We start from the raw sequence: 144,179 nt of genomic DNA, 5'->3' as shown, positions 1-144,179 counted from the left end.
ACACACACACACACACACACACACACACACACACACACACTCTCTCTACCCGCATCAAAACTGACTTCTCCCACGCATACATCAACTCTCTGGATTGTGGTCACAACCTTCCGTGTGTTAACTCTTTTCTCCTACCCCCTTGGCAGCTTACTCCGTTGACGTGGCCCGCCACTGGGGCGCGTAGCAAATTCTCTGAATGAACATGTACATAACCCACAGAACCCACCACGAATAGCGTTGGGATCTCGCGCGTTTCCAAGTAACCATCAGCCGCTCCCCCCATCTTCTGCCCACCCGCACCTGCCCGGGATCCCGGAACCCGACGAGGGGAGATGAAGGTCACGGCACGTGCGGCGACGAATCCACGAACTCGTACTACGACCTATCCTGGTCTACTCACTATCGTATATACACCACAAGAGAAGAAGACCAAGAAGAATAGCTACTGCTGCTGCCTCCGGAACCTGACACAACTCTGGACAACGGAACCGACGCCGCGTCATAAGACGGCCGCTCGCAGACTGAACCACGGATTGCCGGAGCAAACACCGCGAAGGCTCTTGCAGGCTGGCCCGATCAGGTCGCATGCGTTTGCGCAAACTCGGCACTATCCGACAGGTCGTCGGTCGTCGTCGTCGTTGTGTGTAGGACTCTACACGGGTCTTTTACCCGGCACCAGCAGCGGCACCGGGCGTGGTGGCATTCGGCTTGGTGTAGGTTCCAGCGAACCGGATTCGTCCTTGAACACGAAAAAAACGACTTCAACCGGCATGACGTTGAGGGTGGTATCGCACGAGAGTGGGGAGATCAGGAAGACGGGGTTTAATGTTGTTTACTCAATTTGACTGTTTCCATCGACCAGAATAGATTGTACCCCCCATGTACAACAGGACAGTCAACGTACTAGCTGGTATGGGAGGAAGGGGGATGATTCACACAAAAACGGGACTACGGACGTCGTATTCCAGTTCGGTTGAAAAAACTTGGATTCGTGTGTTCTTTAACACTGGAGCACTCAACGCATGTCCAACTTACATGAACGCCCAAGCCTCCCAAAAAAGTTGGAACGGTAATTTCAACTCAATCAAACGGGACGATTCTTGTTTCCAGGTATTTCTAGGAATGTCTAGATGATCCTGAACTTTTTCAGATCTTGATTTGAACAAATCTGTAATTTCTGCGACCGAAAACATCGGCGATTTTTTTTAAACGCCAAAAAAAAGTTGGAGAAAATTACAGTTTTGATCAAATTGAGTTCTGCAAAATTCTAGGATCATCCTGCCAAATCACTGGAAAAATTAATCGTCTTGATTAGGTGAGTTGCAACTTTTTGGGAGCCTTGGGCGTTGGAATGTTAAGTGCAAAGCGAACTTTTCCATTGTCGCATATCTCCACTTTCGGAAACTTTAAATAATGACCCGCATTTAAATATGGCTGACATATAAACCTGCAAAATACCCTTGTTAACATAAAACTTTGGTGGAGTTGGCGATTGTCTACGCTCCATACAAAAAAGATTTTATTTGTATGGAAATTGTCCACGATGAGGGGGTGGGCATAAATGTATTTTCATCAATTTAGAGTTTTTGCTGCAGTTTGGTTCAAAAACATGTCCTCTTTCAGAAAAGCCTACAGAAACCAGTACTTTGTTCTAAAAATCTGGAGGAAATCCAGTTTTTTCGCGAAAACTCAACCCGTAGCCCTGTGTGTGGGACAAACATTAAATGCATTTTTCTCAGCTCACTGTTATTGCAAATGGGACATTTATGCGAAAATGGGCAGCATATGATTTTTTTTTTTTTGAAAGTTGGACTTTCATCTCTTTTAATATTATTGCTGATATTTTGTAATTTCAACTACGGCGAATTGTGGCAAAATTTGTGCTTTAATAGTAATAATTTTCAATATTAAAAAAAATCCAACAGGTGAAATCACAAGACGGGTTCAAGCTCACTGATTCATTAGATTGAGGGGAAAATAACATAGCTTGTTTAGGCAGAAATCGGAAACAGCTAATTGAAATGTTCACACAGGTAAATGCGTGAGCAAACCGAAATTCCAAAAGTTTGTTTAGGGAGTGAATTGATGCATGGTTAATGGTGGCTAAACTGTGCGATAGGAAATGGCCATTGCTGGCGGGAGTTGTGCATGTAATTAGTGCCAACACGCCACCATCTCGATAATTTTACCATCAACTCTGAACCAACGTGATTTCAGCATAGTCTCAACCTCTCCGATGGATTCAATTTCACAGTTTTTGACATTTGTTCTTATCATTATTTACAGTTTGCTCCAATTTTCGAAGAAATTAGCCAATTAAAGTTGAGTTTTGTTAAACTACCAGCATTTTCAGTATTAGTAGGTGCCATCTAGATTGAACAGTAAAATCAACATGTAAATTTACTTTCATGAATGAAAGCTTGCTGGAAAACCGCAACCGAGGTTCTTTCGTTTGCAATGGACTACGAAATATTTAAACTCTTTCGACCGAAACAATATTTGAAATGAACTCTATTTAAAACCATCAGTGCGAGAAGGGTAGGTTTATTTAATCAGCTATCGAATTTTGGAGACAAATTGCTGTGAGCGCCTCAATTTGCCAAATGGCAGAATTTCGTGGAAATGCGGTCACTTTGTGATAAACAGAACAGTTTAGAAGCTTAAAATGTTTTTCGTCAGCGTGAATAAACAAAGAGAAATGGGTTGTCTAATATTTGAAAAGAATAAACAGGAGAAAATGAAAAGATAACGTTTTGAAAATAATGGCAAATTATAGGAAATTTTCCATTTTTCTAACGTTAAACACGGGTCATTTCGAACAACTTTTTTTCTATGAAAAGCATTACTCACCTTACGGAGGAAAGGCTATAAAATCACTAGAAAAATTAACTCATTAATTTGACGTCCTAGATCCACCTTCACCTATACACTCAGAATCATGTTCTGAGCAAATGTCTGTGTGTAGAGATGTTAATCGAAAAATGTTCACTCGATTATCTCTGGACTGGTTGAACCGATTTTGACCATTTTGGTCTCATTCGATCCGGCTTGGAGTCCCATAAGTCACTATCTATAATGTCGAGTTAAGTACTTCAAACGTTATGCTAAAAAAACGATTTAGATTAATGTCCGGAAGATTGTAAAAAGGAAGGTTTTTGAAAGAAAATCTGTCATGTGATTTGAAAAATCTTTCCAACTAGAATTCCAAAAGAATGAAGATCTGATAACCCTATCAAAAGTTCTGAGCCCTTAAGTGATATTTTAGTACCTTTCAGATGCCGGATCTCAGAAATTTTGATGTAAGCGTTGTCCGGATTTAGCATGCAACCCATCGTTGGATGGATAATCAAAAGACCTTACCAACGAACCCGAAATATTGAAGATCTGGTAACCCTATCCAAAGTTTTAAACAGTTTAGTGTTATTTGCATACTTTTTTGAGGCCGGATCTCTAATATTCTGATTCATCATGTGACCTATCGTGAATGCGTAACCCAAAGAACTTTCCAACTAGTCTGAAAGATTGGAGATCTGACAACCCTTTACAAATTATGAGTATATGAAGTTGAATTAAGAGAACATTTGTAGGCCGGGCATATTTATTTTTCAAAATAAAACTACGATAATATGAGGAAGGCACTCGGTCAACCACCTTAAGGTGGATTAAGTAACGTTTTTTAAAATGGATTTATGTTAACTTGTTGTTGTTTTTATTTATAGTATGAGGTATGTTCTACTACTACTAATGAAAATATAAATATATATTACCTATTTGGTATTTTTTATATTTTTGCAGTGAATTTTTAATTTTCTTACTAGTTTTAAGCACTTTTTACCTTAAAATTTAATAATATGGTTTTTAGTTGCAACAACATAAATATTTTGAAACATAATTTAGGCATACTTATTTTCATATCTTTTTTTAGCTCTCCTTTCCAATGCTTTTTGCAGATTCGTGGTCGGCTGTTATGCTCTCCATATTTGTTGTTACAGTTTATTTGATTGTTTATTCGTCAAGCTTATGTAGACTACATACAATTTTCTTACATACTAGATATTATTTCTATTGTATAGATTTTTTCGTAGTTCCGGTTTAGACATGTCGAAATGTATGTACTGTGAATTTTCATTATAAAAGCGCATCATTTGATGTAATGGCGAATTTTTTAAATAATTTGTCGTGTATGCAGTTATTCTAAAAAGTTGTGAATGTCTTAGAGTACGGCTTGGTTCATGAATACTATTGCGTATTTCTGAAAATAATGCTGCTGACTGTATGCGTTGAGAAATAATGCCGTTGATGAAAGAGAGCATGGCAAATTTACGACGTTCTTGTAATGATTGTATGTTTATGAGCATGCAGCGTGCTTCATACGATGGGAGAGGAAATGCAGTCCAGTTAAGTTTACGTAGTGCGTACAGTAAGAATTGTTTTTGGACAGATTCAATACGTGCTTGGTGTACGGTATAGTATGGATTCCAGACGATACTACAGTATTCCAAGAGTGGCCTGACATACGTTATATAGAGTAATTTAATAGTATACGGGTCCTGGAAGTTGAATGCAAAGCGCTTTATAAAGCCTAATGTACTTTTGTCTTGTTTATTATTGTGTTATAGTGTTCTACAAAGTTAGTTGTGAGTCTAGGATGACACCTAGATCACGTACTACTTTGCATTTTTCTACTGGTTGGTTTCCTAATAATACTGTTATGTTTGGTGTTTCATGTTTTCTGCTGAAGGCAATGGAATTACATTTCTTTACATTCGATTGGAGTAGGCTTTTACTACACCATGTGTAGAAAAGATTAATTTCGTTTTGGAATACATGACTGTCATTGGCATTTCCTATTTCCATATACAATTTCATGTCGTCTGCATATACAAGTACGTTAATTTTTTAAGAATGAAGGAAATGTCGTTTACATACAAGATGAAAAGAAGAGGTCCTAGATGGGATCCTTGCGGAACCCCAGAGGTGACGTGAATTGATTCCGATAGTACATTTTGGAAGCGAACAATTTGTTCGCGCTTAGTCAAATATGACTTAAGCCATTCCAAAAGATTCGGTTGAATTCCAATTTTCTGCAGTTTGAAGATTAATAATGGTATGTCGATTCTGTCAAATGCCTTACTAAAGTCTGTGTAAATTGCTTCTACGAAATTGCGATTATGCATTGCATTCAGTGTAAAATTCACAAATTCTAAAAGGTTGGTGCTAGTAGAGCGGCCTTTAAAAAAGCCGTTCTGTTTACATGTGATGCGGTTTTTTACTTGCTGAAAGATTTTTTCATTTATAATAGATTCGAAAAGTTTTGGAATGCAAGACAAAAGGGCGATTCCGCGATAATTACGTAGGGGAACTATACCCTTTCTCAGCCTATTTCTATTATCGGCCTATCAGCACTTTGATCATGAATTACAGCTTATATAAAGTGTTTTTGACTGTGCCAAAGTAATAAATAGCTCAAAAAAAAGTGAGCAAGCAACTCTCCATTGTTGAAACATCTGAAAATGTTGATTTAATAGCAGAAACGGCAAAAGTGATGAGAATTGGTCGAACGGCTTAGTGTGATTAAAATGGGTATATTTCCCCTATGTCTGATTTTGGGCCTGATTTGAAAATAGGCACCAAAAAAGACTTTTTCCATGTTTGTGGGAATTTTCCAGTATTTATTGACATGTTGAAGAGATGATGCAGTGGAAATGTCAATTCTTCTGCAAGGTTCTTTAGGAATGCAGGTGATATTCCGTCGGGTCCTGGTCCTTTTGATGAGTCTAAGTCCTTCAATGCCTGGCGTACTTCCGTTTCTGACAAAGAATTGACTGAGACGTCATTTGGAAATTCTGGTATAAATGAAAAATAGTCGCGGCCGCGGTCTTCTTCGGAAAATGAGGTGTATACTTCTTTTGAGTTACTGCCTACATTTTCGTCCAGTTGCATTTGCGATGGGAAGTTACTACTTTTGGATTTGGATTTTACGTAATTAAAGAAATTTTTCGGGCATGATTTGACTTCAGATTCGACTTTACTATTATATTCTTCGTTGGCAGAATTGAGTGCCGAAAAAAATTGGTCGGAAATATTCAGATAATTCAGAAGTGTCATTTGTATTATTTCTGTATAGTTTGTAGGCTTTTTGTTTTCTATTTTTAAATTTCTTAGTTGTGGAGTGAACCACACGTGGGTCATTCTAGTTCATCGGATCAGCACTCGTAATTAACTTTTCTGATCGAGGTAAACTTTGCTGTTGGCATTTTCAAAACATGCAAGATCTTCATCGCCTTTATCATGCACTTTTTTTTAAACCACAGTTTTACATTCTTTGTGTACAATTTAAATGAAATGGTCCATTACGACCGTTGCAAATATTTTTCAAAGTTTAAGTCGCTCCCCCCTCAAATAGAAGTTTTTTCTCGCAAAAAAGAAATCATCAAAACTAACCAAAACTGAAACGCAAAAAAGAAAACTGAAAACTAATGATTGCAAAACAACTAGGCAAGTGTAAAATGCGTTTCACGTTTTGTTCATTCTAATGTTGATTCCATTGCTTATAATTTAAATTTTTATATTTTTTGACCGCATTTTTTGGTAAAAAAAATATAACTTTAGTTTTAATGTTTGATAAAAGATTAATGTTATAATTAAGGCTACCAACTGTACGGATTTTTTCCTTACCATACGGATTTTCGAACCTCTTCGCGGATTTTTAACAGGCCGGAATTTGTGTAGGGAATTTTACGCATAATACGGATTTGTACGGAATTTAACAACTTTTTAATCATTGAATTGCTTTTTTGATTTGGTCGATGCTTTTGTTAACTAGAAATTTTTATTTTTCTGTGAGTTTGATTTAAAAAGGGAGAGTTTTCTAGGGTTTCTTCAATTCAAACTTGATTATCAATAATTCTAGAGTTTTTGAACTATTGTCTTTCATATGTTGATAGGACCTTTAAAAAAAACTCTGGAATTGTTCTTTAAGAAATTCCTTACTAAATATAGTTTTCTAGGGTATCCTCAATTCAAACTTGATTATCAATAATTCTAGAGTTTTTGTCTTTCATATGTTGATAGGACCTTTAAAAAAAACTCTGGAATTGTTCTTTTAGAAATTCTTTACTAAATATATTTATCCATTTCCAAAGGCTTTCTAAAACTTTTGAAAACATTTGAACATTTGAATTAACAAATCTAGAGTTTTTTTAAAGGTCCTATAAAATGTTATGTTTTACATGTTTTAAGACCTTTTCAATAAAAAAAACTCTGGAAAATTGTTCGTGAAAACACTAAGAACGATAAACAAACTTGACATTTCGTAAACTTTTAAACGTTTAACAAAAAAAATGAAGAACATAATGATTTGATTCAAATTACGGTTTATTTTATGAATACTTTTAAACGTGCAAGTCATAAGCACTCTGATAGCATTTTGCTGTAAAAACGACACAGTTTTATATTTTTAATTCTCAAATATATTAAATTTAGTTTATCTAAATAATACATTGACAGTTTTTTCACATCATGGTGTCATATCGGCAAAGTGTACGGATTTTTGCTCAGCAAGAGTTGGTAGCCTTAGTTATAATAAATATATGTTAGCGAAACCGTAACGCTTCCTGAAAAGTCTTTCCCAGTCACTTTGTAGAACACCCTCACCGTTCGTCTGATCTCGTCCATATGATCCGGCAGAGGAGTCTCCAGCAAACCAGCCAAGAAGGTTATCAACGAGAAGGACCAACCAACGAGAGAGATGAGAGAAGAGAGCTTTTGTGTTAAACGAACCTAAAATGATACACATAAATTCATGGTGGAACCAAATACGCGCTTGACTTGTAAGTCATGGCTCGTGTTACACTCTGATAAAAGCAACAGGTTTTTGCTCACGACGGACAAGCCAAATGCTAAAGAACGGCGAACGAACCTCTGCTCAGAGCGTGTGTTTTTTCTGCCGGCGGTCGTCGAGTTTCAGGGCAGCTAGCTGGAAAAGGAAGAGACTTCAGGGGGAAGGACACCGGGGTAAAAAGGCTGGATGCGGTGCTGAAGAGAAAATATGCGGTAGGTATTTGTATATAAGCCTTGGGACCAGAAAATGCTGCGAATGTGTGTGCTTTTGAACGTGAACGACAACGACGACGACAAGGTCAGGAACGACACGGTCTGTATGGTCTGTCGATATGGCTGTGGGAGCTTTGTTGGGGGGTTTTGATTGGGGAGTTTTACAGGAGCGTGTGTGTATGTGTTAGTGTTATGGAGGCATGGCAATAGTTAGGGTAGGATCATAGTTAGTGGGTCCCGTAGCATTGATAACGTATAGGGGAGAGTGGGGAGACTTGATCCCCTTTTTTTGTATCGCACATAACTCTGTCAATTTCTTACAAAACTATGATCTTTTTGCATGAATTGAAAGCTTAAACATTCAACTATGTTTGGCTGATAAGGGTATTTCATCAGATAAACTCTTAGAAAAATGCCAAGCGTTTTAAAAAAATATTTTAAACCGGCATTTTCAAAATGTTGGGGGTAATTTGATCCCCCTTTCAACATTTTGAAGAAATCTTAAGCAAAATGTTTCTTATTAATCCAAACTTCTTATTTTCTATAAGATACAGCAATTTCACATGAAACCTGTACGTTTGTGTTCAAAATATAACAAGTTTAGCATGTAAAATATTGAAAACTTAAAATTTTCTTTTTTAGACCAAAATTGAGCATGTTTACAAAAGCTGGTCATTTTTGTTTACAAAACTTTTGAAAAATGGTTCAAACTACAGTTAGTTATGTACAACTATACTGAAGGAAACTATGTACGAAAACCCAGCCAAATTATTTAATCTTGAGGCTGATTCCAGTGACTGTAAAAATGCAGGGATCAAGTCTCCCTAAACGCACTTTTTTAAACAATTGATTGTAAAAATAGTATGACGATAAATTTAACGTCAAATGCGTAAGGTTTTTAGAGTTGATATGTTTATCAAACAATTCATGTATAAAAAATATTTTTTTGAATAATTTTTGAGTGTTTTCTATACTTATCAAAACAAAGAAAAAAGATCTCTTGGAAGTTTTTTGCAGCACTTCTTCGAAAAATGTGTGTAACTCAATCTAAATTTTTTTTTATTTTTTTCTTTGTTTTCTACAATGAGTTTTAGTCAATTTCGCACAACTTTCTAGAACAAAGCTAATTGTTTTACCCACATGCTGACGAGATACAGGCTTGGGATCAAGTCTCCCCGGGGATCAAGTCTCCCCACTCTCCCCTACAGCTTTTGGCCAATGGCTTACAGAACCATGTGGAACGAGGTTAGAAAAATTTTCCTATCCCACAAATGTGCTCTCTTGTACTTACGAGGTAAGAATCCTAGAAAGCACATTACAAGAGAGTACAAAGGCATCGAAATACTGGGCACTACCGATTACTTTACACCAGCTGTAAAGTCAACTAACAGTTGATTCACCCTACATGGGAAAAGCTCTTTCGGAAGCCTGTTTTTTTGTTTGTCAGAGCCTGTTTGTGATGTTGCTAAACAACGAGAGCTTATTACCGAGTATAGAGAATACCTGATGTGGCTCGTGGGTGGGCAAATTCCGTTTCGATGCTTTTGATATCGAGCAGACAACAACATCAACATCACCAGCACCAGTATCAGTAGTGTCGAGAGCAATCAAAAAACAACAAAACAGAACAGCGCCAGCACCATCGAATCGGATGGCTTGATATATAATATATTGAAAGGTTGCCATCGCCAACGCACCAGCCAGCACCAATCTATCTCACTAGAGAGCTCGGGGCACCGGAACGTCCCTCCTAAGCTGATGGTGTGTATATTCGGTTGAAATCCTCATCCGCTACTGCTACTGCCTATCCGATATGCCACAAGAAGACAGTCTGTCTCGGGTCGCCTCTCCTTGCCATTTCGGCCGGCTCCGGACGACGGACCTCTTTGCCGGTCGTTGATGGTGATAAGCGCCCACGCAACGATGTTACAAAATGCCTGCCTGCCTGCCAGCCAGAGCTTTTCCTTGCCAGCGTGGCGTGAGGACCTATTTATAACCATCACCCCTAGACACACACACACACACAGACACATGAACGGCAAGCACGCACACCGTTGCACAAAAGCCAAAAAGGACAATTACGGCATAAAAGCGTCAAGAGTGGGCCAACGTGGGCGTTATTCTACCGAAACTGTTGTTGAAAGAAGCTTCGACAAAATCGAAAAATTCTTCCTTTTTTGTGCTGATAAGGGGAAAGTGTATCGTGAAACGAGCAGCAGCAGTTTAAATATATTCGATTTCATTTGGATTATTTTTTTATTGGACGCCTAAACATTGACCAATTTTAGAAAACCTTTTCTTAAAACTTAGAAAAACACCAGATTGAATTTTTAGAAATGGTTAGCAATATATAAAAGCAAGAATTTTGATAATATTGAATAAAAAACTGAATGATTTCTGGACAAACGACGTGGCTCACAGTTTATTGAATCATAATGATTGGGAAATTCAAACAATGCCGAGATAGTTATTTATTATTGTTAGACAAACGTAAATATTAGCACCTTATATTTATTTCATTGTGGATTAATTTGTATTGTATTCACGCAGAATATCAGCTCATTTGGTTGAAATTTTTCTTGTTTCAAAGATCAAAAAGGTGCAAAAAAAGTGTGTGTAATTTGTTGAAAAATCACCATAAATCCGATGTCACAGGTCAAAAAGGCATCCTTCAGTGATTCAAAAAATAATTCGGATTGAATATAAAGTTTACTAACTACTTTGTATAAAAGTTTATAAAACTCTGGATATTCTACAGTATGTAAAAAAAGTATTTACACCCCTTGGGCACTATGCACATTTTGTAATGAAACATGTAAACAATTTAAAGTTTGACAGAAACCTAGTACTACGTTTTGACCAGAAACTCATGCCGAACTTTTTGCTTTAAAAATCTCATGAAAAGATGATTTCCCTAAAAAGTTATATAACAAATACTATTACAAAAATCAAAAAAGGTGCAAAAAAAGTTTGTACACCTTTCAAAAAATAAACATAAACAAAGTTATATGTAGACAAATCACCATAAATCCAGTTTCCGAACTCCAAATAGACATCCTTGACTGATTAAAAAAATAATTTGGATTGAATATAAAGTTTACTAACTATTTAGTATAAAAGTTTATATAGCTCTGGAAATTCTATATAAAACTTATCTAAACTTTATTTTGTAAAATTATAATTTAACTTAATGTCGGTATACTTCCCTAGAATTGCTAAATAAACATTTTGGAGTGGGTATAACACCGAAAGTGCATAGGGTAGAGTAGTGAGACACGGGGAACAATGATAAAATGGCTCTCTCAAGTCGTAGTTTCAACCAATCAGGCTCATATTTGGGGGAAAGGAGTGTCTACGGGATACACGTCTGCCATTATAGTGGCTTTGATTATGGACGCTCCCTTGAAATTTTTTCATAAATGTTTGATTCTGGGGTGTAAAAGTAAATTAGGGACAAAAATTACTTTTTCGCTCGTAGGCAGCCATTAACACCAAAACTAATATTTCTTCAAATTTCTTTCGACGTTCCATAGGGATTGAGTTGGACGACAATGTCCTTTCATTAGGTTTGGCCAAAATTTAGAATATACCCAGCATCCAGGACTGTCTCATTGTTCCCCATTCCTTTCAGCTCATGGGTAACAATGAGACACTTTGATTTTTCTTCATTAAACTTTTCAATATCTATGGAAATCTTTCAAAACATGAATTAAAAGTGATTTTTGGCATATTTATAGAGTTTTAACTTCATTTAACCAAAAATGCAAAGTTATTTGGTATAAATATACGAGTTTTACAAAATTTAAATACTTTTTAGTATAACTTTTGTTAATTAATGTTTCATGTTGGCAAAATTGCTCTAAAATGTTCAAGGTAAGTTACCTGCAATGGAACAATACAAAAACATGATGTTTTACTAGAAAAGTATTGATTTTCGTAGAGTGTCTCATTGTTCCCCAGCTGTCTCATTGTTCCTGCCAAGTGCGTCTACAATGAGACAGTTGAATAACTCTGGCTGTAGATGTCGGATCGATCTCATATTTTGGTCAATGTTAGAACACATTAAAATGCAACAAAAAGCTCATTAAAACATGCTGATGAAAAAATGAGAAAAATTTTTGAAAGTTGAAAACCAAAAGTGTCTCATTGATGACTACCCTACCCTACATTTTCGGCAGATTTCTCAAACGAAACCATAACAACGGTTTTGCCTAGGTATTTACAACCTAGATGTATGGGTATCAAAAGATCGGAAATTTTATGCCCTTTCCGATGCCACATAGGTTGATTTGTGAATCGTGGACCGGTTCGGATGCCGGCGGATTTTCCGACGAAATTATCGTACGAAATTTCAACGAAAAATCTATTCTATCGATACAAAGACCCCCAAAACGGTGTTATATCCACTCCAGAATGTTTATTTAGCTATTCTTTGGTAATACATTGACATTTAATTGAATAAAAAGTTTGCAAAATTAAGTTGAGGTATGTTTTATATAGAATTTCCAGAGTTATATAAACATTTATACTAAGTATTAAGTAAACTTTATGTTCAACAGTTCAACCCAAATTATTTTTTTAATCAGCCAACGATGTCTATTTGGAGATGGGAGACTGAATTTATGGTTATTTGTCAACAAATAACATTATTTATGTTAATTTTTCAAAAGGTGTAAACTTTTTTTGCACGTTTTTCGATTTCTGTAAAAGTATTTGTTGTATAACTTTTCATGGAAATCCTCTTTTCATGAGCTTTTTGTAGCAAAATATTCGGAATGAGTTTCTGGTCAAAACGTAGTGCTAGGTTTCTGTCAAACTTTAAATTGTTTACATGTTTCATCACAATATGTGCATAGTGCCCAAGGGGTGTGAATTTCCACAGTATTACAAACTTTACTTATACTTATACTTTATTTTTTATCATTCACGGATACTTATTTGGAATTGTGAAACTGCATTTAAATAAGTTTTTCGAAAGCTGTACAAACTTTTTGGCACTTTTTTGGAAGAGTTTCCGAACAAAAAGTAGTACTAGGTTTCTGTCAAACTTTAATTTGTTTGCATGTTTCATCACAAAATGTGCATAGTGCCCAAGGGGTGTATACTTTTCTTACATATTGTTAATTTCATCCATACCGCCGTCAGGGGTGACATTGGGTCTGGGAGGTGAGATTGGGTCATACAACAATTCAAAAAAGGAGACTTTGACAGAAAATTTAAACTTGAAAAATAAATTTTGTCGAAAAAACTTTAAACCTTATGGTCGATGGCATACCCTTCTGGGATTTGGCTAAAACTTAGAATATTGTCTTTAGAATCGACCAAAAAATGTGCAGATTGTTCCGTGAAACGTTTGGCAACCTACGGTGACCTACATCGTGTTAGGGTGGTTCAAAAAATGTAAATTTTCGTAATTTTTCGCAAAAAAAACACTTTTTTCAAAAAAATCATATCTCCGCGCAATTTCATCTGATTTTAGCTGTCTTAGACGAAAAAGCCACGCGCAAAAACAGGATAGTGTCGAAAACGATAAAAATCAACTTTTTTACTAAACCGGCGATAACTTTAAAATTTCAGCGATGACCACATGTTTGGGTATAAAAATTTTCGTAATTGATAGACGCAACTTTTGGTACCCCAACATGTATAGGTTATTGCTAAAAAATTTAAGTTATCGCAGTTTTAATGAAAAAAGTTATTTTTTTTACGTTTTCGTCATTACCCTGTTTTTGCACGTAGCGCGTCGAAAAACTCAGTTTTTATTTTCAAAAACTTATATCTCAGAAACGTACGGTAGAGGACCCAGTTTTCACCCTGCTCCAGTTTTCGCCCACCTACTGGATTTAATCTCTGTTTAGCTAATTTAAACCATTTTAAGATTGAATTAATTATGCAGGTTTACATATTCATTCATTTCTAGCACTTATTGAAACTTTCCTAATAAATTCTATTGTTTATTACGTTTTTAAAAGCATTTCAAATAAACCTTATTGCAGCCGAAATATTTTTGTCAATTTCGACTACGGCGGGTAATTTTATCTAGTACCAGTTTTCGTTTACCACAAAAAAACTTACCTAATCGTAACGAAATGTGCTTGAAAATATATTTGTATCATTCCAGATTATTTTTAAAGGTTAATTATTTTTTTTTGTTTTGGTAAAACATCAGTCCAAAAATTAACCTAAACTCAGATATGGGACACCTAGTTCAAGTTCAAACGTGGTAAGAGTTTACTGGTATATAGGAGAACAAATTGAGCAAAGGAGGGAAAAGTAGTTGAACAATATCCTTCAAAATAGCACATGTGCTTTAATATTTTTATTTACAAGGTTCTCGAAGTTTTCTATAGAGTCAACTCGGGAGCTAATGACCCATAGGGTTAAAGTTCCCCTAATAAAATCAACAGCAACATGGAGCTAATTGCAACTGTGTGCCCTTATCTTGGATGAAGGGATACATGAGTTCTATCAGGAATTTTGATTTAGTCATATTTTTTTACGAGTGAGAACATGTTTTGGTTTTAGTTAGAATAGACAGAGAACCTCAAAATAAGTAGGATATCTGTAAAAAAAACAACTAGGATGTTTTGAACCTGAATTTATAACAAAATATGTGCACATCAATGAAATTGAGCTTCGGGGACATGTTGTGTATTAATAGGAGAACACTTTGTGTTATAATTTCACTTGATTTCTTGATTTTTGATGTGGGCGAAAACTGGTTCCAAGGGTGAGCGAAAATTGGATTTAGGGGGCGAAAATAGGCACTTCAGACCACTTCATCAAAACGCAAAATTTCAACAAAAATGATAAAATAATGATAAAAACCTTCTGGAAACTTAAGATCAAATAGTTTATCAACGTTCTACTACAAATAGAACTGAAACCCATAAATTGTCATTAAATTCTAGTCAAATTTCTTAGATTCCCACTATAAAAAGCAAAGCAATCCACTTTAACGACCCCCGGGTCTTTTGTGGACTCTGTTGCAAGTTTCTACTCATTTCTAGGCGTCCGAAGGTTATGTGTGGTGAGTCACTCAAAACCTGTTTTACGCTAATGGGATTGAACCCAGGCCATACTGGGGTGAGATGCTACCACGCTAACCACTGCGCCAACGGACCCGGCTATAAAGTGGGCGATTTCTGGGTCCTCTACATCGCCAATTTTTTGACATATTATGAGAAATTTTCTGAGAAATCCAATAAAAATATTTTCAGACTAAATGTCTATGTCTGAAATATTTTGACCATTTTATGTTTTCATACGACTTTTTTAAATGTTAAGAGCGAGTTTTTCACCAATGTGTAACAGGTCGTATCGAGGTGCTCCAATTTGGATGAAACTTTCAGCGTTTGTTTGTCTATACATGAGATGAACTCATGCCAAATATGAGCCCTCTACGACAAAGGAAAGTGGGGTAAAACGGGCATTTAATTTTGAGGTCCAAAAAACATGAAAAATCATAAAATTGCTCCCATTTGCGTAAAACTTGATCAATTCCAACTCTCTTAGATACATTCGAAAGGTCTTTTGAAGCACTTTAAAATGTGCTATATACATCTAAGATTGATTTGACTTTTTTCTCATAGCTTACTGTTAAAAATTGAGTTTTAAAACCTTAATGCAACAGCCTCCAACACCCATACTCCCACAGGTCAAAAGTTTGGGAATTTCATGGACTATAAGCCTACAGTATTAACTTTTCGGTCAATCACAGTTTTTCTCATAGTTTTTCGATTTTTTATAACAAAAATTTTACAACGTTAGTTTATTGCCCTGTAGGCTTCTATAGCGGCACTTTTTAATTTCAATTTTGACATATTCGGAATTCTTGGAAAATTTCACGTTGGTTAGAAGTATTGAAGTCCTTGTTTACCCCAAATCCAACAAATTGTTTAAAAATATTTTAATTCATTCTAAATGGCTTTTTTAAACCAAATTGACAACTCCAATACTTCTAACTAACGTGAAATTTTCCAAGGATTCCGAAAATGTCAAAATTGAGACCAAAAAGTGCCGCTATGGATACCTACACGGCAAATACTAACGTTGTAAAATGTTTGTTATAGAAAAATCGAAAAACTTTGAGAAAAACTGCAATTGGTTAAAAAGTTAATACCGTAAGCTTACAGTACATGAAATTCTTTAACTTTTGACCTATGGGAGTTTGGATGTTGGAGGCTGTTGTAAAAAGATATTTAGGTCTTAAAAAAATCCATTTTTAACAGTAATTTGCGAAAGCTATGAGAAAAAGTCAAACCAATCATACACACAAAAAAAATATTTCCGAATGTTACATCATTTATGATGTAACACTTTTGCACGTCATTAAACATTTAAATTTAAATGCAATTTGATGTAAATTTGCAACAAATTATACGTAAAAACATGATTTTACATGTGATTCAACCGTTTACGTCGAATCTCAAGTTTACATCAACAGTGTTTACATGTAATTCGTTTTTTCCGTGTCGAGTAAATTTACATATTTTTTTCTGTGTAGATGTATATAGCACATTTTAAAACCTTTCGAATGCATCTAAGAGAGTTGTAATTGATCAAGTTTTACGCAAAAGGGAGCAATTTTATGATTTTTCATGTTTTTTTGACCTCAAAATTCAATGCCCGTTTTACCCCACTTCCCTTTGTAGTAGAGGGCTCATATTTGGCATGAGTTCATCTCTTGTATAGACACACAGATGCTGAATGTTTAATCCAAATCGGAGCACCTCGATACCACCTCTAGAACAAACCGAGAAAAATCTACAAATACTGCCTCTTAAGCTTGACTTTTGAAACTTCTTACATTTTTTCCCAAATACCCAAACTAATCACCTTTCTTTTGTGTCTAAGACAGCTAAAATCTGATGAATTGGCGCGCTGATTTTTTGAAAAATTGTTTTTTTGCGAAAAATGACGAAAATCGCCATTTTCCGAACCACACTAGCACGATATAGGTAACCCTTATGGCCAAACGAAAAAAAAACGGGTTTAATTATTTTAGTCAAGAAACACCCAGAAAATTTTTGAGCCCGATCGGAGAACTCTTTTCAAATGGAATTGCTGAATATATGTATCATAAAAAATCGATTCAAAGTTATTTAAATTATTATTATTATTTGGATATCGTTAGTAGCACAATTACATTCAATGTTTCAACCTAAGCGTCGGGACGTTTTCTAGATTTGGTGCTCCTCCCTTTGGCACTAGACAATCTTGGGTATTTTTAGCCCTCAATAAATCACCCGAGCGCAGATCTAATGCGGCAACATCAAAATAATCCTGCGCGCAAAACACGACAACTTGGTTAAGTGCCACATGGCTGCTGCTGCTGCATGTGTGTAGAAGGTACGCGATAAATTTGAAGAAATGCTTACGTTTTTCGCCAAAATAAAATATTTCTTTTTTCGTCTGAGTGAAGTGAACCGTCGCCTGGCGTTGTTGTTGTCGCCGTCGTCGTTCAACGGCCTGGCCTGATCGGACGCTGACGAAAATGTACCAGAGTAGCATATTTACCTACGTTTGTACACACAAACACACACGTTGGCTGTTTGCAAATTACGACGTGTACTCTCTTGGCGGTGCCAGGCTTTCTAAGTACGCCAATCTTGATGGCATACACAGCCACGCCGGGTTAGAATTTTAAAGTATAAATAGGTTTTACTATAAACAGTTTTTTCTCTCTTTTAGCCTTCTTTTGAATTTCAGCAGCACTGTACGGAATAATTTCATACGTTTTCTGTGTTCGTTTTTCTTTCTTCTTGTGGTGCTGCTTTTTCCTCGTATATGAGATTTTACTACTTCAGAGTATAGTACGCTTTACTCTGGTTTAAAACATTTTGGCTTCCTTATGTTCATGCATCTATTTATAATTATTGAAACGCTAATCGTCGGAACAGAGAGTGTGCAAGTGTAGCAAAACAGACCATTTATTACAACTCGCGGGTTCAGTCCCGCGCCAATCTGCTGGCATCAGCAGCAGCTATAGTACACACAGAAAAAAAAATCATGGTAATATTACATCTGGGAAGGGGTACATCTTTTATGTCAGAAAAAAGGTGTAATTTTACCTCTGGAAATGTGTAATTTTACCACTTTTCTGCTGTAATGTCACTTTTTTAGTCTAAATTGAGGTAAAATTACATCATAAAAGAGGTAATATTCAACCTTCCAAAATTAAAGCTTCCAAATTTACATTATTTTTTTCTGTGCAGTGCACCATACCATATACTAAGCCATACGTCAACGAATTTACCCCTTCGTTCGTGGGTCCTGTCCTCTTCTTGAGTGTAATCGTAAGTAAAAGCACCATCCCTCCTAGCGAAGGCATGTTTGTGCGAAATATGATGCGCTCTACAGTCAATTACAAGAAGCAAGACAAACATTGACAGTAATAGAAAAACCGTTAAAACTTTTTGAAAAAAAAAATCTTCCCTTCTCACGCCTTGTCTTTTAACATCAATCCCTTTCCTACTAACCCCGAGTAGGCCGCGTGTAATCAGCTCCCCTCCCACTAACATTTACACACAAGATCCTCTATAATTACTCTAAGCTTAAAGTAAAATGTAATTACAAAAGCCGACTCGGTGTTTACCAGGTCACAGCACCGAAAAGGACCTTATAAAAATAATTTTATGAAAAAAAACGTTACTTAATCCACCCTTAGGTGGTTGGCGCCTTCCTCACATTAAAAGGGTGCTATCCAAAATGCAAAAAGTGCGTAAATAACACTTAAGTGCTTATAACTTTTGATAAGATTTTCAGATCTTCAATGTTTTGGACGCGTTGGAAAGCTCTTTTGAATACCTATCCAACGATAGGTCGCATGAGAGATCCGGACAACGTTTTTATCAACATATCTGAGATCCGGCCCATAAAAAGCGTATAAGTAACACTTAAGTGCTTATAACTTTTGATAGATTTGTCAGATCTTCAATGTCTTGGACGCGTTGGAAAGGTCTTTTAAATACCTTTCTGAAAATGTATAGCATGATGGGTTTTCTTACAAAAACCACCCTTTTTACAATCTTCCGGACTTTTGTTAAAATGGTTTTTTTAGCATAACTTTTGAAGTACTTTACTAAACTGCATAATTTTTAATAGCGACTTATGGGACCTCAAGACAGACCGAATGACGCCAAAACGGACAAAATCGGTTCAGCCAATGTCAAGATAATCGAGTGACAATTTTTTGATCAACATCCCACCACACACACAGACATTTGCTCAGAATTTGATTCTGAGCCGATAGGTATACATGAAGGTGGGCCTAGGACGTCAAATTAAGAAGTTTCATTTCCGAGTGATTTTATAGCCTTTCCTCAGTAAGATGAGGAAGGCAAAAACTATTTGAAAAAAAAAAATTCTAATGTAATTTTTTAAGAAATTTACTTGTCGGGAAATTTGAAAAGGCATTTTTCAAAAGCTACTGAGTGTGAGTTGCCGCTGTCGTACTGAAAGCGAAATTGATTAATTAAAAGCGCTGATCGCTTCAAAGCAAAAATTTATTTAGGATTTTATTCTGCACATACTGTCCGTCCAGGCAGTTTGTTTTGACAGAAACGTGACCGTTGTACGCGACCATTCGACGACACCAGAGCATTTTGCACTTTAAGTAATACCATTTTGAACCCGCGGCGTGACACTGACAAACTCAAAATAGCGTTGTGTTACGGTTGGTTGTCGCATCGTCGTCAACGAACTTTCCGCGTGCGTATATTGCATTAATTCGCCACACTAATTAATCGTTTCAGAATCCGTTGCTGCGCGAGAGTGACTCATGGTAAAATTTGCAACATGTTATTCCCTATTATACGTACAGCGCAAACGAACGAATCGTATTGTATCATTGTTACATCCAGCCAGCCAGTTAGTCAGTTAGTCAGTCAAGCCTAACTATAGACACGCGCGTAAACTGTCCCATCTCACTTCATTCCATTCCATTTGATGCCATCATTTCGTGGTGTCTCGCACGAATTGTAACGTGATGGCTGGCTGGTTCTGGTTCAAGGATTTCACAGAAAGTTGAGCCGAGAACAAAGAAGATGTACACCAGCAGCAGCAGTGTGTAACGTGAACTATGCCTTCATTATCTGGCTGGAAATTCAAATTTGTGTATTTGTATAGTGCTATTTCCATACTCAGCTCATGCATAGGTGCCGATATACCGGACCAGAAATAGAGATTCAAATTAGGTTAAACCAATGCTGTAAATCTGTTGACAAATCACACCTGATTGTCAAATATAGCTGAATATGCGCAGCAGCTGTTATGAAAAGAACCAGCAGAAGGTTGCAATCCATTTTAATTAGTCAAAATACATATTTAAAAAACATGTTTTTTCTTCAATTACTCGATTGTAAGCTCAAGATTTCACATTGCCGGAATATTTTAAGATTTTATCAATATCTCTGAACTTGACAGTGAAACTTTATATTGTGTTAGGAACATTTATCAAAGGAGGAACAGGAACACCAACAAAGAATCATAAATTACCTACAAAAAATTAAAGTTATGATTTTATGTTACAAAGAGACGACGGATTGCTCAAAATCATCATATTTTTTAGGGATAATCTTGATAAATTACAAAATTCCGTTTATATCATTAGAGTTTGGTTTAACATTGTACTTACCGTTTGTATGGTATTATCGCGAATCTTTGTAATCTGAAAATAAAGATATTTTAATTTATTAATAGCTGCTAAAAAAACGTGATAATAAGTTTTACAATAGTAATGTACATAGTTAAATAAAATTAACATTATATGTTTTACTACAAATCTTGCAGGGACTATCTCTGATGGATGCGGTGGGTGGCTATTCAAAAATTATCAGTATGCTAATACGGTTTCTTTGGCTTCCAGGTATGGAAAACCTCGGACACTGCCATTTGAATAAATTAAAGAGACCTAAAGATTGTCAATCGAGTATTTGTCATTTTATGGGCGACACTGCACTGCAACGCTTGTGGCTTGCAAGACTTAAAATTCTAGCGGTGTGATCCACCGTTGGTTGCACCGATCACAACGATCGACGACGATTACTGAAAACGAGCGCCACCCACCCTCCCCAAAGAAGCAATTTGCAGAGGATGTTGAACGAGGTTAATTAGAGGAGCGGAACGAGTACTGACTCAAAGATATTTACTCCACTGAGTAGGTACGCGAATTGACACCACACCACACATCGATCACAGCTCGTCGGTTGAGCTGACTAATGAATATTCAAAGAAGCGTTTTTCTTATTCCAGCAATCTGATTGGCCCGTGGCTGATTCGATGAGTACTTGCTAAACAGTTGAGTCTTGATGATTGTATTGGTTTCAGTGTTTGTAAAAACAGAATTTTCAAACTGGTTCAGGAAAATTAAACTATTTTTCAAAATGTGAAATCTGCATGTCATAATGAACCCCGCTTGGACCAAGTAACCCTCGTCAGTTACATGATTTCCAAGTACGGAGTGTAAGGAGTTGTATTTGATGTGTATAATATATTGACCGTTGATCGATCCTCGATGCTAACCTGGTCGCAGCAAATAAGAGGACCTAATAAAATAAGTTTAGAATAACAAAAAATGAAGGTTTTTGAAACTTAGATCACAGTGCGTCTCCATCACTATCATAGCATAACATTGCATAACGATCAAATAGTTATCCTTTAACAGTTTAATTTAGCAGTACAAGAACAAATCTCTGAAAGTTTTGTTGATCTGTGTCTGTTTTATCCGAAAACAATCAAAAACATCCAAATATTGTGCAGTAACAAGGGTAAAACAGCTGTCCCAATTCGCCCCATGTGTCCCGTTTCGCTGCAGATGACAGTACTGTAACAGTCCAGACTCGATTATCCGAAGTTTTGTATGGGACGTGGGATAATAGAACCATGAGAGAAAAAAAATATATTTTTTTCTTTCTTTTTTTTCTAATTGCTGACTGCTTTTGGTGTTAATTTTTCAATAATTTAATTTACAAAATATATTTTCTCTTTGTTTTTTTTTATATTTTAGCTCGACAATAAAAAATAAGACAATTAGATTATCCGAAGTGAAATTTTGCCAAGACCTTTGGGTAATGGAGTCTGACATTTGTTTATTCTTACTTCAAAAGTTTTTTTTTTCCCAAGAAAACTTGTTGATCTTTTTTGACCACTAAACTGCTGCAACAATCATTATGGATTAGCACAATTTTCAAATGTGTACAGCAAATCGTTGTATGAGCAAACATGATCCGACTCCGTCGATACAGTTTGTAAAGAGTAAAGAGAGACGAAGAAATACATCAACGAGAAAGAGAGAGAGAGAGAGAGAGAGAGAGAGAGAGAGAGAGCAATTTCAACAGCCACTGTGGAATCCCATCAACCGGCTTTGTCTGATTAGCAGTTGTAGCGAGTGTATACGATAGAATGTATGTACACACAAAAAAGTATAGAACTATAAACTGACTAATAAACTTTTTATTCGTATTTTGTTGATTTTTCTGTGAAGCCACCAACACTCGGCATGGAGCTACATTCTTTTCTCTGTGTATACAGTTAAAGAAATCATAATAATCCTAATACCCCACCATCCTAAGAAAAATGTAGTTTTTAAGCAAATCATCAGTAATTTTCCTGCGATTGACAATTGATGCACAATACAATATAGTACTTTTTTAATAAGTCGTCTTGTGTGCATAAGAATCTTTATAATTTCATAATTAGATAGACGCTTTAATTTGACTAAAAAAAAGAATAAACTGGATTTTCTCGTGATTTATTGAACAAAGTACAGTGGACTCTCTCGTTGTCGATATTGAAGGGACCATTGAAAGCGGGAGATATCAAATTATAGAACAAAAAATCAAAGCATGCCGATGGAAGAAATTTATTGCCAGCTGAAGCAATATTGATATCGAAGGTGATCGACAGTCAGAGAGTCGACTGTACTGGATGTTTTGGGGTTTTATGAAAGAGCACACTATTTTGAACCAAACAGCATCAATAACTCAAAAGCGATGAAAATGCATATGGGACATTTATGCTACCAGAGGCAGCATAGACTTTTTTGTTTTGTGTTACTATTTGAATAATGTAACGATATTTTGGCAAAAAACCAAATTCACCCAAACTTACGCTACCCATGACCAAATAAAAACAAAAAAGAAGATGAACGAACCAACTTGTTTATAGCTAGACTTCTGTTGTACGTGAAAGCTATTTGCCCAAAATCGAACTGGAACGTAGGCACAAAGGTTAAACGTGGCTTCTGCTGCTGGCTGGCCTCTAGCTACCGTTAGTTGAATTAAGACTCTTCTTGCCACGTTGCCTAGCGTGCTAATAGCGGGCTAAGTGGTTCGGAGGGCGTAAATCAGGCAGAAAAAATGCAATTCATTTTCCTTTCTTTTGTTTTCTTCTCGCATCTTTGAACTCTCAAAGTCATGGTCGTTTGGGAATCAGAAATCAGGTTTTTTTTTGGGCTGCTTCATAGTTTGACCGGTTAAACTAGCAAGTTGGTTGATCGGCTGATGGAACAAAATTGTTTTTATTTATTCCATACGATTTCATTGACTTACTAAAATTAAAATGGGAATAGTTTTAATTTGGAATTATTGATATAATTATAATCCAGAATTACTAGTAGGAGAGCGCTCAATGTATGGCTCAAGCTTAGAGGATTTTTCTTTTGTGCTGTTTCAAATTCCATTCACACGACACGGTTCAATTCATAAGCGACGTTTGACGTCATAAACAACAAATTTAAATTTACACCACGCGATGCTGATAGCGCACGGTACCCGGTACTGATAAACGCATTTTTATCTGGAACAAACAGCGTAAAATCCATTCAAAACAACACTCGTTTTGTGAGTGCTGCAGCCATTCAGTTTTTTAAGGTACGGTTGGGCCTTTGTTGAATACATTTTCACATGACACTTTTAAGCTGAGATTTGCGATTTCGATTGAGTGATAAGTGATGATAAATCAGTATGAATTTTAACATATTGGTTCTAACAGCAGTGCATGATTATTAAGTTTTACTAAGCTGAATCGAATTTATTAGTTTGATAACTTTGCGTGTGTTTGCGTGTGTTTTTTATACAATTATCTTTTTTTATATACAAGCGTTAGGTGATTAATAGTAAAAAAAAGTGTTTGCAAATGTCAATTATCATCTAAATTTACAAATGTTGGCATCAAGATACCCACCTCTTCGCATGTGCGGAAACTGCACAAATTTTTATTTTGTCGGGCGTGACCAAAAATGAAAGAATTTGGTTTGCGAACTGCAAACAGAGAAAGAAATCATGTATATAACACGAGACGCGGTACATCACACACAACAATGCAACAACAAACACAAACTTTACCACACACACACACATTCACGCAAGCTCCGGTCCAGAATAATGACTCGGTCCTAACACACTGTGAACCTACCTACCAGCAAATGATGAGGTAATCAACATTGATAACAAAAAGCGATTGAAATTCGTAATGGAAAATTTTTCGAAAAGACTTGCTTCGTGTTCCTCCAGTGTAAAGGATGATTGCTGGAAGCAGGGAAACTGGTTTCGGGTGGTATTCAGAGCACCAGCGACGTCGTATCGCATAATTTAGGTGCGATTTGTGTGGTGGGTTGGTGGTGATGGTGGCGTTATTGAAATTTGAGCCCTAGAATGGCCAATCAATGAAGTGTGTGCTGGCAGCTGATAAACATAGCAACAAGTCGTTGCGTTGCGTTGTGATTGGGAGTTATCAGAGTTCCCTAATTATTGCACCTCAGCTGGTTGTTGCATGGTGCTCAAGATTTAACAAAACTTGTTTCAAACAGTTTGAAACAGTTTTTCAACAAAAGAACAGAGTACTTTTTTGCGAAATCTTAACATGCGTGGGACAAATTTGCTTTGCATTTTTCGCGGCTTGCACATGGGACAAACTTGATTAGAGCGGCAGTATAACACATTATAATAATTTGGTTTTAAATGAAAAATTTAAATTCGTCAGATAGTACTGGGAACACTCGCTGCTTCGAAGGCCGCTAGCTGCGATGAATATGTTCTCATTCGAAATGAAAAAGCACATTTTTTCCTGGACGCCTTACTGTCTATAGGAGATTTAGTGCGTGGGAGTGTCGTTGTGGAGCGGGAGAACTGAGAAGGGTAATCCTCGTCGGGAATCCTGCGTTTTAGTCCGCCGGGTCGGGCATCAGTAGACGCATCCCAGCACTTCCACGGCCCTTCCGGCCTGGCGCAGAAGTGGAAGTTGTACCCCAAAATCCCATATCCTATTCCGGCCCGTTACATTTCTCCTGTACAGGATCTATAGAATTTATGTATTATTTATTATATATTGTCTTCTCACCAAGACAGTATGAATGCCTAGTATTTACATCAATTGGTTTTTCAAACATTTGTAGCAAAATTCTGGCCAAGAAGCCTTTGAACTTATGGACAAGTTTTCGCTACTTTTGAAAAATATTTTGACACAAGTCAAAACATATTTCGAAGAAGTGTTAGGGTTGCTGTAATTCAATGCCAATGCGTTCATTTATGCAAGAAAATCGAACAGAATTTAATCAATGCGAGCTCGCGAGTTTTTCCAAATGACGTGATTGAATGTTTAGTAATCCACATTCTTACACCACTTAGAAATCATTAGTTACGATTAATCAATCCCTTCCACGATGCGATTCGTTTCAAATCTTCTCGCGGGACCGTGGCGAAGAATCTTACATCGCTGTGGCAGCGGCGCCAATACAGTTTACCCGCGTTGATTCATCATATAAGTAGGTATCCACCTTTTTCTGAACCCTCTCCGCCCTGCCCGTGCTTGGGGCAATTCTAGCGGGAGGCAAAATAACAACAAAAACTCGAAGGCCCAGCAGCAGAGTTCTCACTCGCTATTGACTGCACGACTTCTCTTTAATGATGATTTGCTCCTTTTCCCAACTTCAACTCCCAAGTCCCGAGTCCAAAGGCCCCAGCAACACCACATTTTTAATCATTCCGCGCGTACGGCGGGGCGAACATACCACGTATTTTTATAACTCCCGTGCACACACATACACGTGCTGGTATATAACCGCAAGAATCTACCTCGGTCACGTCATAGCACCACGACGACCGGGTTCAGTTCCAGGTCTCCGCCGGGCCCGTCTCGCCTAAGCGCTCCGCACTTAAAAGGACGAAGACGTGAAGTTAAGCGTAATGTGTGACGACGAGAACAACCTTTCCAAAACGAGAGGAACGTAAGATCACGATCAAGAGCAAGAAGAGCACACGGTGAGGAGAAAAAGAGCTATAGTGGCTCGGTAACCGACCGAACAACCAACCGCCAGTCAAAGGCCTGCGGCGCACTATGGGGTTTCAGGCGGCCATAAATCGAAAAACCGACATACTCTAATTATTTTTTTGGTATTTTTTTTTTTCGAAAATAAACATTCTAACTAAGAAAAATCCGGAGTTTGAAAGTTGTAGGTTCAAAATTCACTGAATTGCAGACCTTCAAAGGCGAAAATGGTAAGAAAAAACATGTTTTTTGACAAAAAAAAATGATTATTTTTCATAGTTGTACTGTGTAGCTGTTTATGTATTTTTTCCTGCATCATTATATATATTCAGAAAGGTTATTGATTCAACTTTTCAATAACATTTTACAAAACACACTTTTACAGGCTAAAAAAATAATAAAAATCAAAAAAGATGGATTTTTATTCAAAATTTAGTTTTTTTCAACTTTGTTAATGGAGTACTTTTTTTGTGTGCATTTGTGCGATCTGAAAATTTTGCAGCTTAAAATTTGAACCATGTCCTAACTTGTCTCCAAATTTCAAAGTGCACTTATGTGCACTTTTTGAGTTATGCCATTTTGAACATTTTGATTCATGCAAGGAAATTAATGATTTCGCGTATACGCTTGGTTAAAATCACATTATTTACCTGCGGAGGCAGAAATGACGTACCTGCTATGTATGTTTTGAAACTGATTTGATATTCATGACTTTGTTGGTACTTAGGTACGTTTAATAAAATTAGAAATTCCTATTCTAAGTATTTTACAGAAACGATTCGTCGAATATTCGTATCAGTTCGTTGTTGTGTTCTTTTGAAAGTATGGATAATAATACCGTAGTGTCCCTATACGATATAACGAAGCACTATTCTGAAAACGTGAGAACTGCTTTCGAGTATATTTGTAAGAATTACAACATTGCAGAACCATCACATGATCAACTCAGGGAAAAACCACAGAGGAAAAACTACGCACGTTGTTCTGTAGCTTCAAAATGAGGTATACAAAAGCACATAGAAGAAGTTCATATTTTAAGTAATCTAACGACAATCGGTTACATAGTGATTTTGATTTAGAAGAATTTATCGTGGAAAAAGTGAATTTTGCAAGTGGATCAACCAAAAACGTGGACGAGAATCCATATCCATGTTCCATAAAATAAACCGTCTAAAATTCTAAAACACCGCAAATATCAAATTTTAATTGGAGGGGGAGGGGGGTCTTCAAAGAGAGGTGGATTTTAGCTCAAGAAAAAGGGGAGGGAGATTGAACGTAAATCAGAAACTTTAACATAGCATAAACCGCCATTCCATGCATCAAATAGACAGAGCAAGAATATTAAAATTCACCACTTTAATGCATGTGGCCTCAAATATATGAAAAAATCGAAAATGAAACTTTTTTTTTGGAAAAATATCAAATTTCATTTGTTTTCATTATACTAAGTACAAACAACACAAAAAAGTCACAGTAAAGCAAAAAAATATTTTTGGCCGCTCGCTTATATGGAAATACCCCATAGTGCGGCGGGAGCACTCGTCGTCGTAGCCAAGATCAAGTGATCAAGCAAAGAGCCAAGAATTTCTGGAGAATATGATAAAACACGGAGAGCAAAGGAAGGAAAGATTAAGAGGAAAAAACTACAACCATTGCCGCACAAAAATACGATGTGTACACAAACGAACCTTTTTCTCTTTTTTTTGGTCAGCTCAAAGTTGTAGAACCGGTTTCATTAGTTCACTATTGATGACCAACCCGGCACTAAACAAGAGGAATTTTTGTTGTGTGGAGAGCTGAACGCGCGAGTTGTAAACTACCCACAAAACAGCCAGAAACAGCACAAGAAAGAAATCAAAATACACAGTGCACCAACTCCCATTTACTCCAATCTTTCCTCCCGATTCCTGATGGGGAAAATGAAACAGGAGTCACAAATGTTTATCTCATTCGATGTACCGATCACTGGTGCCAAAAGGTTATTTTTTATTTTGAGAAATTTTCAGTGGAGGTGAATATGGGTCCAAACACGATACATCTCTCGTAATTTCTAAATAACAGAAACAACTAAAACAATATCAGATAGATAGTTATAGAGAGTTTATCAACATTTTCCCAAAATATGGTGGAATTTGAAGAACTCTACCTTTATTGCCAATCGTTTGAGAATTTACCCAATCTCACCCCTTAGAATGGTGCTAAAATACAAAGATATAGGGTCAAAATTGGGTTAAAACAAGTAATCCAACAGTTTTACTTGTTCAAGAGAATCGTATAGGGTCGTTGAGCTCAAAATGTAACCCCAGGCATGAAAATCTAGTAAGCCCGGTTGAGCATCGATAAAATGATTTAAAAAAATAAATTCAAGATTGTTAAGATTAAATATCAAGAATTTGCATTTGGTAATTTGAACAAACAACAAGTCACTCAAATCTGAATAATTTGAATCGCTAAACTCGAATTTGATGTCAAAAGCGAGAAAATCAAAAATAAGAAAAAAATCGTGATTCGATTATCCGTATTTTCAAAGAATCCTTCGGATAATCGAAACATCGGATTTATCGTTCAATAATTTGATACTTCCCGTACTCGATGGTCCCTTCAATATCGACAACGAGAGAGTCCACTGTATTAACATCTGTATTGCGCCATTGCATTAGAATGCATTGAAACATCATAGACGTTAAAGCGGCCAGGCCTACTGCGTAAAGTTGTATCGCAGAGACATGGTTCGTCGAAGTGCGTTTAGTTTGAGCACGGAGGGTTCATACAACAACACAATTCTGAATCGACAGGAGAGGAAGACACATGGGGACACACCACCATACACTCCGAGATTTAGTTTATTCGTTGGGAGCACCATGCTAAGAAGGTTGACAAGAAGAAAGCTCCAGGATCCCTTCAAAAGATTGGCTGCGCTAGGGTTTGATTGGATTAACAAATATTTTCTCATCTTCCTGGGTATATTCTGGTGCACTACGTCAAATTCAACTATTTTGTTGAGATTAGATGTTTGTGAGTAAAAATAAAATGTTGTTGTTGTTTCTGGCAGCTTTAACCTTCTTGATCATTCGCTGTCCTAAAGTTAGGACGTCAAGTAATTAAAGGTGGGGTGGAAGGTTCCTTGGAGTAAAGTCTTTGGACTCCTAGGTTCGAGCAGAAACTTGCAATAGAGACCACAAAAGACCTGCAGGTCGTTAAGGTGGCTGGCTTGTTTTAAGCATTTTTTGCATTAATATTACCAAATAATAAAATCATTTCAGTTGTTGTGCGTATCTTAAGTATCGATCCCTGTTCGGATATTGCTGTTCTCTGTTGGTGGAGTGGGTGAAGTTATAGGACTTGGACGTGGCTGCCATATACTGTTTGCCCTCTGATGCACTTTGCCCTCGTGTTTGCTGTGAAGTTTTTTGTCGGCGCATGCCAATAATTGAATAAAAAAATCAATTTTCATGTAACGTGTAATCCTTATTCCTTGCATTAATAAATTACACGTGCTGCTCTTACCCTGACTTTTGAAGGACGAGAAAGTGACAACTCAGTCATGACCTCAGCACCCTGCTGTGTGTTTACCTCCGTCGTAACAGTTGTAGGGAAGAGTTTCACCTCGCCCGTTATGACAACGAGGTCATTTCGACACTTATCGTGCGGACGGCTTTCTTCTTCTTCACCTTTACGTATAGACCTGCCGAAGCCACCTCTTCTCTGCTGCCGTCACATTATCTTATCTCATCGTGGTCGTTCTCAAATACTGCCGTCGTGTTCTCGTCTACGACCGCTGCTGCTTTCAAAGTGTTGTTATAAATGTCTTTCTCTCGGTTCAACTTTTACGCGATCGCTGATATATACAAAGCTACTAAGAAGAAGACGAAGCTTCCGAAACCTAATAGAGGGGGGGGGGGGGGCTAGAAGAACGCGGGCGCGCAACGGAGTTAGCCACAAGTTCAAGCCATCGGACTCCGTCGGTCGTACGAAGAATCGGCCCAATGATGGAGGCTCCATTATATGTGGCGTGGTCCGAGCACCGATGGCTGGGGTGCCTCCGTACTGGATCCGTGTCTTTAGAGATGGATGAATCTTCGTTTGTCTCTCTTTCACGCCAACTCGCTCATTCACTCTGACGAGTTGGCCAAAATGAAGAGGGTGCATTCCACATTTGCGAACGAACCAAACAAAACGTAGACGCAGATAGGATAGGAATGCTGCATGGTTCGCTGCTGATCTGACAACGTCGTCTTGATCGTCGTCGTCTCTTTACAGAGTGGATCGTTCACATGGAGAACGTGCCGAATAACTGCCTCTACAACAACCAAGACCACGGCTGTCTTCCCGGATTTTCATTCCACGATGCACCGTGCGATGCGCGTACATGGAAAAATAATATCAATTAATAATGAGGTTAAATCATTTACTATTATCGTCACGCTGATCGTGTGTTTGATTCCAACAACCATCGATCCTCGTCGGACAACTGATGCCCATCGGGGCCCATTCAGATGCCTCATACCACCCGATCTTCTTCTCGATCCAGGGCAGGGCAGGTTTCTGCCGCCACTCTTCTCCTTTTTGCTGATTCCCGGAAAAAGAAAACCGACGCGCCGGTCTTGGGCAAATATCGTGCGAAAGTCAACCGCCCAACCGAACGCGTCTTCTTCAGCATCTCTTTCTCTCTCCTCTCGCTGAGTTTGTGCATGCGGCAAATTTATGCTGTGAAACATGTGTGTTCAATGCTGCAATGTCCGCATACATTGTTGAACGCGTTGTCAACGTTGTCAGCAGCAGCAAAAGCAACGGTATGATCGTAAAAGTGGTCATTATAGGTCGGCTGCCACCACGTATAGAGTAGTGTGTCCTCAATTTCTACGCAGTGAAAATTGTACTCCCGTCGCTCAATTAGGTGAACCATCTTTTGGACTACATTTTTGTTGTTGTTGCAAACATCTCGCATCCAACTTAATTGCACAAAGTGCAGCAGTGTGCCCAAGTCATTTTATTAAGGTCTTTAATTATGGTGCGTAAGCGTCCCAATTGCCCATGTTGAGATACCTGCAGGGAACTGGACTTGCCGAGACATCGATCTGAATCAACTTTTCAGTGATCATAAATATACAATTGTGTAAAATTTAAAAATTGATCAAAGCTATCAAAAATCGTTGCCGCCTTGTGTTTTCTCGCAAAGCATAAAACAAGCAAAAAAATCAAATCAAATTATTCGCTCTAGAGCATTGTCTTGGCGTTCTCGATTGCGAGATTCCTACTCGAAACCAAGGGGTTTCCAGCATCGTGTCAGACTGGTCACTAATCCGGAATTACTTGGAATTTGAGCAAGTAATTCTGTAATTCCGAATTTACTGAGTAATTCCAGAGTAATCCTGGTAATTCCCAATAATCCCAATAATCCTGGTAATTCCATGATTCTTGTTTGTGAAAACATACTTCAGAAAATAATAAAATATTGAAAACTAACTGTTGAAAAGATAATTTCGATAAACCTTTTATGATTCTATTTATTGCCTATTAATTTTCATGTAAGAATCCAAAGTTATAGCTAGTACGGAATCATTTTGATTTTGAGTAAGTAATTCAGTAATTCCAGAATTACTCCGCAATTCTGCAGTAATTCCTGTAATTCTGGAATTACCTAGTAATTCCGTAGTAATTCGAGTAATTCCATAGTTACTCAGTAATTCGTGTATTTCCCATCAATTCAAGTAAATCGGCAGAATGCATTTTGCTTTTCCTTGATGCCTTTTATGGTTGTAAGAAGTACAGAGCGGATTCGGAATGTCCGCAAATCAAATGTATTCGGATGAAAAACAACTCAAACGTCAAAATCAGTTGTCAAACTGATGTTGATATTTACCCCATTATTCGACGATTTCCAAGTAGGGCGTCCAAGTTTCCCGGAAAACGGGGAAAATATTTATTTATTCCCGGGAAGATTTTGAAAAAGTCATAAAATCTATGTTTTCTTTATATTTGTTATGTTTTTCAAGCTTTAAATTTATAGAATTAGCTCAATACCAATAATATCAATCTAAACAAGGATAGCTGTTTTAAGATAGCTTAAACAAATTGTTGCTGTTCTCTGTTGTGCTTTGAATTTTATATGCACCACATTTCTAATTCAAATTAAATAAGTATTTTATAAATATTTATTTTTTAATTATTTCTATATGACATGACTAAAACAGCTTAAAAATTGGTTTAAGATGTATAAAAAACCAAAATGACAGCAAATAAAATGTTACCAATATATGTAAAATTTTAGAAAAGTTTAAACATATTAATTGTAATACTAATGTTATTTCCAGGCCAAATTAAGATTTTTGTTTAATTCCGGGAATTCCCCGTACAACATATAAAAATCCCGGGAATTTTGTGCACTATTGCCAAGCACGTGGTTTTGTGCGTTTGATAACTGTCATTCGATCCAATTCCAAAGACTTTTCTCAATCTGCTGGAAGCTAGGCAGTAATTCCAAGTTATTTTTTATAAATTTGAGCAATTCTAAGTGATTTCTGGAAATCCCAAGTAATTCTGGGAAATCAAAGTAATTCATGAAATATTGCCAGTAATCCTGGTAATTCCATTTAGACTGGTCAGTAATCCTTGATGCTGGAAACCCCTTGCTCGAAACTAGGTGTCCGAAGGCTTGATTATTGCTTTGCACGACCTTTGGATTGTTAGTCCAACTGCCTACCAGCGACACCACCAAGACAGGATACAGGGAGACGACTTCTATACCTGTACTGAGATAACGACCTAACCTCTAGGTTAGACCAGCGCCAACATTTACTTCCCCGTCCGACGGAAGGCGTGATCAGACAAATCTCGTCTCGAAAAATGTCACCGGGACCTTCTGGGATCGAACCCAAGCCCACTGGGTGAGAGGTAATCATGCTTACCCCAACACCACGGGTCCTGGCAAAGCAAGCAAAAAAAAAATCCAAATCTTTTAAAAGAAGACACCTTTCCTTCTTGTTACTGGCACAGCTAAAGATGATAGAACTATAAAATTCTGTAACCAGTGTGTTTATAGTGTTAAATATCGCTATGAATCGTCGGGTTTTGTATAGTTTTTTTGTGTAAATATTGCCAAGAAGACGTTGTGTTTGTCGACGGGGAACGAGGTCTCCCAACAAGGCAGCAACCCGTAGCTGCACGTCACACACCGTGTGTTGATGCCGCTAGTCACCACCAGATGTCAGCGCTAAAGAACATCGCATGGGCGGCCATTGGGGGTGGTAAATGTTCGAATGATGCAATGACGGGTTATATGAGTTGGCACGTGAAGGTTAAAGCGGGCTAATGGAAACCACCATCGCGATTGCTGGATCAGAAAGTCCGGTGATCATGTTGCGAACGGTTGTCCGTAGAGGCAACCAAGTGAGTACCAACCCGCAATATCAGCGTTGGTAGCGTGTCCGTTGGACGGACCAGTGGAACCTGAAACCATCAGGACAGCGCCCGGAACTCGCTACGTTCCGAGGAGAGACGAGAGCAGGAGCTACTCGTGTGTTTTGGACATCCAGGTAGGAATGTACCATCCTAGAAGCATCCCAATACGAGCCCCGATCCCCATCAATAGCAATCTAACCGCCATTTTGTTCCGCGTAGGACCCCTGTGTGTTTCACGGTTCACTTTGTGAACACTTGAGGTTTTGCACCCTGGCCGTGCTACATCCGGCCCGGTGATGAACCCAACGAACCGTCAGCGTCCCCGTTTGACACTGTTCGTGCGCCTGGCCGTGATCATCAACTCCGCGACCCGAAACCCGGACTGTACCGACGGAGTCCTTTGACGCCGTCGAAGCCTGTTGCCCGTTACCAAGCACAGGAAGGGCGCGGACGGCATGCGAGGGTCCTCGAAGGCTGCAGCCGAAGCGTCGGAGGGTCCATCCGACTGACAAAGAGGCCACCCCTATTGGCGAACTGCAGGAGGAGCGTCTACGTCAGCAGGAAGGAGCAGCGACGACGGCAGAGCGGCGATACGGGGCCCCGAACGAATCAACGGTGCTCCGGAAGTGAAAAGGAAGCAACGAAGAAGGACGAGTGAGGTAGGAGATAGTATGTAAGGACGTGGGACGGGAGATGAGTGCTAGAGGAAGAGGAAGGGATCCCTGAATAAACCTGTCGACTGAAACCGGAAATAAACTGTAGTTTCCCTTAGGCAACACAGTGTTTTCTTGGCCTAGGAAAGTCATGTCGATCTTGCGTGTAATTGTAGAGTCCCATCCCGTGTTTAGCTCTACCATACTGGAAGCACAGCTCAGTAACCTCAAGTTGTTATAATTCATTTTTAGAATATATTTTATATCTCTACGGCGCCCTGTCCACATAAATGTCCCATATGCATTTTCATTATTTTGACTTGTTCAAGCAGGTTGGTTCAAAATCATGTGCCTTTTCAGAAATGCTAAGAATATCAAGAACTTTGTTCTACAAAACTGGAGGAAATCCAGTTTTTTTTCACCAAAACTTTAGTAAAAAAAAGTAAATGTTTCCCAGTTCCTGAGGGGAACTCCCTTGAAGAGTATCGGGGCCGGCATTTACAAAGCGGATTCAGTGGCAGTTTCATTCTCAACTTAATGTTAACATGTTAAGGTTAATGTAAACATTCCATAGGTCGCCTCCCTAAGGTGTCGTGATAAGGTCCAGTTTGTGACGATACACTACCTTCCCTTTACTAAGCAATCGATTCCAGAAGGGAAAAGATCACCAGTTGTGTTGGTCCGAGCCGGGATTTGAACCCCGATCTACCGCTTACGAGGCGGAAGCGTTACCACTGGGCTACGTGGCTCGGTCCACCAAAACTTAAGACGTAGCCTTATGCGTGGGATAAACTTCCATTGCGTTTTCTTACTGTTTGTATATGGGATATATATGTGAACAAGGCACCCAAGTAACAAATTAAGTTTTTTGACACTATTGGAGAGTTATTCAAGAGCATTCTAACCAGACATGCACTGGCACTGCACTCGGTTAGCACGCGTGCTATTTTAACGGATAGCACTGTGCTTCTGATCATAGCACTCGCCCTGGCTCTCTAACTAAAACGGTAACTAAGATACTGTTGCCTTTTGTTTATTCGAAAACTTCTGTCACGATCACTAGAATGTGGTGCAAATATTTCCACTAATTTTTATCAGAAAATTCAGTGCAGTGCTAGCGTTCAAGACTTGGATGTGAAAGGTCCATGGTTCTGTTCTTTGTGAGACATTTTTTTTACCTTATGCAAATCACAAGCAAAATTTTATTTCTTTTAGATCATCGCGAAAAATCTTCAAAACTGGCGAGAGAGCCTGAAAATTAGTGAGAATGGAAACATAAAGGAAAGAGATCGAGGATTGTAGTCTTTTGGGACTCAAGAATGTTTCACTTAAAGTTCCCACACGAAATTTAACTGAAATTTATGTGGCGTGCTATTCGGGAGTGCTAAATAATAGCACTAGCACTGGGCAAGCGCTGTGCGCGTTGCACTTAAGGTAAGTGCTAAATTTGAAGGTGCAGTGCAGAGCGTGCCAATGCACGTCTGATTCTAACAAAATTGGAAATAAAACATTTCACTCCTGGAAGCCACATTAAATAAGAGTTAAACCTGCGTTAAGTGCAAAGTGGACCCGTTAAGGAGGTTATCAAGATTATTATGCAAGATCAGTTTAAAACGTATTGGTCCTATATCAAGGTTTTATCACAGACAACAGACGTTTTGGCTGGATCACCACCTTGTGTAAAAACATGCAACGGTTTTATCGAGAATGGCAAGCCGTTTGTGGCACTGTCGTCACAGAGGAGATTTGACAACTTTCCCGCGCTGCTACCGAGTGTAAACAACAACATTGAAAAGCACGTGGTTGGGCGAATTCTCATTCTCATCAAAAGTTGCATGCCTCTTTTAGTCGAGAAAATTGATGTGTAGATCAAAAATAGTTTTGGAATGTAGAAAGTATTTATTCTCAGTATCGCTTCGGATAACTTTAAGTTAATTTCAGAGCAAAAAAATAGTTTATTAAAAATAATTAGCATCATCGAATCAAGTTGGTGAGAATAAGAATACGGCTCCTGCAAAACTGTGGTGCACTGCAGTCTACATTCAGGCTTATTCTTGCAAGTGGCAATAGACTACGAGATGGCGTTAGTGAATCACCCGCCATGTTTTTACACACGATTTTCAAATTATTTTGTTCTAGCTGCTACGTCTGTTGTCTGTGGTTTTATGTTGGTTCGCAGTGTTCTAAAACGTGCTGTCCCTATTAAGACTGTAGTCCCGATTCGCCCCAGCTGACGGCACTAGGTGTGTATTTTTACTTTTACCAACAAAAAAAAAACAACAGAGCATCGCTCGTGAATTTTTTCTAACGTTGTCTTTTTGTTGAACAACGTTATGGCCTATCTACAATCACTTAGCTTAGAACATCTAAGTAAAGTAGTTACTTAGGAAAGTACGCAACTTACGGCCGTCATCCACAATCAACTTAGAAATTTTGCTGGGCTGATATACGTTGCTATGCAGTTGTTTGTTTACCTTTGATATTGAAACGACAACTTACCGTAGATTTTGAAATTTTTCAAACCATACGTCAGTTTCTAATTTGATTACTTTTCCATTGTAGAAGCTCGGCTTCATTTCCATTGATTCAAATTCCTTAGCTAAGTGAAATTTTCTAAGCTAAGTGATTGTAGATAGGCCATTAGGAAAAATCGAACAAAATAAAATTACAAAACAAAGTATTTAGGTATTTTGATAACATTTCATCAAATTCCTCCCAAACTCGCCACTTTTTAAAACTCGTCACGTTTTCGCTGCTGTTTAAGCTTCTTTACAGTGGTGGTGTGTTAAATGTGGCTCTCGTTCTCTCTCTTTCTCCGCCGTACCCAGAGCTTTGAATGTATAAATGGAAGACAAGTTCTCGTCGTCGTGGGTTCACACAATCCGGTGTTTTATTCGCTCAAACTTGTTTTTATTTGTTTCGGTATATAAACAGGCGATCATAACAACCACAACAACAGAAACAACAACAACAACAATAGCAGGAACGTTCGCGCAGTGCAATGCACAATGCTATCGTTTGAAATAATAGTCGCAGTCGCCAAGCGCGATTTGATTTATTTTTAGAATATTCATATGAACATGTTTTGGATGATGGCTTGGCTGCTGTTGTTTGGTGGCTCTCTTTCCGATGATTGGATTCGCGGCTGAACTATGTGCTGACAATGTGCTCACATTGTCTGATTCGTGGACATATGTTCGGTTTAGAGAATTTGATCCTCTTTACAAATTGTGTTAAAATATTTAGCTTGGAGTGAACAAGACTTGACTACGATAATGCAGATTGATTTAGAGAATTTTACTCTAAATTTCAATAATAAAAACTTCGCTGCAAAGAATCAAATACCTACCATGCGCCTCCATAAAATAAACTCGATGGGCTCATTCTATGGGCGACGCTCAGTGGTTTATTTTTTAGTGCATTTTAATTCCAACATAGATTTTAGAACTTGTACAGTATACCAAACAATTTGAGTTCTTATTTTTGGAAAACCATGCGTCTCCATATTTATGTAGATAAGACGTCTTTTCCTACACCTAAATTTTCACTGCTACACTGAAAGCCCGACCATGGTAATTTTAAAAAAAATTGCTAATAATGCTGCTTATTAAAATAACTGTTGCTTTTTGGTGAAAGTAAACGCAAAAATGGTAGAATGTACCATGCTTCCACAAAATTGCATGGTAGCAATTACGAATTCATTATCATTCTTTCTATATTAAAGGGTTGAAATTACCATACCGCTCTCGACATAGTAAAACTGACTGCGTTAATCAGTTAATTCAAGCACGGAATGTTTTTAGCAAAAATACGTCGGTGCGTGTTCTCAATTTAACCCTACAATATGGTAGCAACTACCATGGTTGGGTTTTCAGTGTAGAATATTTTCTTCTTTTTAGATACAGTCCTACTCGATTATCCGAAGGCTTTGGACAAATTTTGCTTAGAATCACAAAAAATATGTTTTTTTCCTATTCTTATTTTTGATTGTCGAACTCAAACACACTGCCCCTGATCGCATAAATGTCCCATATGCATTTTCATCGATTTTGAGTTATCGATGCAGTTTTGCTCAAAATTGTGTGCTCTTTCAAAATAGCCTATAACATCCAGTACTTTGTTCTAGAAATCAGGAGGGAATCCAGTTTTTTTCGCGATAATTTAACACGTAGCCTTATGTATGGGACAAAGTTCAGTTTGCTGTTTTTGCATATGCGACATTTATGCGAACATGGGCAGTACACCCCTGATGAAATAATGAAAAATATACATTTTGTAATTTAAAAAGCAATCAATTATTCTAATTGTACTAAAATGTGGTCCCAGAAATCGAATTTAATTGAAACCTTTGGATAATCTAAACTTCGGATAATGGAGACTTTGGATAATCGTATCTCAGCGATTTATGTTTTAGCCACACCGTGTTTTCAAACGATTGTCGCTTAAAAACCGCGCATCTCCTTGTCGTTGCTTCTTTGCTATCATGTGACAGTTTCTAACTTGTTGCAGCAGATATGTCAAAAGATAGCACAAAAGTGGCGATGCAATGATCTTACGAATACTTGGTACGTTCGAGTGATGCAATGTTCTAATTACATCATTTCTATGAACTTTACCTGCTGGGGCCGCTCATCAATTTGCACCATTTACTACGATGACATCGAAGATCAGCTCTCTGATTAGGCAGGGCTCAATTTTACTACTAAACCGCGTCGGCGGGGTCACTTTATAAACGATTCCAAGTACGTATTTCAGTACGTATCAAATTCGTTTAATCTTATCGTCACTTTTATGATCGTTCAAACAAACGTGTGGGTATTAATAATTCATTCCCGTCTCCGTGTCTGAGTCAACTTCTTCGCTGGCTCTCCGGTTTTTCTTCTCCGCAACTATACTAGAAGCAACAATTTTTCTGGCACTAATACAGCCGCAGAAACACCCCGACGAACTCTCGGCGGCACATACTAACAGGCGCTACGTTCTATTTATTTTCATCAATACTTATTCAAAATTTGCATATCGTGTCACACCCACACACAAACACACACACACTTTTTGAATGGACGTATCGCAAAAGCACTTAGTTATTGTGCTATCAGATGCTATTCTCGAGACATAATTGTGATAAGCCGAGTCGAGCTTAATTGTTACTTTCTCCCGAGTTGAGAAACGTGTAGAACATCGGAATTTTTCATCAGCACATCAACACTTTTTATTACTTAACGGGTTGCGGTAATGTAAACATCTTCAACCCCCACAACTACACACTTTTAACGCCTCTCACAGGCTAAACCAGATCCAGATCAAACCGACTGTGCATGCACACAGCCGCTCGAAACGCTCCTTTTTCCAGATGCATCACACACAATTCACACGGATCACGAACCCGATTGAAATGTCCTCTTCTCGTCTGCCCACGCGCTTGCCCTTCCCAAAAACGGACGTCTAAAAAAAGTTCGAAAGCACACGTTCACAGGTCGGTTGTCGGTGAACGACTAAATATCTTGCCAAGAATTCCAACCTGACTTGCTCTTTGCTCACTTTGCTTACTCGCTCGCTCGTCGTTTGCTCTACGTTCTACACAAACCCAGGCCAGAGCGGACGCACACACCCGGAGCACCATCCGACGACGCGAAAGCAAAAAAAATCATACTGGCTTGTTTGAGCAACTAACTAAAGCCGACTGTAGTATTCTCTCACACGGGTTAGACAAGTTCAAATTAAGGGGTTTTTAAATTTCAGACTTTTCCTCTCAAAGTGAAAATTTTGAACCGAGAAAACCTTCTTGACAACAAAATCATAGCAGTAACTAAAGTTGTCACTTCGGTACAACTAAAAAAAAGGTTGCACAACGACTGACTGCAGAGCCAAAAGTTGTACGACACGCGACAAGTTGATTACGGAAATTTGAACCAGTCTACCACATTCTCTCTACACACCCAAACGCAAATATACGAATGAATACGAGAGAAGCTGTTTTCAGTACTACTTACTATACAGTAATAAGTTAACCAAAAATTTAACGCACTAGGGTGGTTGTAAATCAATTCTAGATTAGATTTTCAAAAGGTCCTATCAGCATAGGAAACCCATGACTTGACTTGGTTGTTTTGAAAATTTACTCTAGAGTTCAAAACTCACAAGCAGAAGATTTGCGTACGAAAGCTTGTATTGCCCTAAAACGTCTTTTGCACTTACGTCCCTCTTGTTTTGGGATTCGAACTCACAACCTTTGGATTCGTCAAAACGTCTGAGTCAACGAGGCAGTCAGTCAGTCATTTGATTTGGTTGTGCACTTTGAACTGGACCTATGTGACGGTCTTTACATGCTAAATATAAGCAAAATTTGGTGAATGCAGTGTTGATATACCGTGGGGTTTTAAAAGTAATACTAAATAATATTTAGACGGTTGACATAACAACTCATGAAAATTATTTGAATTTACTTTTGCATGCCTCCTTATTATAATTTTTTTAGTTTTTTGCATCATTTTTCATATAATTAGAAAATGTTTCTTAAATTTTGATAAATTTCATAGCTGCTTCAATATTCTGAACACAACTTACTACCTTTTGTTGGCGCTACACGATTCTCCGTCGACCAGCTAGGTTTTCAGATTGATGAAGATGTCTTTGCATCAACATATTTCATTAGCTTAGCTTAATAAAATCAAAATCAAATTATTCGCTCTACAGCATTGCCTTGGCGTTTTCGATTGCGAGATTCCTATTCGAAACTAAGAGTCCGAAGGCTTGATTGTTGAGGCAATTGCAAACCTCTTTTTACACCTTAGCTTCCATCCACCCCGGGATTCGAACTGACGACCTTTGGATTGTTAGTCCAACTGCCCACCAGCGACTCTACCGAGGCAGGACTCAGGGAGACGACCTACACCTGGATTGTGCTAACGACCTAACCCTCTAGGTTAGACTGGGGCCAACATTTACTTCCCCACCCGACGGAAAATGCCACCGGGACCGTCTGGAATTGAACCCAAGCCGACTGGGTGAGAGGCAACTACGCTTAACCCTACACCACGGTCCCGTTAGCTTAGCTTAGTTATTATGAAAAAAAATCAGTAATATAATATAGACGATATTAGAGGAACTTTCCATTATAATCGTTATAATGATGGAAAATTCTAACCAAAAACAGTAAAACTTCAACAAAGTTTTCATTTTTCAATTCCCTTCAACCAGCGAAAATAGTTCTTGGTTGAAACTGTCATGGTTTATCAGTGAACTGCGTTATATTTTAAAGGACGTGCAGATTAACAATTCAAAACACTTTTGAAGTTGATAATTCGTAAAATAAACAAGATTTGACCGAAAATGGCTTTGTTTACAAATAGCGCTTAGGTTCTACTAGCAAACTAACCCAAGATTTATATTTGTATTAAATTTAATAATCATCAAAGATAACCGATTGGCTTTAGTGATTCGAAGTTTCAAAAGAAATATGATAAATGCTTATCCAAACAAAAATAATTATGTGGTAAATATTTAAGATTTGCACCGTTTATTTCTCACAAATTAGCAGTTATATGTATCTTCTTGGATTTTTTCGTCTGTTTTCCCATATCTTTCTTACATCGATCAAGTTTTGATCTTTGTCTACTCATCCTCCTTCTCCTCACATTACGTTCCTCGAGGCATAAACGCTTTTTCTCGCTAGGTGCAACATTCATGTTTATGGCATTTCATTGTTATATTTTTTTCAGGTGAAAAACATTGTAGAATACAAGGGAAACGTGAAGAACCGTACAGAGAACTTCAAGTGGCTATTATTATGGTTCTACAAAAAAAGCAGCCCATTATTGTGCATTCAGGTGGGCACCCGAGCGCCTCCTGTGATAGTTTTAGATCAGAAATGATTTTATTTAATGTTCTCTAATTTATATTTTATATGTCCAAAAAATATTAGAATATTTTAATTAAAATATATGATGAAAATTTTACGTTTAAAATTTATGGAATAAAGTTGAAATAAATATTCAAAAACCAATAGGGGGATGGCATCGCTATTTTTAGACCACGTTTTCCACTTTTTCTCATCGAAACCGACTACTTTATCGACTTCATTTTGCTGGGCGAGATAGGACGCCGTCTATTTTTAGACGATGATTCAGCACTTTTCCACTCTTGCACTTAAAAAAATAGATGGCAGCACGATGTAACGCCACGTCCCTATTACGAGATAACTTTCACAACTGCAGCGATCCTGGTGACCATTTTTATCCTTAAACCCTCAATTCAAATCTCTTTTTACCTGGTCAAGAGCCTGAAGACTCTGGTTCAGGTCCAGGTCAGCTTTGCCGCCACTGAAGACTGAAGATAGGAAAGGTTGACTCGGGATAAATCTGAAGAGGTGACTATAAACCAACCGCCGAAGATTTTTGGGAATAGGATTTATTACCAAAATAAAACAATAAAACTGGTAAGAGGCGAAACAAAGACTCAAGTGTGAAGAGAATATGGGGGGGTGATTTAAATTCCTCAGCTTAGAAGTGCAAACGCCATGGGTGTGGAATGAGCCATCGTCGTTTCAATGAAATAAAATTGGCACTTTTGGTTCTATACATCTTAAACCTACCTCTAGCTCATAACAGATTACAGTGCACAAGATTAGTAAAAGTTCATTCATATATACGTTGCTGAATCTGAATGTTAAAATTACACAACTTTTTTGATTACTGTTTTTGGCGAATCAGTAAAAATGATTTGGAAATTTTAAATCAAAGATTGTGTCCGTAATGGCGATGAAAAATGTTAAGAAAATGCATATGTTCATGGAACAGGCAATCAACCACTTGAATTTTACTAAAATGGGGTCGCAGAACTCGGTTTGGAGGTTGGTGTTAAATTTGAAGGGATAATAAAAAAAACATGTTTTGGCTAAGATTCAATTACCCAATCTTCCTTAGAAACCTACGGATAATCGTACTGCGGGTAATTGAGACTTCTAATAATTGAAACTATGGATAACCAAGTCTGACCTGTAGTTTATTTTTATATATTTAGATTAATGTATACATCTGCAAGAAAACACACAAAATAATATATCCAAAATCATGGATCAAAAGAATAACTATCTCTTATTTCAAAAAAGTGCTATCTATGAGCTTGTTAAATCGATTAACGCTGCCACATGTATCCCAGAAGCCATGAAATAGTTCGCAAAAGATTCCTACGTTCACGTTCTGAGTTCACACAGTCCCACCACTCATACAATGCCTCCGGGTGTCTGAATGTCTGTTGGGTGACCTGGTCCAGGTCCTGCTGCGCAGTCAAGTGGGAAACTTTTTGTCCATTTGTGCGCTGGAAGTATCTTTTGTTGCCGAGGCTTTTACGATTTTACTCGCTCTGTAGTATTTTCACCGTTCTTGCTTCGCACGTTTTACGTCGGTTGGGTTTAGAAAGTGGTAGAAATTCTCGAAGAAGGGAAACAAGATAAATAAGAGTAAAATAATTTGATCGTGAATGCCACATTTTAGTATGAGGAATTCCTGAATTTCTAAGATGATTTGAAATAAAAATTTTATAATCAGCAGACTAAATAAAAGAGCAGGTAAAGTTCATAGAAATTATGAAATTAGAACATTGCATTAGAGGTGGGCAAAAAAGCGAGCCGCTCAAAGAGCCGGTTCACTATAAAGAGCGAACGAAACATGGCTCACATTAATTGAGCCGCGGTTCTTTTTGAAAGATGTTTCAACTTCTGTCTTTTTTTATAGTCATAAATATAATTAATTGAATGTCCAACAAACTGAAGTATAAGTATTTTTGTTTGAGAATTGAATATGCACTTTCTAAAATTTCATTGCTTATGAAAAATTAGTCCCAAAATTGTACTACGGTGTACTTTTTGAGTACTTTAGGATAAAAAAGTTCGCAGCATATTTTCCCCAAATAAAATATCAGCATGCGTTCAATTTTGGCAGAAATAAACGCAATTTTAAAATTAATATCAATTTCTCCAAAATCCTTTGGATGCCAATAAATTATTCGAACGTTTAGGTTCGAGTGAAAATCTTTACATAGATACCACCAAGAACTATCCCAGTCACGGCGTTCTAGCAGGATTCTGGAAGAGTTTTCATAGAGATGGATATTCTAACAGCATTCTAGAAGAAATGTTCTACTATTCTTGCAGGATTCTGGCAGAACCAGCTTTTGCTAGAATATTTCGTGACTTTCAAGCGCATATTCTCGTTTTTGGTTTTTATTAACAATTTATAAAAAGTCCAATGAAATAGCATAGCATAGCATAACGGGTCTGCACCACGCTGTAGGGGGTGCCACAATGGTCAATTCAATATTTTTAGACAATTTGATTGCAGCCCGGCACAACCAAAAATATCTAAGAACGTAAATTTCCACACTGTGCTCCAAGGCTACGCCCATACAGTCCCGTGGGGATTTGGGAGGGGATGTTTTTGTTGTTCACTAGTGGCAAAAGTGCAGGGAACCCATGCGACTTTTAAAAGTGAACGGAATATTTTTGGGAGGTATGGAATGGGGGTTAGGGGAACTTCATCGGGCCGATGAAAATGGTTGAATGCGTAGTGTACAATTGTTTTGGAAGTTTGTACGTGTATGTTTGAGTCTGTAGTGTATTATCTAGTAAGCATATAGTTATGTAATTATAATAAATTATAAATATAATCAATATGATTCCAGGAAGCTGAAAACAAATAGCAAAATTTAAAATACAAATGCTCCAGATGATTCCCTTGTACAAACTAAAAGAGAGATTAAGATTAATGAATAGGAGTAAGATAAGAAATGATTTGAACATTTAAATAAATCATATGGATAATAGATAAATAAAAATATCGACAGTGAATTTGTAATTCCAGGAAAGTGTAAAAAAATAGCAATAATTTAAAAACAAATGCATCCAGATGGATCCATTGCTGTCTCTTAAAGTATCGTTAGTTTATGCAACTAGAATTTAAATAAAATAAGGAAATGGTATGATTAAGGATTAGGCATAGGACAAGTAATAATAAAATATAAATAAATCATATAGTGAATAGAAAAATACATCAAAAAAAAAATCAAACCATCCACATTAACGACCCCCGGGTCTTTTGTGGTCTCTATTGCAAGTTTCTGCTCGAACCTAGGAGTCCGAAGGGTTGAATGGGGAGAGCACCCAAACCTCTTTCTACTCCATGGAAACTTCCACCCCAGTGTTTGAACTATTTATAAAAAGTCCAATGAAATCTATATATTTGAAAAAAAACAAGATTTACCCGACAAACTTCGTTCTGTCTTTTTCGTTTGTTGACGTTTTTTTGCTTATGTGATCAAAATTTGATTTTACGTATCTTTCTCCATACAATTTGCCGATACTCCGGAATCGGTTCCAGAGTGGCCAAAGGGTCAATTAATTAGCGTACAAACCTTCCTTGGGCTTAAACGAACCATAAAACAAAGAGCACCTCGACGCTCCGTCTTGAACTGATTCGCGTTCGAACAAAACCGTCGAAATTTGATATACAGCCATTCCACGTCAAACAGGAAGTCTCGAAATCAAAAGTGCTCCGATTTAGCTCAAATTTGGAGTGGGTGTTCTTTGGCCCAAAAAATTAGACTCATATTTTTTGTTTGGCGATTAGGGTGGTCCATAAAATTGCGTTTTTCGTCGATTTTCGCAAAAGCCACATTTTTCAAAAAATCATATCTCCGGAACGGCTGCACCAATTTTGGAGCACTACAATTCAAAAGAAAGGTTATTAGTTGAGCTTATATGGAAAAATATGTTGAGGTCCAAAAAAACTAGCTGAATATTTGAAAAGGTCATATGAAAATTTCATTTGCGAATTTCAAGGTCCAAAGCCAAAGAGCCCATGTCTGAAAATAATTTTTCCTGATTCCTTGTAATATTTTACTCAACATATCAAAAAATTGCGAATATCCATTAAGAGCAAGTTTTTCACCAATGTGTAACAGTTCGTATCGAGGTGCTCCGATTTGGATGAAACTTTCAGCGTTTGTTTATCTATACATGAGATGAACTCATGCCAAATATGAGCCATCTACGACACGTTACGTTTGAGGTCGAAAAAACATAAAAAATCATAAAATTGCTCGCATTTCCGAAAAACTTCATCAATTCCAATTCTCTTAAATGCATTCGAAAGGTCTTTTGAATCACTCCAAAATGTGTCATAGACAACCAGGATTGGTTTGACTTTTTCTCTTTTTTTTATTATTTGTCCTCTATCTTAACCTATACCCTAACTGGCTCAATCGGCCTTGCCATCACGGAGCCGTGCGTCTATTTATAGATCCGAGATCTATTGTTCTTCGTATTGATGGTAGATGATGATCTCCTGGGGGTCTTGTTGGAAGAGTCTTCCTTCCTTCCTTCACTCGTTGTGGTGTGGTTGGTTGGTCATCTTCCCGGTCCATTATCCACTCAACCACCGCTTTTTCTAGCGGGGGAGCGGCGTGCGTGTGTGTGTGGTAATTAATTACCGAGGTTCTGGTGCTCCCAGAGGGAGCAAGGGGGTTCAATTGCCACCGAAAAATCGGTGGCGAGGTGACCGGGCGGGATTCGATCCCTGATCGTCTGCTTGGAAGGCAGATCACTTAACCATCAGGCTTAGTACCCGGACTAACTTTTTCTCTTAGCTTTTGCAAATTACTGTTAAAAATGGATTTTTTTTAAACTTTAATATCTTTTTGCAACAGCCTCCAACACCCATACTTAGAGGGTGACGAGCGGGAATTCCCGGGAAAAATTTCCCGGGAAATCGACCATTTTTGGATCTCTCGATTCCCGGGAAATTCGGTCGAGACTCCCGGGAATTTTTTAACTTATAAATATTGAAGCAAACATAGATAAACTAATAAGAAAAACATTTTGAAAAAATTGTTTTGAACATTTAATGTTCAATGTTCGATGTTCAATTTCGAAAAAACCAATGCTTCTCTAATCTTCTTATCCAGAAAGTTTAAACTTTAACTTGTCAAAAATTCCAAACGCTAGAATTGAGAAAAATTTGGACCCCAAAATTTACCTTTAAAAATATTTACCAGTTACACCCCAGACATGAAATCAAATGTTTTATTTTCAAATATTTTTTTTTAATTATTTCTAAGAGGGAAAAGATTTTTCAAGTTAAGTTTATTTCCATAATCTTCTCTTGAGCATAGCAATCCTCATAATCTAGTTTTTTGTGAACATATGAATTTTCCTGATAACTCTAATATTTCTTCAATTAAACTTTAGAGTTGACCTCAAAAATAACAAAAAAAAAGTTGAATTTGTTGTTTTCAGTCGATGTTTATCATATTGCAAAATTCCCGATACTGGAAAATTATATATTAGTTATATTAGTTATTTTTTTTTACAAAAATCTAATAACAACTTTGTGCAAGTTTTGAAAAATGACTCAGTGCGAATTAAGATTCGTAAACATTTTAAACTATAATTAGTATGAATCAATTGTAACTGAATTTATTAAAAAAACAAAAACAAATTTATTACTTATCATTTTATTAATTTTTAGCACTATTGGCATAGTAAAAAAACTCCCGGGTCCCGGGAATTCCCGGGAAATGCCCAAATTCAACTCTCGATTCCCGGGAAATTGAAAATCTCGAGAATCGTCACCCTCTACCCATACTCCCATAGGTCAAAAGTTAGGTAATTTCATGGACTATACTGCCCCTGATCGCATAAATGTCCCATATGCATTTTTAGCGATTTCGAGTTTTTGATGCAGTTTGGTTCAAAATCGTGTGCTCTTTCAAAAGAGCATATAATATCCAGTACTTTGTTCTAGAAATCAGGAGGAAATCCAGTTTTTTCGCGAAAACTTAACACGTAGCCTTATGTATGGGACAAACTTCAAATGCGTTTTTCTCAGCTTGCTGTTTTTGCATATGGGACATTTATGCGAACATGGGCAGTATAAGCCTACGATAATAACTTTTTGGTCAATCGCAGTTTTTCTCATAGTTTTTCGATTTTTCTATAACAAACTTTTTACAACGTTAGTTTTTGCCCTGTAGGCTCCCATAGCGGCACTTTTTGGTCTCAATTTTGTCATATTCGGAATCCTCGGAAAATTTCACGTTAGTTAGAAGTATTGGAGTTGTAAATTTGATTGGAAAAATTGCTATTTAGAATGAATTTAAATATTTTACAATGAATTGGTTTGACCTAGTCACATTTAATGAACTCGATATTTTGCCAACAATATGAATGATTAACACATGAATGATAAAAAAGAAAGTGAAATGTTTGGACACGAACAATAGAAGCAAGCGTTGACTATTGAACCAAAACTTTATTAACCACCACGAGATGTAATAATGTAGATCGATCGATATTAGACAAACACTAGATGTTTTTAACATTCTTTCAATGTGATGTTAAGTAAGAATTTTCCTTTCTTTTGTTAATCAGTTGACTTTTGTGACTAAATTCTACCAAATTTTACCATAAACAGAATGATTATTTTCAAAGAAGGGAAAACCTCTAGAAAATAAAAAGCTTTCAGAAGATCAAAGTACAATGTGTATTTTCTTGAGGTTTTCCCTTCTTTAAAAATACACGATCTTTCATAAATGTGATAGGATTTCGCGTAAGAGATTTCCCTCCTTGTGTTAATCAGTTGACTATTGTGACTAAATTCTACCAATTTGTACTATAAAGCAGAATGTTTATTTTCAAAGAAGGGAAAACCTCAAGAAAGTACACATTATAGGGTAACAGCATCTAATTCCAGCGTGCCTCTAATGTTGGCAGGTCAGAACTTTGTCGTTGAATTAAAACTAATTAAAAGCGTTTTCAACTGAAATCTAGTGATAAATAGCTCAATAAGAAGTGAGCAAGGAAGTTTCTATCAAAAGTTTTGCAAAATCAGTTGTTTAAATAGTGAAAATAAGCAAATTGGATGGAGTTAGGAGCGAGTGCTTAACCTGCCAAACATACGAGAATTTCCCCTACTTTGATCTTCTGAACGCTTTTTATTTTCTTGAGGTTTTTCTTTCTTAGAAAATAAACATTCTGCCTTATAATAAAATTTGGTAGAATTTAGTCACAAAAGTCAACTGATTAACACAAGAAGGGAAACCTCTTACACGAAATTCCATCACATCGATTAAAAATCGTGGATTTTTAAAGAAAGAAGAACCTCAAGAAAATACACATTATACATTGATTTTCTGAAAGTTTTTTTCTAAAGGATTTCCCTTCTTTAAAAAAAAACATTCTTCTTTATAGTGCAGAGTCCCTCACAAAAAACTAGTTGAAATTTAGTAGAATTAACAAAAGAAGGGAAAATTCTTACATAAAATCCCATTACTATGATGAAAGATCGTGTATTTTTTAAGAAGGGAAAATTTCAAGAAAAAAAAGCTATCAGAAGATCAAAGTATAATGTGTATTTTCTAGAGGTTCTCCCTTCTTTAAAAATACACGATCTTTAATCGATGTGATGGAATTTCGTGTAAGAGATTTCCCTTTTTGTGTTAAGCAGTTGATTTTTGTGACTAAATTCTACCAAATTTTACCATAAAGCAGAATGATTATTTTCAAAGAAGAAAAAACCTCTAGAAAATAAAAAGCTTTTCAGAAAATCAATGTATAACGTGTACTTCCTTAAGGTTTTTCATTCTTTAAAAATACACTCAAGCTATTTGTTTTCTTGACAGGACACATTACACATTGATTTTCTGAAAAGCTTTTTATTTTCTTGAGGTTTGCTCTTCTTTGAATACCAACTAAAAACTGGTAGAATTTATTCACAAAGTCAACTAACTAACAAAAGAAGGACTAATTCTTACATAACAACACATTGAAAGAATGTTAAAAACATCTAGTATTAACAAATTTGTCTAATATCTATCGATCTACATTGTTACATCTCTTGGTTGTTGATAAAGTATTGTTTCAATAGTCAACGCTAGCATCTATTGTTAGTGTCCGAACATTTCACTTTCTTTTTATCATTTATGTATATAGCATTCATATTGTTGTCAAAATATCGAGTTCCTTCAATGTGACTAGGTCAAACCAACGGGGTACAAACTAAATAATTCTTAACCACAAGTAAGCGAGTAGGCAAGATTCCATTCATTCTCATATCAGATAATATAAAAAAACTAATTTTCCGGGAAATGTCCATTCCGGGAAACGTCCATTCCGGGAAATTTCATTCCGGATAGCGTCCATTCCGGATAATGTCCATTTCGGATAATGTCCATTCCGGAAAACGTCCATTCCGGGAAATGGAATTCCAGAAATTGTCATAGAATCTATACTTTGATCTTCTGAAAACTTTTTATTTTCTAGAGGTTTTCTCTTCTTTGAAAATAAACATTCTTCTGTATAGTTCAGAGTTCTTTAACGAAAAACTAGGTAAAATTTAGTGGAATCAACAAAAGAAGGGAAAACTCTTATATAAATTCCATTACTTTGATGAAAGATCGTGTATTTTTAAAAAAGGGGAAATCTCAAGAAAGCACGCATTATGCATGCATTGATTTTCTGTAAAGCTTTTTATTTTCTTGAGGTTTTCCCTTCTTTGAAAATACACATTCTGACTTATAATAAAATTTGGTAAAATTTAGTCACAAAAGTCAACTGATTAAGGAAAGAAGAGAAAATTCTTACATAACATCACATTGAAAGAATGTTAAAAACATCTAGTGTTTGTCTAATATCTATCGATCTACAGTGTTACATCTCGTGGTGGATAATAAAGTATTGGTTCAATAGTCAACGTTTGTTCGTGTCCGAACATTTCACTTTCTCTTTTATCATTCATATATATTATATTGTATATTGTTGTCAAAATACTAAGTTCCTTAGTCATATCATTCCTCCTATCATTCCTCCTAGTCATATGACTAGGCCAAACCAACGGGGTACAAACTTAATAATTCTTAACCACAAGTAAGCGAGTAGGCAAGATTCCATTTATTGTAAAATCAGGTAATATAAAAAAACTCATTTTTCCAGGAAATGTCCATTCCGGGAAACGTCCATTCCGGGAAATTTCATTCCGGATAACGTCCATTCGGGATAATGTCCATTCCGGATAACGTCCATTCCAGAAAACGTCCATTCCGGAAATCGTCCATTCCGGGAAATGGAATTCCGGAAATTGTCATAGAATCTATACTTTGATCTTCTGAAAACTTTTTATTTTCTAGAGGTTTTCTCTTCTTTGAAAATAAACATTCTTCTGTATAGTTCAGAGTTCTTTAACGAAAAACTAGGTAAAATTTAGTAGAATCAACAAAAGAAGGGAAAACTCTTATATAAATCCCATTACTTTGATGAAAGATCGTGTATTTTTAAAAAAGGGGAAATCTCAAGAAAGCACGCATTATGCATGCATTGATTTTCTGTAAAGCTTTTTATTTTCTTGAGGTTTTCCCTTCTTTGAAAATACACATTCTGACTTATAATAAAATTTGGTAAAATTTAGTCACAAAAGTCAACTGATTAAGGAAAGAAGAGAAAATTCTTACATAACATCACATTGAAAGAATGTTAAAAACATCTAGTGTTTGTCTAATATCTATCGATCTACAGTGTTACATCTCGTGGTGGATAATAAAGTATTGGTTCAATAGTCAACGTTTGTTCGTGTCCGAACCTTTCTCTTTTATCATTCATATATATTATATTGAATATTGTTGTCAAAATACTAAGTTCCTAGTCATATCATTCCTCCTAGTCATATGACTAGGCCAAACCAACGGGGTACAAACTTAATAATTCTTAACCACAAGTAAGCGAGTTGGCAAGATTCCATTTATGGTAAAATCAGGTAATATTAAAAAACTCATTTTTCCAGGAAATGTCCATTCCGGGAAACGTCCATTCCGGGAAATTTCATTTCGGATAACGTCCATTCAGGATAATGTCCATTCCGGATAACGTCCATTCCGGATAACGTCCATTCCGGAAAACGTCCATTCCGGATAATTTCCATTCCTGAAAATGTCCATTCCGGGAAATGGAATTCCGGAAATTGTCATAGAATCAGTCTGAATGCTGCTGCAGAGAAATGCAACTTGAATAAAAATATTACAATATCACTTTTACCATAGACTAATAATATATAGATATGCCACTCCCCTGTTGGGGCTGGCGACACTACCGCCACGCCACGTTTACACCTGGTGGCAATTCACAGGTACTAATTTCCCCTTAGGAAATGTTTGAAAAAGTTGCTCCCTCGAATTTTAGTTCAGTGTTGAGTGGGTTTAGTTCGATATCATAGCAACCTAAGAACCACTAATTTTGTTGACATTGTATCTGTCAATTCTCGTGCCGTTTTCACCTGTCGTAGAATCGCCAACTCCGTGGATTGTCGATTGAGCAAATCTTATGTCCGGAAGTTAACCAAAATTTGGATCTGTCGATCTCGCCATCAGCAGTAGCATCGATACTCCAAACAACCTCAGTGAAGCGGTCGGCGATGAAAGCAGAATCGATGGAGTATTGGATGGAAATGAAGCAAACGAAATGGACGAAAATAAAATCTTGATGTTTGTAGTTAAATTTTGTCAGCAAATGCAGGTGAGGTAATTTACAAGTTTTATACAAATTGTCATCACAAAGGTCCAACTTCCACAGACCCCGCGGGTTGTGTTCCGTCCAACTTGATGTTCGATCGCGTACAAGAAGCCGAATTCTCCAGTGACCGACCTGGGTGCTGCAGAATTCCAACAGAAAAAGCTCCGAGGGGACCACTTCTGGTGAAATCAACTGTGGCGAAGCCTGCAACAAGAACCAGTTGCCCAAGAATCGCTGCTTGTTCATTGAAGAGGAACGAGAGCGCGATGCCAGCACATGTCGCTGCGACCCACGAAGCCATCCACAACTTGCTTCTCAAACGGCAGTGCCAACCAAGGTGCCAACTGTCGCTGAGATGGCAAGAAATAGTGCAATAGGAAGACATTTTTTGTAAACAATTTCAAATAAATGGTTAAGGCAAAGCTAGGAGATTGTTTACAGGCTAAATAATCCTTGATTTTCACAATACATTGACAAATTCATTGACTTATGCTTATGCTGTTTGCTCATCTACTCCTATCACAGCTCGGGGTTATTTTTGAATTCCAGGTCACTTTCAGGCTTCGGATGACCACCCGGGCGGCCATTCTAGCCCAATAAACATGTGCATGGCTCCCCACAAGAAAAGAAAACCTTTAAGGAGGAGGTCCAGGTGTCACACGGACAGAAGGATCGCGACGGCTGGATCGTTTCCGGACTGGCCCACATCTACGCCAGCTTCAACGACACATTTGTCAACATCACAGATCTGTCTGGCAAGAAAACCGATCTACGGCGGCATTTAAGTCAAGGTCAATCACGACGAGTCTTGCCCTACGCTGCTCAGGATGTCGCCGAGAAGTTTTATTTGCTGGGGATCACCGCGCTGCGCATTAATTTGCCTAAGGAGGAAATGGCACTCCGTGCCATGGCCTGTTCGTCGATGAAAATTTGCCGAATCGAGGACGTGACGTCAATCCCGTCCGATTCGACCCGCCGTAAGCTAGGTCACCGCGGTCCTTTTTGTGGCACTGTACGAATTTTCATTCCACACTCAAAAATGTAACAATTGAAGAAATTCGGAACAAAATATTTGGTGACACTTTGTTGTCAAGAAGAAAAACCAATTTGAAACAGGAAAGTGTCATGAGTACTACGATCTTGTTTACCAATTTAGTACCTGTAACTTGACTGTGGTGGCGCTCGGAGCGCTAAAGGGGTGTCGCCAACTGGATGTATGGAAAAATCCCGAAGTGAGACATCTACGTAATTAATAATCTAAGCTTTTACAGATATATTTCACTTGTCTGGCATCACTGATACGTTGGTGTTTCAACCGTTTCAACCTTTTTCAAGCATCCTTGACATGTTTACATCAGGTAGCTGTCAACGTGAGCAAAATTATTTCACAACAATCGTGGAGTGGTTAACATTAGGGAATCAATTTCTTTAGTTTTGTGCCGTTAATAGCTTGAAAACAGCTCTAAATCGTTGGAAATAATCACTAACTAAACAGTTTCCCCACTTGGCAGGTGTGCAAAATGTTAAACTTGGCTTAAAATCCATTCTGGACGGTAAGTCAGCGCATCATGTTCGCGGAACGCATTGTTTTGATTTTAATGTTCTGTTTGCTACTCTAGTGGAGTGTCCAACGAGGACTGTGTGCTTCTCGAGTGCTCGCTGTTGGCCAAGTCATGGACAACGCAACCTCCTTCAGTCATAACGCCGAAGGCGGTTACGGAAGCTCGGACAGAAAGGGCAGATATGAGTCAGGAGGTGGTGATGGAGGAGGAGGAGGGAATCGAGGTGTGAAACGATATCAGCATTCGCGCACAATCAAGAGGAAAGATAACAGCCAGTACTCTGATGTGTTGACCGTTGGCACCGGAGGTAGCGGAATGAATTCGCAAGAATTGAGTAAGCAACTGCAAGCGAACCTACCCGAGGACATGAGAATCTCCAAATTGGTGCGAAGGCTGTGCCAGGAGAATGACACGAAGGCATGCCTGGACCTATGCGGGAAGTTGGCGGTCGTCGTGATGGAACCGTGCAACAGTTCGTACATTCGCAAATCGTTTGACATTCTGGCCGATGGACTGATGTCGTTTCTTGAGAATGGACCCAAAGATTGTCTCGAGGCCGTTGCGGAGATCTTCGGTATGATTGGTTACGTGGCGCGGAACGATTTCGGTTCGTACCGAGGTTGGATCGTGAAGTATTACAAGCATTCAAAGAGACTCAAAGCTCCAATGATGAGAGCACTGAGAAAGACGATCGTTCTGGACACGGGCGGAGACCTGAAGGATTCGGTGGGTCGGCTGCTGTCGGAACTGCTCAAGGATTATTTGGAAGCTGCAGACACGGCAGAGATCTTTATGGCAGTGACGGATGTTATTATTGAAGTGTGCCTTAGGTATCCGAGCTATTTCAAATTTCACTTTACCGACATTGTTGACATCGTTGTCGGATGGCATCTCGAGACGGATCAAACGGCGGAAGTCAAGAAGCACTGTTCAAAGGTATCGGAAATGATTTCAATTAGTTTAAGTTTTATTCAACGTAACTCTTCTGTTTCAGGTGTTGCACTCGTTCAGAGATTTTTGGAACGACGATCTGGAGTTTTCGCTGAACCTGCTAACTCAGTTCGTTGAGGACATGGGAATCTGTGGTGAGGATTTGGAAGGTGTCGACCCTGGCAATGGTGCTCAATGCACCGCTTCGGCCATTTCGTTTAGTTCCCTGCTGGATGCGTTCAACACGGTGATCAAGTGTCTGTTTGTATCGCCGGAAGATGTAGTCCAGTCAGTTGGCAAAGAGATAGTCGACAGCAGTTTCCAGCTGATTGTAAAGGTCAGCACGATAATCACAAGAAATTATTGTTTGGAAGAGGTGTTGCTTCCTATTAATGAGTGCTTGATCATTCTGCTCATGCTGGAACCATGTGCCATCGCTGTCGAACATGCCAGCATCCTCGCCATCATTCGGGCGGAAGTTTCAATCGTTGACCAGCTGAACCAAAATCAGATAGCCAGTTTGCTGCTGCTGTTGTTCAGATATGTTGAATGCAATTCAAGCAGTTTGTCGTCCGAATTTTTGCACCTCGTTTGGGATTCCAAATCGTGCTTCATGAACCTCCGTTACCATCATTCCCAACAAGTGCAGGAAGGTCTCCTGAAGCTTTACCACCGAATTTTGTCCATCAAAAACGTCAACACGCTGCAAGAAGCGTACAAATTTATCCTGGATGATTTGAGCAAGGCAATGAAGCAACTGGAACGTACCGAATCAACGACGACGGCTATCCGGAACCAGGCACAATTCACCATCAATTTCAACCTGCTGTCGCTGTCTACGCTGGCCATGGCCAACAATTCGATTCTGGTGATGTGGTCGCTGCAGCCAAGCATTCTTGTCGTTCTGCTGGAAAATCTACGCTTACTGGACTTGGAGTTTTGGTCAGATTTTCAGGAGGTGCACCGTGCGATCCTAAACATTGCCTACCAGCACAGCATCCAAAACAGCAACTTCATATCATCTAGCGTTCTGTTGCGATCGCAAAGCTTTGTCGTGAACTCGTTCAATCGCATGTCGTTGGAAACGACGCCAGCAGCGTCGACAAGTCCGACGTCGGAGCACTTCCGGCTAGTCATTGAGTTTCTGGAGAAGATTCTTCCGGCCAACGTTCCAGTCAAGCATCTGGAGCTGCTGCTGGATTGGTGCTATGCCGTCATCGGCCAAGCATCGCAATATTTTGACGTGCTCAAGGACATTCCCAGCTTCAACGCCATTCTGTGCGGCATCTGCGACATTAGCATGCGAACAAACGAGCAGCTGACGCTGAAATGTGCCGACTGTTTAGATCTGGTCAGCTCGTACAAGGCGCTGCAGTCCAACGTGTACCAGGCCATTGCCGAGGTTTGTTGTGTTCACATGTGCTCCACCAGCAAGCAGATTCGGGACCGGTTTTCGTTTACTCTCGGCAAAATTCCGTTGCGCTTTTCGCTCAACCAGGTCAGCGTGTTTACGGGAAATAACAAACAGCGTAGTCAGCATATTTATGAACTGCAAAACTGGTATGTTAGCACGGAGGGAACCGGTGACATTCGATCCCAGTATTTCCGTGGGATGATCGAAAAGATAGGATTCAAGCGGGACGCTGTCAACATCGATGAGTTCCTGCGGGAGGTTTTCACCAAATCGTGGTGTGCCAGCAAGAGTAAGAACCTGCAGTATGGTGGAATGGCTCTGCGGGATTTGAGGTGCTTGATTCCGTGGTCCCAGTGGGAGGCCGCACACTTTTGCGTCAACAACAAACTGCGCACGCCGATCGGAAAGCCCCAGGAAACGTTCCTCAAGATTGAATCTATCATCAAGGAGGATGCTCGAGTGCTGGCGCTTAAGGAACGATCTACGGTGAGGGACCTGAGTGCGTCGATGGCAAATCAACGCCACGCCCGTATTTTGCTGGGTTTTCTGGAAGCGCTGGAAAAGTCAATTTACAACGCCTCAGAGGGTAGTGCCTTCGCGCTGCCCAATCCGGAAAAGCCCGTCAGGACGTTTTTCCGGGTGAATTCGCCAACCTGCGCCGAGTGGTTCAACCGGATTCGAACGGCCGTTGATTTAGTTGCTCTGCACTGCATGGAACCGGAAATGGTAATTCGTTACTCTGAAGCCGTACTGAAGGAGCTGGTGGCGGTCAACAAGGTGCACGATCTCATCTTTGAGCACACGCTCATGTCCCTCGTGTGGGCTTTGCTACGCAGCTGGGAAAGTGACGCACTGTTTGGCGTTTACGTTTGGGCGAAAAAGATCACGGGGAAAAAGTACGCGTGGATCAAAATGTCCGCGGAAGAAGCGGCCGGACATAGAGAAACTGCGACCGAAGGGTTTCAGGCGATTTTGGCCGATCCGGAAGCGGCTAGCTTGGACAGACACATTCGTGACTTTATCGTGGACCAAATTACGCTATCGATGATTTTCACCGAGCATTTGTCCGAGTTGTACGATTTTCTTGTGGCCGAAGAGAACAGCGGCATTCAGAGGGCAACCATTCCGTTGTTTGATTTCACGTCCAAACAGGTGAGAATTCTCAGGATCCTTATCAGATGCACACTAAAGGTTGACCTTTTTTCTTACAGATCGCCAGTTGGATTTATTACAAAAAGACCAAGGATAAAAACGCCGTTAACATGGCCGACTGGGAGCAAGCCGACATGCGGACCGACATTTCCAACAATTTTTCATGCCACAAAATCCTCGGATCGATCGAAAACAGTCTGGCCTGTACCGTTATGGAAAAATACGCTGGCGACCGCGAGCGCACGTTGAACGTGTGCAACGAAGTCATCCACAGTGCCCTGCAGGAATGTCTTCTGACCAAATCAAAAGAGTACCTGTTCCAGCTTACCGTCAGCAATCATTTCGCGCACATCGCCTCGATCAAGGACCATACTCCGGACGATCTCAAGTCGTTCCGGGTGGAGAAGCGGTTTGGCTCAATTACGATGATGCGCGTTTTGGCGTGGTCTGAATTCTTCGACGACGATCATTCTTGCGAGGAGTTCAACATGGACATGCGGCTGGATTTGGTTTCGGTGGCGCGCAAAGAGAACAACTATCAACTGTGCCAGCGGGAACTGGAGATCTTCTACAAGAATTCGAATCTAGCTCGCGGACTCAATCTGGAGGGACAACTGACCACCGCGTTGGCGCAGAATCGTCTGATGAATTCGAACCTTTCGTACACCTTTTGGGACGAGAGTGTCTCGCGGGCGGTGTACGAACAATGCAAGTGGCTCTACTGCCAACCAAACAAGAAACAAGAAGCGATACAATTTGCGTCTGTCGCGGCCGTCAAAATTGACGAACGTCTTTCGATTGACGGCCTGAACGATTTGGCTGTGCTGAGAGATCGTGAGGCGCGCTTCCTCCTAACTATCGCAGACTGGGTTCAAAATGAAGACGCAAAGATATTGGATGCCGTCGCAAATTCACCGTTGATGCTGCTGGTTGGTGCCCTTCCGGAGGTTAAACCGGCTCCGGATTCTCGGATGGTTTCAATCTTCTCGCAGATGGACATTGTCGTCGGAAAGCTGCTGCAGGCCAGTGTCCAGCGATGTCCAGAGTTGGCCAAGGCGTGGTGCCAGCTCGGATCTTGGTGCTACCGTTGGGGAAAGAAAATGGTCGAATTCAATACCGAAGGCAACACGGTTCACAAAATCAATCTGGAAGAGATAAGGAAAATCTTACCGGGTACCTCCGCGGAGGATCTGCAGAAAATTGCCGTCATTCTCAACCAGCACGAGGTCATCTCGGAAGAGGAAGAAATCGGCTTGAACGAAACCAGCTCTACGGATCTGGTGGAATCGTTGCAAGCTACCGTTCCCGAGCTGTGCCACTGTCCACCAGAAAAGCTCCAGTCCATCGTCGAAATCTGGCGGCAAACTCACCGAACCGTTTACGGCTACTACGAAGCGGCCGCAGAAGCCTACTTCCGGTTCCTTCAGCTATCCTCTTCGCTAGAGATGGAAAGTGAAAATGGCAACTCTTCAACCGTGACCGCCACTCTGCGGTTGCTGCGATTGATCGTCAAACATGCGCTCGGATTGAAGGAAGTTTTAGAGGAAGGTCTGGCGACCACGCCTACTAATCCTTGGCGAGTGATCACGCCGCAGCTGTTTTCGCGCCTAAATCACCACGAGCCGTACGTCAGAAAGCGCGTGTCCGAACTGCTCTGTCGCGTGGCTAAAGACGCCCCACACCTGATCATATTCCCTACCGTGGTAGGAGGATCGGTTCAGGAGAAAAAGATGGACATCGGAGATATCTCGCTGCAAGAGATCGACAGCCAGCCCATGGCCAGTGGCAACGACAGTTCTGGATTGGCCTTCTGCTTTAACGCTTTGCTGGACACTCTGTCCAGGGACGCCCCGGAAACGGTGAAGCAGGTGCAAGTGTTGGTTCACGAGCTCCGTAGAATTTCTTTACTCTGGGACGAACTGTGGGTAATTTCTCTACAGCAAATTTACTCCGAATACACCAAGCGGTTCGCAAGCTTTGAAAACGAGCTGCAAAAGGTCATGGAAAGTGGCCAGATCGAGCAAAAGCGAAATCTCTTTGTTGAAAAGCATAAACTACTTTTGCGACCGTTGGTGTTTGTGCTGGAACAGCTGCACGACATGACATCGAGACCGTCGGAAACGATGCACGAAAAACACTTCCAAGATCGGTTCCAAAAATACATAACAGCGATGATCGAAAAGTTCAAGGAACCGCTAGACTTTAAGAAACCCACCGAAGGGTGGGCCCGCTTCAAGGTACTTTTTGGCCAGATGCAGCAACGCAGCCAGCGCAGAATCGCGGTTTCGCTGCGACTCTCTGACATTAGCCCCGTGCTAACAAAGCTGTCAAACACTGCAATTTCGATGCCCGGAATCGACAGCTCGCGCAAGCAGCAAATCTTCATCCGTGCCGTGGACAACCTTGTGCAGATACTACCAACAAAAACCAAACCAAAAAAGCTCATGTTTTACGGCAGCAACGGACGACGGTACAGCTATCTGTTCAAAGGACTCGAAGATCTTCACCTGGACGAACGGATCATGCAGTTCTTGTCCATTGCTAACCTGATGATGACCAAGTCGATCGATTGCAACGGCAATGTCACGTACTACCGGGCCGAACACTACTCGGTCATCCCGCTGGGGCCTCGATCCGGTCTCATTAACTGGGTGGACAATACGGTGCCCATATTTTCGCTGTACAAAAAGTGGCAACAGCGCGAGGCGCAACAGAAAAAGGACAAACCAGGCACGATCAGTCGACCATCGGAGCTGTACTACCAGTAAGATTGATATTTAAAATTCTTCAATTTCATCAAATAACCTCAACATACATTTTTTTTTTCAGAAAATTAACCCCGCTCCTCCAGAAGCACGGCCTCAAAACCAGCGACAACCGCAAGGACTGGCCAGTGCAAGCCCTCAAGCAGGTTCTGACGGAGCTGCAGGCGGAAACACCCCGCGACCTCCTTGCGAAGGAACTCTGGTGTCATAGTACGACGGCCGCGGCCTGGCGCCAGGTCGTACGCAACTACTCACTCTCGGTGGCGGTGATGAGCGTAATCGGATACATCATTGGTCTGGGCGATCGACATCTGGACAATGTGCTGGTTAAGCTCGCGAGTGGAGAGATTGTGCACATTGACTATAACGTGTGCTTTGAGAAGGGGAAAACGTTGCGCGTGCCGGAGAAGGTCCCGTTCCGGATGACGCCGAATCTGGAGGAGGCGCTCGGGATAACGGGAATCGAGGTAAGTGCAGTTCCACGAGCCGAGCACTGTGCCCTACGGCACACGCCCATTTTTCTATTTTCAGCTTAGTTCTTTTTTCCTTCCAACGCTCGTTTGGGTCTGCTTCGTGCTGCCAAAATTGATGAAATTTTATAGAGAAAGTTTCCTGGCAACACCACAAGCGCTGCTGGTGGTGTTGGTGGTCACCCTTTGTTCTTTATTTGCCTTCGCTTTCCGCTCGGTTTTCTTCAGCCTTCGATTGGAATGGATGGTCGAAATTGAAACGTCAAGAAGACTTAGCGCGTTTGTTTTTTTTGATGGCGCTTGCTAATTATTTACATGTTTCGGGATTATTTTTCAAGTGAGTGACTAAGTAGCGGTCAAAAGAACATGTTGCCGGTAGTTGGAAGCAATTTTATATCTTAACCGCTTTGAAATCGTTAGCGCAATTGAAAAGATATTGATGGCGACTTTCGTAAAGCAGTTAACCTCTGATCTTGCGTGTGGATGTGTGTGCCACCAAAATGATGAGAAATGGTCTCGCAAAATAGAAATTATGATCAAAAGTGCATTAAATTTAAAAGTGGCATACATTTGCGTGTTTACTCGAGGCGGTGCTGTTGCTGGTAAGTTTACAGCCTAAATAGTATTTTTGGAGCTTTAATCGAGCATCAAACTCTTCATATGACGAAGATAGGTGTTTGATTAGAAAGGGTATATTTCCCCTACTAATCTAACGAGATTTATTTGATCCTCGAGCTAAGCGAACTTGTGACTCTTTCGAGCGCGTCTTCACGAATGGCGGAAAACGGCAGAACGATAGATGTCACCAGATGCCGTCTCTCGTTCTCTCTCTCTCTCTCTGCACAGGGTAGTTTACCCTAGAGACCCTAAATAGGGAGACTGGTCTAAGCTGGCTTAATCGATCTGGCAACGTATGTTTTGAGCTTGGCAACACTGATAAGTTTTGCTGGGCATAAAGGCAAATGCTCGTTTGGATACGTCAAACTCGTGTCTGTTTGGGTACGTCAAATTCACTTCGACCAGTCTCCCTATTAAGGATCTCTAGTTTACCCGGGATCCCACAACATAATGAGCTATTTTTCGAACAAATTCCTGTTATTATTGACGTAGACTACGACTTACTCGAAAGTACTGGAGTACCATTCCAAAGAAAAAAACCCGGCCCGAAGGTCCTGGAATACTTCGTCATCCGTCAAACACTTATATCATCCTTCCCTCAAATCGAATAGGTACGATTTCGGTTCCATTCGATTCGAAAATTATTCAGCAATTTGCTATTAAATTTTCAATGTTGGCAAAATAGTTTTATAATTGAAACAAATCAATGTTTTCAAAATGCAGAGATTTTGCAAGCAAAATGAGCGCTTCCAAATACGGACGGGAATGTCAAGTACTTATTTTGAGGGGAAAATCACCCAAGTAGGAAATGAAGGGGAAGTGGCAGGCCGAAAAACATATAAAAGAATGTGCGCCAGTTTTCCAACCACCGTTCACGTCTCACACGTCGGACCGGCCATACCAGCAGCAGCAGCAGAAAAGAGGACAAGAGAAGCAGCAGCAGGAGAGAGAGGGAGCAGAGCTACATTTGAAGCGCGCATTGCTTTCTCGTCAGTCAGTTTCCTATCGATGGCCGGTCCGTTTGGATCTTCTGAGGAAAGAGGTGAGGAGTTGCTCTCACTCCCTTTCCCTCGTCCCACTCGGGACGAGTCGGCGAAATGTCTTTCAGGAACATTTGTTGGTCTTCGGGGGAAACGGACTGCACAGCTTTCTGAGGTTGCTCTCGCCCCAATCATTTTCCCTCCCCTTCATTTTGCTATCCAACATTACTTCGGTTCGCGAAAAAAACATTTTTCGTTGTTCTCTTTCCTTCCTCTAAATGGTGTTGTTGTTTTAATAAGGCTTTCTAGTCAAAGATTTACCAACACATTCTGTCTGTCGGGGGGTCCATCTGCCATTCACGATCTTATTCAGTTAATGTATTTCAAGTATCTAGCTAATTCTTCAAAATTATGATATGGAAAACTTTATGCCCACATATCAAAACTTTACGTAGTCAACGCCATTCCGGTTATGTCTGTGACATAACTACTTTGACTTTTTTGTGTTATTATGACAGCTAATTTTGATGTTTTAATAATAAGTTTTAACCTCCTGATAATAACAGAACTTGAACTTTTCCAGTTATTTCCACCTGCTCAATATAGACTGGGAACAGGTATATTTCCCCTAGTTGTTCTAGCGTGAACACTTGGAATAGAGTTATCTAAGCCCGTTCTCACGAACACTAGCACGCCATTTGTTTTGCTGCACGGTACAAAATTTAACCTCACTTTTTTTCGTGTACGTACACGCAATACATGCGCACGTAGATAACTCTATATCAATGTGACGGATCGATTCAGTGCAGTTGATGTCATCCAAAAACGATAGTGTTACGACCGCTGAGATGGCCACACTGCCGAACGGTGCAGCGTTGGCGGTGTAACCGCCCGACTCCACCTCAACTGTCAACGTGCGCGCGAAGAAGAGAGAAAACAAAAACAAAGTGCGTGTGTGACACCCAGTCACAAGAAACCATGCTGGGCAAGTCACCATCGCGAATTATTAGGAAAAGTAAGAACTTTTGCTTAGTTTAGCTTTTCGGATAAGTAGGGGAAAAATTGTGTAGACGCTGTAGAAGTTGAGTTTTATTGAACTTGCTCACATCAGGCACACCTGTAAGTAAAGAAGAAGTTGAAATTTAGTGCGATTGATTGTGAAATTAACTTCAAATACTTACTCAGCTGCGAAAGACGTCCGGGAAACTGCGCCACTACCGTACCGTCAGTTGGTGCTAAATCGTACCGCGGTGATAACCTGTAAGTTTACCTGAAAAGAAACACAAACAAATATTAATAAAATACACAAAAATATAGGAAAAGGTGAACGGAAAGGTGAAGGATAAGGAGGAATGAGGAGAGGAAGGAGTCGTGATTTGTAGGAAAGAGGAAGACTATTTAAGTGAGTATGGAGATTGAAGGAAATGTAAACAGTAATTAATTTGAAAAATATATTTACAGTTTTTGAGCTGTTTTCACACTGCTACAAAAATTGGTCTCTCTGGTTCATCCGAACAAACTCAAAATTAAATACGGGTTCGGAAACCTCACCACAATGAGCGATTCAACGATAGTCTGCGGCGCATGCGGGCGCATTCTCACCGATGCGGAGGAGAGGACCACCTGCGGTAATTGCAACGAGACGTACCACTCCTGCTGCGTGTACAGTACGGCGGCGGACACAAAGTGGTACTGTCCGGAAGGTTGTTTGCAGCGGAACCTGGAAAACGCCCAAGCCAAAGACAGATCCGATCCAGCAAGTTCAGCAAGCGGACAAGAAGCAAGCGGACAGCCAGCTGTCGTGGCCGAATCGAACATGTCGGAGGTCGCAGAGGCAGCGCTGGAACAACACGCGGAAGAATTCGATGCTGATCGTTGGTTTCGGGAAAAGCAGATCGAGATCGAGATGGAGCTGGCAGCACGGCAGGCGCAGATCGATCGCGAGCTGCGGAAGAGAGAAGAAAGGATGGCCGAAGCATTCCAGAAGGCAATGCGGCGGCAAGAAGTTGCCTTGGAGGTCGGCCTAAAGAAGAAGGCGAATCACGAGAGGCGAATGGCAGAGCTAGAAAGATCGTTCCAGAGAAGGTCGTCACTGATCGACAAGCAGCTGGAGCAGATCAAGTTCAACTGCGAGAAGCCCCTGCCATCCAGTCATATCATTGATTCAGCGATGGAGGAGACGGCAAAAACCGGCAAGAAGAACGAACGCGAAGACGACTTGCCGGAGACAGAGAGCGGTGGAAGTCTGGAAAGGCGCACTAAAGACGCCGACGAGAACGGGGCGAAGCTGAAAACGCAAGAATTTGTCAGCCAAGGTCCAAACGGGCTGGGGCAGCAGTGTTCCGGACTTGAGAAGGCACAACTGGCCGCGGGAGGCTCACAAGACAGTCTCCTTGTTACCCGAACGACCCAGAACAGTGGCCAGAGTCTCTTGGAACGCGAGAAGGATCCTCGAAAGCCCATGGAGTGACGGACGCACGAAACCTTGTGGGGCTTCGCCACGGGATTGAAGGTGCGGCGCAGGATACTGGACACTGTCCGAATCATTGGTCTGAGCCAGTCTTCGAGAAGCTCCAGCCAACGTTGGAATGCCCGGAACTGCTGCCAGTAAGCCACCCAGAGAGAGCGCACGAGCTACAACATCCAAAAGCGGACGGGCTTGCGAAGCTCACATCGCTCGAGAACGCAGGGAACATACTGTGCGAGCACATGGAGGCGAAGGATCTCACTCTGGTGAATCCGCTCGCGAACGAAGACCCAGCTAGCGTACTCCCGGACGGGGAGGAACGGCACTGGGCAAAGAAGAAGACGGAAGCAACGAACCTTCCGTCAAGAATCAATCCGAACACAAAAGCCGGGACAAGAAGAAGAAGAAGACAGTTAGAAGAAGCAACACTCTACTGTCGAAAGAAGGGCAGCTCGAGTTCGAGCAGGGCCAACACGCAACAACAAAAGTGCTACGATCACCAGTTGCGGTTCTGCGGAGAAATCGGAAAACTGTTCGACGACAAGCTCTTCAAGATCGTCACAAGATGGGAGATCGGCGACGGCGTGAAGGATCAGCTGAAGGATCGCTGCCAAAGCAATGCTCGCGGGAAGCTTTACATTCTGGAAGATCTTCCGGTCGTGAACTCGGTCAGCATCAGCGCGCCCGAGGGATACGTCAATGCGATCATATTTGGAACGGGTCCGGGTCAGCGATATGGAGGAATTTCGGCGAACGCGAACGATGCGGCGACCGTCCCGTTGGTCGTAGGCGTGACAGCTTTTCGACCGAGACTCGGAGACGCAGAAGGTAAAAACGGCCTGCAGCAGAAGGCTGAGGTAAGACGCGCGTGGCCACGATTCACACGAATGCAAGGGTGGATTTCTACGGTGAGCTCAACCGGTGGCAACAATTGGTTTCTGTCTACGGAGCATCTGGAACTGTGGATGAGCCACCACAAGTTGCAAGCTGAGGAACTGTCGGCGCTGTACAGCAGCCGTGCTGCGGCTAAGGACAGTCGGCTGGAAGATATGATCGGCCGAAGGAACCGGCCGGCGGGAACTTACGCGGAGTTGGTCTCTGGTGGCACGAGCGAGCCCTGGATCTCCGAGAAGATGGCCGGCGGATTAGAACACGGAAGTGAACCAGATGCGGTGCTTCAAGAAGTCGACCGAGACTACACGAAAGCGGAAATGGCACGCGATTTGATGGACGAAGCAAAGGACCATGTTCTGATGAACGGTGGTCGCTACAGCGGCAGCAAAGGAAACAAGCTGCCGCAAAGCAACAGCACCCCGCTATGGATTCCAAGGATTCTAGCGAAAAAGATGGGGCATCGGCCAACGAGCGTCGATGCTGGCGATGTGGATGCGCACATGGACGCAACGCATGGCCGGGCGAATCAAGTCTGCGCGATCTCCGAGGAGAACCTGCAGGTGCTGAACGGCGCGCAGAAAACGACGGCTGGAAACGTCGGGAAAGCGACGAACCTGGATGAACGAGGAGCAGTTGACTTAGCGGTTTGGAAGTTTTTGGTAAATCCGACGCACCGGATGGCCCGACGGATGTTACGGGCTGGGGTGTTACGACCGCTGAGATGGCCACACTGCCGAACGGTGCAGCGCTGGCGGTGTAACCGCCCGACTCCACCTCAACTGTCAACGTGCGCGCGAAGAAGAGAGAAAACAAAAACAAAGTGCGTGTGTGACACCCAGTCACAAGAAACCATGCTGGGCAAGTCACCATCGCGAATTATTAGGAAAAGTAAGAACTTTTTGCTTAGTTTAGCTTTTCGGATAAGTAGGGGAAAAATTGTGTAGACGCTGTAGAAGTTGAGTTTTTATTGAACTTGCTCACATCAGGCACACCTGTAAGTAAAGAAGAAGTTGAAATTTAGTGCGATTGATTGTGAAATTAACTTCAAATACTTACTCAGCTGCGAAAGACGTCCGGGAAACTGCGCCACTACCGTACCGTCAGTTGGTGCTAAATCGTACCGCGGTGATAACCTGTAAGTTTACCTGAAAAGAAACACAAACAAATATTAATAAAATACACAAAAATATAGGAAAAGGTGAACGGAAAGGTGAAGGATAAGGAGGAATGAGGAGAGGAAGGAGTCGTGATTTGTAGGAAAGAGGAAGACTATTTAAGTGAGTATGGAGATTGAAGGAAATGTAAACAGTAATTAATTTGAAAAATATATTTACAGTTTTTGAGCTGTTTTCACACTGCTACAAAAATTGGTCTCTCTGGTTCATCCGAACAGATAGTGCAATTGACATAGACTTTAAAAACTATATTTTATTGTTGTTACTTTTGTTCTCGATGATTGTTGCACTTTAAAAGTATGACGTTAAACAAGATATTTGCTAAAGGAGATATTTGACTAGGGACCATCCATAAACCACGTGGACACTTTAGGGGGGTATGGCGATTGTCCACGATCCCTACGAAAAAGATTTTTTTTGTATGGACAAATGTCCACAAATCTGGGGTAACAGATTCCCAAAAAAGTGTCCACGTGGTTTATGGATGGTCCCCTATTGCAAACAAACAAACTCGCACTTTTTTCGGTTGACAGTTTGCCTAACTCGCAAACTTGTTTGCGGCAAACTCGCAAACAAAGCCAAATGTATGCAGGCTGACGTTTCTGCACACAAATGCAGGCAAACTTCAAAACTGTTAACAAGTTTGTTTGTTTGCGAGTTAGTTTGTTTGTGATAGTCTAATACAGCCTTAAGAACCTTGTTTTGGTTAACTTATTTTAAAGAAGATTTGACATTTTGTCAGTTTGCCAATTTGTCTGCGTTGTTTGTTCGACAACATTTGTTTGTAGAAACGTCAGCTTGCAGACATGTTGTCTTGTTTGCGAGTTTGGCAAACGCGAAAAAGTGCGGGTATGTTTGTTTGTTTGCCATAGTCTAATACCTCCTTTAGCGTTCCTTAACGTCCAATATTGTATTTTACATAAACAATGCATTTCATATTTACAAAAATACTACACTTTCTTACAAATCTAGTCAGGTAGTGAACATTAACTATAACAAAAAGCACTACAATCTCGTAACATCTTCGGAGAAGCTGGGATTACTGAAGCCCTCAGCTTCGTTCATATCACAGTGGTTGTGACCCTTTTCACTACTGGCTTTCGCATGTTTTCCGTTGGAACAACTTCGATTGGAAACGTTAGTGCAATTTTTACCGTCGTTTTCATTCCTCACACTGAGGTAGCTCTCGTACAAGTTATAGTTGTTGATTATCACGTTTCCCTTGATTATGTGCGTGGTAATACTGGTCGGTCCGTTTGTGCCGGGTGCTCCCACCGAAAGTTGAATCGTGTGATTCTGGATGGAATCAGAATCGTGCAGCGTCGAAATGAACGTGATCTCATGGTCAGACACCTGAGCCGCGATTGACTCGACGCTGTCCTGGCTAACGGGACGATTTCTGTTGTGGAGAATTCCCGAATCCTGATTCGATCGCGAGGAATCTTGCTTTCTCGACGATCTACTCCGATGTCCCGTTCCCGTCTGAGGACCATCGAGCTGATCCGGCTTGCGGCACGTCAGCAGCTGCTTGAAGGCATCCCGGAAGTTGGTATTCTTCCACGCGTAGATAACCGGATTCATCATTGAGTTGGCCATCGCGAGGAAAACACCGCTTTGTACAGCACCGGAGAGTTGTAGTCAAAAAGTTGAAGATTTGCGTCAAAATCACGACAAAGTACGGCAGCCAGCAAAGGTGAAGCATCCCATGATCAACAGCACAACCTGAAATACCAATTGATACTGTTTTAAATTGCACCAAAGCACACACATCGATTCTCCTACCTGAACCGACTTCCAGTCCGAAGTGCCCTCCTGGGAGTGGTGAGCCCGGAGTTGTTTGGCGTGTTTTGCCGCCTCGCGCCAAATTCGCCAATAGACGAGCAGCAGGCAGAGCCAAACCAGGAGAAAATGGGCGTAATCACTCCGGCCACGTACCACGGATGCAGCAGTTCGTCAAATTCGCACTCCATTGCCGTGTCCCAGCGGTTCCAGATCAGCGGGATGATCGCGATCACAATGGCCAGGCACCAGCCAAAGCCCAAGATTACCAGGGCGACTTTCTTCGTCATTATGCTGTGGGTGGGATTAAGTAATAAATTGATTTTAAAATATGTGTGAATTTAAATATCTGCTATAAATTGTAGGGCTCAAAACGAAAATCTTAACAAAAGAAAGGGACCATCCATAAACCACGAGGACACCGGAAGGGGGAGGGAGGGGGAGAATTAAGTGAGTTTCCACGCTCCACACAAAAAAGATTGGTTTTGTATGGGAATTGTTCACGAGGGAGGAGGTTTGGGGGGTTTTAAATTTCAAAAAAGTGTCCGCGTGGTTAATGGATGGTCCCGGATCAATCACTTGGGTGATTTGTTTTTTTTTTTAGATATTGAAAAATTTAGCAATATTTTGTATAGTTTTTGAATCATTCGTCTTGAATAATTTACTTCTTTTTTTTAGTCTTTTCAAAATTTTAATCTATAAGCAATTCTCCTAGAAATCAGTTTTTTTATTATTATTTTTTTTTGATATTTTTCTATTTGCCTTATACTTTGTATGGACCTTCCTTATAACCAAACAAACCGTTTTGCGTAATTGATTCATTCGTACAAAATAGATAAACCGTTTTTATTTCAATTTTTAACACAAAACATAAATTTGCGCACGATTTTTTTTTCAATTCAATTAGTTTTTATTAGTAAATAATCAATTCACAATTTCGTAATTCTTATAACCTAATAGAGTTTTGGAGTTCCTTTCAACTATGATTTGAACTATAATTCATTTTGATGTAATTGGATATTCTAATAATGGATTTGGCAAGAGAAGGAAAAATTAAAAAAAAACCTTCTAGATTTACTAAGGAAAAGGATAGAAATAGAAAAGCTTAAAACTAAATCACAGTATGTTTTGTCCATTGACGTCGAAAACTTCGCTGCACAAGGCAGCTTATCCGTTGTAGATGTACTTCATCATCAGCTCACTGAGAGCTTGGAATTGTTCTGCCTTGTTCCGGCAGGCACGGAAGCGCGTGAGCATCTCTCCAGCAAGAGCGAAAAACTCGGGAAGCGTGAAGAGGTCATCTCCGGTGACGTCTGCTTGTCCTGGTGAAGTACCGCTCCCAGAAGCGGCTACTCTAGCGTACGAACCTCCCCAACCGGGAGGGAACGCTGGGTTGGTCGATGGAACCGCTCCGCCGCCAGCTGCTGCAGCGTTCGAGCTCGATGTCTTTGGAGGTTGGCGGGACGCTGGCGCTTTCTTCTTCTTGTCCTGCTCCTCGATGTACTTTTTCCGCGCGGCACAGCCACGGAAATTCGCCGTGTGGTTTCCACCACAGTTCGCACACTTGACGCGCGCTTTGTGCTGCTGGGCGTTTTCCCCCAGCTGGTCTTTCCGCGGAAGATTGCACCTTTCGGTGAAGTGGGTCTCACCGCACTTTACGCACCGGGGTGGAAGATTGCAATTTCTGGAACCGTGTCCGAATTTCTGACAGCGGTGGCATTGAGCTGCGTCGGCCGGATTCTTCGTATAGAATCGCCACGTAACAAAGAAGCCGTCCAGTGCTTTGATCCGCCGTAGGTCCTGGATTTTGACGGACCCGCGATCGAAGTACAGGAGGTACAAGGTGTACGTACCTGTCACCGTAGTCGATTTTGAGAGCACCTTCATCTCTCGAGGCTTTACTTTGACGCCCGTCAGGTGTTCTTCCAGGTCGGAGATCGGGCGGTCCGGATATCCCTGAAGGACGATCTTCACTGGGACCTTCTCTGCAGGATCAAATGTGAAGAATTTGAAGTTTCGCAACTTCAACTTCTTCACCACCAAGTCGAAATGCAGCTTCTTGTGGGTAATCACTTGCACAGAAGTTTTGCTGATTTGCATCGTCATCGTTTTGCATCGTCAGCCAACGTATCCAAAACAAAAATTGGAGGTGGACGTCGTTCCTTCGGAGAGTTACACTTTTTCTGCTTTCCTTGCTTGCGCGCAAGTTCATCATCGTCATCGTCGTCGCTAGCACTGCTGCTGTCACTGGCGGTGTTGTTTTCTTCTCCACTCAGCATCTCAAATTCGTTGCTGGTGGGAACGTTGGAAGTGGTTGTTGTCGTAGTGCTGGTGGACTGCTGCTGCTGCTGGCCGGAAGTGCTTCCGGATGCCCGGGTCGATTGTCTCGTCCGTACTGGGGACTCACGTGGTATGACACGGTATGACACGTGTAAAAACGATGGATCGGTGACGTCACTGGGCACGCTCCCGTGCGCGATGGCGGTCGATGCGGCGTTGGTGTGTTTACCTTTCTGCACTCTGCCGGTAGATGAACTTCGCGGGTTTTTCGAGGCCGCACTCGAACTGCCACGGCCACGGCCGGCCCTTGGCATGCTGGAGCAGCAAACTCGCGGGTAAACACGGTTAATTATGGCGAAAAAATCGAAAAGTTTGAGGAGCTCCGAACAGTTGACTGTTGCTGGCTGGTGTTGCCAGTCCGATGCGTTTTTTTTTTTTTTTTTTTAGAGGATGAAAAAAGAAAACCTTTCAGCATTTATTCACTTTATTTCAGATCCAATTTTGCGATTTTTCTTAATCGCAAGAGCAAGAGCACAAGTGGTAAAATTCTTGCTTCTTTTAATCTTGGTTATGCGATAAAAAAAATCTTATTTTTTGGATGCAAAATTGGATCTGAAATATGGGTCATTTCGCGCCAACTGGCACACCACTCGAAATGCACTTTCTCTGATCAAGCTAAAATTTGGTGGAGCTATTGATACTATCAAAACATGTAAGAATCTCGATTTTGGACCAAATTGGACCACCCCTTCTTGTTTAGCACCGCCCCAAAGTTAAGCGATTTTCGTATTCTTTTCAAAAAAAAACTCTTTCAAACTCAAATGGCCATATCTCGGAACCAAAACATGACAGAGCAAAACTCGACAGCTATTTTAAATGAAAGTTGGACGCTGAATCGAATGGCTGCATCAGATTTTCAATTGGAATCAAACCATGATGCATTTTACGCAATTGAATACTTTACACGCAATTTTCTCAATATACTTGCGATTAAATTTTGAATTAAACTTCGTGTTCCCCAGACGATTTTACATAAGAATCAAATTTTCGAATGTTGGGGGGATTGAAATCTCTTGAGATAACGATTTTTTTAGCTTGCAGTTTCAGAATATACCTATCACGCGATGAATTTGAGTGGAAATGTGAATAAAACGTGCTTGTGCTTGTTCGTTTTTTAGACAAAACGTTTTTTAGACAAAGCGCGTGGTTGGGGTGTTTGGGGTAATTTGGACACCCCTTTGAAAATCACCTTTTCTTCGGATATAAAGTGAAAATGGCACTTTAAGTAATAAGGCTAGTACTAGTAATGGCCTAGGAGTATAGACAAACCAAAAAAGTTGGAATATGTTAAGTAGTTTTGGTATAATATGTAAAAGTTTCCAAAGGCCGGTTGGCACTGCCTTAAGTTCTAATATTTGAGGGTTGGGAAATAAGGTTGGCACAAAAGTGGACAACGACGCCGGAATGAATTCGATTCAAGGCAAGACCAGGGGCCTCGGATCGTCTTGCACCCTTCGGAGGAATTGTTCCCCAAACCATCCCCTAGGACCCCATGGTATGCAAAAGTCGTCATTTGTTAACGGCTGACTTGTACAGAGCAATTTACCTAAATGCTCCAGTTTTACGGGTTAATTCCCATTTAAACTTGTTCCTGCTCAAGGCAAGCCAGTTTTCAACCAAATGGGCTGAAATTTCGGCCTGAGCCTCCATTTTGAGTACTTTTTCGGGCAATCTCATATAATTTTTGATTTGAGCAACTTTAATTTTTTTTGACCCGGGCTAGTGGGTACGTTTTTCAAAAAGTTCTCCGATCAAGTTTTAGTATGGTTCCCCTTGTAGGGCATGCCTATAGGGACTTTCATGCCAAATATCAGCTCATTTGGTTGTAAACTGGCTGTGCGCATCAGGGTTACAGTTTACATGGAAATTACTATGGGAAATTGGAACTTTTTGTTCAAACGCTCCTACAGGTCTGGGAAAATCACGCGCCAACTTCTGGTATGGTCAGGCCTAAGGGGAATGGTCTGGAGAACACTTTTTTCCGAAGAGAGCATACGGATTAGTTGTACCTAGAGCTGGTGCATCGGCAAACAATCCGATGTCTCCGTAATCAACGGTTTTCCCTGAAAAAGCATCAATTTTTCCTTAGCATGCTATCAAAGCTTGAACACCCCGTTCCCCCTAAAATGCTACGTCTGTTCTGAATGGAGCCAAAAAGAAAGTTGATCATTGAAGGCCAATACGAACCTTTCAAGAAATATATGTAGTTTGATGTGATAAAAATTTCCATCAGAATTGTTCATATAAAATGTATTTCCCCGAACGCGGTCAAGCGGAAATGCCCGGCGCGCGCTCCTGGTTCGGGGAAATGGCGTTCAGGGAAATGACTATTCAGCGAAATGTCTAATCGGGTAAGTGGCATTCGGGATTTTGGCCCATTCTGGATAATGGAATTCGGGGATGTGGACGATTAGGGGAAATGGGAAATTCGGGTAAATGGAATTCGGGCAAATGACTATTAGGGGAAGTGGCATTCGGGGAAATGTCTCTTCGGTAATATGGGTTTCGGGGAAATATCATAGATTTCTTAAAGCGTATAATGCTTCCTTGGCCCAATAAAAAAATGAGTAATTTAACTCAAAAATGACGAACTAGAGCTGTCAACGTCCTTGAGAAATATGGTAGCTCGTCAGCTGTGTGCTATCTTGTGACATAGACCATTTTGGTCGAAAATGAGTTAATGATGACGTTTTGCTATACTTAACAAACACTACAAGATGCTTTACCCCGATTTTGGAAACTCGCTTCCGTTTCCCGGATATCGCAATACACACTTGTGACATAGACCAATTTATCAGGGTAATTCTCTACCAACTCACACGAAATCGGGAAAAGTTGCCCCGACCCCTCTTCGATTTGCGTGAAACTTTGTCCTAAGGGGTAACTTTTGTCCCTGATCACGAATCCGAGGTCCGTTTTTGATATCTCGTGACGGAGGCGGTACGACCCCTTCCATTTTTGCACATGCGAAAAAGAGGTGTTTTTCTGAAATTTGGTGTCAAAGCGACTTTTTGTAAAATTAGACGCATGGCGTACCGAACATCGAAAAACACATAAATTTATGTACTCGTTACTGAAGGGTCATTTTTTCATTTAGAACAAAATTTTTCATTTTAAAATTTCGTGTTTTTCTAACTTTGCAGGGTTATTTTTTAGAGTGTAACAATGTTCTACAAAGTTGTAGAACAGACAATTACAAAATTTTGATATATAGACATAAGGGGTTTGCTTATAAACATCACAAGTTATCGCGATTTTACGAAAAAAAGTTTTGAAAAAGTTACTTTTTGCGTTTCTCTTTGTTTCGTCGTCCGTGTCTGTCGCGGGTGACCATGAACGGCCATGATCGATGACGACCAACTTTTTCAAAACTTTTTTTCGTAAAATCGTGATAACTTGTGATGTTTATAAGCAAACCCCTTATGTATATATATCAAAATATTTGTAATTGTCTGCTCTACAACTTTGTAGAACACTGTTACACTCTAAAAAATAACCCTGCAAAGTTAGAAAAAACACGAAATTTTAAAATGAAAAATTTTGTTCTGAATGAAAAAATGACCCTTCTGGGACAATGTAGATTCGAAAAGTACATTAAATTTCCCATAAAATGACATGTTCCAAAATTTTTACAGTCGAGTAACGGAAAATGGGAGAATTTTAAAACTTTTTAGTGTTTTTCGATGAAAAATACGTTTTTTCGGAATTCTGAGTACACCATCAAATCGGGCGTCTAATTTTACATAAAAGTCGCTTTGACACCAAATTTCTATCTCATCACCGTTTCAGGCTGCAAATTATTGAAAAACACCTCTTTTTCGCATGTGCAAAAATGGAAGGGTCGTACCGCCCTCCGTCACGAGATATCAAAAAACGGACCTCGGATTCGTGATCAGGGACAAAAGTTACCCCTTAGGACAAAGTTTCACGCAAATCGAAGAGGGGTCGGGGCAACTGCTGTGTGAGTTGGCGGAGAATTACCCATCATCAAAATGATTGTGCACACTTGTGACATGTCATACATGTTGTTGGAAAATGTGGAAAAATTTTCTTGTTTTTCACAAATTTATGCTGATACACACTTTCTAAAGGCAATGCAATCTTATGTTTTTGAAAATATACTGATTAAGTCGGTTAAACTAGTGATTTAAGTCTATTTTAGTTTGTATGGAAATTCTGTGCACACTTGTGACACGTAGTGCAATTTTACTTTCGAAACACACCTGTGACACGTGCATTTCAGATTTTTGATTACATAATTCACTGTATCTTTTAACTGGTGTAACCAAATTAGTTGAAACTTGGAGCGTTTGTTAAGCGATAGTATACGAACCGATTGCTTCAAAAAGTTTGGCTCTACCATTCATAGTTTTGAAAATATTTATCATCAAACTTTAAAAATCGATTTTCTCGAATAGTACTAAATGGTCGTTGTCACAAGATAGCACACAGCTGACGAGCTATCATCGGGTCATTTGGCCCTGTCTAATATACACATGTTTGAAAAAAATCAAAGTTCTCGTGTTTCTGGAGATTCAAATATTCTTGCTTCCCTTCGAATTGATTATGCGCAGAAATTATGTTGTTTCAAAAATCTTTCTTCAATACCTAAGCACAAGAAATTGTAGATTTTTCATACAAACTCCTTCTTATTCTCAAGCTTGGAAGTTTAGGTGTTGAATTGAGCCTTTCTCAATTACTTACCGCGTGTAATGCAGTGGATAACAAATCGCAATATATCGGTCCACTGCGATGGCGATCAAGTTCCAGATCGACACACTGCACGCGATGATCAGCACGAAAAACCTCAGCAGACACAAGTGCTTCAACCGGCCTAGCTCATTTCCCATGTAGAACGCCAAATGGTAGGGCAATGTGAGGCCCACGAAAATGTCCGACATGGCCAGCGACATGACAAACAGGTTCGAGATGAGTAGTCGCAATCGCCGGTGGTAGCGCACCGCCAGGATGGTCAGGATGTTTCCGGCTAGGATGCACACCACCAGCACACCGTCGATTATGGTCCAGATGAACAGGTTCTCGTTTATCGCATTTACACGATCCACAAACACGCGCACCGTCGTCGTGTCCGATATTTCAAATTCCATCACTCTCGCCTTACTTGCCAGCATTATTGTACGGGTGGGATTTTTTTATTGTTTGATTTTGCTTCTTCTTGAAATGCACTACCATTTTTTGGTATATTTTTGGAAATATTTTACATTCTATTTATGTTTTTTCTGTAATGAGGTAAATTTATCGATGAAATTTGTTTAATATTTTTGAAGCCTATATTCCCTTTCCTTTAAAAATTCGTATCAACGAAATTAACTTTTTTGTGATCAAGCCCAAGTTTGGTAAGTTTTATTATATTTACTATCGAAAATAGCAAGAATCCTAACTTTCATCCAAATTGATCAATTTCTGAATTCAATATCTCTCGAACTATAAGAAACCCCTTAGTAAAATTTAGAAACTTTTGTAATATTTTGTGTCAAACACGATGGAGTGGTCAAATATTATACTAAAAAACGAATTGCGTCTATCAACTCTATGCCCGATTTTCATTGAAATGAGTCTACAACTTGTCGTTCCCGAAATATCACAGTTTAAAAATGAAGGTTTTACAAAAAATATAGGTGCCACTAGCTAGTTATGATGGTATTTGGGCTTGATGAGATTATTTCAATGTTGCACTTTTTGTGGAATGGTCCATAGATAATCTTGTTATGATCTATGTTTCGGCCTTTGTAGCTAGTTAGCCTACAATTTTTAAAGTAGTTTTTCCTATTTATTCCAGAGATTTTTCTATAATTTCATTAACATTTATTTGTCTTAGCCTTAATTTGGTTACTTTCCGATATAACTAAATGAATTTCAGCGTTTCATTGCATTTTTACTGGGGAAAACCCACAGAACAATCCACTGCAAAAACACTCAAGCACATGTCCAGAACGACAAGAGGCGCACACGCATGAGAGAGCGCGTCCCGCAGGGTGATTACACTTGAATAACTGGGTTCTTGCACTTCTGTTTACCCACACCAACTTCAACAGGAGGATACCCAAAGAAGCCGGTTGGTTGCTGATGATGATCCAATCCAATCGCGGTGGTTTTGTTTGAACTTGATTTGTTCGACACTCTAATTTCCGCAGTACCCCTCTTCCACTATTCCACACACATGTGCTGGGCAGTAATCCTTATCAGAACCGATGGCAACTATTTCAGCAAGATTGTTCCAACCCAAAAACTATCAGCTCTCTCTCTGTAGTAGGCCAACGAAACCACCCACGCGGAATTGCCTTGAAATTACAAAACACAACTCTCACGCCGCGTCAATGGCCGCGTGGAAAATCTGGCCAAAAGATCAATATTTTGCCTTTTCCACGAGCGCTATGCGATTCCATGCAGTTACTAACGTGTGTGCAGTTCCGATAAATATAGTCACTCTTCAAGCGAACTCAAACTATTACGCGAACTGCCCAAAACGCTATCCAAAATGCATGCTGGTTTAATTTCAATTAGTGTCCGTTACCGCGAACGATTACGCGCTGAAGAGCGCCAAAAACCGCGAACACGCTGCTGCCGTGAAGGTTAAACGATGACTGTTTAGTACACGGCAGTAACAAAGTTGGCCGTGCTCGGATGAGCCTCGTTTGCCGGCCGCCTGCCCTCCCCCTTCGCTTGTTTAGTTGTCCACGGTGAAGCAGGCGACGATGACGATAGCTCAGACTGCGTTTTGTTGATGGTTCGCGAGCCCACTAAGTTCTTTTCCACCCCCGTAGGAGAGAGTTGTAAATATTAGGCAAATTTATAAAAAAAAACCTGCAGGCAAACATAATATAACAAACAACAGATTTATGTAAGCATTTGCAGTTGATTTTTAAGAGGCTCTGAATTATTTCAAAATTCAACAAACTGAACTGTGAGGTTTTAGAAATCCAAATATCAAAAACGGCAAAACCCAAAATGCTTCAATTGTATGGGTTGAGTCCTGTTTAAACTCCAATGCCGAAACGCCACGTTTTGTCGCTATCAATCGATCTCAAATTTAGTATTTTAGTGAATATTATTTACCCCTGCTCGGGAGTGTCTTCATTTTATCTACAAGGACTTCGCCGCCCTGGGCTCCTTAGCAGAGCGACGGCGCCGAATACCCATATTTACACAAAGAGCGTCCAACGCGGGATTCGAACCGGCGACTTCAGGATCACAGAGTACTCTGTATCCGAATTGTGAGTCCAGTGCGCGGTCCGATTTATCCACACGGGCGGGACAGTAATATTCAAGTTTTCAAAATTACACCTTCCAAATCTAGACATTTTTGACACATAATCAGAACACTCTGGAGTCATTTTCTAGGTCAGAAACCCAAAATTTATAACAAAAAAAAATGTATCCGATTATCCGAACTTAAATAGTTTTCAAGGACAAACAATACTATCAATATCATAATAATCACGGTTGCATGAAACTTTTAACAAATACCGAACAACTCGTTACAAAATGTGCAATACTCCATGTAGACAATGGTTCATTTTGGACGGTTAATTTGATTTCGGTGGGAACCACACACGGTCGGCAATATCCGCGTTGACAACACGTGAAGGCTAGCTACCATACGGACACGGCCCCAGTCAGTGGTGGAGATTTGCGAAAACTTTCTGCAAACTACTTCTTTTTCGGGTTTGTTTGGTTCACGTCGATATTTGAGCGATTGTGTATGCGTGTTACTTTGCGAGTGTGCCTACGAGAGTGAGTATTTATTTTCGGCATCAAAAAAGCTTCCATGTTTTTTTTTTGTTTTGTGTGATGGAGCGACAAGTGTGTCCCATCGAAAGCCAAGGAAGCAAATTGTTCGTGCCAGGCCGCTCGCTGAAACACGGGCCGATCAGTGATTGAAGATAAGCTTTGAGTGTGGGTACGAATGAACATGCAATGAAATTTATTATCTTCGCCAATGGATTATCGGATGATTGACGGTTGGCTAGTTTTGCCGGCAGTGATCCTGATGGAAACGATCCACATGTGAGATGAATAAAACTATTGTTTTTGAAAGGCTGAAGATTATCAGTAAGCCTCATTTTTAAGTTACATTGTGGCTTTTAAATGTGAAAAATCTTGATTTTCCTTCGAAAGGTAATAACAATAAGGAATCATCTTTTTGGACAGAAAATGATATCAACTGAAATCCAGTGCTGTTAAACGTTTAAATTAACGACGTTTATCTTAAAGGAATCGTTAAACTTGAACGCGAACGGAGCCTACGTTGATATTAACGTGAACGGAGCACGTTAATTAACGTCGTTGATTAACGCGCCTGTATCTCCCAAACGGTAACATCTAGTGGGTTACTTCCAGTTGCAATTTACGGGTATTAACTGTGACTAAGAGTCACAAAGTGGCCACCGGTTCCGGCAACTCGGAACATCCGTCAAGCATGTTTTTTAAAGCTTTTGTCATTCAATCGACATTTGAGCCAATGTTATGAAACATTGTTTGTAGTACATAGGTATAGTGACTATATTGGGTCAGTTCAGGGTATCTGTGGCCACTCCGGAACCGATTCCATAGTACCACGCAAATGGTTCCGATGATTGTGATTTTCAAAAGTCCATCGTCCAGTTCAAGGCCTCCCAAATTGTTCTGTCGATGATTTTAAAACCAGCCAACCATTATCAGTGTATAGCTAATATATATTTTTATTAATATTAAATTCTTCATAAGTCGTCGACACTTTCTCTATGATGCAGGAGAAGCGAGAAGGGGGAGGGGGAAGCACTGTGGCCTCCAGTGACCGATTCCGGAAGGATCAACCCTGATGACGCCAGTTTGGCCTTCGTTGGTTATAATTTTCAATTTCATGAAGTTTGATATGTCACATGACAGGACTTTTTCTATACTCAGTACACTTTCTCCGAGGCTACCGGTAACCGGTTCCGTAGTGGTTCGATCGGGTCAAAGGACACCGGCATGATAAAAGATGGTTAATGATTTCAATTTTACGAAGTTTGATAAGCAACAGGTCGACTTTTGAATATCACAATCATCGGAACCATGTGTGTGGTACTATGGAATCGATTCCGGAGTGGCCACAGATACCCTAAACTGACCCAATATAGTCACTATACCTATGTACTACAAACAACGTTTCGTAACATTGGCTCAAATCTGGAGTTTTTTTTTAAAGGTCCAATAAACCAAATTTCCAGTTTTTGCTTTTTGGGTGTTTTTGAAACCCCTGACTCAAGGCGGTATTAAAAAACGCCCAAAAAGCAAAAACTGAAAATTTGGTTTATTGGACTTTTTCAAAAAAACTCCAGAAATTTCGATTGAATAACAAAAGCTTTAAAAAAACATGCTTGACGGATGTTCCAGGTTGCCGGAACCAGTGGCCATTTTGGACAAATTACCTCACCGGGAACTCATAGTCACAGTAAATGCCCATAAAATGCAACTGAAAGTAAACCGCTAGAGGTTACCTTTTGGGAGATACAGGCCCTCAAAGTCGGGGCCTCAAAAGGATTAACGCGTTAATTAACGACGTTAATTAACGTGCTCCGTTCACGTTCACGTTAAGATCAACGTAGGCTCCGTTCGCGTTCACTTTAATTTTAACGATTAACGGACGTGTTTACGTTAATTAACGTTTAACAGCACTGCTGGAATCGGTATTTTTACGCCACACAATTCGGGACCTGAGTCAATTCAATGCTCTGTCTGTCACTGATAATGAGTACATACCGCCAAAAGGTTTAGATACAGAACATTACACATCCGTTCCGATAACCTGAAACAGACCTTGCTTTACTTTCACTATCATCGTGAGAATTTCACCAACAGGTTCGTTGATTTTTATTTTTTTGCATTGGTAGTACACTCATTTGGAGTGATCAGTTGAATGTATCATATTTATTTACATTACCCTTTTAGATGTTCTGTACAGATTATATTTCTACTTTTTAAACAAAATAATCATGATAAAATTGTAATGTATAAATTGAAATGCGGGGAAACGTACACAATTCTTCGAACCATTTGATTGAATTGGATAATAGACTTAAATTCTGTTCAAAATGAAAATACAAAAGAGATATATTTATGTGGGATGATATGAGAATTTTTCAGTTTAAGCATAAGCATAGGTGCCCACCCGCAGTTGCTACTCCGTTATTGACCAGGACTTCCAGAAGTTACATCCACGAGCCGTGGAAGATGAGTGGGTGCTATCTTTCCTCGCTTCGCAACTTCACAAAGGCCCCTATCATGCTGATCAATACCGGCGCCGGCCACGACCAGTAGTAGAGTCACGGGGAAGTGGATGGGAATGTTAGTTCGATACTTGAGTGATAGAGACCGCCCAATCGACTGCTTCTCCGACAAAGTATCACATGAGTTTTGAGGGGGTTAGTAGATGGGTATGAGGTCAAGTGGCAGTGATGTGACCATGCGCATTTTGTTTATCGGTTGAAAATTTCAAATCTTGGGCAGCCGACTGCGGAAAGATAAATAACTGATTATTTAAAAAGTTTGTTAAACGGACGCGTGCCAACCAAGCAGTAGTGCTATGGGCTGGACTTACCAGTATATTTTTAATTTTTGTACAATTTAGAAAACGCGAGCAAATTTCAAAAATAGTTAATAAATAGATGAGTTAATAATAAGACTGCCAGTTGGAATAAATTATAACGATCAACGAATATAAACGAAAAGAAAACAGGACACCACAGACCTATTGTAATGAAATTAAAACAATAACTTAAACAAACTAAACCAGCGGCGTGCCTTCCAGTCAACGATGCTAAAAGAAGGACTTATGAAAAGCTAAATATCAAATAAAAGGCTCCGAAAAAACGTTGCAGAGTTACCGCGAGTTCTCGCTACTCACAATCGAATCAAAAAATTCAAAAACGCGCGCTAATGGTCTATGCTAAATGTCAGCGTGTCGTACAATAAACGATTCTATAAAAATGAAAAAAGTTTTGGTGCTCCGGGACCCTCGGGGATGGGACATTGTATTTCCACGAATGCCCTGGGCACTATTCGCCGTGGTTAAAGCACCACAACTCGCTCTAAATATGAGAATTTTTCAGTTTAATATGAGAATTTTTCAGTTTAATATAAAAATACCAATTAAGTAATAGGTTCCAATTTCGTCAGGACTTTGAAAAATCGATGAAAAATAAATGGACTGTAAATACGTCAGTTTTCTAGTATTACATTTTGAACTCCAATTCAGATCTTCAAAAGTACCCTTTTTTTTAACCACACAAAAGATTTCATACATAGTTGGTGATCATTAGATGATTTGAAGGGGAGATGGGGGTAGGACCCTAAGGGCTCTACGGGAGAAGTCTCACACAATTTACACAACAGATTATTTTGATCTCAAATTTCGTACATATTGTTCTATACTAGTAGTCCATTTTAGAAATGACATAAATTAGTTGGTCTAAAAAACAATTTTTAATACTCTCATGCAATTTTAAAATAATAATTGAAATTGTATTTATATGAAATACGCGGGGTAAGACGGCCACCCATGTGGGGTAAGACGGTCAGTGCTATAAATTAACTTAATAACATTGCCAAATCGTCCCAAATACCTACATGATTGGTTGATCAGACTTCTCTGAACAGCATAACTATTTTTGCTGAAAAAATCAAGAATGAAATGTGAAGAAAAAATGTTTAGCAAATTAAATATTTTGCCTCAGTGGATTTCACATTCTTGCGACCACATTTCATGAAAAACTGTGAATTTTTACAACAAAACAATTACAATTTGATGTACAATAATTAGTTTGAGTATTTCGATTAGAATAAGTAAACGAAAATTATGTAAACAAAATTAAATAAGCGATTTTTATGGAAAGTTTGATAGGATTTCATACTATTCAATGAGTTTTGCTATATCACAGAAAGGAATATTGACGAAACGGTAGTTAACAGCATTTTGATTAAAAATGGGTAGTTTTATTGAAAATGTTTTTCCTTATCTACATCTCCCCCGGAGGAGGTGTCCGTCTTGCCCCCAAATAACTTATTTTTTAAAACATATTTTGCAAATATCTCATCGCATTTTTTAAAACTTTTCCGAGGGACATAATCTAGGGAAAACTTCAATTCAACATGAAAAAAAAAATTAAAGAAAGGAAAACATATTGTTTCCTTACAAAAATGCCTAAGTTGTAATTCATGAAAATTATATCCAGTTTCGAGTTGAACAATTATTTGTTTATTTTGATCTATTTGTATACTATTTCAAACAATAGGTTTGGCAAAGGTGACTCCGTATGCATTATTTAGCATGAGGAACAGTATTGCTAAACATTTTTGTAATATCCATTAATATACTTAGTAAAACAGTGAGGTGGCCGTCTTACCCCACCTTGTCGTCTTACCCCCAGCTCCCCAACTGACTTTATACAAATAGCTAGGGGAAATCTACCCTTTCCAATCAAACACCTATCTTCGTCATATGGAGAGTTTGATGCTCGATTAAAGCTCCAAAAATACTATTTGGGCTATAAACTTACCAGCAACAGCACCGCCTCGAGTAAGCACGCAAATGTATGCCACTTACTGGCCAAAAAGATCACATTTAATGCACTTTTGATCATAATTTGTATTTTGCGAGACCACTTCTCATCATTTTGTTGGCACACACAGTGACACACACGAGAATCCCTCAAACGCTTAATGAATATCGCCAAAATTAACTTTCCACTTTCGCTTACTTTTCACGGCGCTTAAGATATGAAATTGCTTTCAACTACCGGCAACATGTTCTTTTGATCATTAGTAAGGCACTCACTTGAAGAATAATCCCGAAAAATGTAATAAATTAGCAAGCGCCATCAAAAAACAAACGCGCCAAGTCGTTTGACGTTTCATTTTACTTTGCATTCCAATCGAAGGCTGAAGAAAACCGAGCGAGAGACGAAGGCAAAAAGAACAAACCTGCCGTCAACACCACCAGCAGCACAGCCAACGATGTCAGGAAACTTTCCTATAAATGCCACTTTTCGTGAGTGTTCGTTTGAACTGTCAGCAAATGGCAACACTCGACAGAGTGTTGGAAGAAAAAGAACTAAGCCGATATTAGAAAAATGGGCGTGGCCCAATGCATTCGCCTCGATTAGAATACCCTTGGGAATTTTTTTGTTAAATGCTTGGTAAAGAAATAGAATAACTTTTAGTGAAAGTGAAAATAAACAGAAATGTTCACAAAAACTTGCTCTACTCGTTGGTGTACTTGGTTTTAGTAAAATTCAAGGGAGACTCTAGATTATCCAGCATCATTCAAACACGACCGCTTATTAGGATTAAAATGGGTAGATTTCCCCTAATTGACTAATATATTTATTGGATTGTATCGAAAATCTCCGACAAAACTGCCAAGTTGATAATTGTTATTGAGTTTCCGCCCGGATTCAGTCTCACGCTGCGTGGGTGTGGGTGCGATAAAGTAATGCTTTGATTCTGCCGCACCACATTGTCGACAACATGCCCGATAACAACAACCATGCGTCCCCATTTGCTCACGTGTTTTATGAACTGTCCTCCCTTTATCTTACCTTGCAGGGAACATTCCGGCTAGCGTGCGAACACGTACTGAAATCGCTGAAAAAGGGTCGCGAGACGCTGCTCACGCTGCTGGAGGCGTTTGTGTACGACCCCCTGGTGGATTGGGCCGTCAGTGAGGACGGTGCTGGTGGGGGTGCCGCGGGATTCGCCGTATCTACGTACGGGAACAGGGAAGGCTTTCATAGCGAACTGCGGCAGGCCAAGAAGCAGCTGGAACGGGAAGTTAACCGGGACACCTTGGCGATACGATTTTCGGAGATTCGGGGCGAGTGGAATCGAAACCGGGACGATGTCTACCAGGACTTGCTTATGATGCAGGCATTTTTGAGGGAGTTGCAGCTGAGTCGGAGGGAGTTGATAGAGGCGGAGAAGCAACGGGATTCGTTGTCGCGGCAGATTCAGTTGATTCGGGAAGCGGAATCGCTAGACTCGGCCATTGGAAGCCATTCGTTGAACACGCTATCGCAAAGGTATGGCGTCTACAGGAAGATTGTCGAGGATCATGAAGCGATTCGAAGGATCTTTATGTGCAAAGCTACGGAGTTGGAGAAAAAGATTGAGGATTATGGCGGGTTCCAGAGAGATGTGGACAACTGCAAACTGCAGGAATATGTGGACGCCATTGGGAGCAATACGGACGAATGCGCCAGTTCGGAGTTCGATCAAGTGGAAGAGTTTATGGACAGCTCAAATTTGCGCGACACATTTGTGATGACGAACGGTTTCCGGCATGACTTGAACGAGTATCTGTTCCAGGCTATGTTGATGGTGAAACACGTGCTTGAAACGCTGCTGCAGTACGGATCAATTGCGAAATATTACCCGAGCGATTATGTTCAGAGCCATCCAGACTTCAAGTACGTCACCTGGTGTCGGAAGATGGTTGAGGAAAATTCGCCCCAGTCGTGCCAGGAGGTCAATCGCAACTACCAGCAGCACATGCAGCGGAATGAACAGCACACTTCTAGCCAGCAGATCGTGTCGTTCTCCTACCAACTATCGACGATCATATCCGAGGGAACGTTCCGCTTATCGGATGCGATGAACTGCCGCGCTCAAGAACTGAACGAAAGTACGGTTTCGATCGATCAACTGTACGAAAATGCCTTATCAACGATCAACGCAACGGTTTACGGTAACCCGAACGGTCGACAGGTTTTGGCTTGCGCCGCCTGAAGCATTGCATGGACCTGAGCCAAAATTATCTCCTGATGGAGCAAACGGCGTCGACTGCCGGTGATTCGCTGATCGACCTACAACTCAACAACAACTGGTTCCTGTCGGAGTTTTACATGTGTTCGGCCCAGTTGAACACCCTGTTCCAGGTCCTGTTCGAGAAAGACTCCGCCATGCCATCATCCTCGGCTCGGGACTGCTTCTCCGTCGGTCTGAGCGGACTGTCGGCGTGCGTTGCTATCTACGAACAGCTGCACGAAATGAACGAGTGCGTCACCCGAGACTTCCTAACGGACACACTGCGGGGAATAATTTCGGAGAATCAAAGCGTGATTGAAATGATTTCCGCCGTGTCCAACCTGCAAGCGGACATTATTCCGTTGGCAGATTTGCTGAACGAGCTAAACATGCACCTGCAGTGCGTAGTCATGAACATTCCGTCGGGACACGTGAACGCCTTGGCCGTGGTTGATGGGTTGAGACGGAACATGTCGGCTTTGGGCGATCGATACCAGCTGCAAACGGTGCCATCGGAAGGTGGTCGCTTGTATTTGAAGCTGTACTCGCTGTTCAACGAGCTGCTCGGCAAGCAGAACGAGCTGATGCATATCGTGTACGATGGGATATTGACGCTGGGCGAGGTTGACCTGGTAGAACAAGTCAAGGAATCGAAGGATTTGGCGGTAAGTTTCGCTTTTCTGTGTCTCATCAATTGGATTTTTATTTGTATTTTTTTTTATTTCTCAGGTGCTCATCTTCAACAAATCTACCAACAACGTGCTGGAGGCCATTTTTACTGTGAAGCGTATTCAGGCTATTATCGAGTTTTTCACGTCCTGTCTGCAGATGGCGTGCGCTTTCAAGGGAACGGGTTTAACGCCGGTAGCGACGGCCTTCAATGACGATACGCTAGTGCGGCCGATCCGTAAGTTTATATCGGACTTTGTGTACCACTCGATGCTCGGCATTGGTTCGACGGTTACCGGGATGGTCATTTACGGTGCCCTACAGCGACTCACTCCGACTCAACGGCTGGAGCAGGAAGTGTCGATGTTGCTACAGATGACCGGCAAAGAGAGGGTCAGCATGGGCATGCTGTGCGAGTACACGTTCAACTCGATCGCATTCAACGGGTTGGAGTACAATCAGGCGAACAACGCGTGTCTGAATTTGAGCTTCGCTTGGCAGAAAATGATGCGCGTAAAGTTGTTGTCGGAGCGCATTATGACGGAACAGGTTTCGCTCAATCGACTCCAGACGTTGATGGTAGCGCACAGCTGGTTGCACGACGTTCCCGCTGCGAACGGATCCCCGGCTGGTGGTTCTCACGGAGATCTGACAATGTACATGAATCGCTCTTCAATACTGATCCAGTTGAAGAGTTTTGTTGAGACGCTGACGACGTCCAAAATGACCATACAAAAGCTACGCGAAGAAATCCTGAACAACACCAACACCATAACGCATCGTCTCAAGTGGGCATCCGGAGCAAATCCTGATTTAGTTCCACTACTCAAATCTTTCGAACGGAGCTCTATACAGAAGCGAGACTTTTTGAACGAACAGTTGTTGTACCTGGATATTGCGTTGAAGCACTGCTCCTCGGTGTTGAACCATGACGTTGCTCGGCTACAGATGTACCGCGAGCAGGAGCAAGACAAGGAGTTCCTGGGCCTAGTCGAACGCTTTAGGAAAGCTTGCGTCAAGCTGCAATCCTGTACGACGATGGTGAACCAGACGGAAATTGCGCTAGTCGAACTACTTGACCCCGAGGGACAAATCGACCACATCTGGTTGAACAACGTTAAAGTGTTGATCGAGGATATGACCGATCAGGTGCAAAGCAAAATCGCTGCTCTGGAGAAGGAGGTTAGAGGGGCTCAGGACAATCTACACATGAGCGCTCACAAGTTGAGGACGTTGGTCAGTTCCCATCACGTTCTTGCATCCGACATCAGGAATCTGCTCAAGATGAAGCTTAAAATGGAATCGATTCCCGCCCTGCGTGAGTATCTGCTTCGGTACAAAGCATTCCTTGAAACCATCTCGGAACTGCACTCGAACGTGCTGAGTAAAGACTTCACCGACAATCTGGTGCGGCACGTGGTGGAACAGGTCCAGGAGGCGTTACCGAACGTACACCGCATCTTCGACCAGCTGTTTGCTTTCGAGCACTGTGATGAAGTGGACGAGCAGTCGGCTGACGGAGGTAGCGAATCTGCCGATAGGCTGAGTGCAGAATTAGGCGATTCTCCACTGAAGAGACTATCTTCCGTTGATGAAAGATCCAGTAAAGGTATGTTGGAAATATGGGTTTCGTTAAACAGTTAATTTACAGTCAAACCATTGCTTTCAGCGCAACAAACCCAGCGGGAGCAAAAACGCAACGCTTACGCCGTCTCTGTCTGGCGCCGCATCCGGATGAAGCTCGAAGGCCGCGATCCGGACCCCAACCGTCGCTGCACCGCTCAGGAGCAGGTCGACTGGATGATACGCGAAGCGATGGACCCGGACAATCTAGCGGTGCTGTACGAAGGATGGACGCCCTGGGTGTGAACGGATATTGGTAAACAAGAAGAAGGTAAATCAGCAGAGCAAATCCAAACATCTCAACCGTGAAGAACGAGGCTGCCAACGTTTGTCCGAGGACATCTTCGCGCAGCCGACTAGTAACGGACTGAGACAAATTCAAGCAGCTCAGCGCAGTGCAGTAGCAAATCAAAAGGACTGCTTAGCCCTTATCATCAGCGCGGGAGTCATTTTCGGCATCAACGTGGTGAAGACGCGGGCACTGAAAGCCGCGTCGCAATCTTGCCCAAATGGCTCCCAGCTCGTGTCAGTCAGTCAGTCTGAAGCTCCTTCCCATTTCCTCTCCCAAGCTGTTTTTCAGTCGCAGTTCCAACTGTTTGAAAAACAGCGCAAAAGACCTTAGGCTCCCCCGTCATCATCGAACCAACCATCCTAAATCCCAGTAAAATACAATATGCATTAGCTTTTAACAAAATTTACATCCGATCGTACAAGCAAGCGTAACAACATCCTAAGAAGGAACTCGCAAGTCACAAACGTCCTTTTCACCAGCTCTCTTATAACATCATAGAAGAATTGAATTAAAGTTGGTTGGAAAGGGTTTGAGACTCAATCGATGCTCGATGCAGCGAAATACGATTGCTCGGTGAAATTATGCGTTCCAAGAAGGGATCGCAAAATAACGTACTGTACGCAGCTTTGTAAAACTTGATGGAAATTCTACAATAAATCCAAGTCACGGTGGAAAGATCCAGTTAATCTTTTTCTTCCGACAGCAAACCGTTACATCAAGTCCGCAATATCAAATTTGAAATTTACGAGTGATTTTCATGCGTTATGTTTGTTCGTTATAGTTCTTGTGACATTTTGAAACATTTAGAATTTTTTTTGTACTTTTTTGGATAACTTTAAATATATTCCTTTTTTATGATTAATGAAAACAGTAACGCACTGACTTCATAAACCGTACGTACACTTATCGTTGAAAAATATTCACAAAACTGATTATTTCTGATGCCCAACATACAACTTAATTTGAGACAACAGTGAAAAATATAATTATTTTGAGCCTATTTTGCGTTTGCAGTATTTCTCTGTATTTGTTAGTTCGTGGAAGTGGCTTTCCTTCACTTCCTTTAGGCTTCATCCATAAAGTACGTCACGCAAAAATCAGCCAAAATTTACCCCCCCCCCCCCCCCCCCTCCCCCCTTTGTCACGCTTTTCCTATACTTATAACACGCAATGTCACACTTGTTCAGACCCCCACCCCTCCCTCCCTAGAACGTGACATACTTTATGGATGACGCCTTATCAAAAGAAATGTTTAACTGTATCTTGTTGTAAAGGTTAAATATGCTTTTTCTTCAAGAAAAGGAGTCATGAAATAGCTCTACGAACAGCAGAACAAAGGAGAGGGAACACTTTCTGGAATTTTTCACCCTCTCTGGCTTGTTTTCGCTACCGCTGTTGCTCATTTAACGTTTTTTTGACCGGTTCCTTACTAAGTGCGTAATCTACTTACCAATTAATGCGTAAGTGTTTATGAAGTACGATTAGACGAGCGATTTAAATTTATACATTTTGCTTGAATCGGTTAGCAATGCGGTAAACATTTCTAGTATTAAAAAGTCATCTTATCACAACCAATTAGACAATTCGTGTTCTTTTTGATTCTGAGACTCAAGTATATTTTTCTTGAGATTTTCTCCGCCAAATCAGAATACGCGTCCAAATTTGCACAACAAAATCTTTTTTAAATACTTGACAATGTTAAAGTATTTGTAAAGATGTATTGCTGCGACAAATGTGAAAGTATCAATAAAAAGGGTTTCCCTTACGCTACTACTAAATAAACAAACAAACAAAATTGCTAATTCTTGAACATTTACGCAAAGACTTTTCCGGGATTTGTTTCATATTTTCTAAAAAAAAAAAAACGCAACAACTAAGCTTTAAATTGTTACCATTTAGAGTCGATCTGGACACGGATTTGAATTCAGCGTGAACAATTCACTAAGATTATTTAATTTGGTCTCGTGCAATTAATGTAACTTGGTCGAATTGTGTATCATTCCCCAATTCATGTAGACCTTAGCAAATCTCTTTTCGTAAAATAATTCTTTTGGCAGTTTTAGTTTCCTACTATCATTATCAATAGGTTCCGTATTACACCTCTGTAAAACAAAAGTGAACTGAAAAATACATCTAAACGTATATCTAAACCAAACAAAAAAAAGTTTTATATTTCATGTGATGACCAATCCGTTTATTAGTTTAATTACCGACCCAAGTGAACGGACCAAATCAAATTATTTTTGGTAACATTATAAATGTTACATTCATCAATAAAGTTAAGTTTGATTTGTTAAATTTAGAAACAGTTGTTGAGATATTGAGTAATATGCAACTTAATTTCTTTTTATTTGCTTCCCAACTACAGTTTTTGTTTGTTTTTTTTTTGCACAATATTTTGATAGTTTTGTTTAGTTCCAATCAGCACAAAAACAATGCAACAACATTAGAAAACAAAAAACATTGTTCGTTCAAAAATCACGTTCATGAAAAGGGGGAGGGGTCTTGAGTTTGTGACAGCTGTGACAGGTATAGGAAAAAGTCGTGACAGGGGGAAGGGGAAGGGGGTCTGAAACCCAGAAAATCTCTGGATGTAATGTTTGAACAAACCCTAAAGCACGTGTGATATAAGGACACTTTCTAAAGTTCTCCAAAAAAGGTTAAAATAATCTACATTAATTTTCGTAAAGTAAATTATGGACGGAAAATAATGTAATGAAATTTATTTTTTACGACTTTTAGTAAAGCAACAAAACGAACTTTGGCAATTTCCTCGCAAAAAAAAAAAACAAATCAATGCACAATTTCCACACTACCCCCTCTCCGAGGATCAAACTCTGCTGCCACGTGATCGTTCACATCTTTGGTAATGGCAGTCGCCGCAGCAAATCCGGCGTCGGGCTTTTTCTCCACCACCACGTGACCTCGTGTGCGCAACCCATCGAGGATCGCCGGATCGAAACCCGCCTCGTAATCGACTGACATGGGCGCCAGCTGGTGGTGCAATCGCGGTGAGGCCAACGCCGTTTTGAGGTCCTCTCCAAAAAACATGTGGCGGAACAGTATGATCAGGTTTGCGGTAGTAATCCGCGAGCCACCCGCGCTTCCCACCACCATCCGGACGCCACTGGCGTTGTTCGTAACGATCGTGGGAGCCATCGAGGAAAGTGGACGCTTGCCGGGAGCGATGAAGTTTGCGGGAGATGGCGGGAGACCGTACGTATTTCCGGTTGTACCCGGCGATGAAAAGTCGTCCATTTCGTCGTTCAGAATGATGCCAGTCGAGCGGGATCGAATCTTGGCGCCCAACCTGGAACAAACACAGATTATCGAGAGAAGAGAATTGATGAACTTGACCAACTTACAAGTAATTGATCGTACTGGTTGCCGCCACTGCGTCACCATTCGCGGCCAGCACGGACACGTGAGCCGTTCCCTGATCTTGCACGTTGGCAAATTCTGCGCCGTAGTGAGCAAAGTCCGAGTACGTTACATTGTCCACGATTTTGTTCCGGATGTACTCCGCATAATCGGCGCTGGTGAGATTTTGCAGCATTCCTCCGATGGCGGACACATACTGTGGATCGCCGACTCTGGTCCGGTGGCCGTATCCGTGTTTGAAACTTTCCACCACACGATGCCACGTGAGTGGGTCCTTGAGGTCTAGATCTTGGTACCCATCGAGAACGTTGAGCATGAAGTTCATCAAAGTTCCACTTCCTGGTAGAGGGAAAGTGTGGACTACGTTACCTCCGCGGATTGCCACGGATGAGGGGGTTACCCATTGTGGTCTGTAAATGAAAATTGTAATGAAGTTTATTTGTAAATATACATAACTCACTTACTTACTCATAGCTATAAAAGTCCTCCTCGGTTAAAATACTATCAAAGCTCTGCAAATCCTTCATCAGCTTCGGTAAAAGGGTTCCGTTCTTACTGTACAGTGCGTGAACACCCTCCTTTGCAATGACCTCCAGACTATCGGCCAGGGCCAATCGCTTGATGTAGTCACCTTCTTTCCACGTTTTGTTTGTGTTTGGGTTAATAAAAATCTCCCGCATGGACGGCTCAGCCAGGAGCTTCTTTTCAGTAATTCGCAAAATTCTATCCAAGTAGGCCGTCACCATGTGTCCCTTCCGGCACAGATCTATCGTAGGCTTCACTAGATTACCCCAAGGCAGTTTTCCATACCGTTGATGAAGCATCCAATAGCCTTTCAATTCGCCCGGAATCGCAATGATAAGCCCTCTCTTGTCTACGGTAGAGTTGTACTCCTTAACTAACATATCCACCGTCGCACCGGCCGGAGCCGTTTCCCGTGCGTTCAGCGTCTCCACTTTCCGATTCGCGTGGTCATAAATGGTCAGCAAGAAGCCGCCGCCGATGCCCATGCTCTGGGGACAGGTGACTCCTTCGCAAAATAAGGTCGCGATTGCCGCATCCGCCGCGGATCCATTCTGCCGCAGGATTTCCGCACCAATCGCGGCACACTCGTGACCGTTCGCTACGACGGCCGCCCGATGACCAACCTGGTCCGGGGGTTGTGCTAATCCGTAGTACAGTCCACATACCAGCGCGACCAGGAGCAAGCTCAGCACTATTACGCCGGCGATTATTTTCTTTCGGTGGGGATTTCTGCGAAAAGGGAAGCGAAAGCGAAATCTGCCGTTATTATTTTATTATGTTCTCGTATAAGTATTGGGATGTCTTTTTGTCTAGAACAAATGTATTGTCTTATGTTCCTTCATTCTCAATTGATGTAGGTCCCTAACTGCTACTGGGGCGCCATTCCGAAAAACTCAGACCACAGGCCCGAGCATAAAATGTATGTTTTCAAAAAGGCGAGAGTGGGAAGACTTGATCCCCTTTTTTTACACGATTTTTGCACCATTAGATTCAAAAGTATTTTTGCCCAAAAAAAAACTACACAGCAAAAAAAGCAGTAATACAGTGTAAAAGGCCTGGGTGTAAAATAAATGTGGCATCATTTTATGACATTTTATGCAATATTACACCCAAGATTACACCCAGAAATATGTATTCCATCAGGTCTGATGGCCGAGCGGGCTAAGGCGCCAGTCTTTACTGTAGGTGCTGGGTTTGAATTCCGTCGGTTGCAACTTTTTTTGTGTTTACAAAAATTGTACATGAAGAGCGTAATATTAAGTGTCTTTTTTGACGAAGGTGATGTGCATGCTTTTGCATGCGATTTTATAATCGGATTTTTTGCTGTGTAGGTGGCGTACTTTTCTAAAGTTGATATAAACCTGTGTGGGAGGAATGTGTTCTACTGATTTAACTGTTTTGTGTTTTATAGATGAAGCATCACAGCATAGTAAATGAAAATGTGCTTGTAAATTTGCTTGATTTTTTATTTCCCTCAAAAAAGTTGTTTTTCGTTTGGATACTATGTGCCACATTAACTTTTTCCCAACTCAGCCATTTTTGTGATTTATGTCAACATAATAGACGAGTAGGCTAAGTTTTTGTTATTTTGATTCCAAAAGTATACACACTAGGGTGGGCTTTTTTGGGGCTACCCCCTGAAATCGAAGATTGACCCATCACTAGGCTAAATTCAAAATTTGAGCTCATTCTGACTACGGGAACCCCTCCCTCTAATCGCTTGAAGTTTGTATGGGAAAAATCGTCAAAATGTATGGAGAAAAGCAACTGTTTCAGTTGATTACCTGTGGAGGGCGTCCAATATTTATCAATTCACAGATGTAGGATCTTCATTAAAATTTAGAACAACTTTCCCGAAGACACCATATTTTTAGGATTTTTTGCTGAAAAACTGTTAGCTTCCAAAAGGACCGTTTTAGTGCGGCTGGTTTAAAGGGGCAACATAACAGGCGCACTGCAGGCAGGCGGGCAGGCAAGCGCGCACGCACGTGCATTTGAAAATAATTGTTTTCAAAACAACCCTAGAGTTTATTTCGATCCTTCTGAAGCAGAACCGGACTGGACTGATAAAAAATCCTGAAATTAAATTATCTGTGCAGTTCTGTTCTGCTTTCACACGGAATTTAACTTTTGACAAATTACCACAAAAGTGTTCTAAGTTTGTAGATGTTCCGCATATAAGGGACGACTGTGTTCCGTTCGATAGAGAACGTCGGTGGAATGAAACTACAAAAATAAACTCAAAATCTTTATTCATTATGATAATATCTTCGTTTACACACACGGTAATGTAACGTGCTATCAAAAATAACGGAATTATCAGTGTCTTAAACTAACTAGGCTTACAAAATAACTGCGCTAGTAAAGAAAAGAAATTCAATCTAAAATTTGAGTGCTTCCGGACCGTCGTGGATCCCAAGTTGCCGTAATTTTATCCTTTCGATCTCGAATGATGGCCGTGATGGCAGCAAAACCGGAATCAGCCGCCGCCTGTTTCATCGTGTGGCCACGGACGGTCAAATCGTCGACGACGTTCTGATCGAATCCAGACTCATATTCGACCGACATCGGAGCCAACTGGTGGTGAATGCGTGGATTCTTGATAATATCTGCCAAATCTTCACCAAAGTACAAGTGCCGCACGATGAGCAGTAACGTGGCCGTCGTAATTCGAGATCCTCCCGCACTTCCACCGACTATTCGGACGTTTCCGTGACGGTCGGTAACTACGGTAGGGCACATCGAGGAAAGAGGGCGCTTTCCCGGTACGATGTAATTGGAGGGCGATGCGTGGAGACCGTAGGAGTTGATCACGCCGGGTGTGGAAAAGTCGTCCATTTCGTCGTTCAAAACGATGCCGGTTTTTTGAGACCGGATCATGGCTCCCAAGCTGGAAGAAAAATATTTTAATAATATCATAAAAAAAAACTTATTGTTGGATATGAATGAAAAAGGCATGGGAAGTTATGAAAAAATCATTTGGTAAATGTTTAAAATATTTTTTTACAAAATTGCTAAGCGCGCTGTGTGATGCATTTCAAAACACTTGTTCATTGAATGTATTTATTGTTGCTGTTATTATTTAAGTTTTTATATTTATGCTACGCTCCTCTTTCCTCTCCGACCCTCGATTTTGTCAGAGTCGAAAGTCATAAACTTAAGGAAATATATACAACGGCCTTGATGGTTTTACAAAACTAAATTTAAAAAGTTGAAGTAGGTATATGTCAGAAAGGAGCAAAAATTAATAGATTTACAGCAAATAAGGTTTTGTGATTACTCTTAGCTTAAAAAAAAAATATTACTAAATCCGACTCGGTCCTAGCCAAGTCCCAGCACCGAAAAAAAGGACCTAATGAAAATAATTTTGTAAAAAAAGGCAAATAAGTTTTACGAAATCTTGGAAACCTTTCAACTGTGGTTGCTTAGCTTAGCTAATAACCTTGCTTAACATGTATGCATTTTTTAAATTTTTACTATAATTTTTTTCCACAGAAATACGGGACAAAGGTGCGCACTTAAATTTACATTTTTGTTTAAAAAAAACTAACTTTCTGAAAACCATTTATGTTTAACAATATTTATTCAAAATCGCTTAAAATAAATATTTTGGCTGAAATTGAACAAACAAACATTAATTACGCTAATATGACCAGCGAAATGATTTTTGTGGGCCACGGACATATTTTGAATGATTACGTAAAATTGAGGGCAGCGAATGACCAAGAAGGTTAAAGCTAGCAGAAATAAATGAATTGACAACAACAACAACTACGTAAAATGGCCCTTTGATCCATAAGCAAACTATCGCTCTAGTCGAGTCCGTCCCATATGCAAAAACAACAAGCCGAGAAAAACGCAGGTTAAATTTGTCCTGCCCATAAGGTTGCGTGTCAGAATTTCACGAAAAAGTGAATTGGGTTTTCTGATAGTTCACATGATTTCGAAAAATGAAAAATACGTTTTTTGTGTGAACCTTTTTAGTTTTTGTTAATGTTAAACTAATGATTTATCTATGGGTCATTTCGCGCCAACTGGCACACCACTCAAAATGCACTTTCTCTGATCAAGCTCAAATTTGGTGGAGCTGTTGATACTATCAGAACATGTTAGAATCTCGATTTTGAACCAAATTGGACCACCGCCCCAAAATTTTGGCACCGCCCCAAAGTTTTACGATTTTCGTCATTTTTTCAAAAAACCTCTTTTTTCAACAGTACAAACTAGAAGCCCATTAAAGTTTGGGTGGGACGAATGGGTATCTCCAATTGTTTTATATTGAGATTGTTTGGATGCAAAGTTTGAAATGTGACGGGAATTTAGCTTGTACCCGTGGTGTAGGGGCTTGCGTGGTTGCCTCTCACCCAGTCGACCTGGGTTTGATCCCAGAAGGTCCCGGTGGCATTTTTCGAGACGAGATTTGTCTGATTACGCCTTCCGTCGGACGGGGAAGTAAAGGTTGGCCCGGACTAACCTAAAAAGGTTAGAACGTTAGTTCAGTCCAGGTGTAGGAGTCGTCTCCCTGGGTCCTGTCTCGGTGGAGTCGCGCTGGTAGGTAGTTGGACTCACAATCCAATGGTCGTCAGTTTGAATCCCGGGGTGGATGGAAGCTGAGGTGTAAAAAGAGGTTTGCAAGCCTTCGGACGCCTAGTTTCGAGTAGGTATAGAGCGAAGAATTTGATATGATTTTTGAAATAAATTCTGAGATTCTGCCAGGTTCTTACAATTTTACTTTGATAATCAAAACGATTACGGGAGCGAATGACCCATAGTGTTTAAATTCCCTAATAAAATCAACAACAACAACAATTCAAACGATCCTCTAATTTTGTAATGTTTGATTGCAAAAACCTGCTTCAGTGATACCAAATGACGCTGCTAGCTTTAGATGGTAAATCACAATAAGATACAAATAACTTACACATAATTTACGGTGCTCGTCGCAGCCACGGCATCTCCATTCGGTGCCAGCACTGAAATGTGAGCCGTTCCATGATCCTCTTCGTTGGAAAAGATCGCTCCGTAATGTTCGTAGTCCGTGAACGTTTTGTTGTCCAGAATACCGTCGCGAATAAACGCAGCGTAGTTCTTGTTGGTAAGTTTTCGCAACGATTCATCGATGCCCGGCACAAACGGCGGATCTCCCAGTTGGGTTCGGATTCCGTAACCGTGTTTGAAAGCTTCAACAATGCGATGCCAGGTTAGTGGATCTTTACGTCTAGGCCATCGTAGCCGTCAAGAATGTTTAGCATGTAATTGAGCACGTGTCCACTGCCCGGGGCTGGCATGGAAAACACGTGGCTTCCGTCCTTAAGCATAGTCGTTGCCGGTTCCAGCCAACGTGGTCTGAAATTAGATGAGTGGGGTTAGATTTGTACTTGATGGGTAATTAAAAGTTATCCTGCGGTTGTGCTCATACTCATAATTGTAAAAATCTTCCGGGGTTATAATACTGCCGAATTGCTTGAGATCACTCATAACTTTTGGTAGCAAGGTTCCATTTTTGCTGTACAGTGCATCTGCACCTTCATTTGCGATCACTTCCAAACTGTCTGCCAATACTAGGCGCTTGATCCGGTCACCCTCACGCCACGTGGAGCTTGTCTCGGGGTTGATGAAGACTTCGCTCAACGAAGGAATGTTTTTGATGCGTTGTTCGCGGCTTTTGAGAATACGATCCAAGTAGCCCGTGACTAGAATGCCATTGCGGCAGAGATCAATCGTCGGTTGTATCAACGATTTCCAATCTAGCTGGCCGTACTTTTGGTGCACCTCCCAGTAACCCTTGATCTCTCCGGGAACAGCCACAGCCAGGCCTCCTTCAACAGCTTTGTTCTGATCTTTAAGGTACATGTTCTGGGTTGCTGCTGCCGGTGCCGTTTCTCTAGCATCCAGCGTTCGAGCTGTTTTGGTGGACCGGTCGTAGATCGTCAGGAAAAATCCACCTCCGATTCCCGCACTCTGAGGACATGTGACTCCTTCACAGAACAAAATGGCGATGGCTGCGTCTGCTGCGGAACCATTCTGTCGCAAGATATCGGCGCCAATTTGGGCACATTCTTCACCGTTGGAAGTGACCGCTCCTCCGGTGAGAATGCGAACCTCTTCTTCGAGGCCATCTTTACTGGTTTTAAGTCCAAAGTACAACCCCAAAGCAACAGCAATTACCACTATTGCTGCTAGTCCTGAAACCAGGAGCAACTTTTTCTTGTTGATGTTTATTCTGAAAAGGATGGAATTTGCTTTTAATTATTACAATCTTGACCCAAGTCCCTGTACCAATCTCCAGGAATAGATACGTACACCACAAATAAAAATCCACACCAAATTTTACAAACTCCATTGGTTATGGGGCACAGGTGCTGTGTGAAGCGGATGATCTGTTGGATGATGTGTGGTTGTTGTTGTTGAGTTGTCGTATACGTGTTGTATTTTGTTGCTGTTGTTTCACGAAATTGGAACGGTAATCACTTTTTTTTGACAAAAACTGAGAGTATTCTGTACTGTAAACGTGTTTTTTGAGTCAGCCAAACATGTACAAAGGTTTAAAAGAGTGCTTTTGTTTTTCTTTATTATTAGTTACAAATCAAATAAATAATATAAACATGTTTATTATATCATAATCTGATATTCTCCCTGATCATCTAGCTATACAACAAATCTAGAAAGAAATATGATACCATAATCAGATTAGGACACAATTGCAAAAAAAAATCATGCTGAAATTGACGGAAAGGCGAGGTAGTTCAACGTCCTTATCTATGAAACTCGTCAAACTTTGCAGGCACAATCAGAAAATTTCGACACGTGTTTCTCTGTCCTTGACTCACATAAGTTTAAAATTAAGATTTGCTCACGAATATCAGCACAAAACAAGAAAAAAAAAGTTGTTGCAGCAAAGAGTAAATAAGTTTTTTTTCCCGATTCCCGAATTTTGGTTGTTCTAAAAGATGTGTAAACTATTTTTAAATGTTCAATGTAGAAAATAGAGAGTGAAAACAATGCAATGGTTTGTTCAGGTTTGCTTGATTTGAAAAGGTCACATAAACTAAAAAAAAAGAAAAGAAAATCTATTAATCATTCTCGTTTGTCTGACAGTGGCAGTGGCGAAGGCATAAGGCAAGTCTAACAAACTGGCAAACCGGCGTAAAAATAATGCCCTGTAAGCATAACAATAAAAAATCTCAACAGCTTTTGCAAAAACAACAGATGGATGAACTCCAAACAGCCTTTGGAAAAAGTATGTTTTAGGAATGGCACAGTTTAAAAAAAATCTAAGAAGAAAAATATAGCCAAATCGACATAACGCTGAAACAAGTTGCCTTGAACTCGAGCCAACATGACTTGATTTTTCCCCTGGAAATTGATTAATGTCTTTTCTTTAAGGTAGCACTGTCCAATGTTTTGAGTTGGTTCACCTTTTACATGCGAATGCTTGTGAGCCAAATTTGTGAAATTGTTTTCATGTTTTTCTGGCAGCTTTAACCTTCTTGGTCATTCGCTGCCCTGTTCCCATTTCACATATTTTAGCGCTGACTCTTTAATAACTGTTAATATTTTTTCCTCAATTCCCAGAGCTGAGGGCCAGTTAAATTTATTTTGAAAAAGAGGAAAAAAATGAAAAAAATTAAGTCAAACTTTTGATTTTAAAGGTTTTTATATAATGCAAACGCAAAAACAACTCATTTTGCTGGGACAACATGTAAACAAGTGTCTAGTTTTTCATAGCCTTGATTGAAATTTATGTTTAAATTATTTGGTATAAATTAATGTCAAACTAATCTCTTTCTTAAACCTTTCACAATAGTATTGTAATAGGTAATTGGTACAAACAGTTTATAACGTATACCATTGCACAAGATTTCGCGAAAAACGACTATGAATTCTTATGAGTTCATCGAAGACTTAAGATTCAATGAGCACTCTACGCTCAACTTCTGGTCACTCTTCTTTGATGTTTATCTCTAGTGTTTGACCTGCTCTTCAGTAAAACAACAATATAAACAGTTATTTTATCCTTACAGCGGTTACGCTATCGTTTGAAGTACCGTCATCCGGGGCGAATCGGGACACATGGGGCGAATTGAGGCAGCAGTTTTAGCAATGATGCAGCCTAATATATTGATATTTTTATTGATTTCGGTTAGACAAGATTCAGAGTAACAAAATGTGTGCTTTCATTTCCAAATTTGATGCTTTTAAGTACTCTTAAACGTGTTGTCCCTATTCAGACTGTAGTCCCAATTCTCCTCAGTTGACGGTACCAGAAGATTTTTACTTAGTTGTTGCACAGAAATAACGATTACTTCACTACAACTATTAAGTATAACTTTCTTTAAATGCTATAGCGTTTGTAGTATTGAAACTGACCACCAACGATTACTTAGTAATTAACAGCTACATGGCGCTTTCCAGTGCAACTCGCAGATGCATTTACTGTTGATTATAATGCACTCACAACACGGGCGACGACTTGCACTAAGTCGCGTTACAATCGCACCTGTTTAAAGCGACTTATTACGAAAGTCATCACAAAATTCCCCAGAGCAGCATCCAGCCTCAGCTAATGCTGGGTGTGGCGCTTCATTTAATCTTCCTTTCAAGTTGTCATCTGTAATGTTACCTAATATTCCACTTTTCAATTTCTGAAGCTCGCTTGAAATAAAAACCGATCTTGTTGCTAACCTTTGCCGCTCTTCCAGCTCAATCGTAAATTTGGTCATCGTTTTAATTTCGGCACACTTCACTGCACGTTCGATCGCGGTAGGCGATGCAATTGGGGGTTCACTAATCTATGCTCACACGAGTGCAAGTCGAACAAAAAGAGAGAAGAAAAACAAATAAAAGCACAGCCCGGTCACGGCCAACTCGATCAGAACAGATGGAAATCGCGTCAAGAACTGAGAAAAGTGAGCAACGCTAGGTGGCTTTTTGTACGCGCGCTGAAGCTGATTGGAAATTGAGCGCGATTATGGGAGCTTTAATGCTGGAGCTCGTGAGAAAAAGATAGTGAGAGAGCGCGGAGCGGTGGAAGCTTTCAAAGCTCTGGCCAGATAGACATCGTCGCATGAGGCGAGGAACCTGTTTTGTTTTTGTTACTCTCTCTCTCTCGTCCGCCGCCAGACGCCGGCAGTAGAAGTGTAAACAGTGGGTGATTTATTGACCGAGAAGATACCAATCAGCACATGTATCGTAATTGTTAGAAGCGCTTATCGCGCGATTTGAACTACATGCAACTTGCAGGAGTAGTTTTGAATGAAATAAATTAGTAAACTATCATTGGGAAAATTGAATTTGAGCGCTACTCAATATTTGACTTATTCTTCGAAGACAAACTACACCTTTATATTACGGATGGTACAAATTTTATTTGTCAGAGGGCAAAACAAATATTTTTTTTCAAAAAACTTCAAAATTTCAATGGAAATTTAAGTGCAATCCGATAAAATCAATTTTAAATGCATTTCCTTGCGTTCAGAATCATTTTTAGCATGTTTGGGTTGATTTAAAAATGCTTTGAAATTTTGAAAAAGTGGAACACTGGTGCACCAACAAAATTTTAAAATTTTGCGTGGATTCAGTGTTCGTGAGCCAAAGTAAAGCTATTGGACCAAAATGCACCGATATATATTTTTTAAACAGATGAAATGCCCTGGCGTTAGAGTGTTAATTATGGGGCTGCATGAACCACAATGGATGCTTCTTAAATCATTTTTACTACAACATAAGCCAAATTTCTGCCTTTTCGTAACAACATAAAAACAAAAAAGAAGCAAACAAACCTAACAGATGCTTCATCATTTGTGAAAATCTGGCAATCTAGTCATTGTAATTTTCAGGATATTAGATGTGGTTTGGCTTAATAATTATTTAATAATTTATTTTTAACTTATTTTAACCCTGCCCTGAAGCATCATCACTGATTCATCAGTTTAGTCTGATACATGGACTTAAAGTTGTAAGTTTAAATGTGATTGCCATCGCTAAATGCTCCATATTTGAATGAAATTCCTATAATCTGGATGCATCTTTAAGAAATATATTTTTTGCAATACCGTCGTGAAACTACTTACTTTTCCTGTCATTCTTGAACGACGAAATAGCCTACTTTTCTGTACCAAAAATAACAGAATCGAATAGCAACACTTTTCAAAATAAATGCTGAAAAGTTCTACTTTTCAGCACTGAAATGGGTGCTGAAAAGTTGAACTTTTCAAAGTAACACTTTTCAACATTTTTTTGATTTAAACGATTTATTGACAAAATACATGAAAATTTGACATGAAATTTCACTCAGTGTGTGTTTTTTGGAATTGCAAAAAATGTTGTATGGAACTCGTTGCAAAACTTGATTTTTTCAGCACTCTTCGTATTTATCCAACTCGGTGAACCTCGTTGGATAAATGTACGACTCGTGCTGAAAAAATCCTCTTTTTGCAACTTGTTGCATAAACTACTATTTTAAAGCCAAATTCGATATACATATGTAGGAAACTATTCTCTTGTTTTGTCATTTGCTTCATATTATATTACCGAATCAATAAGTAAGTCTGACAGTTTTCTTAAAAAGCATGCCAGGTTGAACCTGATCAAGAGAAGGTCAATCTCCAGCAGACTAGACTAATTTGCAAATGACTAGACAACATCAGATCAGTCACACCGCTACCAACCGCTGCTGCCGCCACAGAGACAATTTTGATTGCATGTTAAATGCTTTGCTTTGAACATTTAGCGAGTGCTGCTGTGCCGTGAAGTGGAGATGCATCTCTTTGCCCATATACAGTGCGACATCTCTGTTAGTCCGCGCCGGTAGACGTGATTATAGTGCATTCTAATGAATTGCACGTTTCGATTCGGTTGGGTGGACAGATTGTATCGCTGATGATTGTGGGTTCATCCAAGCTTGTCGGAGAATGTGCTCTCGGAGACTTTATCGAGATTCGAAACTTTGGTGGAAAAGTTCGTTTGAAGCTTAGGTTGCTCGATGCATTTGATTTGAGCGTTTCTGTGGAATTATGTGTTCTTTCTGTTTTGTACTTTTCATCGAATTTAACAGGGTTGTTTTGTTCTTTATATTGTCAAATGACCCTCACAGGCGTTCTACTTTGACTGACTTCACGCAGAAGAATTCACATATAACGCACAGCTGGAGCTCAAAAGTAGACTAGTTATTTTTTTGTTTGCCCTTCGTCAACATTTTGTAACAAATTAAGTGTGTCAGGCAAACGAAGTAGCGATAAACAACTCGTAAGCCTCACTGACTAAGAAATTGTTCACAAGAAAGAGTAAAATAATTTACAGTTCTGTAATTACACTTCAAGAAAATCAGCATTTTAAACCACTGATTCTGAGAAATTGGGTGCAGAATATCATAAATGTTTACGATTGAACGATAATTGATTCGAGAAGACTCATATTACGTTACGCAATACCTTATTGAAAATGAAAATCAACTAATCGATTGAATGATCTGCTCAAAACAGTCTCTGCGTGTATAAGTTGGAATAAACTACAACGGGTTTATATAGTCAAAATAAAAATGAAAAAAAAGCTTATCAGCTTGCTGTACACAAACCAGTCCACCTCATCGCGCCTCACATCCTTATCGGAACTTGACTGCCAAAAAATGCCTTTCTTTTTTAGGCCTTCATTAAGTTTGGTGAGTAAATGTTCTGAAAGCAAAATCGGCCTCTTCAAACACAGTTAAAAATATCATGAAAATGAAAAAAATGTACTTGTTATTTAGTAGTGTAAAATCCTACTAATAATTTAAAAATATTAAAGATGCGATACATTTACCATACAAAGAGTGTAAATATATAATTTTGTCATAAATGTTATAACTTTTTAAGTGTAACCTTTAAAAATTAAGAAAAAAAAAGGGAGCGGCCGTGGCTGACTGGTCACGGTGTTCGCTTTGTAAGCGAATGGTCCTGGGTTCGATTCCCATCTGCTCCCAACGAGAAAGTATAGGAAATATAAATCTTGAAACTCTGAACATGAACGAAAAATCAAAGTCGCTCGAGTCGGGGTTCGATCCCCCGTCCTTTGGATTGGTAAGCAAAAATGCTAACCACTATGCTTTCGCGACTTGGTGAGCTATGACTGGAATTAGGAATACTGTAACTATCAACTATATACGCGCTGGGTCCTTGTCCATTTGACAAGGGATCGGAAGTTCTAAATAACGTTTGAATCCGATTGGTACAAACGTTCTTCAGGGCGGGGCTTGTCGATATAGCTGAAGTACCTCGCGGTTGGCTAGCTAGCGTAGAAATGGGTCACCGAAGCTCGGCAGAGCTAACACCTTCCAAATGCCTATGCGAGTTATTTGCATGTATAGAATATAGATCAAAAATACATGGAAACAACTCAATTTGTAAGAAGCGACCGCGTGGTCTCGTTTGGTTGGTTGCACACACACACACAACCTTTAAAAATTAAGAAAAAACAATATCACCAGTCCATCCGTCTGATCCAAACCGGACCAACTCAACTGGGCCACGAACGCGAAGGTCGTGGCGATCGATCGTTGTCACCAGCGCCTAGTCATCGTTGGACCTCAGTTTTGCATTCTGTTTTGCTACGGTCAATCGTTTTGCAGATGTGTAGTCACTCGTTTGTTGAGGCCAAGGGTTAGATGATCAATAACGAACTTTTTTTTTAATTTATTTTTCATGTCAAGATATTTGTAAGATACGAGATTGATCCTAATGGAACTATGACAAAAGTCCAGTTTTTATAATTTCAAATAAACCAAAAATAGCTCAAATTACCTTCACAAGGAATCTTGTTTTTTGCGACACAAAATCGACGGGGAAATTCAACAGGTTTAAGCACTGTTTTTGAGTGGCACGAGACCTGATAGTCGGGCCCACGGAACCCTAAATATAGCTGGAGGCCGGTCTTTTGCAAGGCAATCAACTTTCAAGCCAGTGAAATGCGGGTGAAGAGCAGAGACAAATGTCCCAACGGATATTGGGTTATTAAATTGAACTTGGGGAGGAAAAGTATTTTGCATAAGATGATCGCACGTAACCCAGTGCATAATCGTCTGGCCACTTTTGGACGATGATAAATGATCTATTGCCATTTTAGCACATGTGTTACACAACAGCAACGTTAATTAACTTCTTCTCCAGTGATTGGGTGTTGAATAAACATCCATAAAATCAAAATTGCGGTGCGTTTACTGAACTCATTGTCACCATGCTTGTAGATGATGTTTACGACAAAAAAAATCCAGTTTATTGATTGTCATATGTGTACTGTACACATTTTGAAATTGAAAGAATCTCAAGATAAATTTTCCACTTCAATATCTATTTTATAACTACATATGTTTTAACAGTTTACAGCTGGGTAGTCTAGCAATTTTATTTCCTTACTTTGTAATCACACTGAACTTATCAACAAGACTAAATTATGCAATAGATAGTCACAAGGTACTTATCAGCGTGACTTGATAAATTGTATCAGAAACACCGACGTCATCCATTCGAGTACTTCAATCCAATGACAGATAACTGCCGCCCAAATGTGACAACCAAATACAATTCCGGACTAATGGCCCAACAAGTTGCAATCAGCTCATTAATAAATCGAGTAACGTAGCAAGCCGCTAAGCCAACTTGCTGTAAGACGATTAATGATATTGGAATTGGCTGCTTGTTTGTGTTGTGTTGTGTTGGGTTTATATTGTTATATTTATTTATTCATGAATTGTTCCACAAAGGTCGAGGACCGTTGAAGGAGCTAATGTAACGTTATTACTTGTGACTACCGATGATATAAATTGTGTTGATTTTATTGTCAGGTATTTCGGAAGTCGTTAGTAAGCTGCGTTGAAGATAATGCTCAATATGTGTTTTCAATAAATTACTGAGAGTTTATTATTTAATTATCCTTTTAAACCATAAAAAATTAAATGTCATAACATAAAAAGATGCTTGAAATTGCATTATAACGTGTTTACACGTAGTTGTGTTTTGATTTTCTAATCAAAAGAAATCATTCCAGCATAAATGCGTTGATTAACATGAAAACTAGGTTAAGAATATTTGACTTATCAGGGTGATTAAAAATCTGAGTATTTTTATTATTATTATAATAAGGCACTTTCATTGAAAAAACTATTACAATGTATTTTAAACTCTTTAACTTTTTGCATTTTTAAGAGCGAATTCACGAGCAGAGCAAACCCATCTCGCATCGACCTCATCAATTTTGAAATTTCAGGGGTTGTTTGGACATATATAACCAGCATCTGGGCCAAATCTGAGCTTTCTAGAGCAATGGAAAGTGTAGCAAATCGGGACTCAATGCTTGAAGATTTAAAAATAGCAAAAATCTTAAAAAGTCTGTAACTAAGGCAAAATCCAATCAAATTTCAAAAATCAAAAAGCGCATAAAAGTGCTCAAAAAATAGAAGAAAATGAAGGGTGAAACATACCAATTGGTAAAATTTGAAGGAAATTATGAGAAAAAATAACACATTTTTTAAATTCGAATAAAAAGTGTTCCATCCGGATATCAAATTAATACGACCTGGAGATTGTAGAGGACATCTTGACTACCATTTGAGAATGAGAACGGTATGGCTAAAGCAGTTGAATTTATAAAATACTTTTTTTCTTCAAGTGAATTTTTCAGGTGTACATTTTTGCTCGGAAGGCCCCTACGATCCCATTTTCTGGAGATAATTTTATTAAATTCGTGTTCTTTGCCATTTACAGTTTACTACAAATAGACAACAAGTTTGAGATACACTTGTAGATATTGCAGCCATTCAAAAAAAAAATATTAAAATTTAAGCTAAATATTTAATTTAAGTTTTCCAATTCCATCGAAGGCAACCTAAACCATCTCATTAGAACCGCAAATCATTCAAAATAAAACACCTATACGGCGCGGGCAGCAAGGTAAATGTAAACAGCTGTTTTTAAAAGGCATGACTCTTCTATAGGGTAGGGCAGTGTGTTTATGGTGAAACATTTAGTGCAGATGAATGTTGTTAGTGCAAATGTGCGCGCAATGCTTAAGCTGTGATAAAGGTGCATGAGATTATTTAAAACAATATTTTGTGCTTTGTTCATTTCAGCAAACTCACATCATTTTGACTCTGGAGCAGATTAGTATAGTAATCTGCACATTCGACAATTATCTCGGATGATTGGAAATTTAATTCCACCTGCTAAACACGATCAATACTGGCACAGTTTTTTTTATCACATCAGGATAATGCTGAATTTAGTGTCGTGGTCATTGACTTCTGCTTCTAGTTTTTAAAAAGGTTTTTTCCAATGATCTGGTCTGATCTGCCTTTTGTCCAAATTTAGCTCACTTGTACTCAGAATAACCACTACAGATTCCCGCAGAATCTATTATCCGGTAAATGCACAACTAATGCGAGTCAATCCACTTAAAAATCACTGAGAGCACAATAGGCTGCCACCGACCCTGCTAATGGCACGTCACTTAGAACGGTCAGCTCGGGATGCTTCAATAGAATATGACACCGTAGTAGAACCACATCCCTTCGGATTAGCGGACGAACGACGACTGAGCCGGCATCTAGGTACGGCAATCAAATTTAAGCCACAGCTAGCCCCGAATGCAAGCAATAACTATCAGCCGAGCTGAACAAATCAATCTGCGCGCACACAAACACAGTCCTTAGTGCGAGAAATGTCCGTTCGGTGGTGTGCACCCAAAGAGCGACCGACCGCCAACGGTAATAAATGAGTACTGGCTGGCTACTAAAGACGACTTCGAGGTTACTGAGTCAGGCACCGTGCGGTTGCTTCCAATCTACTACACAGGCAGGCAGTGTATCCATTATATCCGAACCGAGCAACTCACAACCACTAGGATATTCGGAAGTCAGCGAGATTGATCTACAATAGTTGCCGTTTAAAAAAATCGTCGTAAATTCGGAATATTTTTTTTCACTGGTGAAACGTTTTACATTTCTATTTAAATTACCTTTCTTTTAACAAAAAAAATAGACAAAATTTGAATGTACCCTTGGCTAAAAAGAAGCGTTTTTTTAATTCCAAAACAGAATGTATTTCTACCAGGCACCTAATGATGGCATATCAACCTTTGACATTCGATTACATCTTCTAAAAAGCGTTTTCAAGAGATATCAAGTAATTAATAGAAGTAATAGTTTTTTTTAGTACTGTGGAGTCGATGTCGGTGGAGTCAAGTCTTTTTGGAGGGCTTGAGTCAGATATGGAAGTGGAGCCAGAAACTTTTGATTAGCCGAAGTCGGAGTCACTAAATATTCAGGGGAGTGAAAGTCAGAGTCGGTGAAGTCGAGCCTTTCTGGAAAGCTGGATTCGGCGTCACGGAATTTTATGGACTAGTAGGTGACCAAAAATACAAAATGATACATTTTTGATTAATTTTTTTCGCCGATGTTAGTTGATAGTAAGGCTACCAACACTTGCTGAGCAAAAATCCGTATACTTCACCGACATGACACCATGGTATAACAAAAAATGTCAAGTAATTATTTAGATAAATTTGGAATTTGAGAATTAGAAATATTTTTGTTAAACGTTTAAATGTTTACGAAATATCAAGTTCGCTTTTACGAATAATATTGTTGTCAGTGTTTTCACGAAAACATTTCTAGAGTTTTATTGGAAAGGTCCTATAAATACAAGCACAACACAAGGTTTTCACAAGCTTTAAAAAGCCTTTTGATCTTTTATTTGATAAATATGTTTTGTAAGGAATTTGAAAAGAACAATTATTGACAATCGTTTGAACTGAGGAAAACCCGGAAAATTATGCAAGTTATCGCTTTAAAATCAAACTGACATTTAAATAAAAATGTCTAATTAGCAAAAGCTTTGACCCAATCAAAAAAGCAATGATTTTTTTAATTTGTTAAAATTCCGTACAAATCTGTATACTATGCGATAAATTCCGTACAAAAATTCCGGCCTGTTTAAAATCCGCGGAGAGGGTCGAAAATCCGTACGGTAAGGAAAAAAACCGTACAGTTGGTAGCCTAAGTTGATAGTAAACATTTCAACTAAGAAAAATTCAAAATTTCAAAGCTGTAGGTGCTATAGGGGTAATTTTTTGAATGGCTGAAAGGAAGAGAAAATATAAATATATACCGGTATTGCTATTCAAATCTAAATCAAGAAAAAAAGGGGGAGGCTGTAGGGCGAAGGCTAAAACATCTGGAACAAATAAACGTCTCCTGATCCATCTACGTGTAGAAAATTATACCTTTAACACTAAAAATAACGATTTGGATTTTTGGGCACCTTGTATGGGTAATTCTCCGCCAACTCACACAGCAGTTGCCCCGACCCCTCTTCGATTTTCGTGAAACTTTGTCCTAAGGGGTAACTTTTGTCCCTGATCACGAATCTGAAGTCCGTTTTTTGATATATCGTGACGGAGGGGTGGTACGACCCCTTCCATTTATGAACATTCGAAAAAGGTGTTTTTCAATAATTTGCAGCCTGAAACGGTGATGAAATAGAAATTTGGTGTCAAGGGACTTTTATGTAAAATTGGATGCCCAATTTAATAGCGTACTCAGAATTCCGGGAAATCGTCTTTTCATCGAAAAAACTAAAAAGTTTTAAAAACTCTAACATTTTCCGTTGCTCGACTGTAAAAAATATTGAAACATGACGTTTTTTTTAATCTTAAATTGCATAAGTCAGTTTGGATAACTGTTGTCGGCTGTGCTGATGTGCTGATGATGTTGGTGGCGTCGATCAATTATGCGGAAAGCAATATCCGTAACTCATGTTATTACCATTGACAGTCAGCAGTATCAACATTTTGAAATTAACACAGACAACTTGAAACAAATGTTTGCAGAATTGACGTCCCGTAGACCGAAAACAAGCTAATCAATGATACTGGTCACCTTTTGTCGAAAGAAACATTTTTACTCACGAATGCAACATGTTCACTAGAAGAGTTTACGTTTTGGTATCAATTACATATGCTCAATGGACACAATAAAGATAAATAATAATAATCAACTACATCATTTTAAGAAACAGTTTACACATTTCATATTCTCGATCTGCAAAATTTTACAAAAGCATCTCTATCTAGCCTAAACCGTGTTGTCGCGTCTCGCCTCAAAGGTGTCAAACTTAATCATTTGTTTGTACAAGATCTTAAATGTGCTGTTTGTTAGTAATAGACAGACATGTTACCAGTTACTGTGTGTTATCATCGGTTGATATGGCAGCTAGGCAAAGAATTGTTTTACGGCACCTCTCCTTAACAAGAAAAAAAAGTTCGAGGTTTATTGCACCATAATTGACTAATTATTGCAGTGTTTGTCACTCAAGTAGAACTTGACTTATTTTGTACCTGTTCTGATAACACTGCCCTCGAGGCGAGCTATTTGATTCTTGAACGCACAAATCTAACTGGACTTTGGTAAGAAAACGTGATTTAAAATTGTGTCGTTTCCATTTTTTTCTTCAGAACAAATCATCAATCACGCGCCTTTTGCATGATTTTGAAGTGAAAGTTGAGAACGAAATGGCTCTGATTGTTTACAAACATTACTTTGCGTTTTTGTGTCGAACTAGATCGGCCTAGTTCTAGGACGATGCAAACGAGCGCGGTCAATATTTTCTGCGCAAAAATGTTTTTGGAGATAAGCTAGAGATTATTTTTTTTTATAGCCAGCTGACTGAGGAGTGCAGCGTTACTTTTTTCAGACACCCATTAGAAACCGAATATTTAGATTGCTAGTGGGAAAAAAAACTATTTGTAGACGCTCAATAGTTTACAGTCATTTGAATTATACATTCAATCAATCTTTTGCAACAGTGCTGCAATTCAATGTCATCACAAAGAGATTGAACGAAGTTGACTTTATAGCTGTCGGCCACTATTGCTAGTACCAACCACTAGTGTCTTCCTTTATCTACAAGGACTTCGCCGCCCTGGGCTCCTAAGTGTATGAAAGTATGGCACGGCACGGCGTCTTTTTCAGGGGGGTAGTATTTTTTGAGAAATAGCAAGAAAACTATCATATACATATTAAAGTGTGGAACATCCCCGTTCATTTGCGGGGCGAACGAAAATCTTTGGTCGGGAAAAATCAAAGTTATCCTCATTTGAAGTTTTTGAACTTTTTTCCTATGGGGCGAAATTTCGTCTATTTCCATTTAGTATTGTTATAAGTCTACATGGGCATGATTTATGGTTCAGATCATATGATTTCTTATGGGAAATGATGCAAGGAACATTTTTCCTCAAGCACGCAAAGTGATTGAAAATCAGGGAAAAAAGTTATAAAGGTTTTGTTGGAAATTTGGGAGATTTTCTGATAAAATTGCACACCCCTTTCCCAAAAACCGCAATGTTTTTGATATTCAGATCATTATTTTGATTAATTCTTTTTGAAAAATGTTTCTGAGCCCATTGAGTATATAAATCACTACAGAAAAGTGTAATTGGTTGGGTTTATGCTCAACTGTAAGCCACTTTTATGAATTTTGGATTTCAACCGAATCAACATATTTTTGTTTGTTTTTGTTATAAAATGTACCGTTTCCATTAGATTTTCACATTTGTATTAGTCTTATTAAACCTCACAAGAGATCTCGTACTTATATTGAGGTCAGGTGATAATATTGTAAATCAAAATCAAATCGAACCATCCACATTAAGGGGAGATTAACTTTGCCACACAGGGTTATTTTTTTCACTGTTTGATTTTTTATAATTTTTGGATTGAAGATATCGTAAAACCCTTTCAATCAATTGTTGTACACATCTTGGAGAATGTTTGGTGAAAATATGAACTTTTTTGGGGGTCATCCAAAGAAACTGGGTGGTCGATAAACGACGTACTTTTGGTATTTTGATATTAACCCGTATCCAATCCGATCAAACATAGGCAATATGGGTATCAAACTTCATGATTTTGAATGACCAACTCAGAAAAGTTAATTTGAGGTCAGTTCTTGGACCCTGGCCACTTCGGAACCGGTTCTGGGTACCCCCGGAGAATCTATGAAGTGGCCAATATCATATCAGAGCAAAGCCCATCAATATGGGTATCAAAATTCTTCATATTGTCCACACATCTCAAAAATGGTCTTCCAAAATGATTTTCTGGCCACTGGCCACTCCGGAACCGGTTCCGGATTCCCCCCGGAGAAATCTTCGAAGTGGCCAATATCATATCACAACAAGTCCCATCAATATGGGTATCAAAATTCTTCAGTTTGTCAACAAATCTCAAAAATGGTCTTCCAAAATATTTTTCTGGCCACTGGCCACTCCGGAACCGGTTCCGGATATCCCCCCGGGGAAATCTTTGAAGTGGCCAATATCATATCAGAGCAAGGCCCATCAATATGGTTATCAAAATTCTTCATTTTATCAACACATCTCAAAAATGGTCTTCCAAAATGATTTTCTGGCCACTGGCCACTCTGGAACCGGTTCCGGATTCCCCCCGGAGAAATCTTTGAAGTGGCCAATATCATATCAGAACAAGTCCTGTCAATATGGGTATCAAAATTCTTCATTTTGTCAACACATCTCAAAAATGGTCTTCCAAAATATTTTTCTGGCCACTGGCCACTCCGGAACCGGTTCCGGATATCCCCCCGGGGAAATCTTCGAATTGTCCAATATCATAACAGAACAAGTCCCATCAATATGGGTATCAAAATTCTTCATTTTTCAACACATCTCAAAAATGGTGTTCCAAAATAATTTTCTGGCCACTGGCCATTCCGGAACCGGTTCCGGATATCCCCCGGGGAAATCTTCGAAGTGGCCAATATCATATCAGAACAAAGCCCATCAATATTGGTATCAACATTTTTCATTTTGTCGCAAAATTTCAAAAATGGTCTTCTAAAATGTTTTTCTGGCCACTGGCCACTCCGGAACCGGTTCCGGATTTCCCCCGGGGAAATCTTCGAAGTGGCCAATATCATATCAGAGCAAAGTCCATCAATATGGAATTAAAATTCTTCAGATTTTCATTACATCTCAAAAATGGTCTTCCAAAATATTTTTCTGGCCACTGGCCACTCCGGAACCGGTTCCGGATATCCCCCCGGGGAAATCTTCGAATTGTCCAATATCATAACAGAACAAGTCCCATCAATATGGGTATCAAAATTCTTCATTCTTCAACACATCTCAAAAATGGTGTTCCAAAATAATTTTCTGGCCACTGGCCACTCCGGAACCGGTTCCGGATATCCCCCGGGGAAATCTTCGAAGTGGCCAATATCATATCAGAACAAAGCCCATCAATATTGGTATCAAAATTTTTCATTTTGTCGCAAAATTTCAAAAATGGTCTTCTAAAATGTTTTTCTGGCCACTGGCCACTCCGGAACCGGATCCGGATATCCCCCCGGGGGAATCTTCGAATTGTCCAATATCATAACAGAACAAAGCCCATCAATATGGGTATCAAAATTATACATTTTGTCAAAAAATTTCAAAAATGGTCATCCAAAATGTTTTTCTGGCCACTGGCCACTCCGGAACCGGTTCCGGATTCCCCCCGGGGAAATCTTCGAAGTCATCAATATCATATCAGAGCAAAGCCCATCAATATGGGTATCAAAATTCTTCATTTTGTCAACACATCTCAAAAATGGTCTTCCAAAATATTTTTCTGGCCACTGGCAAATCCGGAACCGGTTCCGGATACCCCCCCGGGGAAATCTTCGAAGTGGCCAATATTATATCATAACAAAGCCCATCAATATGGGTATCAAAATTCTTTATTCTGTCAACACATCTCAAAAATGGTCTTCCAAAATATTTTTCTGGCCTCTGGCCACTCCGGAACCGGTTCCGGTATCCCCCCGGGAAAATCTTCGAAGTGGCCAATATCATATCAGAACAAAGCCCATCAATATTGGTATCAAATTTTTTCATTTTGTCGCAAAAATGGTCTTCTTAAATGTTTTTCTGGCCACTGGCCACCGGAACCGGTTCCGATTTCGGGAAATCTTCGAAGTGGCCAATATCATATCAGAGCAAAGTCCATCAATATGGAATTAAAATTCTTCAGATTTTCATTACATCTCAAAAATGGTCTTCCAAAATATTTTTCTGGCCACTGGCAACTCCGGAACCGGCTCCGGATTCCCCCCGGAGAAATCTTCGAAGTGGCCAATATCATATCAGAACAAGTCCCATCAATATGGGTATCAAAATTCTTCATTTTGTCAACACATCTCAAAAATGGTCTCCAAAATATTTTTCTGACCACTGGCCACTCGGAACCGGTTCGATATCCCGGGAAATCTTCGAAGTGGCCAATATCATAACAGAACAAGTCCCATCAATATGGGTATCAAAATTCTTCATTTTGTCAACACATCTCAAAATGGTCTTCCAAAATATTTTCTGGCCACTGGCCACTCGGAACCGGATCGGATATCCCCGGGAATCTTCGAATTGTCCAATATCATAACAGAACAAAGCCCATCAATATGGGTATCAAAATTATACATTTTGTCAAAAATTTCAAAATGGTCATCAAAATGTTTTTCTGGCCACTGGGGAACCGGTTCCGAATCCCCCGGGAAATCTTCGAAGTCACCAATATCATATCAGAGCAAAGCCCATCAATATGGGTATCAAAATTCTTCATTTTATCAACACATCTCAAAATGGTCTTCCAAAATATTTTTCTGGCCACTGGCAAATCCGGAACCGGTTCCGGATATTCGGGAAATCTTCGAAGTGGCCAATATTATATCAGAACAAAGCCCATCAATATGGGTATCAAAATTCTTAATTCTGTCAACACATTCAAAAATGGTCTTCCAAAATATTTTTCTTACTGGCCACTCCGGAACCGGTTCCGAATACCTTGGGAAATCTTCGAATTGTCCAATATCATAACAGAACAAGTCCCATCAATATGGGTATCAAAATTCTTCATTTTCCATCACTTTGCTCTGATATGATATTGGCCACTTCGAAGATTTCCCCGGGGGAAATCCGGAACCGGTTCCGGAGTGGCCAGTGGCCAGAAAAACATTTTAGAAGACCATTTTTGAAATTTTGCGACAAAATGAAAAATTTTGATACCAATATTGATGGGCTTTGTTCTGATATGATATTGGCCACTTCGAAGATTTCCCTGGGTAGAAATCCGGAACCAGTTCCGAAGTGGCCAGTGGTCAGAAAAATATTTCGGAAGACCATTTTTGAGATGTATTGACAAAATTGAAGAATTTTGATACCCATATTGATGGGACTTGCTCTGATATGATATTGGCCACTTCGAAGATTTCCCCGGAGGGGATATCCGGAACCGGTTCCGGAGTGGCCAGTGGCCAGAAAATATTTTGGAGACCATTTTTGAGATGTGTTATCAAAATGAAGAATTTTGATACCCATATTGATGGGTCTTGCTCTGATATGATATTGGCCTCTTCGAAGATTTTCCCGGGGGAAATCCGGAACCGGTTCCGGAGTGGCCAGTGGCCAGAAAAACATTTTAGAAGACCATTTTTGCGACAAAATGAAAAATTTTGATACTTATATTGATGGGCTTTGTTCTGATATGATATTGGCCACTTCGAAGATTTTCCCGGGGGGATATCCGGAACCGGTTCCGCAGTGGCCAAAGGCCAGAAAAATATTTTGGAGACCATTTTTGAGATCTAATGAAAATCTGAAGAATTTTAATTCCATATTGATGAACTTTGCTCTGATATGATATTGGCCACTTCGAAGATTTCTGGGGAATCCGAACCGGTTCCGGAGTGGTCAGTGGCCAGAAAATCATTTTGGAAGACCATTTTTGAAATTTTGTGACAAAATGAAGAATTTTGATACCCATATTGATGGGCTTTGTTCTGATATAATATTGGCCACTTCGAAGATTTCCGGGGATATCCGGAACCGGTTCCGGTGGCCAGTGGCCAGAAAAACATTTTGGAAGACCATTTTTGAGATGTGTTGATAAAATGAAGAATTTTGATACCCATATTGATGGACTTGTTATGTTATGATATTGACAATTCGAAGATTTCCCAAGGGGGATATCCGGAACCGGTTCCGAAGTGGCCAGAAAATATTTTGGAACACCATTTTTGAGATGTGTTGACAAAATGAAGAATTTTGATACCCATATTGATGGGAATTGTTCTGTTATGATATTGGCCACTTCGAAGATTTCTGGGGATATCCGGAACCGGTTCCGAGTGGCCAGTGGCCAGAAAAATATTTTGGAGACCATTTTTGAGATGTGTTGACAAAATGAAGAATGTTGCTACCCATATTGATGGGACTTGTTCTGATATGATATTGGCCACTTCGAAGATTTCTCCGGGGGGAATCCGGAACCGGTTCCGGAGTTGCCAGTGACCAGAAAAATATTTTGGAAGACCATTTTTGAGATGTAATGAAAATCTGAAGAATTTTAATACCATATTGATGGACTTTGCTCTGATATGATATTGGCCACTTCGAAGATTTCCCCGGGGGAAATCCGGAACCGGTTTCGGAGTGGCCAGTGGCCAGAAAAACATTTTAGAAGACCATTTTTGAAATTTTGCGACAAAATGAAAAATTTTGATACCAATATTGATGGGCTTTGTTCTGATATGATATTGGCCACTTCGAAGATTTCCCGGGGATATAACCGGAATGGCCAGTGGCCAGAAAATTATTTTGGAACACCATTTTTGAGATGTGTTGAAAAATGAAGAATTTTGATACCCATATTGATGGGACTTGTTCTGTTATGATATTGGACAATTCGAAGATTTCCCCGGGGGGATATCCGGAACCGGTTCTGGAGTGGCCAGTGGCCAGAAAAATATTTTGGAAGACCATTTTTGAGATGTGTTGACAAAATGAAGAATTTTGATACCCATATTGATGGGACTTGTTCTGTTATGATATTGGACAATTCGAAGATTTCCCCGGGGGGATATCCGGAACCGGTTTCGGAGTGGCCAGTGGCCAGAAAAATATTTTGGAAGACCATTTTTGAGATGTAATGAAAATCTGAAGAATTTTAATTCCATATTGATGGACTTTGCTCTGATATGATATTGGCCACTTCGAAGATTTCCCGGGGAAACCGGTTCCGGAGTGGCCAGTGGCCAGAAAAACATTTTAGAAGACCATTTTTGAAATTTTGCGACAAAATGAAAATGTTGATACCAATATTGATGGGCTTTGTTCTGATATGATATTGGCCACTTCGAAGATTTCCCTGGGGATATCCGGAACCGGTTCCGAATGGCCAGTGGCCAGAAAATTATTTTGGAACACCATTTTTGAGATGTGTTGAAAATGAAGAATTTTGATACCCATATTGATGGGACTTGTTCTGTTATGATATTGGACAATTCGAAGATTTCCCCGGGGGGATATCCGGAACCGGTTCTGGAGTGGCCAGTGGCCAGAAAAATATTTTGGAAGACCATTTTTGAGATGTGTTGACAAAATGAAGAATTTTGATACCCATATTGACAGGACTTGTTCTGATATGATATTGGCCACTTCGAAGATTTCTCCGGGGGGAATCCGGAACCGGTTCCAGAGTGGCCAGTGGCCAGAAAATCATTTTGGAAGACCATTTTTGAGATGTGTTGATAAAATGAAGAATTTTGATAACCATATTGATGGGCCTTGCTCTGATATGATATTGGCCACTTCAAAGATTTCCCCGGGGGGATATCCGGAACCGGTTCCGGAGTGGCCAGTGGCCAGAAAAATATTTTGGAAGACCATTTTTGAGATTTGTTGACAAACTGAAGAATTTTGATACCCATATTGATGGAACTTGTTCTGATATGATATTGGCCACTTCGAAGATTTCTCCGGGGGGAATCCGGAACCGGTTCCGGAGTGGCCAGTGGCCAGAAAATCATTTTGGAAGACCATTTTTGAGATGTGTGGACAATATGAAGAATTTTGATACCCATATTGATGGGCTTTGCTCTGATATGATATTGGCCACTTCATAGATTCTCCGGGGGTACCCAGAACCGGTTCCGAAGTGGCCAGGGTCCAAGAACTGACCTCAAATTAACTTTTCTGAGTTGGTCATTCAAAATCATGAAGTTTGATACCCATATTGCCTATGTTTGATCGGATTGGATACGGGTTAATATCAAAATACCAAAAGTACGTCGTTTATCGACCACCCAGTTTCTTTGGATGACCCCCAAAAAAGTTCATATTTTCACCAAACATTCTCCAAGATGTGTACAACAATTGATTGAAAGGGTTTTACGATATCTTCAATCCAAAAATTATAAAAAATCAAACAGTGAAAAAAATAACCTTGTGTGGCAAAGTTAATCTCCCCTTAACGACCCCAGGTCTTTTGTGATCTCTATTGCAAGTTTCTGCTCGAACCTAGGAGTCCGAAGGCTTGAATGGGGAGAGCACCCAAACCTCTTTCTACTCCAAGGAACCTTCTACCCCAGTGTTTGAACAGACGACCTTTGGATTGCGGGTCCAACCGCCGCCAGTGATTCCACCGGAGTAGGCTTGGTTTGGTGTGTTGTTTGTACTTATGGCATGGAGACGACTCCTACACCTGGAATAACTTAACGGCCTAACAACAACCAAGGCCGGGACCGTCGTTTTACTTCCTCATCCGATGGAAGGTTGGAGCAGATGGGAATCGAACCCAGAATCATCCGCTTACAAAGCGGACAGCGTAACCATTCGGCCACGCACTGCCACTGTGATCAATTATTTGTGTGTTTTTTAGCAAAACAATTTAATTGTTGTATTGTTCGTTGGATGCCAGACTTGTTTAGTATGTTAAGCTCAATTATTTGAGATTAAATTAATAGATTTACATACATATAAACTTTTTAATGATTTTTACGCAATATTTATGTTATTACCAATAATTGCAAGTTCAACTCTGTAGTTTCAATACAAATAATATAGCCTAAATGGAAATACAAATTAACAAAAGGCATAGAAATAGAAATCCTGTGATTGTATTTACACTGCATGTCTCAATTAGATACAAAACATATCATGTGGACCATGTACTCACAAAAAAAGTAAAAATTTAATGTAAACGGTACATTTTATAACCAAAACACACAAAAATATGTTGATTCGGTGAAATCCAAAATTCATAAATGTGACATACAGTTGAGCTTAAACCCAACCAATTACACTTTTCTGTAGTGATTTATATACTCAATGGGTCCAGAAACATTTCTCAAAAAAGAATTCATCGAAATAATGATCTGAATATCAAAAACATTGTGGTTTTTGGGAAAGGGGTGTGCAATTTTATCAGAAAATCTCCCAAATTTTCAATAAAACCTTTTTAACTTTTTTCCCTTATTTTCAATCACTTTGCGTGCTTCAGGAAAAATGTTCCTTGCATCATTTCCCATAAGAAATCATATGATCTGAACCATAAATCATGCCCATGTAGTCTTATAACAATACTAAATTGAAATAGACGAAATTTGGCCCCATAGGAAAAAAGTTCAAAATCTTCAAATGAGGATAACTTTGATTTTTCCCGACCAAAGATTTTCGTTCGCCCCGCAAATGAACGGGGATGTTCCACACTTTCATATGTATATGACAGTTTTCTTGCTATTTCTCAAAAAATACTACCCCCCTGAAAAAGACGCCGTGACGGAGCGACGGCGCCGAATACCCATATTTACACAAAGAATTTTAGAGCGCCCGCCGCGGGATTCGAACCGGCAACCTCTGGATTGTGAGTCCAGTGCGCGGTCCGATTGATCCACACGGACGGGACGCACAAAGAGATTACAGGTGCAAAAATGCACCTCAATTGGGTCCTAAAATGAAGCTTAGATTGCTGATATAAATTTTTACAGCGATAAAGCTTTTTCTGAGTACATTGACGTTTTGTACGACCATAAAGAGTTTAAAATGGATTTTTAAATTAAAATTTTGAAAAATTTAAATTTTGAAAAATTAACCTCGTTGTCCTTCTTGACAGAAAAGTTCCTACTTGACAGCTCGTTCCAAGGGGACCATAGTTAATCCATCGAAAAATGTTGTCTTGTCATTATTTTTGCATTAAAATGAAAAAAGTGATCAGTGTTTTTACCGTTGTACATAAAAATTGACACATGGCTTTAGTACCCAATTGTCAAATGAAGATCATAATCATAATTGACAAAGGGAGCACGTGGTCGTAAAAAATATTCGGAGTGAAAAGTGATTTTTTTTGTGTGTGCCTTTTGTTTCGCATTTTTATGAAGTGGAAGTATCTCAAGCTAAGAAGAATTCGAGATGGAGCTCACTCCGGAAGAAATCAGGGCCAGGTGGCTGCGGAAGCTGGAAACCTGTTCAACGGTGACGGCGGCAGAGATGCCAAGGAAGCTGGGGTTTACATCGGAGTTTACGGAGCGGTTTGGATGATCCCAGAATTCGGTGAGAGCGTTCTAGTTTTGTCCTTATTATTGTACTGCATTTCAATTTTAATTATATTTAACAACCAATGCCCACTACTTCATTCGTCGGTGAAGTATCCCATCAATCCCTTTCCCCTTCCAAATCCGGATATCTTGGAGGTCGTCTAAGTTCTTAGGCATCTCTATAGGGTATCCAATCATCACATCCCTCCCCAATTCCCCGGTGATCGTGAGGAGTCGACCAAAAGGACAAATGAATGGTAATGTGTCATTCGGCACTTTCCTGACGCATTTATTTTCCTTATCGGCGCCAACCTAGCTATTGCGAGCTGTATGCTCGGCTAGAGTACGGTCAACTAAGCTAAGCTAATTGTCAAATGAAGATCAGCTTGACCACACCTGCCCGCCAGCTACGCCATACCCCAATCATGCAGATTTCTTTCCACCGTACCAATTACAGTGCCAACGGAGCTATCGTTGGACTGAAGCGGGCCTTCAATAAAGAGTCCAATGTTTTTGATGTCACTTTGTCCCGAGATGTGTTAAAGTCTAAGTTTTTATCAGTGTTGAGACGATTGTTTTAGTTTTAGTTTTAGTATTAAGTTCATTTGGGCAACAAGTGCCTGTTGAGAAATAAACAACAACAAAGAAAAAAAAAACAATTTTGACCGCACCTTTTGAGATAGACTGATGTTAATGTTTTTGGTTGAACGCATGAATCCTTTTTTATTTTTTTTGTCATAGCATTTTTGAAAATGTTATTTTTTTTATGTGACATACACAAATTCACATTTAAATTGGTTTTAGGAGAAACTGAGTATTATCAATCTCTTGTTACCTTAAATAAGTTTGAACTAAGACAAGGTGTTTTCATACCATCAAACTTCAGTGAACTTTGGGAAAATTGAGAGGTAATTTGAATTATTTAACAATGGATGGAATGTCCTGATAAGTTGTAAAACACGTTCCGATAACATTCGACTGTTATCTATTGAAAAATGTTGAACAGCACGGTCCTATCTGGAGTGAACAAACCATTGTTTAGAGTGGTTCGTAAAATCTTCAAATCATTCTCAATTGCAGTATTTGCCCGCTACTCATTCGTAGTGGTTCGATCTATAGAGGGTGCTGTTGTGAACCAAAATGTATATTTACCCAGCTGCAGTTTTGATTGCTTTGGTGCATCTTCAAAACCATGTATGTTGGTAAACTGGGTTTGAAACTATTATAAATGATAAGATAAATATCAGATATTTTCTTGCATTGTCATTGTAACCAGTTTTCTGAAGCCTTCGAGCCCATCGTGCTGGTTCATGGCGGCGCGGGAACAATTGGCGAAGACCGCATTCCCGGAAAATATCGGGGATCCAAGTTAGCAGCGCGCGTTGGCTATCGGGTGCTCTTGAACAATGGCTCGGTGCTGGATGCCGTCGAGGAGGCTGTGCGAATAATGGAAGGCGATAGCAATTTCAACGCCGGCTACGGTTCGGTGCTGAATCAGGATGGCGTTGTGGAAATGGATGCCAGCATAATGGATGGGGCCACAATGATGGCCGGATGTGTCGCCGGCGTTCAGGACGTTCTACACCCGATTACGCTGGCTCGTCGCGTGATGGAGCGAACTCGGCATAACTTTTTGGTCGGCGAAGGATTGCTGAATTTTACCCGCCAACAGGTAATTGAGATTGAAATTCAAGTGGAATGGAACATTAAATATCGAATTACTTTTCCAAGGGTATTGAAATACTGTCCCCGCCGGGTCAGCTTGTAACCCAGCGATCCAAGGATGCTCTGGAAGCTTGGAAAGAAAATTCAGGCGCCTTCGGCATTGGAGAAGGTGGTACAGTGGGAGCAGTAGCAATCGACCGAGAAGGCAACATTGCTGCGGCCACGTCAACGGGTGGTCTCACCGGCAAACATCCGGGCAGGGTTGGAGACTCACCGATACTAGGAGCAGGAACGTACGCTGATAATCTGCTGGGCGGGATCTCGGTAACTGGAGATGGGGACATTATCATGAAAGTGTCCCTTGCCTACGATATTGTGAAGCGAATGGAGTATTTGGGAGTCGGAATTGAAGAGGCTGCCGAAGATGCGCTTACGGCCATGAGTAATCGACTGGATGGAACCGCAGGAATAGTGGCGTTGGACGCGGCGGGCAACATTGGGATTGCATTCAATTCCGAGCAAATGTCTTGGGCGTTTCAGCGTGGTAATGTCGTGGCATATGGAGTAAGAAAGGGAGAGCACTTGGAGGAAATTGTGTCGGAAGAACAGGATTTGGAGGAAGCTTTGCTCTTGGCTGAACATATGTTTCATGGTCTCAACTAATAATCCCGGTTGGCCCCTCGAAGAGCAGGGACCTGCTACGTGCTATACACTCGACTCTCTGGCTCCTTCCCGATATCAATGTTGCTCCAGCTGTCAATATTTTTTTTAGTCCCTTCAAGTAGCATGCTTTTTCGTTCTATAATTTGATACCTCCCGCTCTCGACGGTCCCTTCAATATCGACAACGAGAGAGTCCGGTGTACTATATACTTAAATGGTACGTTCGTATGAGGGCTAGTGCCGCACTCAGAGTTGTCTAAGTGTTTTTTTTTTGAAGAAACTTGCGCTAGTTCCGCATGAGTTTCGCCGCCATCTTTTTTAAACTGTTATTTTTTAGTTTCATGCGAGTTCCATGCACACTAGCGTGGTCCAAATCCGGGCTTTTTTGGGGCTACCCCCTGATATCAAATATTGACCCATCACAAGGCTAAATTCCAAATTTGAGCTCATTCTGACCACGAGAACCCCTCCCTCCAATCGCTTAAAGTTTGTATGGGAAAAATCGTCAAAATGTATCGAGAAAAGTAACTGTTTTACTTTTTTACCTGTTGAAGGCGCAATAATTATGCGAATCTTACCATTTCTCAGATGTAGAACGTTCATTAAATTTATAACAACTTTCCCGAAGACACCATATTTTTAGATTTTTTCCCGCAAAGTTATTAGCGCCCAAACTAATTCATCCAAATTTTTATTCTCTCTCATAAGCTCTGATATTATGATATCTATTGGTAATCATATAAAAAAAATATTTTATATCTCAAATCAAACCTGCTTTTTCAGTTGAAAATTATTATAAACATGCCAGGAACGCAGCGCAGCGGACGGCAAACGAAAACGACGACGACGACAAAAGTCCAAGCTGAGAAACAGCGCGCGCCTGTAGGTAAACAGGCAGACAGGCTGACTAGCAAGCTCGTGAGAGAGTTTGAACCTGAGAGAGAGCACGTGCGTGTACGAATTGGAAATAAATATCGTTGTTAGGTAGCCCCTTACAGCTGGCCGCGCAAAAATGGTCAGTTTTGGGCGCTAATAACTTCACGGGAAAAAATCCAAAAAAATATGGTGTCTTCGGGAAAGTTGTTCTAAATTTAATGAACGCTCTACATCTGAGAAATGGTAAGATTCGCATAAATATGGCGCCTTCCACAGGTAAAAAGTAAAACAGTTGCTTTTCTCCATACATTTTGACGATTTTTCCATACAAACTTTAAGCAATTGGAGGGAGGGGTTCCCGTGGTCAGAATGAGCTCAAATTTGGAATTTAGCCTAGTGATGGGTCAATATTTGATTTCAGGGGGTAGCCCCAAAAAAAGCCCGGATTTGGACCACCCTAATGCACACTGAAAAATTATGTTCGTTTGAACCAAAATTGGCAGCGGCGAGTGCGGCACTCAGTGCCACACCGGCTCTTTAAACGAACGTACTATCAGTCATGAATTAAAAGGTGTCAATATTGGTTGATTTTATCTATAAAATAATATTAAAGTTTCAATAAACATTCAAATATTTACTGATAAACTATTTCATAGATTTCAACCTGAGATTCAACCTGAGCAGTTGGAGCACTTGATGAGGTTTGGATGGTTGTCTTTGTCATGTTTTGTTCCATATTTGATCTTTAGTAAGCCGGTTAGGTACATTCATATGAAAAATTTAAAATAAAAAGTAATTTTTAACTGACTTCCGCGAGATTTATCTCGCTTGAATAAGTGGCTTGCATACAAGAAACAGCGCAAGATTGTATAGAATAAACATGAACGGGGTCGCTGATGCAAGAGAGTCATTTAAGTGAATCACAAGTGAACACAACTAAGAAATTCATTTCACTAATGGTACGTTCGTTTGAAGAGCCGGTGCGGCACTGAGTGCCACACTCGTCGGTGCCAGTTTTGGTTCAATCCAACGTCATTTGTCAGTGTGCGTAGAACTCGCATGAAACTGAAAAAAATATCGAGTGCGGCACTAGAGTTTCAGTTCCAAGATGGCAGCGAAACTCGTGCGGAACTAGCGCGAGTTTTTCAAAGAAACTCTTTGACAGCTCTGAGTGTGGCACTCAGTGTGGAACTAGCCATCAAACGAACGTATCATAAGTGCAGTGGTCAAAAGATAACAAATTTCATTAATGGGTTCATTATCACTTGTGGTTTCGAGTAAAACGGACGTACAGAGTTTTTGAGGAAAGCTTAATAATTTACAATGCCATTGATAGATCCTGTAGTTTTGGTGCATGGAGGAGCAGGAGATATTCCCGCCGAACGAGTAGAGGGAAAACTGGTGGGCGTAAAGCGCGCAGTCAGAATCGGCTATGAAAAACTTAGCACAACGGGCTGCGTTCTGGATGCGGTCGAAGAGGCCGTTCGAAGCATGGAGCTTGATCCGTTTTTTAACGCGGGTTACGGTTCCGTTTTGACCACGGAAATGGAGGTGGAAATGGAGGCAAGCATCATGAACGGGGCCACACTGCAGGCCGGATGTTGCTCGCTGGTTAAGGACATTATGCATCCGGTAAGTTTGGCCAGGAGGGTTATGAAAACTCCTCATAATTTTCTGGCTGGAAATGGAGTTATGCAGTTTGCAAAGGAGGAGGTAAGATGCTTTGTTCTCGAAAGTTACAGTTTTTAAAGTTTTGCGTTTGCAGGGCTTTGATATTCTTTCTCCTCCGGGACAACTCGTTACGGACTATGCACGGGAGGCTTTAGAAGAGTGGAAGGAGGGACAGCGTAGAGGGAGATAGAGTTTGCTCGAACAGAGATAGGATCTTCAAACAAGTACAACAAAGCAGAGGTCGGCACCGTTGGGGCAGTAGCCATCGATGCCAATGGTAATATAGCCGTTGCGACTTCAACTGGCGGCATCACTGGTAAGCTACCAGGTCGCGTTGGGGACACTCCGCTGGTTGGAGCAGGGACGTACGCGGATAATCGCGTTGGTGGCGTGTCAACAACTGGTCATGGAGAAACTATCATGAAATATTGTTTGGCACACGATATTCTCAAAAGGATTGACTTCCTTGGGGAAAATGCTCAAGTAGCAACGGAAAACGCGTGCAAAGAAATGACTGAAAAACTGACCGGTACCGCAGGTGCCATCACCATAGACTCCCATGGCCAAGTTGGCGTTTCATTTACATCTCAACGTATGGCTTGGGCCTACACCAAAGGATCGACGGTTGCTTATGGAATCGAACAAAACCAACACCTTGAAGAAGCGTTACAGATCTGAAACTTACCGAGAATCCAATCGGCGATATTTGTGACTGGACAAAAGACTGAACTTGAAGTGATCAAACTGCCTTCCCATGTTACGGTGCATTTTCGGTTGTTTTAATTTTAATTACAAAGCACATCAGTAACATTTGTCTTTTTCTTGTTATCACAATTTACACGCTTACACTCAAATCTTCACACTGCCGCTTTCATCCCTTGTTTGCTGCAGGATTTCTGTTATCGCTGGCGTCAATTGCACTGTTTGCACTTATTTTGCTGCCAGCAGCAACTAGCTGTTCTTCGGTTTCTCCGTAGCAATGTTTCGACTTGGGATCACGATATTTATTCTCATTCTGAACAGAATGTGAGTTCGTTCGACATTTCGTGAGACAGAGTTCATACTGGTCATTCACTGTGGCATACACGGCAATTTGGCGGCCGCTAGCTTTGGCTAAAACTTTCTCAAGTAGTGATTTCTGAAAATAAATATTTTCTTTAGTAAATGATATCAAACTCAACGCTGTCAATCACCTTCTCCGGATGCATACAACAGGATACGCAAAATTCGTATATTGCACAGCACGCATTACTCTGGCAGGTGTCGCAGTGAAACAGTTTCGTGCTCTCCACCTCGACGTTGCAGCATCCGGTCCACAACAGCTCGGATCGTGTACACACAAAGCCACGATCGTCCACGATAAGGGCCTTTCCCTGTACAGAGTTGCGGCAGTTTACCGAAAGGTCATTCGATCGGTTTCGTTCCTCCGGGATTGTGTTGGTCCAAATTATTGGTTTTTCTCGCTGCAAGCTGGCTTGAAACAGATCTCCATCAAGGTTCAGAGAAACATTCTGAAATTAATATATATTATTAAACTTCTGCGAACAACATTTGAGCAAGTCATTGTTTGTTTGATTAAATTTGAACTTGAATCAGAGAGCCTCGGGGTTATAACCTGCTGCCGGATACGATGACAATTCTCTAGGTTATAGGCTGTTTCTCTCTAAAAAAATCAAATTATTCGCTCTACACCATTGCCTTGGCGTTCTCGATTGCGAGATTCCTACTTGAAACTAGGTGTCCGAAGCCTTGATTGTTGAGGCAATTGCAAACTTTTTTTTACACCTTAGCTTCCATCCACCCCGGGATTCAAACTGACGACCTTTGGATTGTGAGTCCAAAGGCCTATCAGCGACTCCACCGAGACAGGACCCAGAGAGACGACTCCTACACCTGGACTGAGCTAACGACCCAACCGCTAGGTTAGACCAGGGCCAACATTTACTGCCCCGTCCGACGGAAGGCGTCATCAGACAAATCTCGTCTCGAAAAATGCCACCGGGACCTTCTGGGATCGAACCCGAGCCGACTGGGTAACTGGGTATTTCTTTCTAAATCCCAACAAATTTGGAAGTCTTGCAGTTTCACGTCCTGAGATTCCAATCCCTTGGCCAACTCAACAAACTAGCCTTCGGCGAATGATTCCACTTCCGGAGCTCTCTCTTTTGCGATGTTATGGCGGGGCTAGATGCTATCGTACCAGTATTGTTTAGAGTCCCTTGCTGATACTAGGAAATCATTGAATATAAGTTAAACTAAACTTAAACTTAAGCTACACTTACGTTCCCAATCAGCCGAACCATGCAGTACGTCAAGGAAAAACAAAAGATTATCGCTAGCACCAATCTGCGCCGGAGAAATCGGGTGATGATGGCATACCACATCTCCTCTTTTCAGGAATTGGTTGATCTTCCGCTTCGGTTGTTCATAGGTGTTGGAAAAGGTTGATTAAGCGAAAATTACTTTGTTTTCGTCATTGTTTCTTTCCTGAAGAAATATTTTAGCACACGGGTAGAGCTGCAGCGAAAACATACGAGTCAAAGTGACAGATAAGATGGAATAAAACCATAACAAACGAACGGCAAATGTTGCGTTCAAGTTTTAGCTTGTATGCAATATTCAAGAGGCTATTAAATTAAAAAAAGTTCACGCAGAGTTTTCTTTTCTTCGATTCAATAAAATTCAATAACAAAATTTTACGTTCAATCGAACTTGATTCGTCTCAATTCCCCAAGAGTATGCTGTTATGAAAAATTGATTCAGCAAAAAACCTTTTTTCCTAATCAACAACACGTTTTGTTGATTAAAATATGCCTAATTTTTCTGCGTGTTTGACTCGTAGAATAATAGTAGTTTATGCAACAAGTTGCAAAAAGAGGATTTTTTCAGCACGAGTCGTACATTTATCCAACGAGGTTCACCGAGTTGGATAAATACGAAAAGTGCTGAAAAAATCAAGTTTTGCAACGAGTTCCATACAACATTATTTGCAATTCCGAAAAACACCCATTGAGTGAAATTTTAAGTCAAATTTTCATGTATTTTGTCAATAAATCGTTTAAATCAAAAAAATGTTAAAAAGTGTTACTTTTCAAAACAAGTGCTGAAAAGTTCCACTTTTCAGCATCCATTTCAGTGCTGAAAAGTAGAACTTTTCAGCATTTATTTTGAAAAGTGTTGCTATTCGATTCTGTTATTTTGGTACAGAAAAGTAGGCTATTTCGTTGTTCAAGAATGACAGGAAAAGTAAGTAGTTTCACGATGGAATTGCGAAAAAACCTATTATTGTCCGTTTATTTCAAAGGTACACGCCGCGTGGCATTTCAGAATATGCCATAGACATTGTGCCAGCGATTTTCTGCACTTTTTGTGCAGTTTAAAGCATACCTGACAACAATACCAGGCGATTCGAAGAATCAACAAAAGAATCAACAAAAAAACAAAACGAGCAGTATGCAGTATGGGATTTTACAGCACGCATTTGCCGAAAGTGCGGCGCGTCGTTTCAAGGCTTGTTTGCCGCGTGTCTTTCTCGGGAATACGTGCAATACAGTCCAGGCCTCGGAGAAATTTCATTTCGGATAATCGAATCACAAAAAAATGGCGGCCAAAATGGCGGTGATGCAATATTGAAGAAAACAAATTTTAATAGGCAATCAACAACCCAAATTTGACTAAAATGGGTTCGTAGAACTCAAATTTTAGTTAAAAACAAGAAAATGAAAGAACACGAAAAAAAAAATTATTCGTGATTCGATTATCCGAAGTCCCATACAAATCATCGGATAATCGAACTTCGGATAATCGAGTCTGGACTGTATACCGATGTGCTTAATACTTTTAACAAAGTTTCTTTATAGTTTAAATTTCATCGTTCGTTTCTAAGCTCTAAAATATTAAGAAAATCATAAGTTTGATGATTTACTTATCTCATGTGAGTTTGTCAACGTATTTTTGTTAAAGTGAAAAACACGTAAAAATCGAAAAAATGCCTGGAAATTTATTTTCAAAATATCAAATGAGGTTGCAGAATAGTTTTGAATCGCTTTAAACTAACACGCTTTAAGCTACCGCTTTGCATTTGAATTTTAAATGTAATTTAACCCGTAAAAAACATTTTTTTAATGTAAGTTTTTTAGATACCTTGGCCACTAATGCGTTTATTTTCAACATCATTGGCGTGCAGGCCAGATTTTTGTGTAAATTTTGGTAGATCTAACATTAAAGTTTTGACCACTCTGGAGCCCGACACAGACCTTCAAAGTTTGGCATTTTTTTTTCTGAAAAATCGGTCCCAGCCAATTCAAATGGCGTTGCGAGGTGCGACGTCCACCTTTTTTACCAGGGGCGATTTATCGGACTTTCTATCGGATGAGGAAGTAAAAGGTTGGTCCCGGCCTTGGTTGTTGTTAGGCCGCTAAGTCATTCCAGGTGTAGGAGTCGTCTCCATGCCATAAGTACAAACCTGGAGTTTTTTTTGAAAAGGTCCAATAAACCAAATTTTGAGATTTTGCTTTTTGGGTGTTTTTCAATACCCCTGACTCAAGGCGGTTTCAAAAACACTCAAAAAGCAAAAACTGGAAATTTGGTTTATTGGACCTTTTCAAAAAAAAAACTCCAGAAACAACACACAAAACCAAGCCTACTCCGGTGGAATCGCTGGCGGCGGTTGGACTCGCAATCCTAAGGTCGTCAGTTCAAACAGATCAGGTTGAAGGTTCCTTGGAGTATAAAGAGGTTTGGGTGCTCTCCCCATTCAAGCCTTCGGACTCCTTGGTTCGAGCAGAAACTTGCAACAGAGACCACGAAAGACCTGGGGTCGTTAATGTGGATGGTTTTATTTTTATTATTTAAAAAAAAATCAAGCTTTAAAAGCCTGCATCGGGCTCCAGAGCGCTTTAAACTTCAATGTTATATAAACCAAAATTTGCGCAAGGATCTGGCTTACACGCCAGAGGTGTTGAGCGCATTAGGAAGCGTTTTTTTATTACGTATCGCAAAATTTGGGATTTTTGACCCCTCCTCCCCTTCGTGACAAATCGTAACAGATAAACGATCCCCCTACCCCCCTGTAACGCATAACACAAGGTCTTTTAGCAATTTTTTATGAATGCTTATATGGAAATTTTGCGTTACGTAAAATAATTTTTCACCGGAACAAGCCCCTAATTAACCGCCAAAAACCGCCAAAATCGTTGACAAACGCTTTCCCCGCCTTTCCCTAAAGTGTCCATGTCCTAGGGATGGCCCCATAGCGTAAAATAATTTTTTAATCAGCTTTCTATATTTTCCGATTAACATCAAAGTTTTATTTCTTAATGCGTGTTGCCTTTTAGTCTAAAGTTCTAAAAAAACTTCGAAAAATCGAAATGTGTGCTATCTTTAAAACGTCTGCTGTAAAAAGACAAATGATCTTTCGAAAATATTTAGAAAGGTGTTTGATGTATTTCTTCAGCATTTTTAAAACTGCATCTAAATTAATCGTAATTTATCTGCATGACCAACTGTAAAGCTATACCGCCTCTCTTTGGTAACTGTAGCAAATTTCTACTTTTCCATTTCCTACGGCTCCTCCAAGGCAAGGTTAGCTTTTTTTTATAACACGTCCGTATATCGTCGCAACACGATGCGAGATGGTATTGTTAATTTTGCACACTTTGTGTAACGTTGGAAAAGTGTTCCTAGGTAAAAAACAAATTAGTTTTGCTGCATTTAAGGCTGTCTCTATTCTCGCTTCAACGTTTAATGAATTATGTCACGTAGCAGGCAGCGGCAAACTTTTTACGGACGTGTTCAACATATAATGTATGGCTTAGCCTGCTAAGACTTGAAAAATAAAAATCATACGAAAGTAAATCTTGATTGTATCGTAATGAAATGTGTACAACAAAGAAGCCTCTGAGTTTTGGTTAATGCAAAAAAGCAGGAAAAAAGTTGTCCAGAATATAGACACAACGTGGCCTGCTTTGGTAACACACCTCACCTCTGCTAAAGTGACGACCGGCGATCGTGATTTGCAGGACTTTATGAAGGAAGTCACGCTCCTACTGTGATGTATTCTAATGAGAACGGAATGAAGTTTATTAATAGGCAGCTTACCATGCTTGAACCGTATAAACGAGAAGCATAATACTTTGCATTTGAACAAAGAGTTCTTAAAATATTAATAGTGTACCGTCAGTGGGGGTAACATTGGGTCTGGGAGTGAGATTGGGTCAAAGTGATTTTTTACGGATTTTACCATTTCAATTAAACTAAATTCTGTTAAAAAGATTGTGTATGGGACATCTTAAGATGACTTTGCTGAAAAAAACAAATCTTGTTATATTGGCAGCTGTCTAAAGTTGAGGTACGTTTTTAGCCACAAATGACCTTTCAAAAAATCATTTTTTCTAACATTTTTGTTGAAATTTTACGAAAACTACCCAAATGTTTGAAAATTTCTACTTCAAACATTGTAGCATGTGAGCAGTTCTCTACGAAACCGATCTTTTTTTTTGTGTTTTTTTTAATCCGACTGAAATTTTTTTTGATGCCTTCGGTATGCCCAAAGAAGCCATTTTGCATCATTAGTTTGTCCATATAATTTTCCATACAAATTTGGCAGCTGGCCATACAAAAACGATGTATGAAAATTCAAAAATCTGTATCTTTTGAAGGAATTTTTTGATCGATTTGGTGTTTTCGGCAAAGTTGTAGGTATGGATATGGACTACACTGAAAAAAATGATACACGGCAAAAAAAAATTTGGTGATTTTTTATTTAACTTTTTGTCACTTTAACTTGATATGCAAAAAAACACTATTTTGAATTTTTTTTATTTTTTTATATGTTTTAGAGGACATCAAATGCCAACTTTTCAGAAATTTCCAGGTTGTGTAAAAAATCTTTGAGCGAGTTATGAATTTTTGAATCAATACTGATTTTTTCAAAAAATCGAAAAATTGGTCGCAAAAATTTTTCAACTTCATTTCTCGATGTAAAATCAAATTTGCAATCAAAAAGTACTTCAGTGAAATTTTGATAAAGTGCACCGTTTTCAAGTTAAATCCATTTTTAGGTGACTTTTTTGAAAATAGTCGCAGTTTCTCATTTTTTTTAATTAGTGCACATGTTTGCTCACCTTTTAAAAAAATATTTTTGAAAAGCTGAGAAAATTCTCTATATTTTGCATTTTTAAACTTTGTTGATACGACCCTTCGTTGCTGAGATATTACCATGCAAAGGTTTAAAAACAGCAAAATTGATGTTTTCTAAGTCCCACCCAAACAACACACCATTTTCTAATGCGAATATCTCAGCAACTAATGGTCCGATTTTCAATGTTGAACTTTGAAACATTCGTGAAATTTTCCGATCTTTTCGAAAAAAAAAACATTTTCAAAATTTTTAAATCAAGACTATCATTTTAAAAGGGCGTAATATTGAACGTTTGGCCCTTTTGAAATGTTAGTCTGGGTTTAAAAATTTTGAATTTTGAATATATTTTTTTCGAAAAGATCGGAAAATTTCACGAATGTTTCATATTTTAACATTGAAAATCGGACCATTAGTTGCTGAGATATCGACATTAGAAAATGGTGTGTTATTTGGGTGGGACTTAGAAAACATCAATTTTCCTGTTTTTAAACCTTTGCATGGCAATATCTCAGCAACAAAGGGAGGGTCGTATCAACAAAGTTCAAAATTGCAAAATATAGAGCTTTTCAAAAATATTTTTTCAAAAGTGGGCAAACATGTGTTTAAAAATTAAAAACTTCAACTTTTTCAAAAGTCACCTAAAACTGGATTTAACTTGAAAACGATGCATTTTATCAAAATTTCACTGAAGTAATTGATTTTACATCGAGAAATGAAGTTGAAAAATTTTGCGACCAATATTTCGATTTTTGAAAAAATCAGTATTGATTCAAAATTTCTAACTCGCTCAAAGATTTTTGCACAACCTGAAATTTTTGAAAAGTTGGCATTTAATGTCCTCTAAAACATATATAAAAAAAAATGTTTTTTTTTGCAAATCAAGTTTTAGTGACAAAAAGTTAAATAAAAAATCACCAAATTTTTTTACCGTGTATAATTTTTTTTCAGTGTAGTCCATATCCATACCTACAACTTTGCCAAAGACACCAAATCAATCCAAAAATTCCTTCAAAAGATATAGATTTTTGAATTTTCATACATCATTTTTGTATGACCAAATTTGTATGGAAAATTATATGGACAAACTAATGATGCAAAATGGCTTCCTTGGGCATACCGAAGGCACCAAAAAAGTTTCAGTCGAATTAAAAAAACACAAAAAAAATCGAATGACCGAAATCTGAGAGAACTGCTCATGTCAATACGATTCCCTCGAACTAGAAACACTGTTGGATGACTTGTTTTTACCATATCGTTTTGAGTAGAGCAACTATCTACGAAATCGTCCGATTTCGACCATTTTTATTTTTTGTATTTTTTATATGGCTCAAACTTTGTGGTGGCCTTCCTTATGACCAAATAAGCTATTTTGTGTCATTGGTTCACCCATAGGGGAAAGTGGGGCAAGTGTAACAAGCTAAGGAAATGCACGTTATAATCCATTAAAAATTGAATCGTTTTTACGAAAAAAAATTATTACGTAGATGATAAATAGTTAATTTTCATAATATCGCTATATTTTGAATGAACAATTTTTTTTACAATTCGACGTCGTCGTGCTATCTTGTCGCACCCGCCATTTTGACGTTCCGAGAAAAACGCATTTCAATGTTTGACCTTGAATATTCAAAAACGAGAGCACGCAATGTAAACAATAACAAACACGTTTTGTTTGGCTCACCATTCTGTGCATTGTCCCAAAGTTTGGTTGAAGTTGGTTGCTGGAGTCCCGAGTTATAATTACAAATGTTTACGGTAGTCTAGCTTGTACGTGCGACAAACGCATCCTGACTTTCCTGGCCTGAAATCCCTTTGGCCTTTTGTCGCACTTACATCAATTTTCATGGAGTGACAAGATAGCACGACAAGATTGAAACTACTTTCATATGTAAAGTGACAAAAATGCACGGAGTTTTTTCGGTTTTTGTTGAATATCTCAGGATTGAAATCGAATTTTGGGGATCTGTGAAGGTCAAAAGGTGAGGCATTGTGAGCTGCACAAAATGGCGTTCTTAACTCAATTTGGCCCAAAATGCACGTACGACAAGTTAGCACGATGGCGACGAATTGTTTATCAGTTTTTATGTACTTTTATGTATTTATTTCCCAATAAAATATGATGTTGCAGCAATTCGTAATTTTCCATACTAAAAATCCATATGGTACACTTGCCCCACCTGAACAAGATTTTTTTAAAGCTCTCAACAAAAATAACCAAGAGTTAAATCATACTTTATAATAAGTGCAAATCCTTGGTAGGGACACTACTAATTTAGGAAAAATAGCATTTTGATAAAATGAGTCTTAAAATAAACCCTTTAGCTTTATCTTGTTTTTCCAAATATTTTAAGAAAACAAAGGTTTGAAAAAAATCTTCATTAAATCTTATGCCCGAGGCGTTTACGTCGTTTTGCCGGTTTTGGGTTAGTAGAATCAACTTATTGCATGGCTAGCAACAATTCCTCATACTGTAAATAATCAAAATTGCAAAAATTACGGCCGTATGAACAATTGTTCCTCTTGCCCCAAATGGTCGTCTTGCCCCACCTTCCCCTACAAGTCTCCATACAATTTTGACAGGTGTCCATACAAAAATGGTACGTACATAATCAAACAGCTGTAACTTTTAAGTGAATTTTCTGTTCAATTTGATGTCTTCGGCAAAGTAGGTATTGTTGAGGAAAAATAGGTACACGGAAAAAATGCAGATTTTTTATTAACTTTTTTTTGACAAAAACTCAATTTCCCATTTTTTTTTCGAGATTTTTTGATATGTTTTAGGGGACAAAAACCCACAACTTTTGAGCCATAGAGAAACATTGTAAAAAAATCTGCCGCCGAGTTATAATTTTTTGAAAAACTAGTGATTTTTGGAATAAAAAATAAATTTCATTCAAAATCAAATTTAACGTAATCTTTAAATGTAAAATTGAATTTCCAATCAAAAAGTACTCTACAGATTTTTTGATAAAGGGCTCCGTTTTCAAGATATAGCCACCGAAAGTTTGATTTGCAGTTTTTCAATTTTTAATAATAGTGAACATGAGTGACCATTTCTAAAATTAGTTTTTTTTAAAGTTCAGAAAATTAGCTATAAAATTGCCTAAGAATTCAATTTTACATAAAAAAATATGTCAAATTTGTTTTTGCATGCAATTTCGCAATGCATTAGCTTATTTGGTCATAGGGAAGGCCCTCACAAAGTTTGAGCCAAATCAAAAAATGCAAATAAAATCCATTTCCGTTGCTGGTAGAGAATTGCTCAGCATCATTTTAGTTTCATTTGACCCAATGTCACCCCCTCTAAGGGGTGAGATTGGGTCAATTTTCAAACTTTTGGCATTTAAGGTAGTGTTCAGCAAAATCCATCATATTTTGGGAAAATGTTAGTAAACTATCAAAGAACAAATCTACGTTGAAAGATTTTCGATGTTATTTAAATTGTTTTTGTTACTAAGAAATTGCAAGAGGTGCATCGTTTTTTGACCCATAGTCACCGCCACTGACGGTAATATAAATTATGCGAAAGAGGAAACATTAAGAGAGTCATTCCGAAAAAAAACCGATGGTAAGGCCCTTGCTCTACCCAGAACGTATAAAAATGGCAACCGAAAAAGCGCTTCGCATGTGCATTAGGTCGTCCCAAAAAAAATGAAAAGTTGTCAAATCTTTGGTGCTCACCCCTAGAATGATAGATTAGGATGTCAGGAACAATGTTTTAATAGAACAAAAAAATCCCAAAAATGGTTTACAACTCGCGCGCGGAGCTTGATCTAATCTAATCTAATCTAACACAAACGCAGCCAGTCCGATGAAAGCATGCTGGAAAGTCTTGTGATTAGATTACGCCCCAAGCACTTTTCTTGTCATTATTAATAATTGCAGTACATTCGAGAACACCCGAAAATGTATTGCAAAAATTAAAGCGGCCAGCCCTACTACGTTGTGTTTACCGCAGAGAGGATTCTGAGAACGGATCACATTTCACAGAATCTACAGGGAGGAAGGATGCGTGGACATACCGTACCAAACGCTCCTGTTTACAGTTTCATATGTGTTTTGTATGATGTGTTAAGTGTAAAATATAGTGTGGTTATATAATCAAATAAATATAATAATGCAATATAATGATCATTTAATAAAATCCCTTCACCTATATATGATAACCAAGCACCCAAGCACACAAACAGCGACACAAAAGAAATGAAAATGAGCATGTAAAAACAAGACAGCGCGTCCCCGTGGGCAGCGCACTAATGATGCCATTATTTAATTATAATAACTACTCACCCAAGCACACAAACAGCGACACAATAGAAATGAAAATGAGCATGCAAAAACAAGACAGCGCGTCTCCGTGGGCAGCGCACTAATGATGCCATTATTTAATTATAATAACCACGCACCCAAGCACACAAACAGCGAAACAATAGAAATGAAAGTGAGCATTCAAAAACAAGACAGCGCTTCCCCGTGGGCAGCGCACTAATCTTACAACCCGCGCGGAGCTTGAATGAAAAAAGTGCATTTTTCGAGTATTTTTTTAGAATTGCGCGTAATAATCATACTAAAATCATTCAAATTTGGTCTCCTTGGGCTTCAAGTCATAGTTTAATGTCGCCTGAACAAATTCCTGTACAGACATAGTCCATAAAAGCTTGTGTTTGGGCATGGCAGGGCGTTTTAGGGAGAACAATTTGTATTTTTTAGCTAAAAAAATTTCAAAAACTACCCCCCAAACGTGCCAAAAAAATTGCAGCCAAAACTGATGCATTCAGCTTTTAGGAAATTTTACGGAGATCATTTTGCTTTTTTTAACATTCAAATTATGTCCACGCAAAGCCGATCGGCTCGAGATATTTGCATTTTAGTGAAAAAAGGGACGAATTTTCAAAATTCTTAGTATTTAAGCCTTTTAGCATAAAACATGGGCTACTATGATTACAAACGAGAAGGCATAAATTTTTGATATTTTTATTTTGATCGCTCAAAAAAAATTGTTAAAAACATTTCATGAAAAAAACATAAGATTTTCTCACAATGTGACGTAAACGAAATATTTATTAGTACTGCTATGAACAAATAAAGCTGGGTAACTATTAAAAAAATAAGGTTTTTATAAATGAATTTTATTAATTTGTACATTACTACATTCGAATGTACATGCAAAAAAATCACGTTCATAGCTTGGAGATATGAACTTTAATAAAATTAAATTTGATTTATGATTATTTGTCGTTTACGTCTCACTGTGAGAAAATCTCATTTTTTTCATGAAATGTTATTAACAAATATCGTTTTTGAGCGAGCAAAATAAAATTATTCAAAATATATGCGCTTCAATACAAAAATTTTGAAAATTCGTCACTCTTTGTTCACTAAAATGCAAATATCTCGGCTTTGCGTGGACATAAATTGAATGTTAAAAAAAGCAAAATGATCTCCGTAAAATTTCTTATAAGCTGAATGCAGCAGTTTTGGCTGCAAAAATTTTTGGCACGTTTTCGGGGGTGGTTTTTGAAAATTTTTAGCTAAAAAATACAAATTTTTCTCCCTAAAACGCCCTTCCATGCCCAAACACAAGCTTTTATGGACTATGTCTGTACAGGAATTTGTTCAGGGGACATTAAACTATAACTTGAAGCCTAAGACGACCAAATTTGAATGACTTTATTATGATAGTTACGCGCATTTCTGAAAAATACTCGAAAAATGCACTTTTTTCATTCAAGCTCGCGCGAGTTGTAAACCATTTTCTGGAATTTTTTGTTGTATGAAAACATTGTTCCTGACATCCTAATCTTTCATGCTAGGGGTGAGCACCGAAGATTTGACAACTTTTCATTTTTTTGGGACGCCCAAATGTGCATGAAATTTGGTGGGAAATCTAGCGTTCCCAAACCTTTCATTGAATTTATAGTACTTTACAATGAACTAAACTTACATGAACTAAGTCATTCAACGCCATTCCAGTTATGTCACGTAATAACAACCGTAAGCTGGGGCGAATCGGGGCTACAGTCTAAATAGGGACAGCAGTTTTTAGAGCACTCAAAAGCTTGAAATATGGAAACCAATGCACTAATTTGAAATTAAATTTGGGTAAAAAAAATCACTTTAACAATTAATCCTAACCTAAAACTAAAAAAAAAATCCATTGAAATATTCAAAATCACTAGAACGAGTAAACTATATTTTAAGATGAATGCTCCAAGAGTTCTTACTTGTTCCTGGCGAGTTTTGCACCCACGCAGAGTTGTTGTCATCTCGATGAAAATGTTCAGAAATTCTTGTGGTGAAAACAGGTCACTACTGCCTTCACCCGTTGATGTTGGTTGGTTTTCCCTCGGTTGCTGAAGCCTGGAGGTGTTGTATGCTCTGCAACTCTTTGCCGCTGATTCAACGGCAATGGCTGTAGATTTGGAACCACTCGAGTAGATCCTGCTCCTGGTGACGCCAAAGCAGGAAAATCCACGTCCGTGTATGCTGGTGGTGTTTTGCGACGATTTGGTTGGTGCCTCGTCGTCGCTTGCTGCCGAATTTTTACAAACTTAGTACGTTTTGGGCAGCTTCGATTCTTGGTAGAATGGTCGCCGCCGCAATTGAAGCATTTCGCTTCGATGTTCTCGTTGATTGTGTTGCACACTTGAGTTTTGTGCTCACCTCCGCAGGTTGCACAACGACTCTTGATGAAACAGTTCCTTCCACCATGTCCAAACTGCAAGCAATTCGAACACTGTGTCACGTCACGGTGCACTGGGCGATAACGTTCCCAAGTCACGATGATGTTGAAAATTGCCCGAACTGCTTTCAGCTCAGACGGCGTTGTCGATTCTCTCTCGAGATGAACCAGATACAGTTGATCACGATACTTGATGTCCTTGTTGTGTCTCGTCATCTTGAAGACTTCGATCACGTTCAACTTCAGAGTTTTGAGCTCTTCTTTCAGCACACTCACATCTATGTCGTACAAGCCTCGGAGGACCTGTTTCATGGGGCGTTTACCTGGATCGTCATGGCTGTAGTATTCAATCTTTGTGTTGTTCAGGAAATCCCGAACGTAGTTGTAATCCTTTCTGGTAGGTAGCAGAATTTTGAGTCCATCAGCACACAAGCGAATGGAAGCTCGTAAAGCACCAGATTTGATAAACCCGGTCAGCCACTTTCGCACCGAATCCGATGACGATGTTTTCACAAAAATGGGTGGCAACTTTTCCCGTCGTTCAAATTCTTCCTTCTCGCTCACGTCCACAGGGAGGGTAGCGAACTGGTTTCCAGACGAATTTTGAGCGTCCTTGCTCATACTGCCTGGCTTTGCAGGTAGCGCTTCGGCATTCTTTAGCTTCTTCAAATCTGCCGATCCTGCTGGTGAGGACCGCCTCTTTTTCTTGCCCTGAGGCATTTTTGCACTTTTTAACCACTTTTCAGGAGCTAAAATCCAGGAGTACCTCACTGAATGATGGTCCACAAAGGAATGAACCAATGCACTATTTTTGTTGCTCTGTGTCTGTTCTATCCGAAACTTAGCAAAAATAACCAAATATTGTACAGTAACAAAGCTATAACAGCTGTCCCAATTCACCCCATGTGTCAAGTTTCGCCCCAGGATTACGGTACTTTGACTTTTTTAGACATAAATGTTAATAATAACAAGAAGAAAGTTAGGCGTTATCTAACCTGAGGCATTCAGAACCCTTTCTAAAGTTTTACTACATTATTGTGAGATTTTGGCTGTTCGGAAAAGCAAAAAAATCTTCACCTTAACTGACAATTTAAAAAATCTATTTGCATTATAATATTTTTGTTGCTGACGTGTGTCAAACTTGTTGACCTTCTAGCAAAACCAACAGCTTCTCTGGACCCGAAGGCAAACACTTTCTTGATCATAAATAATTTCAACAACAGTTGACGATCCTATAATGAGAGTCGCACCCACTTTTTCGCAGCACAATCGCCAACGAGACAGCGTAGCTGTACGAACAAGATCTGAACGAGCTTTCAGAGCGGTCTGGTCAAAAGTCACTTTCGCCATGTACTGGTTTACTAACAAGGCGATTTATTGATTAGAGGCGCAAAATTCAATTTCTACTCCTGCCTACTGCTGCTGTTGTTTCTGGTGGGACCAGTTTGCGCCGGGGGATCAGGAAGTCAAGCATTTTTGCGCCAAGGATTTCCAGTCGGGAAACTACAATAGGCGAAATGGGCTTGGTGTGTGGATTGCATATAAATTTATTGACAACTTACAACAAAAAGTTGTCTTTAGTAGTTATTATAATATTTTCGTACGATTGTTATATATTTAACAGGTTTTGTCGTATCTAGAAAACTCGAATTATATCTGCCTGCTATTTGTACTAATCAAAATTTCATATGTTTTGTGCAACGAAGCAAACTATGTTTCTGTTTTCATTTCCATTAAAAAAACACAACGTCAACCGAGTTTTTCGTCAGCAATTATCCTCAAGCTTAAGCAGACGAGCAAATCTCGTGAAATTCTTGGAAGGGTTACATCATCCAATGCATTGAAAATGTGCTACGTACACATAAAAAAAATCATGGTTTTATTACATCTGGGAAAGGGTACATCTTTTATGTCAGAAAAAAGGTGTAATTTTACCCCTGGAAATGTGTCATTTTACTTCTTTTCTGGTGTAATGTCACTTTTCAGTCTAAATTGAGGTAAAATTACATCATAAAAGAGGTAATATTCAACCTTCCAAAATTACAGCTTCTAAATTTACATTTTTTTACTGTGTAATCAATAAATAATAGAGCACATTTTTGACTCCAGAAAAGCGTATTTAATTTTAAGTTTAAATTTTTAAGTTTTCAAAAATAAAAAATATATAAAAATTGAAGCCGGGACCGTGGTGTAGGGGTAAGCGTGATTGCCTCTCACCCAGTCGGCCTGGGTTCGATCCCAGACGGTCCCGGTGGCATTTTTCGAGACGAGATTTGTCTGATCACGCCTTCCGTCGGACGGGAAGTAAATGTTGGCCCCGGACTAACCTAAAAAAAGGTTAGGTCGTTAGCTCACTCCAGGTGTAGGAGTCGTCTCCCTGGGTCCTGCCTCGGTGGAGTCGCTGGTAGGCAGTTGAACTAATAATCCAAAGGTCGTCAGTTCGAATCCCGGGGTGGATGGAAGCTGAGGTGTAAAAAGAGGTTTGCAATTGCCTCAACAATCAAGCCTTCGAACACCTAGTTTCGAGTAGGAATCTCGCAATCGAGAACGCCAAGGCAATGCTGTAGAGCGAATAATTTGATTTTGATTTTTTGAAATTAACGCAATAAAAAAAAATAAAAAAAAAATAATTTTGAAAAAATCATATTGTTTAAAATGATAGAGCATCAAAAGTTAACAAAGTATCAGTTCGAATTTTTGCTCAAAAGTTGTTTTGAACGTTGGAATTTAACAAAACAGAATTCGCATACATAACCTCAAAGGGCGGAAATTTCAATCGACATTCTTCGCTCTGTTCTGATACTCAACACTAGTTGTCGCATGTCGTTTAGCTTATGAATGCCAATCGCAAAACACTCGAAATTGCGGTGATTGGCCATGAAATAATTTCAATAGGCCACTCAGTCGCCAGCCAGCGACAAGTTAAGACGTGTTTTGCTCGTGTTGTCATCTCGCGTGCTTGGAAGTTTTTGACAGATGAGGTGGAGGAATCCTCCGAAGAGGAAGATTTTCGTCCCGTCCGCGGGAATCGGAAGAAGTCCAGCGAGGTCACTGGAATCCGCATCGAAAGAGAAAAAGTTGAGAAGACCCTGCTCAACAACAACAAGTTCAGCCCGCTAGCGGATAACAAAAACAACAACAATGCCAGCCCAGCAGGTTCCACCACCCGGCCAGTCAGCAGATAAACAAAAGCAACCACCTTTGGTGGTGAAGAACACCACGGATTTTTACAAGCTCGTGGCGATAGTGGAAAGTTGTAAATTAGGTTTCAAACCGATTTACAAACTAACCCGATTTGGAACCAAGGTGACCTGCTTCTCTGTCACAGATTTTGACAAGTTGCAAGAGCTACTCAAGAAGAAGAAAGTGGAATTCTACACCCACGATCGGCGGAGCGAACGAAATCATCGGGTGGTTCTTCGTGGTTTTCCTGATGAACTGAAACCGGACTGTAGTGAATGAGTGTGGCAGAGAAGAGAGAGAGTGAGAAAAGAGAGTGTTCATGTAGCGTAATGAGAGAGCAGGTCAGCCGAGAGAGAAGTTGAGAATGTGTGCGTGAGAAAACGAGAAATAAATCAGTCGTGTGTTTTGCTTGGGCATGAAAAGACGCGTCTTGTTATTTGAACCCGAAATATTGATAAATCGGGGAATAAATCGGCTGAAAGTCACGACAGGGTGAAAGTCAAGTACCTTCTGAAAAGGGATCTCAAACTGGACGCGCTGGAGGTGCATATCATCAAGCGGAAGGAAAAGTCCACCGTGGACAAAACTCCGTACATTGTGGTCTTTCCCAAGGGATACACCAATCTGAAGAAGCTCTCTGCAATGAAAGTTGTGGCAAGCACTATCATCCGGTGGGAGGCCTACCGGAACAAGGGGCCGAACGTGACCCAGTGCAGGAACTGCTTGCAGTTGGGTCATGGAACCAGGAACTGTCACCTGAAAGGCAGGTGCAACAACTGTGGGGGTCCCCACATGACGGACGAGTGCAAAGTCCAAGAAGCCGAGCCGAAGCGGTGTGCCAACTGCTCTGGAGCCCACGAAGCCACGGACCGCAGCTGCCCTAAGCGTGCGGACTTCATCCGGAGGCGCCAGCAGGCGCCGAAACCGAAACCGCCGGCAAGGAAGGCGGAGAAGCAGAGTCCAGCAGTTCCGGCGTTTACGCCGGCGGAGTTCCCTCCGCTGCCGGGCGCAGTTCCGGACGGAAAACTCCAAGGATCGCCCTCGTCCCGCAGGAAGCAGCCAAGGTGGCCCCCGAGACGGTGGAGCCACGGAGAAGGAAGCTGGGGAGGTACTCTACAGTTCGGCTGAGCTGTGGGGGATTTTCTCCGAGTACATCGGC

The 144,179-nt window shown here is 39.8% G+C and overlaps 8 protein-coding genes and 2 long non-coding RNA genes across 10 annotated transcripts in view; 5 read left to right on the top strand and 5 right to left on the bottom strand.

Moving 5' to 3' along the window:
* Positions 1-512, bottom strand: part of LOC6034469 (ataxin-1) — a 13,716-nt gene extending 13,204 nt beyond the window's left edge. Inside the window, 1 exon segment of the mRNA XM_038252365.1 lies at positions 401-512. The gene's annotated coding sequence lies outside the window, so the exon portion shown is untranslated.
* Positions 513-53,418: 52,906 nt separating this feature from the next.
* LOC119770353 (40S ribosomal protein S14-like) lies at positions 53,419-53,974 on the top strand. The gene is made up of 2 exons (XM_038265059.1): positions 53,419-53,460; positions 53,522-53,974. Exons 1-2 carry the CDS (start codon positions 53,419-53,421, stop codon positions 53,972-53,974), a joined length of 495 nt encoding a protein of 164 aa, XP_038120987.1.
* A 325-nt stretch (positions 53,975-54,299) lies between these two features.
* On the top strand, positions 54,300-89,518 carry LOC6034465 (serine/threonine-protein kinase Smg1). Its single transcript, XM_038249186.1, is given in 9 exon segments — positions 54,300-54,482; positions 54,549-55,427; positions 55,486-57,987; positions 58,047-60,751; positions 60,817-61,219; positions 85,063-86,233; positions 86,236-86,924; positions 86,989-88,537; positions 88,598-89,518. Coding segments are annotated over 8 exon segments (10,044 nt in total). The 5' UTR covers positions 54,300-54,482; positions 54,549-54,602; the 3' UTR covers positions 88,798-89,518.
* LOC119765415 lies at positions 63,839-64,265 on the top strand. Its single transcript, XR_005276707.1, has 3 exons — positions 63,839-63,939; positions 64,006-64,080; positions 64,138-64,265. It is a non-coding gene; the product is annotated as an uncharacterized LOC119765415 (long non-coding RNA).
* On the bottom strand, positions 67,943-76,816 carry LOC6034464 (histamine H2 receptor). Its single transcript, XM_001844724.2, is given in 7 exon segments — positions 67,943-68,960; positions 68,963-69,004; positions 69,007-69,048; positions 69,051-69,078; positions 69,139-69,260; positions 69,263-69,429; positions 76,180-76,816. Coding segments are annotated over 7 exon segments (1,428 nt in total). The 5' UTR covers positions 76,608-76,816; the 3' UTR covers positions 67,943-68,361.
* Positions 89,519-91,537: 2,019 nt separating the features above from the next.
* Positions 91,538-126,798, bottom strand: LOC6034462 (glutathione hydrolase 1 proenzyme). The gene is given in 7 exon segments (XM_038249213.1): positions 91,538-92,153; positions 92,209-92,634; positions 92,693-93,478; positions 97,671-97,965; positions 97,968-98,095; positions 98,169-98,972; positions 126,700-126,798. Coding segments are annotated over 7 exon segments (3,039 nt in total). The 5' UTR covers positions 126,783-126,798; the 3' UTR covers positions 91,538-91,636.
* LOC119765417 lies at positions 99,221-102,154 on the bottom strand. Its single transcript, XR_005276709.1, has 2 exons — positions 101,435-102,154; positions 99,221-99,410 (listed from the first exon to the last, which is right to left on the bottom strand). It is a non-coding gene; the product is annotated as an uncharacterized LOC119765417 (long non-coding RNA).
* LOC6034459 (probable isoaspartyl peptidase/L-asparaginase GA20639) lies at positions 122,196-123,716 on the top strand. The gene is made up of 3 exons (XM_001844720.2): positions 122,196-122,334; positions 122,417-122,812; positions 122,872-123,716. Exons 1-3 carry the CDS (start codon positions 122,281-122,283, stop codon positions 123,466-123,468), a joined length of 1,047 nt encoding a protein of 348 aa, XP_001844772.1. The 5' UTR covers positions 122,196-122,280; the 3' UTR covers positions 123,469-123,716.
* On the top strand, positions 125,541-126,822 carry LOC6034458 (probable isoaspartyl peptidase/L-asparaginase GA20639). Its single transcript, XM_001844719.2, is given in 3 exon segments — positions 125,541-126,056; positions 126,109-126,196; positions 126,199-126,822. Coding segments are annotated over 3 exon segments (972 nt in total). The 5' UTR covers positions 125,541-125,666; the 3' UTR covers positions 126,693-126,822.
* LOC6034457 (SREBP regulating gene protein) lies at positions 126,820-128,565 on the bottom strand. Its single transcript, XM_001844718.2, has 3 exons — positions 128,297-128,565; positions 127,208-127,525; positions 126,820-127,152 (listed from the first exon to the last, which is right to left on the bottom strand). The coding sequence occupies exons 1-3, from the start codon at positions 128,396-128,398 to the stop codon at positions 126,886-126,888; spliced, it is 687 nt and encodes a 228-aa protein (XP_001844770.2). The 5' UTR covers positions 128,399-128,565; the 3' UTR covers positions 126,820-126,885.
* Positions 128,566-144,179: the final 15,614 nt, after the last annotated feature.

Source organism: Culex quinquefasciatus, chromosome 1 (assembly GCF_015732765.1).
Source record: "Culex quinquefasciatus strain JHB chromosome 1, VPISU_Cqui_1.0_pri_paternal, whole genome shotgun sequence".
Taxonomy (NCBI): Eukaryota; Metazoa; Arthropoda; class Insecta; order Diptera; family Culicidae; genus Culex; species Culex quinquefasciatus.
The sequence above is the reverse complement of the archived record's forward strand: the minus strand, read 5'-3'. Positions and strand labels throughout refer to the sequence as shown.

What these genes read in the sequence shown, in the direction of transcription:
- LOC119770353 (XM_038265059.1), top strand. Translation starts at nt 53,419, where the DNA reads ATGCTTATGCTGTTTGCTCATCTACTCCTATCACAGCTCGGG. An exon ending in TACTCCTATCACAGCTCGGG is followed by an intron (nt 53,461 to 53,521) that starts GTTATTTTTGAA and finishes CGGCCATTCTAG; the next exon opens with CCCAATAAACATGTGCATGG.
- LOC6034459 (XM_001844720.2), top strand. Translation starts at nt 122,281, where the DNA reads ATGTATATTTACCCAGCTGCAGTTTTGATTGCTTTGGTGCATCTTCAA. An exon ending in TGGTGCATCTTCAAAACCAT is followed by an intron (nt 122,335 to 122,416) that starts GTATGTTGGTAA and finishes CATTGTAACCAG; the next exon opens with TTTTCTGAAGCCTTCGAGCC. An exon ending in TGAATTTTACCCGCCAACAG is followed by an intron (nt 122,813 to 122,871) that starts GTAATTGAGATT and finishes TACTTTTCCAAG; the next exon opens with GGTATTGAAATACTGTCCCC.
- LOC6034457 (XM_001844718.2), bottom strand. Translation starts at nt 128,398, where the DNA reads ATGTGGTATGCCATCATCACCCGATTTCTCCGGCGCAGATTGGTGCTA. An exon ending in TGGTTCGGCTGATTGGGAAC is followed by an intron (nt 127,526 to 128,296) that starts GTAAGTGTAGCT and finishes TATTAATTTCAG; the next exon opens with AATGTTTCTCTGAACCTTGA. An exon ending in GTTGTATGCATCCGGAGAAG is followed by an intron (nt 127,153 to 127,207) that starts GTGATTGACAGC and finishes ATTTATTTTCAG; the next exon opens with AAATCACTACTTGAGAAAGT.